This window comes from Balaenoptera ricei, chromosome 6 (assembly GCF_028023285.1).
Source record: "Balaenoptera ricei isolate mBalRic1 chromosome 6, mBalRic1.hap2, whole genome shotgun sequence".
Taxonomy (NCBI): domain Eukaryota; kingdom Metazoa; phylum Chordata; class Mammalia; order Artiodactyla; family Balaenopteridae; genus Balaenoptera; species Balaenoptera ricei.
In genome coordinates, this window is record NC_082644.1 from 22,328,373 (window position 1) to 22,436,992 (window position 108,620).

Below are 108,620 nucleotides of genomic sequence, written 5' to 3' on the forward strand. Positions count from 1 at the left end.
CTATTTAAGTGTTCATGGAACATTCACCATGATGACTATGTCCTAGGTCATATAACAAACCTTAATGAATTTAAAAGAATTGAAATCATAGAGAGTATGTTTTCTGTCCATAACAAAATTAAATCAAGAAGTCAGTAGCTGAACAGGGGAGATCAGCTCAATGCTTTGTGACGACCTAGAGGGGTGGGATAGGGAGGGTGGGAGGGAGGCTCAAGAGGGAGGGGATATGGGGATATATGTATACATATAGCCAATTCACTTTGTTGTACAGCAGAAACTAACACAACACTGTAAAGCAATTATACTCCACTAAAGATATTAAAAAAAAAAAAAAAAGTCAGTAGATGAAGGACAACAGAAAACTTTCCAAATTCTTGCAAATTAAACAATACACTTCTAAATAATCCATGGGTCAAAGAGGAAGTCTCAAAAGAAATTTAAAAATAAAAATAAAAAAATTGCATAAATGAAATAAAAAATACAACATATCAAAGTTGGTGGGATTCATCTAAAGCTGGGCTGAGAGGGGAGATTTATAGCACTAAATCCTTACATTAGAAAAGAGAAAATATATCAGTAGTCTAAATTCCTAACTCAAAAGACTGGAAATAGAAAAGAAAGGAGAAAACAACAACAAAAAGCAAACAGAAGGAACAAAACAAACAGCAACAACAAAAAAGCAGAAGTCAATGAAAATAAAAACAAGAGAGAAAATTAATGAAACCAAAAACTCATTTGTCAAAAAAAAATCAATAAAATCGGCAAACCTCTTGACAAAAAGAGAGATGACACAAATCACCAATGTCACAAAGGATCCTGCAGCCATTAAAATAATAAGAAACAAATACTACAAGAAACTCAATGCTCATAAATTTGATAACGTAGAAGAAATGGACCAATTCCTTAAAAACCACAAACTACCAAAATTCAGCAATATAAAATAGATACATGAATAGTTCTATAATCATTAAAGAAATAGAATTTGTAATAAAAGCTCCTGAAAAAGAAACCCCCAGGTTTCAGATGTTTTCAAATAGGCAATTTCTCCAAACATTTAAAGAATTAATACCAATTTTTACAAATTGCTCCTCTTCCAGTAAAGAGAAGAGGAGAGAACACTTCCCAACTTATTTTATGGTTAATTACAAGATAAACGTGCCCACTACCACTGCCACCATTTAATCTTGTTCTGGAGATCGTGGACAATGCTACAACGAAAGAAAAAGAAATAAGAGGTATAATGAACATCTAACTAGAAAAAAACAAAAGAATCAGCAAATGATTCAGTAAGTTTTCAAAATCAACTTATAAAAATCAGTGCTGGAGTCATGCTGGTCATCGTGTGGTTCAGAGTGTGCTTGGAACTTTGAATTATAATGCCAAGACAGTTTCTGAATATGTTTCTGCTCTCAACTGCTCATAACTTCTTAATTATCTACTGAACGCATAAAAGAATAAGCCAGAGATAAATTAAAGGGAAGCCCAGAGCCTCAAGCTTCTCCAACATCCATCAAGGAAGCTCAAGAATGTCAACTGAATACAAAATTTCATCTTTCTTCCCTTCAAATGTCCAGCTGCAGTCTTAACCAGTGGTGTCTAATACAGATATGATGTGTATATCATATATATAATGAATTGTTTTTAGTACCTACAAGAAATGAAAATGGAAAAAAGTGTCCTTTCTAAGGACCCTTTCTGCCTTCCTGAGGAAAAGACAGAGGCAGAAAGGATGATGACTGAGTGTCTGAGAAATTGTTCTTGGGACTCAGTGACCTTCACTGATGTGGCTGTGGACTTCCTAACCCAGGAAGAGTGGACTTTACTGGACTCTTTTCAGAGATGTAATGCTGGAGAACTACAAGAACCTGACCACAGCAGGGTATCAATCATTGAAACCCACTCTGATCTCTTGGTTAGAACAAGAAGAAGATTTGAGGACAGTGGAGAGAAGAGGAGTCCGCCAAGACCCAGCAATTCAGCAGGACAATCCTGGGGGAAAAACATCTGTTGGAATTGAAGCAGTAACATCGAATTGAAAAATGCAGCGAGGAACTTGGAAAGACGAGCTCATCTCTCCCATTGAGACAACAAGCAGACTTGGTTCCTACTTCAAAGAAACTGAAATAAATCCCACAACCTCAGCATTCCTCTCCTGTGAGACAACCAAGTGTATGTGCAGACTTCATGTGGGCCCTCTGTGTCACCCCTGAGAGACTCAGGAACAAAGGGAACCAAGACAAACAGGCTAACTTTCCTTGGAAGAAGGGAATAATCAAGTCACAAGTCCAACAGTTTTGGTGATGGAGACGTGGCTTCCTGGAAGAGGCAGAACTGTAGTGGCCAGTCTGGGTGGAAAGACAGAAAAGCATCTGGAATCCAGTTATGAAAACTCTTCCCCTAGACATCTGCCCGTGTTTGGGGCAAGAAGAGGGAACAAGGATCCCTGCTGTCCTACTTCTTAATGTTGCTCACCAGTAAGTATATCAGTAGTTATATCAGTTTGCTTTTCCTTAATTGCTCAATCTAATACTACCTTACTTTTTTTTTTTTAATTATTAGCACCTTTAATTATTATTTATTTATTTATTTATTTTTGGCTGTGTTGGGTCTTCGTTTCTGTGCGAGGGCTTCCTCCAGCTGCGGCAAGTGGGGGCCACTCCTCATCGCGGTGCGCGGGCCTCTCACCGTCGTGACCTCCCTTACTGCGGAGCACAGGCTCCAGACGCGCAGGCTCAGCAGTTGTGGCTCACGGGCCCAGTTGCCCCGTGGCATGTGGGATTCCCCCAGACCAGGGCTCGAACCCACACCCCCTGCATTAGCAGGCAGATTCTCAACCACTGCGCCACCAGGGAAGCCCTACCTTACTTTTTTAATGTCACTTTACACACAGTGGACATTATGTGGAGTTTTAATATACCTAAGTTTTTGCTATCCAATCTTAAAATTCTTTTCTTTTACTTGGAGCATTTACTCTATAATAAATTACTAATAAATTTGAAAAAAAAGTCAATGCTTTCCTACACCAGCAAAACTGGCCAGTAAATACTATAAAAGTAAAACACAAATTACAATAACTAAAAGTATAAAATATCTAGAAATTATCCAAGAATCCAAAAATCCCTCTATAGGAAAACTTAGCTCTAATAAAGGAGATTGAAGATCTGAATAAATATTTACAAAGATATCCCATTCTCTTAGATTGGACAATTTAATATTACAAGATGTTGATTCTTCCTAAATTAATCTATGAATGAAATGCAATATCAGACAATTCCACTTGGATATTTTTTGAGGAACTCAACTAAATTTATTTTAAAACATATATGAAGGAATAAAAATCTATGAATAGTGAAGTCAATTTTAGAGAAAACAAAGGGTGAGTGTGCCCTGCCAAATATTAAGAAATGTTGAAAGATGATAATTTAATAAAGACAGTGAAATTGGCACGAGAACAGATGAACAGACCAAGGGAACATAATAACTTAAAGACTGATCCTTGTTTGTATGAGACTTAATATAAGATAAACTATAAGAATAAATTAATGGAGAAACAACAGTTTGCTTAGTGAATGATTTGGGAAAACAATCTCACCATGTGAAGAAGAATAAAAATGAAATTTGACCCTTACCTAATCCTGATACAGGGATAGACTTTAGCTGGATTAAAGACCTAAATGTGAAAATAAATATCTGAAATCAGTGGAGAGCTAAGAGTGTTGAAAAGTCCTTAAACTAAACTTCAAAAGCAAAAACTAAGGAAAAAAAGTTGATAGCTTTCGTTACATCAAAATGCACGCTTCTGCTCAATGAGACAGCTAAGATATAGAGGACAGATAGTAATGCAATTGCATGAAACTATAAGGGGTTATTACCTGGCATAAACCAGGAACTCCTAGAAGAATGAACAGATGAAAGGTAGTAATTCAAATAGAGAAATGGGGAAAAGATATGTACAAAATATTTTCGAAATAGGAGATCCTAATTAAGGCTGATAAATGAGGAAATAGAGGCATAACATTATTTAGATAAATGTTTGGTTCTCCAGAAGAACTAAAGAGAAAAAGGTTTAAGTGGTTGCCTCGTGAGAGTGTGGCTGAAGATGGGAACATTTGGGGTAGAAATCCTTCAATATAATTTGATTTTTAAATTTAAAAGAGAAAGAACTAATGTCAAATAGCCTCATCCATATCTTTCAAAAAATTAAAGGAAATATCTCACTTAGAGTCATCTAGTCAGTAGTAATTACACTGAAAATGTTGCATAAGAATAAAAATTTTAAGATATAATTTCAAAAATGACGGCAACATACTATTTACAAAATAGAAGGATTCAAATAGGTACACATAAGTGACAAATAAAAAACAGATCTAATAAATCTTATACAGGAATTAAATATATCATATTTTATAAGACTTTTTAGCAGATTACAAGAACACAAAAATACATTGAACAGAAAAAATTATATTGAAAATGAAATAGATATGAAATACAAATGCGAGAGTACATAAAAATATAAACCAAGAAATCATTTTTTGGTGGGGGGGATAGGTAATAAAACAACAGTAATTTATTCTCTCACAGTTCTGAAGGCCAGAGTCCAAAATCAAGATGTTGGCAGGTCTGCACCCCCTCCAGAGGCTCTGGGGTAAGATGACCAGCTTGTGACGGCTGTTGGTAATCCTTGGCTTTCCTTGGCTTGTAGCTACATCTCTCTGATCTCTACCTCTGTCTTCACGTCTTCTCATCTCCCCTGTGTCTCTCTTCTGAAGATACTTATCATTGGACTTAGGTAACCCCCGCCAATTCTCAATACTCCAGAATGATCTCTTCATTTCAAGAACCTTAAATTAGTTACATCTGCAAAGACCCTTTTTCTAAATAAGGTAGCATTCACAGATTCCTGGAATTAGGATGCAGAAGTCTTTTTTTTTTAACTAATGAATTTTTAAAATTGAAATTTAGTTGATTTACAATACTGTATTTGTTTCAGGTATACAGCACAGTGATTCGTAAACCAAATAAATCTTTTATGTTTAAAGTACGCTATAGTTTCCAAAGCATTTTCATTTTGAATATGAATTAACATTAACATTAGCTGAACATCACTCCAAACACCTTACTTTGGAGGTAAGTATCAATATATACCTCTTAGATGGATATCTAAGATTCTTAGGATCCTCAGATACATGTAACCAACAGAGAGAGAAGGCACATTGAAAATGTGATTTTGCATAAGAAGCAGTGTGATTTGGTGGATGGGCACATAGTCGCTGGAGCCCAACTACCTGGGTTCTATGTAGATTCTACCTCTTATTGGTTGTGTGATGATGGGCAAGTCACTCCACCTCTCTGTGCCTCAATTTCCTCAACCATAAAATGTGGATGTCAGTAATCCCCACCTCACAGGGTTTCCTTGAGGATGAAAAAGTGCTTAGAACACCATCTGGTACATTGTAAGCTTTCCGTTAAGGACCATCATTTCCCTCGGTCTGATTTCCAACAGACAGAAGGCCAAGGAGGAGCAGAGACAGGTAAGGATAAGGAGAGGAGGAGTCATTGCTGGGTCTGGGCTCTGTACACTCTTCTGCAATTCTGTCAGATGTTTGAAGCAGAAGTTCATCCATCATTTTTGGAGGTGTTTTCCTCCCCCAGGTCCCAGGCAGCTCCCTAAGACTTCCAGGGATCCTGAGAACAGGATGTCTTTTGTCTCTTCTAGAGCCTTCTGTGGGTGGTTGGGGGATGGGTAGCAAACAGTCCAAGGAGAACCTTTGCTTTCTTGTCTAGCTTTTACCTGTCTTTCCACCTCATCCCCTTTTCATTTCATTAGACAGGGAGTTTCCCCTTAGCTCATCCTCTTCGTGCTCTGACACCACATGGCACACATTTGGTTCGAGAATCACCGAGAGGTAGGCAGGACTTGTAAGACTGTGACCATATTACTCATGAGAAAGCCAACTGTCATAAAGTAAAGCTATTTGCTCAGGGTTGTACAGGCTGTAAGGAAGAGCCAACGCCGTGAGTCTATAACAAGAGCTCATTGCTCTTGTCCTAGAATCTATTCACTCAATGTTTACCGGGTCAGTGAGGGTCAGGTTGCACTGATGCAGGGGGCAGAGGGGACAAAGATGAATAAATATAGATCTTCTTTTTAAAAAAAATTTTGTTCTTTGGCTGCACTGTGGAGCATGTGGGATCTTAGTTCCCCGACCAGGGACTGAACCTGTGCCCCCTGCATTGGGAGCGTGGAGTCTTAACCACTGGACCGCCAGGGAAGTCCCTCCCTGTGGATCTTCTAGCATGTTCAGAAGAGGTTTCCATCAGCACAGCTGGTTGGAGCATTTGATCTCATCAGGTAGTTTGTGCCTGAGAGAATTAAGGTCTCCATCAACATGTTTGAAGGCTGTATGGTGCAGATACAACCGTGCCGATTTTAAAATATGATAAGTTGATTCTAACATTCTTCCACAAGAGAAAAAGTGTGAGAATGTCAAAGAATATTTCGAACAAGAGAAAGATAGGAGACTTGTCCTACCAGATACAAAAACATATTAGAAATCAACAATAGTTGGAAAGTTCTGACATTAGCCAAGGCAAGACAAACGGCTCACCAAGCGGCTATGGATCCATACGAAGAAGTATTTGAGGGAGAAAGGATGGCCTTTTTATAATTGTGGAGTGGGGACACCTTTTTAGCAAGGCAAAATTTCCAGGCCATAATGGAAGAGACTGGCGGACTTGATAGCATAAAATTTTGAAATAGTTGTAGAGAGAAAGATAACAAAGTCAGGAAAAGAAATAAAAAAAAACTTGTCATATAGATACCTGATAAAACTATTTGTTGGTACCTATCCAAAGAAAGACTTTGCAAACTCTTGGACTCAAGATTCCAATTCTAAAATCCACATCGTAGAAATTCCCACAGAGGCACATATAGTTACATGTTCCAGGATGTTCATTTCAGCATTGTTTGTCGTAGGAAAAAAATAAGAAACTTAAATGTCTACGAAAAGAAAATTAGTCAAATAAATTGTAACCCATCCAAACTACAGAATACTCTTCATAAAGTAAAAGGAATGAAGGCCTGGTATAGAAAAATTCCTAGGTTAAGTCAGAACAAGGAACAAGAACAAGGCTGTTGTTCTGCATTTTAAAAAATCTATTTGAATATAGGTATATATGTAAATAGAAACCGGTCCTGGAGGATCTCCAATGAACTGTGAATAAGAGTTACCCCTGGGAAGGGGAGTGGAATGGGTGGAAATAGGATTTTCAAGTTTTATTCTTCATGCCTCCTTATTGTTCGGATGTTTAATTTGAACAAGTAATCACTGTGTAATTTTAAAAATGTAAACAACGAGGAAGCAAGGCTCCTCATCCCCAGGGACGAAGAATAAGGACTTTGCACATCCATCTAAGCTGGGGAGTCAGACGAGCCGGGAGGCCACCCAGCCACTAAGGGACAGAAAACAGATGTGGAGGAACCGTGGGCCACGTGCACTCACCAATCCCCTGGTGCTCAGCTCCAAGCAGAGACTGTGGGTCGATTGCACAGGGCAAATGAGGGTTTTCTCTTCACTTGAACAAAAGAAATCAAGAATGTGGAAGAGGCAGATGTGACAGCCATAAAATGATGTATCACCCACAGATCTGAAGCCGTGGAAATGGCAACTCAGCCCTGTTCTAACTCAACTCAGCTCAGCAGCAGCAGTGTTAAGATGCGCAGATAGAGAGACATCTCTGCTATCCCGGTAGGGGACTCAGGCCTGCCTGCATGGAGGCAGCCTGTTGGGAGGCCTGGCCTCCAGACCTCTACTAGTTCTGAGCTTGTGAGCTGAGAAAGGGCCAAGCTGCAAATACAAGTCTTTCTTACCTGCAAGGAGCTGGGAAACCCGACAACACACCACACTTTAACTGCCTCTTTCACTTTCACTGGCATCAGAGCCTAAACACACTGGGAATTTGAACAGAGGTCTCTCTCTTCAGCTCCAGCCCCCAGGGTGGGTGGGACACTCTGTTTCTCAGCTATCAGCCCCCGTGTGGGAGATGGAGGGGTGGGCTTGGAATTAACTGCCAGGAGATCTGGATTGTCAACAGAACATGCAGGAAGCTGGTTCTAAGCCGTGCATGTGAATTAAGGGGACAGAAATACTCCTTCAGTCTTCAGTATTTGGGGTGGCTTCCATAAAGCAGTTGCAGGAAAAATCACGGACCTGGATGTCATGTAAGTCCTAAGCCCTCCTGGAGTGATTTCCTACTGGATCATGTAAGAGGTAAGAGATCTGCACTCCTGTATCGAGTTCTTTTTGCCAATTTGTCTCATTCACATTATTATCATTAATAATAATAATAACACATATTTTGTACTTACTACACATCAGGTGCAATTTAAAGTATTTGCATGTATCGTCTCACCTAATTCTCACAACGGCTCTGTGGGCTGGGGCATGATTACTCTCATTTCACAGATGGAGAAACTGAGGCACAGTCAGTTTAAGCCACTCTCCAGGTTCACGCGGATGGCAGGTGGTGATGCTGGTTCTCCTCTAGATGACCTGACTCCAGGGCTTCCTCTGCACTGTGCATGGAACCCTCGGCAGCCTCCTCAGATGTCGCGGGGTCTGTGGACTAAATGAGGGTGAGAGGACAAAGGGGCCCATGGTGACGAGCAGCATGGAGGGTGCCTCCAAGGAAGTTCTTGGAAGCCATTAAGCAGGGGAGGGATGGCGTGGGGCTCAGGGGACAGTCACTCTGAGGGTAAGTACCAACAATCGGGGGAATGGAACCCAAGATTTGAAGTTTTCTGGCTTGTGCATTGTCATCAAAATAGGACATTGGTTGGTGTGAGGCTGAACAAAGGGGCCTCCACATCCCCTGCGGGAAAGGTGTGTATGGGTAGTTCTTTCTCAGTGACAGAGGTCTGTCTGGAGACAAGGAGAATTTTCCAACTTGGCCTGGGAAACACTAAGACAGCAGGAGGATTTAAGATAACTCAAATATAGTCCTTCAGCCCAACTCTCTATTTCACAGAAAGAACTTGTTCAGTGAGGAGTAGGGTCTTGTCCAAGGACTCATGGCTATTGAGTAAATGAGCTACAACCAGACCCTGTTCTGTTTTCGAATTTGCCTTGGGCTGCCTCCTGTTCTGTTCTGGCATACTGTCCTCTGTGCTGACACCTGCCACCCCCTCCAAGTCATAGACTTCCAAATGTTCATCATGGACAACACAGATAAGAAAGTATTTGATGTAATGACTGGAAGAAAGTCAGTTCATTAGTAGTTATGTTCATTATCAGAGATTCGTACTTGATTCAACGGTTTCTAGTATATTCAGAGAGTTGTGCACTCATCACCACAATCCGGTTTTAGAACACCTCCTGGAAAGGTCCCCGGTGCTGACAGTCTTCATCAATCTCATTCTCACCCCCAGCCGCAGGCAACCACTAACTTATCTTCTTTTTAGATTGGCTTTCTCTGGACATTGAATATACATGGAATCACATAATTTCGTGGTTGTTTTCATCTGGTTTCTTCACTTACCAAAATGTGTTTTTTTTTGAGACTTATTTATCCATTTCTTTTTATTGCTGAATTGTATTCCATTGTATGAATATACCACTTTTTGTTTACTCATTCATCAGTTGGCAGACATTTGACTATCATGAATAATCCTGCTATGAATAGGGCTTCCCTGGTTGCACAGTGGTTAAGAATCTGCCTGCCAATGCAGGGGACACGGGTTCGAGCCCTGGTCGGGGAAGATCCCACATGCCGCGGAGCAACTAAGACCATGCGCCACAACTGCTGAACCTGTGCTCTAGAGCCCGCGAGCCACAACTACTGAGCCCACGTGTTACAACTACTGAAGCCCGTGCGCCTAGAGCCCGTGCTCCACAAGAGAAGCCACTGCAATGAGAAGCCTGTGCACTGCAACGAAGAGTAGCCCCCGCTCGCCGCAACTGGAGAAAGCCCGCGCGCAGCAACAAAGACCCAATGCAGCCAAAAATAAATAAATAAAATAAATTTTAAAAAAAATCCTGCTATGAATACTTGTGTACAATTTTTTGCACAAACGTTTGTTATTATTTCTCTTGGAAGTGGATTTGCTGGCCCACATGACAAATTTGTATTAACTTAAGAAACTGCCAAACTTTTCCAAAGTAGTTGTACCATTTTACTTTTCCACCAACAATGTAGTTTCCAATTTTTTCCATATCTTGCCAATATTTGGTGTTATCTTTTTGATTATAGTCATTCTAGTGTGTAATAGTATCTCTTTGTAGTTTTAACTTGCCATTTCTCTGATGACTAATGAGGTCAAATACGTTTTCATGAGTTTAGATATTTGAATGTCTCTCTTGATGCAATGTCAAGTCTTTCACCATTTTAAAATTATGCTTTTGGATTTCTTATTTTGGGGTTGTGTTCTTTATACTTATGGATACACAGCTTTTATTATATATGATTGGCAAATATTTTCTCACAGTCTGTGACTTGTCTTCATTTCTTTCAAGCTGTCTTTTGAAGAACAAATTAAACAATGAGTTAATGAAGCTTAATTTACCAATTTTTCCTTTTATGGCTTACGCTTTTGGTATTGTATCTATGTTTGCCTAACCAAAGATTTAAAATATCTCCTCCTGTGCTTTCTCTTAGAAGTTTTGTAGTTTTAAGCTTTATATTTAGGCCTGTGGTCCACATGTCCTAACCTGACTCAAAGCCCCACTTTTCCTGAGCTAGAGCCTCCTGTGGACAACAGAAAGGGAACCATTGTGGGTGGCTTCTTTCTCCCCTGGGGACAACTGTTGAGTGGAAACCAGCTCAAAAGGTTTCCATGCTGCTCACCCAGCCACTGCCTTTCTAAACAGAGGTCCATTGATAGAGCACTTCAGAACCCTCTCTCTCACACTGTTTCTAAAACAGCAATTTGCAACCTGCTTGAGGTTTGAGATGACTGTTGTTTCTCAACATTTTGCTTGCTTCATACAAATTTACTGCTTCCAGTAGATATTTTCTGTGGTGTATATTACCAGATTGTGGTCACTCTACAGCTTTAATATAAAGACTCTAGTTTTGGTTCGTGTTGATGTGTTTCAAGGATTGAAGTTAAATAATGTGTGAGCATTAAATAATGTTAATAAAGTTAAATAATGTCCACCATCTTTTCCAGGAACGTCCAATCATTTTTTAAACATAGCAATAAACAACTAGATTATTGCAATTTTGACTTATAGAGTATTATAAAAGTAGCTGAAAAGTTACAATCCTAATCTGTTTATAAAAATAATAGGTCTGGTATTTTTGTAGTCATAAGTGGCCAAGGGTTAAATCAGTAGGAACCAAGGAAATTTCAGATACTGTACATTGAAGAAAGGCACTAAGAAATTAAATTAATATTTTCCAAAAACCCCCAAGACACAAACACACACACACACACACACACACACAAACAGAATACTACCCTAGGTCTGCAGAATTTAAAATCAAGAGACTATTCTGTTGAATAGATTACATATGCAAAAGACTGATTATCAGGAATGTAGGTTTATTTCATTAAAAAACAAAACAGATTCATCCCCCAAAGAGTACTGTATCCTTTAAAGCAGCAGCAATCACAAGGCACATATGTACAAAATACCTCAAGCAAAATAGAAACTAAACATTAAAAAAATGTTATTTAAAAAGATGTTGAAGACCATTTGTTAATATGAACATATATTATAAAATGACATTTTTAATATAATTTTATTCCTTTCCCTTTAATAAGAGATGGAGTAATAGTGTAATATTTATGTACTACCTTGTGGCACATATCACAAACATTTATACCACCCAACTTGGTTTGCTAAAGAAAAAACAGATAGCTAAAGCACAGCTTAAAAATTTTAATTTTAGTGCTTTCACATCTTTTTTAGATATTTGGAATTCATAAGCTGAAAAGAAATAAAGGTCTCATTTTCTTTAGCTTAGAAAAAAAGCTTGTAGTTATACGTCCCTATACAAAAAAGAATACATTCTAGATATTCTAAAATATCAAGGACATGATTTCTATTTTGGGATCATCACAATAATCCTCTTCTGAAAAGATTAGAAGTCAACACATAACGAATGTAAAGGTCAATTATACTAAAATAAAATAGTATTTGATTTAAATTATTGCTCACTTAGGAAGTATAGTGACTATTCTCTGGTTAGGGATGCTAAGATTCACTGTTAGAAATGGTGCAACATCAGTATTTAGCGTATATAAAAATTCTAGGATTCAAATATATTATAATGAAAAATTTATAATCATCACACATAAAGTATTCCTCTATATAGTAGCCAATATATACATTGAGCTTCACATGACGAAGACTGAAAAAGATGTGTTTGAATTAGATCTTCAATACATTTTGTATCATATATGCTGAAGTGCCTCTAAGCTTCAATGTTGCAGACAATTTTCTGAGATATTAAGGAGTGCTCACAATCTTTATCATTAGAAGGGAAAGAAGATACACTGAAGCTCCATTTTTAAACAATGACAACAAAAAAAAGAATATAAAATACTAGTATTAATAAAACGTTTAAATAGCACAATTTAAATATCAGTTATATGCTGTCATTAGTTTTTCTCTTAAGAAAATCAGTTCTTGGGCTTTTGGATTTGTTTTCTTTCAAGTACCCAGCATCCTTCTCGTGGTCATACACTGAGTCGATACCCACACCATCTAGTGACGCCCCGTCTGGTACCCGCAGGCCCCCTGTGGCTCACTGTGCAGTGACTCAGGCCTGTCTGCGTGTTGCGTGGTGAGAGGCCACCAGGCCCCAGACTAAAGCAGCACGGTCTGGGCCACCTTGCTGATCGTGGTTGCAGCTTTCTCCAGTTCCTCTTCTGTTTGTTCCACCGTGACCACAACCCTAATGCTGAGAAATAATAAGGGACACAAAAGATAGTCAAATGAGAGTCTATACCAAGGGTCAGCCTGCCACCTGTTTTCGTGAATGAAGCTCTTCTACTGGAACATGGCCTACTGTCCCTAGCCACTTTCTCACTGCCCCGGCAGGGCTGCGTAGTTGTGGCAGGGACCTGTGTCCTGCAAGCTGAAAGCATTTTACTACCTGCTATTGACAGGAGTTTGCCGTTCCCTGCCTGCACTAGTAGCGATCTAGTCCAGGTAACCTTGCAGTAGGGCTCTGCCCAGGCCGGCAGGGAACTCTGTCCTTTAAATCTACCGCTGCAAGCAGTATCAGGCCCAAAGCAGGAAGTCAACGTTTCCCATATTAATGAGCGTGTGGTTGTTCACAAGTGTAATTCAGTAAGTCATACAGAAGTCCTACAATACTTTGATGCGGGGCAGAAATTTTCAAGTTTTCAGGAAACTGAAGACAAGAAATATCAGCCTGACAGGGCACTTCTACCCGGGTCCCTCTCACTCCCCTCTGCAAACATCTGCATTAGCCACAGGACACATACACACTGAGTTGGGCTGGGCCCAGAGTCCTGAGGGCACGAGGGTGGCCCCCGTCCTCATGAAACACAGGATCACAACTTTGGATGGTGTAATTGGAACGGAGAGAGCAGGATCTTTAGGGTGCTTTCGAGCTGCTGCCAGAACAGCCTTCCAGAACCCAGCCCAGGGCTCCACGCCTGCACAGCGCTGACTCTGTGTGCTCTCGTGGATCTCTCCCAGACTCCTCCAGGCTCCCTCTCCATGGTGCCTCTCAATCAAACCCGTGCTCTGGGCTCCCCAGATGCACCTGTAGGTCTCCACACCACTACAGACCCTGCTGGAAGGCCCAATGCCCACCCCAGCTTGTTTGATACGCTTGATTCTGCAGGCTCGGCTTAAGCGTCTCCTGCTCTAGGAAGCCTCAGTCCCTCCCAGGCCAGAACTAACCATGCCCTCCTCCTCTGTGACCTCCCTGACCTGTTTCATGACCCTGAAACCCTCAAGCTCTGGGTGTCTACCTTCTTGGACTACACTGTTTAAGTGCTTAGGGGACAGAATCAGGTGTTGAATGAACGCCAATTTTAAATCATGAGTCGAGGTGCCTTCCCACTGAGGGCCGCTTGAACCTCTGTAGAGGTTTTCCCCACTGTCACTTTGCTTTTCCTTGGGTGTTTAATACGTGTTTGTCAGATGAAGTAACACACAGCACTTGGGCCAGAGGTGGGATGAGCAGCACCCCCCAGACTGTGCCACCCCCCACCCCCCCCGTAAGGACCATCCTGGTGGTGGAAACAGCTGGCCCAGCACATGCTACCGCAGCACAGTGGCAGGTCGTCGCCAATGCGAACCTGGGCTGTCCCAGTTCGTTCTTGGGATCGCAGATGTTTCATTAAGTTAATTACAGAGTCCTGAGGGGATTTTCAATTAATATGGGAAAACATCTAGTTTAAGAACAGAAACAGGTGATGTTCTATCTTTTAACTATACACATTCTTCCTTATCCTGTGACAGTCTTTCAAAAAATTTCAAAACATAATACATTTCATACAAAGTTTAAAGTAGAAAACAATGACTCAGGTCATAATTTTAAGTATACCAACCTCGGAGGAGGGAGATACTTCTCTTCTTTCTCCAGGTAGCGCGCCAAAGTTAACGCGATGCCTCTGTCCATGCACTGTATGAGGAAAAGGAATACATTTGCAGCCTGGACTGCAGACACTGGTCATTAAAACAGGAAGGTGCACTGAAATGCTCCTCTCAAGAGTAGTTTTAATTCACCTTTCCAACTATAACTGCTAGAAGACAAAACAAAACACCACAGAATCATCTTATCATCTTGAGAGCACTGCTCTACAGAACTTCCTGCAATGATGGAGGTGTCCGTCCTGTGCTGTCCATGACGGCAGCCAGGGGCCCACGTGGCTCTCGGGCACTTGGAGATATGGCTAGTGCAACTGTAACACTGAACTTTGAATCTGACTTAATTTAAACAGCCATAGGTAACTAGTGGTTACCACTTTAGGCAAAGCAGAGTTAGGACAAGGGGAAACAGGACCAACAAAGCCCCGGAGGCTAACCAAGAGCTGGACTTAATAACGCCAGCAGAATCATTTCAGAGAGGAATTGCTCACACGTCAAATATCAACAACACCTCTGATTCCCATGTGCTACACTTGGACACAGTGCTACCAAGCACAGAAGAGTCTGGTGTCACATTCTGCACAGCTTTCCAATACATCAGCTACCTGCCAACATTTTTTTAAAAATTAAATAATCACTATCAAAATAAAGCATAAAGTCAGACGAGGGTAATGGTTTATAAGGGTTTCTTCCTTGGGGTGATGAAATGTTTTGAAATCAGATAGTGATGGCTGCACAACCCTGTGAGGATACTAAAAACCACTCAACTGTATACTTTAAAGAGTGAATTTTATGGAACGTGAATCGTATTTTTAAACAAACAAACAAACGAACAACCAGCTAGAGCAAGGGGTGCTGTAAAGGAAAGAACAATCACTGCCAGCGTGTGGCAGTGCAGGTATTTGCCTGAAGAGGGGCCATTCTGTAAGCTGTGAGGCAAGGTTTTCCTCTGCTAGGAAAAGATGGAAAACAACGGCAGGCAATGTCTTTTGCTGATTCTACATTCTGGAAGTGTACTTGGAAAAGTTAACTCCTTCTGCAAACATCTGGACTGGCTCCGTTTCTAGTCCTGTCTAGTTAAGAAACAGTATAAACCATAGCTCAGTTTGTAAAAACTGTTTTATCAAGCAAGTCAACAAAAATTTGGCAGAACTGCTCAGTTCTGCAAAGCTTAAACAAGAACTACGGTGTCATGATCCTTTTTTCTCTTTCAAATATTGAAAAGAAAAAGCAAAGAGGAACAGGACAAAAGACTTATTAAGATGGACGCTGCGACGATGCAAAAAAACTCTAAGAGTTTTCCTCCTCCTTCCTACAAATGCAGTTTCCAGATAGTATTCTGTTCCCTTCCCTAGAGCCTGTTCTCTCCTCATTCAACTCTCAAGGTGATTTCCTGAAGACAGCCAATATCCAGTGGGAGCCCACAGATGTAACTTTGGGATCTGTGAATTGTCCAGACTCACTTTTTCTTTTTGTTATGAGGATAACCTATGTAAGAGAAGTATCGAGTCACTTGATTCACATGCCCTTTCTGAGTCTCCCTCTGGAACAGAGTAGCAGTAAGACCTTAGCTGTTGCTACCCAGTGAGAAAAGAACTGAGGTGGATCTGACTGGAACTGACACCCTGGCACCTAGAGAAGGGCCACGTCCCGTGACACAAAGTGTGTAGAGAAGCACCCTGAGGGGGTTCGAGGGGAGGCTCTGGGATAATAACGGCGTCACCACAGACTCCAACACAGGACATGCAGCTTCACAAGGCTGCTCTGGCGGCGGTCAGCATCAGTCACACCACCCGGCAACTCAGTTAGAAAACAAACTCAGCTGTCACATGCAGGTAATGTCATAATTTGACTCTTACTAGGCTTGTCTGTTCTGCTTATATTTAATTTATAAATTTGTTTTGGTATTACATTTGTACAGGAGCTCTAATTAAAAGGATGCTGTACTTCCTTTTATAGCTTATACATTTAAGTAATATGACAATAAAAACACCGAGGCAGTAAAAAAGGTCTGTGGGGTGCTTTTCCCCTTTAAAGAGTTTTTTTTCAAGTCTGCAGAGCTGCACCTGAGGAGACATCTGTGACATTTCCTCACTCAGCAAGGCGAGAGCCACTCCAGCCTGTTCATTCACAATCTGACACGTTTCCTTAATTAGGAATCTCATATTCTGGGTTTGGTTTTATTTTGTTTTTTTAGGACAACTGATTCTGGAAGGCCACAAGTTGCAAGAAGCTCTCCACGAATCAATGATCCACAAGTTGCAAGAAGCTCTCCACGAATCAATGACTGCAGGTACTGTGGTTCACACATCGTCGGGTACAGGTCAGCTGAAGCCAGCGGTGAAGCCAGAGGCTGGCTTAGCACCACAGTCTCCATACTGAGCAGCCACGTGACTGGCTGCTGTGCCACAGCCGGGCAGGGGCACACGGCAGACTTGACCAGCACCACTACCCTGACGCCTGGCAGCACGGACTCGGGGAAGGAGCCTCTGAAAGGAACCGTCAGGACAAGCAGGACAGGGAAGCAGGGTGAAGCCTGTCTTCATTCTCAAATACGTACGCCATGTATTTCAGATTCAAGTACAAGGCAGCACCACCCTCGGTGCTCAGTGCTGCAGGGCCACTTGACCGTTCTTCAGAAGGAGGAAAGTGAGGAGAGAGGACTTCGGTGAACGCAGCTCTACTGAACAGTAAAGGCCAAGGGATCTTCCCTAGTGATGCGTTTCTTAGTTAATAACTAAGGTACACTTAGTAGTAAGACTTTCAGAAGTCAGACATTTAAATCAAGCTCCCAAGTTAGGCATGGTAAAGAAGTGGCTCGTCTTCCTTCCTTTTTGCTTACAAGATTATTTCGACCTGTTTCTGAGCTATGCTGGGTGTTCAGCCCCAGACAGTCAGCTGTCCGGTGTTGTGCGCCATCACCATACAGAATGCCATCCCCACCTACATGTGCGAAAGCCTGGCTTTGTAAATAGTAAGCAACTGGGTTTTCTGGAAGACTAATTATTCAGAGTGGAAGCAAAGCGTATTTTAATACAATGTGGCAAAGAACACAACTTCAACGTGAGCTGAAAATTGACCCAATGGAATAACCTGTAGCCTGTCAGTAGAGACGTGCTACAGACTCCACTGGGCAGGGACAGACGTCGGGAAGGCTGGGCATCAGAACAATTCCATGTCACCAGAGGGGTAACCACAACTTCTGTTGTACCCAATCTCTTAGGGCAAAGAGAGCATTCTTAAAAATGACCTTAAAAATTGCTTGGGTTCAGGGTAGAAGGGCACGAAGAGATTCAGCCGAATAACTGGATACTCACTTGAGTTACTATTTCCTGAAGTAGTTTAACGTCTCTTTCTCGACACCCAGTGCTCTCTTCCAGCTGGAGGTGAAATGCTGGAGAAATGGACTCACCCACCACTTTTAATCCAGAAATGCTGAGGAAGGGAAACACACACACAAGCATAAATCCTCTTCCGAGCTCAGATTTCTCACATATAAATAATTTTACAAAGTCTGCATTAATGAATGTGACAGAAACTTGGGACTTCCATGGGAAACATCATGTGGTGGGATTCCAGATCTGACAAAGGGAAGTAAAAACGCACGCTCTGGGCAGTGCTTCCTAGTCTAGGACACCCTGCAGCACGGCTGGGAAGAGGATTCCCGGTCCCGCAGGACCCTCCGGCTCACATTTCACAGAGAACACGTGCGTCATCCCCAGCCTCCCACCAGACAGTCTACATGCCTCACCCACCTTGGCTGGGGCCACCCCCTCCTCAAGGGGCCCCTTGCAGGCCCACTCAGCCCTGGGCCTCTGCCCTGTCGCTTCCTCTCCTCACCTGCTCTCTCCTGTTCTTGCACGGCTAGCGCCAGACACGCCCGGTCCCAGGTCCAGGGTCACTCCTCTGAGGGCCTCCCTCATCACCCACTTTAGGGAAGTGTCTGCACCATCATTTTCTATTATTTCTGTTTCCTCCATGGATAACACATTATAATTGATAATGCTGCTTCCTTATTTGCTAAATCTTTAGTTTGTATCTTGTCTTTTATAAACTACAGGGATGATTTCTGACACTAAAATTTTATATTTTGGTCACCAACAATATATTTAGGTTGTAAAGCTGTCTTCTTGTGTACATGTTTAATTTTAAATTTTTCTTGAATTACGATTATTTTCTTCTCTCTTAGGATTAACAGCACAGAAATCTGCTGTTTCTCAGGAAGGAAGAGGGATTTCTTTAGGGGCGAAAGCCTGTATTTTCAAATGATTATTGCAGTGTTATGAGAACTGCAGGCCATATAATTTAGCCAGGTATGGTTTGATTTCTGACCTATCTCCTAGGACAAAAATAGTGATACATGTCTATTTGAAATTGGGCTAAACATTTTAAATGGCTTTCATTTAGTCTGCTTTACCTGGAAAGATCTGCTTTTCCCTTAGAATGAAATGAGCACAAAAAGCACTTGTTAGCATATTCGATTCTTCAAATATGTTTAGGACTCAACAAGCTTTTACTGAATGACTACCTGTGCCGAGTATCACATGAAGTGAGGAAGCTAAGCTCACCTGCCTTTCGAACCACCCTTGAACATCATTAATTTGTGTCTACTTTCTTTAAATGTAATGCATCACACTAGGATCTCTCAATAAATCAGGCTGCAGATTTGAATCATGGAATCTCAGACTCTAGGGCTTCTGGAATATGGGGAAACCTTATAGATCAGTTGTTTTACTACTGTAGAAACTAAGAAATATGCTTTCAAAACCCATTTCCTAGGTGAATTCTGAATGTGTTAAACTTGTACACAAAGAAGTATTAATTGTTTTAGGTCATGTACTCTCAGGGAGAACTTAAAAAATTACTTTTCAAATTGCATTTCATATGAATTAAATGGCCTGGATTTTCCTTGATACAAACAAGGCACCTACAAGCCCAATTGAGCTTATTATTCGATCAAATGGGCTCATCTCACATGTTAGGTGGAGCAAGTTGGTGAGAGAAGGAATGAAACAAAATGCTCTCTTTCTGGCTGCCTGGATGCTGAATGTCGCATTAAAGTTTAACTAAAACCAAACGGACAGAGAATTATAACTTGAGTTCAGAAAGTTAGAAGCTGTGTTTCAGAGCCTGTTATACTTAAAAAAACGTTTCTGGAGAGCACATTATTTACCATATTACTTTACCCATTTTACCAAATGGAAATACTAAACACTGGTCTAGGTCCTAGGGATAGAACAATCAACAATTCAGACGTGGTCTCCATCATGTGCTTAGTGTGGGGAAAGCGCTGGACATGAATAATTATCTGTTAGAATTTAGGGGCTCTTCAAGATTCCAGCAAGGACCCAAAGTAGCATAGGCCGCTGACTTCCTCTCCCAAATGCAACCTCAGAGATGAGAGAAGCAAATCACTGACTAGAGGAGACTAAAAAAAATTACTTAGAACTGAACACTGAAAATACTTACTGCCTTTGAAATGTTTATCTTTAAGCTATTTATTGGAAAATAATAACACCAATAACCTAAATGTAAAAAGCTAAAAAAGAGTAAAAAAACACAATTCAATGAAACAAGAAAGCAGAAAAATAAGGGAAAAAAATCAATCAAAGAAAACAAAATATGAGTAAAAAACAAAATCAAACTTAAAAAAACGTGCTGGGCAAAATCCTGGAAAGATTATCATAAGAATGAAAACGACAGAAACAGAAAATAAAAAGGGGAAATAATACAGACAAAGAGAGAGAATCATAGACTACACCCAGCCCAAAGGCCCCAAGTCTAGAGAGTCTTACAGAGGAGTCCTGCTCAACTTTGAAGAAACAAATAATCAAGCCTGGTCTTATACAGTGGCTCCATAATGCAGGGAAGTGGAAAAACTGCTCAATACTTTATTGAGGCTACCACAACATTGATTCCTAGGTTTTATTAGGTTGTTGTAACAAAAGATTATAGACCCATTTAAATTATAAATATGGATATAAAAATTCAAAATCCTAACTAACAGTGCAGAAAAATATACTGTAATCAAGGAGGGGTTTACTCAGGAATGCAAGGATGTTTTAACATCAGAAAATACAGTCATCCCTCGGTAGTCACAGGAACACTGGGTAAAGTGCAGGAGTAGAGGTGGGTTTCAGTAGTTTCAAGTGTACATGAGAGGTGAGGATGTGGAGAGGGCATAAACAACTCTGGAAAAAGACTGGCTACAAAGAGAAGCAGAGCAATGGGCTAGTTGCTAGAGGGGAGTATGGGGTCACGGGAAAGAAGAATTTAAGACAAGATAGGGCAGAGTGTACTTGAATGCTAATCAAATGACTCAGGAAAGGGGAGAGACTGAAGAGAAAGGAGAGGAGACAACCAAAGGCACTCGGTCCTTAAGAAAGGAGAGCTGTGATGGATGGAGGAACGTTTCTTTGGCTATAACACGAGGGAAGACTGGTTCGGATACCCGCAGGTGTACAGGTTTGTGAGGGAAAATGAGGGAGTTCCCAAGTGACAGCATGAGGCAAGGCTGTCAGCTAAAAGTGGGTGGAGTGAGACAGAGGGTTAGGGATTTTGGAGAGAAGAAAAAGTGTGAGAGACCTGGGAAAAGTAGAGGATTGGACTTAAAAAATAAACACATTAACACTCATAGAATAAAGGGCGTCTGAGGTAGGTGTTCATGAATTGACAGTGACTCCAATGTGCTAGGCTGAGCTGGTTTATTAATATTTCATAAGCCAATGTAACTGGAAACAATAATATCTCTCTACCACAAATCATGCAAGAACTTTTGTTAGGATCATAAGTCAGACCCAGACTTCAATTATTTCTCCCCCTACTTTATCTGGAACATCTGTGACCTGCTTATTTATTAACTGTCCTTGTTAGAAAAGTTTCTAGTTTCCATATCTGGCAATAGGGATAGGACTTCCACGACTGAGAAGGCAGGTTTCAACTTGGAAAGGCAAAAAGAAACCACAGGCAAGGTGAGATCATTTTCTGTAAGATAAGAAATCTGCCTGAAGATGTCACTAGCCTCAATGTTTTTCTCAATTCTAGAGGAATCTTAAAGAACTACTCTTGTGTAGTTAAAACAAAAGTAAACAGAACACTCGTAAGGTTCACTTTGATTTCACTTGTTTTTTTTTCTTGAAGTAACTTAAAAAAATGAGTAATTTTCTAAAAAGCAGCATGGACAGTATGAACCCACTGTCATCTGATTACATCCTTTTACCCGTACAGATGTGTGGGAATTCTCCAGTGTTTATGCTGGTTATTTCTGGTGGCAGCATGTTGTTATTTCTTTTCATCTTTGTTATCTTCTGTACTACTGTAATATTTTACCAATGAGCTTGTATCATTTTTAGAAAAACAAAGTTATGATTTTTTAAAACAATGACAAAATGGATGCTCTGGTTTCACACACAGAGACAAATTTGAATGAACTGTGTTTTTGGTTTCTTAGTTGCAATTTAGACAAACTGACTCAAGCCTATTAAATGCACTGAAAACCAAAGAGGTGACACTCAAAATTTTTCACAAGTTGTTTAAATGTTGTGCAGATAAACTTTTGAGTTGGTTGAAAATATATAAAACTCACCCTTGTAAAGCTTTATGAATTCGTTTGCACTTTTCCTTCAACACTGCAAAAATACCTGAAGGAAACAAATACATTTGATAGTACATTTGGAAGATTGGATATACTAATCTAAAAATGTTTTTCAAGATCCAGTTCATCAATTTAAAATGCAGCAAATCCTTCTGCCCACTAATAACACATAAATAGACAGCCAGTAACTCCTCTGAAGGTCCCCAACTTTCATCTGTGGCATATACTAGCTGGCACCTGCTCACCCAACTTTCAGCAAAATCTGGGATAAAGTTTTCCACAACAAAACAATGGCTCTGTTCTTATTAAGATACTATAAATTATCTGGCCAAGAACAAAAGGGTACAAATATATTAAATATTTCTGGACCCTAAACAATTTGGGAAAAAAATAGACACTGCAGTAATGTTTATGATCTCTTCTTGATATTTTCACTTTCTTTTAAGGAAAATCCACAAACTGAAATATCTGAGGAGACAGGAGTGGCAGGGTATCTGACAAGTATATGAATGTGCACACAGAAACACTCACTTTTACTGATTCTCTGAATTAAAACCAATGCTGAATCTTTAGAAATTTATAAAATTTAAAATTACAAATACCAGGCCTGCTTTTCCATTTTCCTTTTAGTCTTTGGTGAGGAGGCGCTATAACAGCCCAGAACCACATTTTAAATTGAGTCGACTGCCCATTAAGCAAGTTTTAATAGTTGGTAAACCTGTATGGGCCTCAGCACCAACTCATGAATCAAAGGCTGATGGGCAAAACTAGACAACAGTTATAAAATTATAAGTACCAAAAATTAGCATACTTCAGCTAATTTCTCAAAAAACCCCGATAAACTAAATGATGACTGGCCCAGAGCTAGTCCCTCCTTTTTCTGGCATCTCTGCCCACCAAGGGAGCGAGCTTTGCTTTGGCTCTGGCTTCATCTCCAGAAACATGAGAGAAGCTCTAACCCGGAAACCCTGAGGCAGGGACAACTTCTTCACCATCATTTTTCCCATAAATTGCCAGATAATGTAATTCAGAGCCAGAACTTTGTCTGGGAAATCATTTCCTCCAGCTAATTTCTCCAAAAAGGCAAACCAGCAGCATGGCTAACATGACTTGAAATATCTTTGATTTCCTGGGTTTAAAGGTTATACCTGGATTTTCTTCCATGATGTTGAGGGCCTCAATTGCAGCAGCAGCTAAGAGGGGAGGTAATGAAGCTGAAAAGCAGTATCCCTGGCCGGAAAGTCGCTGAGAAGAACCAAACAAGTTATAAAACATAAACACTTTTTTTGTCTCTGTTTTTCTTTCGCTAAAAAATCTAAAGGCACCAAATCTCTGCACTCCCTACCAAATAGCACGTACAAATGGTGAGGTGGTAAGACCCAGGCATGTACAGAAGTTATGTAACAAAACCAAAACTTTTTCAGAAAGGGAGATAATTTCTAAATGTAAATATTTTGAATGATTCTTTAACAAATCTACTTCTAAATAAAAATTGTGTGAAAAACTAAGTTAGAATGAAATTTTGTAATAGCGGTTACATTTTTAGTTGACCAGTGGAGCAACGGGTTTCAGTTTTTGCTTTTGTTTTTAAAAAGAACCCACCTGATGGTCAATTACGAAAGACCTGCCACAGCAGAAACCCCCAATAGAAGCAAGTGAATTCTCCATGTTGGCACTGATAAGATCAATATCATCAATCTGTCAGAAAAGAGGGACAGTGGGAGTTATTTCTCAATTTAAAGAAAAGGAGGGGGGAAAAAAAAAAGGCCAATGTCAATCCTAGAGACAAAATTTCAGCACTAATGTCAACATCTGGATTCAAACTACCTCCTTGAAAATAAAGGGTAAGTCATACAAAATCAATTGTTAAAAGGACGGATGTTTCATAGCCCACCTCTGAAGATGTCTCACTTTATACGTTTTTGCCATTCCATCATTCATCGACAATTTATTCACAGTGGAAGAGCTAGATAAAAGATGAAATCTAAAGTTGTTTGATACTAAACATATTCAGAGGTACAAGATAAGATCATTTCCTTGCTAAAACAGTGGTCTCAGCTGTCCTTCTCCATAGAAGGTACTTGAGATAAATAAAAAGAAATCTATCAGGGTTTTGAGCACTTTGGAACAAGTACTACATTCCATTTACCTTTTCCACCTTTTCAAAAATGAAATCAATTTATCCAAACATGATGGCAATGGGCCATCATGGGCTCTGACCAAAGTGGACCAACTGGGCAGTGGATGAACCTAATGTGCCCACTGGGCTCCTGAGTACCCACGACCTTCTCAACGGCTCAGCACTCCTTTGGTCCTCACCGTCTGCTCCAGCCCCCAGCACCAAGTTCCATCCTGCATACAGTAGCCATTCTGTAATTACTCAATGATGGCCATAATAATGACTGGTCAGATCACATCTGGTGTTTTTCCAAGTGTTCCACAGATCCAACAAGGAAACCTGCGCACTCTTCTTCTTTTTTTCTAACCTTTCATTATGAAAAATTTCAAACATATACAAAAGTATAAAGAATCCCCATCACCAGATTCAATAATTATCAACTTACGGACAATCCTGTTCCATGTATAAGCCCCCTACTGCCCTCTTCATTTCTTTGGAGCAAATCTCAGACTTTACATGTTTTCATCTATAAATATTTCGTGTGCATTTCTAAAAGATATGCCCTCTTTCAAAAACATTACCACACTTAAAAAATGAAAAATTTCTTAATATCAAATACTGAGTGTTCAAGTATCTGTGTCTCACAAAGCTTGTTTTTCACAGTATTTGTTTGAATTAGGGTCCAAATAAGGTCCATACATTCTGCACTCTTACTCAAGCCATTATAAATACTACCTCTGAGACAACTGCTGGAAGCAGTGAGAAAACTAGAACAGTGAAATTAGATAGTGCTTTTTCCTTCTTTAAAATTTTCATGCCTTAAAAATTGCTCTGGTGTAAATTTTACTTGAATTAATTTCCATTTATCTTAAATTCTTCAGTGCATTTCATTGCCAAATGTCAGTTTGTCTTTGAAGAGTATGCTTCAGTCAACTTGGTGTGATAGTCATTCTGCTCTACATTTTTCTCTAGGTCTGTATGGGTAGAGGGATGCAAATAATCTAAGGCGAGTTTATGTTTTATAGTTCAACATTTTAACACAAGCTGCAAAACTTTTATGCACAAGATTTGGAGAAAAGCTTCCTTCACATCAACCACACAGCGGTGGGTAAGGGCAGGTTACACAGTGGTCGGTGAGGACAGGTTCTGCAGATTGGCCCACACTGTTCCTCTCCGAGGCTCTAGGAGCAAAACCCACTAAGAGTAGGGCTAGTTGAGGCTCATTTCCTTTCAGCAAGAGAAAACATAAAAAACTCACTCCAGTTGTCTGGGACCTTGAGCGGCTTTGTGAATCCATGCTGGTGGTATTTCTAATATATATATATAAATCACCCCCATACACACAAATAACAATACAGAATTTTAAATATTAGAAAGAACATCTTTTCACTGCTATGATACTTTCTAAAGGACAACTTAGAGAATTCTTACTGATTTTAAAGAAAAAATGGAAGGCAAATTTAACTGTTTCTAGAGAAGAAACACTGAAAGCTGGGATCAAATGTTACCGTGTAAACAGAACACAAATTCTATGATTAGCCACTGAGTTCCAAGGGAAGATGGGGACCCTGGTCTGGCTGACCCAATCCTCTGTGGGCTCAGTGAAGTGACAGACACCAAAGCTGCATCCTGCACATCGATGAGGAACACTGTCTTGTGCCCATGAAACCTGCCCAGCAGGATGGAACTGCATGGTTACTATATGAAGGAATGTTCCAAAAAAGCAGAGCTTACATCGATTCCAAAATGTTCAGTGACTCCTCGGCCATGCTCCCCCAGGACTCCAAACGAAAGGCTTTCCTCCAGAAAGATCCTTGCTTTATATCTGTATTTTAACTTAACCTAAGTGGTAAATAAACACAACTTTAAAATACTGAAAATTCATAAAATTCATATTTGTGAATCTGCCTACTTGCTAAAATTTATTTGTAACCTCCAAATCAATACTTAGGGCATATTTGCAGGGTGGTGAAAAACTTTGAATCACCTGAAATGCACCTTCCCAGCTGAGTTAACAGGCTACTGCTTCAGTTTATACTGCAAACAAGTGTCCTTTTCACATTCTGTTTACTGCCACATTTTTCCCATTTTGTGCTTTTCGTTGTGATTTTGTTGTTTAAAATGGCCCCCAAGCACAGTGCTGAAGTTCGGCCTAGAGTGCCTAAGTGCAAGAAGGCTGTGATGTGCCTTATGGAAAAAATGTGTGTGTTACATAAACTTCATTCAGGCCTGAGTTATAGTACTGTTGGCTGTGAGTTCAATATGGATAAATCAACGATATATATTAAATAAGGTGTCTTTAAACAGAAACACATATAAAACAAAGTTATGTATTGAGTAACTGATGAAAATGTTGTGACTAGAGGGTTGCAGAAAACTAACTCTGTATTTGCCCTAGGAGCAAAAGTTCAGTATTTGGTAATTCAGTATTTGCAGCAGGTTTATAGAACATAAATATATATATATATACACACACATACACACACACACACACACATACACACACACATATACACACACACTTTATAGAACATAACTACCATGAATAATGAAAATTAACTGTACTTTAGATGCTCTAAAATGATTCAGTTTAACTCAGTAATATAGACAGCACAATGCCAATTTTTAAAGAAGGAACTGTTAAGACACTATGAGTATAGACATGTAATCTATCTGTTAAATACTGGTCTGATTATAGATAAAAACTTCTAGGGAAATGTTGTAAATATTCTTCCCTCAGAGGCACTATTCCAATTTAGATTCATTTTTTTAATCCAGAAAAAGTTTTCATTAATATGTTTTTTAATCTTTTTTTTCCCCTTTGTTTTCTGGCTTATAAGAAAGTTCTTTCCCATCTAAGGTTTAGATGCATATTTATCTATATGTTCTTCTAATTATTTCATAAATTTTTTGGTTTATACATTGGGAGGCTGAACATATGTACAGATTTTTCCCCCTAGTGTTTAATTGATTTACCCCTTTATGATATGTATGTGATAAGTTTCACAGTTGAATTAAAATACAGTGATTATCAACCACTAAATTTTTATATATATAACATGAGAAGTTGGGCTCTTAAATCTTTCCATGACTCATGTAATCTTCTCTTGTGCCAGAATCATAATTTTTTTTTAAAGTTTAATTAATTAATTAATTTATTTATTTATAGCTGTGTTGGGTCTTCGTTTCTGTGCGAGGGCTTTCTCTAGTTGTGGCAAGTGGGGGCCACTCTTCATCGCGGCGCGTGGGCCTCTCATTATTGCGGCCTCTCTTGTTGCGGAGCACAGGCTCCAGACGCGCAGGCTCAGTAGTTGTGGCTCACGGGCCTAATTGCTCCGCGGCATGTGGGATCCTCCCAGACCAGGGCTCGAACCCGTGTCCCCTGCATTGGCAGGCAGATTCCCAACCACTGCGCCACCAGGGAAGCCCCAGAATCATAATTTTAATTATTAAATGTTTAATTACTATGATTTTTTCCACTGAAACTATAGAAATAATGCACAGAAATATATAAGATGGGTTGATGTCTCATATCATGCGTCTGATAATTTATTTTTTAACCATCAAGATTTTACAGGCTAGGGCTTCCCTGGTGGCGCAGTGGTTGAGAATCTGCCTGCCAATGCAGGGGACACGGGTTCGAGCCCTGGTTTGGGAAGATCCCAAATGCCGTGGAGCAACTGGGCCCGTGAGCCACAACTACTGAGCCTGCGCGTCTGGAGCCTGTGCTCCGCAGCAAGAGAGGCCTCAACAGTGAGAGGCCCGCGCACCGTGATGAAGAGTGGTCCCCGCTCGCCGCAACTAGAGAAAGCCCTCGCACAGAAATGAAGACCCAACACAGCCAAAAATAAATAAATAAATAAATAAATAAAGAAGCTTTCATTAAAAAAAAAAAAAAAAGATTTTACAGGCTAATCTTGTGAATCAACATCAAATTGGGAGAGGGGTCCTCACTGGGCTTTTACCTGAATTTTCATTAACAATGAACAAACTAATTTGGGGAGAATTACATCTTTTTAATACTAATTCTTTCCCATCCATTAATAAGAGGTATTATATGAATGAGATAGTTTCTAAAAACCATGTTTTAGAAAATATTTAATAATATTATCACAGTACTGGAACACAAACAGACAAGTAAAACAAAACAGGAATCCTTTTGTCAAACCCTAATGTGTATACTGTAATTTTACATACTCAGTACTTTAGGTACTTGATCTGTTCCTACACTTTACATTTTGTTTCACTGGCTGTATATTTGCCCATCAGTACTGATTTATTATTGTACCCCTGTAACATACAGTTCTAACATCTTGTGGCCGACTATCTCTCCTACATTATTCTATCAGTCTTTGACACTCACAAAAGGAAGGAGAGGAAAACAAATCTCTTTTATTGACATTTAGGATGTATCTAGATTTCCTCAAGAAATAGTGAAAAACTTAAAAAATAAGATATGAAACCTTTATTTTGAATCCCTATTCAATTGATGGACTCATAGATTCAGATTTTAATGGTCAAATGCAATGGTGGTTTATTACAGGAAAATCAGTGTAATACACCATACTAATAGAATGAAGGATAACCACATGATTAACTCAACTGATGCAGAAAAAGCATCTGACAAACCCCAAACCTCTCATGAGAGAAGCATTCAACAAATAAGAAATAGGAGGGAACTTCCTCAACTTGATAAAGGGCATTTACGGAAAACCCACAGCTAAAATTACACTCAATGGTGATGGCCTGAAAGCTTTCCCTTTAAAGAGCAGGAAGGACACTCACTCTTGTCACTTCTAGTCAACACTGTACTGGAAGTTCTAGCCAGAGCAATCAGGCAAGAAAAAAAAAGAAAAGCATCCATCCTTGGAAAGGAAGAAGCAAAACTAGCTCTATTCACAGATGACATGATCTTATATACAGAATAAGATCCACAAAAATACTGTTTCAGCTAATAAGCAAGTTCAGCAAAAGTTGAATGATGCAAGATCAATACACAAAAGTCATCTGTATTTCTATAATTAGTAGTGAACAATCCAAAAAGGAAATTAAGAAAACAATTCCATCTATAATAGCATCAAAAAGAATAAAATACTTAGGAATAAATTTAACCAAAGAGGTACCAGACTTTACAGTAAAAGCCACAAACAATACTGAAAGAAATTGAAGAAAACTGAAATAAATGGAAATACATGCCATGTTCATCAATGAGAAGACTCGGTATCATTAAGATGGCAATACTTCCCAGAGCAATCTAAATATTCACTACAATCCCCATGAAAAATCTCAATGCCATTTTTTACAGAAATGGAAAAGCTGATCCTAACATTCAAATGGAATTTCAAGGGACGCCAAATAACCAAAACAATCTTGAAAAAGAACAAAAATGGAGAACTCACGTCTTGATTTCAAAGTTTACCACAAAGCTACATGAATTAAGTAATTAAGCATGGTACTGGCATAAGGCTAGACATATAGACAAATGGAATAGAACTGAGAGTCCAGAAATAAACCCATATACCTACAGTCAATTGATTTCAACAAGGGTGCCAAGACCATTCAATGGGAAAACAATAGTTTCTTCAACAAATGGTACAGGGACAAATGGATAACCACATGCAAAAGAATGAAGTTGAATCCCTCTCTCACAGAATATACAAAAATTAAGTCAAAATGGATCAAGGACCTAAAATAAGAGCTAAAACTATAAAAATCTCAGAAGAAAACATAGGGGTGTATCTTCATACCCTGGATTTGGCAATGTATTTCTTAGATATGACACTAAAAGCACAAGCAACAACAAAAAACTAGATAAATTGGACTTTGCCAAAATTAAAACCTTTTGTGCATCAAAGGACACTATCAAAGAAATGAAAAGACAACCTATAGAATGAGAGAAAATATTTGCAAATCACATACCTGATAAGGGTCTAGTACTCAGAATACATAAAGAACTTTACAAAAAGACAACCCAGTTTAAAAATGGGCAAAGGACTTTTAGAGGCATTTCTCCAAAGATATACAAATGGCCAACACAAGAAAAGTGGCTCAACATCATTAGTCATTCAATAAATGCAAATCAGAAATGTAAATATACTTCACACCTACTAGAATGGCAAAAATTAAAAAAAATATATATATATACATTGGTAAGGATGTGGAGAAACTGAAACCCTCCTCCATTGCTGGTGGGAATGTAAAATGGTACAAGCCACTGTGGAAAACAGTATGGCAGTTCCTCAATAAGTTAAAAATAGAATTACCACATGATCCAGCAATTACATTGCTAGGCACATACATGAAAGAGTTGAAAACAGGGATTCAAACAAATACTTGTACATGAATGTTCATAGCAGCACTATTCACAAATGCCAAAAGGTGAAGCAATCCAAATATCTGTTAACAAAAAAACCAAAATGTGATACACCCACACAATGGAATATTACTTAGCTTTAAAAAGGAATGAAGCGAAGAGTAGCCCCTGCTTGCCAAAACTAGAGAAAGCCCGCGCACAGCAACGAAGACCCAACGCAGCCAAAAATAAATAAATTTAAAAAAAAAGAAGAAAAAAGGAATGAAGTACTGATAAATGATGCCACAAATTGGATAAACAATGAAAACATTATAAGTGAGTGAAGCCACAGTCATATATTATATGATTCCATTTATCAGAAATATCCAGAATAGGTAAATCCATATAGACAGAAAGCAGACTGGTGGGGGCTAGGGGCAAGGAAAAATGCGGAGTGATTGCTTAATGGGTACTGGGTCTTCTTTGGGAGTGACAAAAAGGTTTTACAACTAGCTAGTTGATGAGTGCACAACACTGTGCACGTACTAAATGCCACTGAACTCTACACTCTAAAATGGCTAGTTTTATGTTATGTGAATTTCACCTAAAAAAAAAAAAATCTCAATAGTCATGGTTTCTAAAGACAGTGTATTGTATCCCCTTTTAAAAAGCTGAGTTTTACAAAATACATATTGTATGATTTCATTTATATGAAATTCTACAAAAAGCAAAACTACAGGAACAGAAAGCAGATCAACGGTGGCTTGTGGCCAGGAATGGGGTACTGATTACAAAGGGGCATGAGGGACTTCTGGAGTGACAGAAATGTTCTATATCTTGACTGTGGTGATGGTGATAGGGGAGTATACATCTGTCAAAACTTATCAAACTGTACTCTTAAAGTGAGTATATTTTATTATGTGTCAATTATACCTCAATAAAGTTGGTTTTATAAAACTCAGTCTTGATTACTCTTTAAAGGTCAGGGTTGGCATTTAATGTTAATCTACTTCCCTAGTATGATCAGAATGTGCTTATGATACATATTAAGCAAAGCAATGCAGACATTATACATTAAAAATGGTCATAAACAAAAGGCCTAACTAACAAATAGTCTGAATACTAAAATAATAAATAAACATGGTTGCTCACCAATTCTGGAAGAGGGCAAATAGTTCCAGTATTCATATATAACCCCTCGACTACAATGAAACGTCGAGTTACACGAGCCTTGCGAGGATTCTTTAAAAGAAAAAAAAAATAGATGTTTTAAATGTCAGTAACTCCAAATACAAAATCTGTTATGTGCTCTCTAGAACTTTCACCCTACAAGATTTATTCACCAAGATAAATCAACAAATAGATAGACTAAATTAATTTCAAGCTCAAGGTTTGAGATCCTGTTATTTTGAGATGAAAAACAGTGCTTTCTTCTCTCAGACATGTTTTCAGGTCACACAGTCAACTAGGAGGCCTCACACACAAACACAAACTGTTTATAGACACTGAGAATACTAAAACACAAACAAAACCCTCCAAGCCCAGAATGACTGGGAAGGGACCCAAGGGAACTTTCTGGGGGAGATGGGGACGTTTTATGTCATGATGGGGGCCATGATACCTGGGCTACACGGGTATAACCACTGGTCAAAACTGTATAACTAGGACTAATGTATTTCAATGTAAATTTTACCTAAAATAAAAAGAACTCTAATGATGATGATGATAATCATCATCATCACAGAGACTGAGTGGGGAGTTAGGTGAAGGTTCAGATGATACAAGAGTGGCAGAATATTGAAAACAAAGCCGGGAGAAGGGTACAGGGGGCTTCACTATACTACTGTTTCCTTTGAATGTGCCAGAAGTTTTCCTAATAAAAAGTTAAAAAACAGACAAACCCTGACCTCCCTTACTTACCAAAAAACAGATGAAACCCTTCTCCTTCCTTCCTCCTCACTACTGGTTCAAGTAAAACTGGACTATGACCTCACCCAGTCATGTTTGGAGGTGGTGCAGTGGAGGGACTCTTTCAAGTAACACACACCTTCCCACACCCCACTGACGTCAAATCACTAATAAACCACTCCCACTGCTGAATTTGTAGATGTTTCAGGTATGCTGCACTGAAAAAATTCCAGAGTTTGCCGCCACCTTTCTACTCAAAGGTTTCTTGCCTCTAAGCTTCTAATGAACAACTAGAAACTCAAATATCAGAGCTATTCTTTAAGGGGTATTTTAGAACCCACAGCTGTATGTAATACTCAAAAAAGTGTCGGCTGAAGCATGCAAAAGTTTACATCATTCTTGGTCATCTTCACTCTGTCACTAACTCAAACCTGAAGGCTGTGGGTCTGCTGGGAGGTCACAGCTGAGGACATGGGGGCATCCCGCCTCTCCCTGCCTTTAAAAAACAAAGTATCTTTCTTATGATCTTAAAATACTCAATGAAGGAATATTTTATTTTTGGAATATTCTTGGGAAATGGAAAAGTACAAAAAAGAATTTAACAAATGAGCTCGTTACACCACACACTGGTAACTTTTTCTTGTAAATACATATCTTTGTAAATTACCTTGTTCAAATCAGGATTTTACTGCAATCGTTCTAGGACCTGAGTTTTTAAAATATTATGTTGTGAACATTCTCACATTATTTAATATTATTTAAACCATGATTTTAATGGAGATTTAATATTCCACCTTGTAGATATACCGTAAATTATTTAACTATTCCCACAGTGCTGGATTTAGGTTGTTTCCCTCATTTTGTTTTTTTACATCACGTGAATACCCTTCCATCTCTGACACCATTTCTGATTCTCTTCTAAAGATAGCACTCCAGAGGGTATGGATATTTAAGAATCCCAGAATATACCTGCCCATTTACCCTCTAGAAAGGCTGTGCCAACTGAAGCTCTCCTCAGAGTTTCTGGAAGGCCCTTTGTACATCAATGTGGCACTGATTATTACCATAAAAAGTTTTCCCTAATTGGACAGGCAAAAACTCTTACCCTAATTTCTGTAACTGTTAGTGAGGTCAGACTATTTTCTATTTGCTCAGTTATCTGCATTTCTTCTACGAACTGCTGTTTTTATCTATTATCTTTTTTTTTTAAGAAGGATTAATATGGGATAAGAGAACTCTATAAGAAAAGGAATGAAAAAACATATGAACCCCATTAGTTGGGAAACTGACAAAAAGAGTTTGATCCAAACTCAGATTATTTAACTTACTTTCAAAGGAAATATAAGCATCTAAGTACAAAATATTTAAAAATTTAACATTTTATTATTTTTGTGAAAACAAAATTAAAAAAGAATTATTTCCAAAAACCAAAATGTAAAGTAATTTAGAAAGCCTACTCTTGGCAGGAATATGTGGTATAAATTAATTAGTAAAAAGGTAAAAACTATAAAATGGAAATAAATTTTAAGATAACTTTATTTCTTGTTATTCATTAAAAAAAATGTTCCACAGATTATAAATCTTATACAACACACACACAGAACTTGAATATGTTGTCTTCCAAATTTGTACAATGCTAACTTGGCGAAATAACTCTACAGCAGACAGGTTCATTGGTCACACTTTCTAAGGCAGTGTTTTTCAATACGGTAGCATTCTATTACTGAATAAGAAAAGGGACATCTTTTTACAATCTGTAGAAAGAATTCATTGGTGGAACGGTCTCAATTTTAAGATTTTCCCTATAGATTCTTCTAAATTGTATACTTATAAAACACTGTCTGTAGCACACCTAGCATAAAATAGCAGAAGTCTATGCGTATTCATCACAAGAATGTGTATAATCATGAAGTGCTGCTCTTAGGCTATCACCTAAAGAAAGATGACAGAATCCAAAAGGAATAATTCAAATATCTGGAAAAATGGAAATTAACACAAAATTAAGGATGTGATGAGCATTTTTATCGGTTACTCTAGTAACGGACGAGTTACACTGGGAAAGTCCACTTGAAAGTGGTGTTTGAGACAAAGGATGTGGTGACCAGGTTCCCAGTACAATTCACACACAGTGGTTCCTGCTGCAGAACCACAGACCACAGAACTACCTTCTCTGTTCATGTTGTCAGGGGCAAATAAATGCTAATTCTAACAGTGATGCTTTGAACACGCTTCCTCTGTTCCACTCTCTATCAGAACAACAAGGAGCAAGTTCCACCTGCCTAATTCCCTCCCTGTCCCAAGGGACTACACAGGTGCTTGAGAAGAAGTGTAAATAGGTTGCAACGTAGAAGGAAACCATGCTTGAGGCAGCTGCTTCCCACAGGGAGCAGCTGCTCAGAGATCTGGGATGAGGTTGGGGTAGGGAGAAAGAGTCTTCACTTTGTTCATAAATTCATTAATTAAGATCTGCCGCCATGGTTTCTTCTGGTGAATTGATACATGATTTATCTTGATATGAATAAGCCTATTTTGAATTCACTAGATACATCTTGTCAATGCCCTAATGAGTTCTGTTGTTACTTCTGTAGAGTTGAGTGTACATCCCTCCACCCCCAAAATACATGCTGTTTTTCTTTCTCTCTTTTAGAAAGCTGCCTAGATAACCTTCCCCCAAATTTGCCATATATAATTATGGCAATGATGAGGTAATTACTATCAGGCTTGACTCTCTAATCTGAGGTACATTTAATAAGCAGAAACACCCTTATTTAATGTCCACATGTGATCCACAGGCAAGTTTTCATGACAAATTACCATTTCATTTATAATTTAGCTGGTTAGAAAGTACAAAAGAACTGTGTAATTTTCTTCAAAAGAATCATACCTTTTGATCTTCAATCTCTTGTTCTTTCAATAGTCGCTGCAGGTCATCCATATCATTATGGTTAAATAGCTTAATGTCACTACGTGATGCCTGTAATCCCTTCTGAATAGCAAAGCAGGCAGCTTTATCTCTGCAAGGAAGAAAGACCCACCAAATTGGGGTTTAAAGGGTCTTGTCAACATTCTCAGAAAAGGAATGCTTGCTTTTGTAAGTTGACCAACATCCACTTGTTAAACTGAACATGGCAAATAAATAAAACATGTTTGAACATTAATATATTATTGTTTGCACTTCACTCTGCAAACCTTTCCACATAACTACCATACTGATTCTGTTCCAGGAAGCAAACTCTTGCCATATTTTGACCTCTGAGAAATCAGCATGCATCTTACTATACGGATGGCATATTAGTTTATTCAAAGTACTTTTCTCTTTCTAAAAAATAAATGAAATATTGGTGCATCTCACCATCAGTGGCATCTCTGATTTGACTGGCCACCACTCTGCCATTACTTTGCCATCAAAAGGAACACTGGGTTACTGACTCTACATAACCCAGGGGAGAACTCTGAGTCATGCAGATTAATCTTCAGTAAGATCTCCTAAATTGAGTTAATGGGGGGCAGGATATATTTCTTAAATTAAGTGTATTATTTAAAAGTACATGCAACACTTCTACTTCTGAGAAAATAGACATATTTTCCCTATTTTTCTCACTGGGTACAACCAAAAATCCTGGACATCATGTATAAGACAAGCATAAGATGATGCTGAAAAATGGAGAGAAAAGGCAGACCAGCGAGGGATCTGAGAAATGACATGAAACAAGTTCCTGGATTTTCCTAACTTGGAACTGATGCAGCTGGCAAACTGGAAATGCCAACAGGCGAGACAGAAAAGCTCTGACAAAAGTCTGCTCTCTGTAGCCAAAGGGACAGGAAAGGGGGCAGCCCAGCAAAGGTCTCTACTGTAGCCAAACCACAGAAAAACCTGGGCCTGTCCCCTCCACACTAGCAAAGGCTGAGAGGGGGACCCAGACTCTAGCCTTCACGAGGCCATAACAAGGCTCCCCAATACCCCTGTGGGAGCTGTCAGAGAAGGGAGCCAGAACTTGTATCTCCGTTGGGTAGTAACAAGTGGCTCCCACTGTGGTGTTAGTGAAGACCATGTGGAGAGACCTAACTTCCAATCTCCTTCAGGGAGAGACACTCTCCCCTGCCTATGCTTAGGCTGTGTTAGGGGAGGCTCAGACAAGAGTAGGACTCTCACCAACAACCAGAAGAAATGAAAATAACCCCACCTCAGTGTCAGTGGAGGCCCCGTGGGGACCCTGGACTTGTACTTCCACCTGACAGTAATGAGGCAGCAGTGCCCTTGTTGGAAGACTGTCAGAGAAAGCCAATTGAAACAGAAAGTTTAAATAAAGCATAAACTATAACAGCATAATATGAAACTGTTCATGTTTCACTTGTCATACCAATAACCAGAAAATATCAAACAATGAAAAAAAAAAGAAAAAAAACAATCAACAAATGCCAGTACTAAGATGACAGAGCTGTCAGGATGATCTGATAATGACTTTAAAACAGTCATGATAAAAATGTTTCATGAGTAATTATGAACATGCTTGAAACAAATGAAAAAACAGGAAGTTGCAGCAGAGAAAAGGAAAATACAAAGAAGAATCCTGTGGGGATATTAGAACTAAAAAGCAAAATAGTCAAAAGAAAAAGCATAGTGGATGAATTCAGCAGCGGAATGGAGAGAGGAAAGAATCAGTGAGCTGAAAGATGTAACAGTAGAAATCAAGTCAATGTAAATCGCAGAGAGAAAGTAGACTAGAAAGAAAAGAACAGTCTCAGGGACCTGTGAGACTACAATAAAATATGCAACATTCAAGTCTGTAGAGTTCTAAAGAACAGAATGAGGGTGGGACTAAAAAGGTACTTGGGCTTCCCTGGTGGCGCAGTGGTTGAGAGTCTGCCTGCCAATGCAGGGGACGTGGGTTCGAGCCCTGGTCTGGGAAGATCCTGCATGTCGCGGAGCGGCTGGGCCCGTGAGCCACAGTTGCTGAGCCTGTGCGTCTGGAGCCTGTGCTCCGCAGCAGGAGAGGCCGCGATGGTGAGAGGCCCGTGCACCGCGATGAAGAATGGCCCCCGTTTGCCGCAACTAGAGGAAGCCCTCACACAGAAACGAAGACCCAACACAGCCAATAAATAAATAAATAATTAAAAAAAAAAAAAGGTACTTAAAGAAATAATGGCTGAAAACCTATAGATTAAAGAAGAGGCTTAAAACTATATATTAAAGAAGCTGAGCAAAATTCTGGCAGGTAAACCCAAACAAATAAATGCCAATACAATTATAGTCAAACTTCTGAAAACTAACGACAAAGAAAAAAATCTTGAAATCAGCACAAGAAAAATGACACCTTACATGTAAGAGAAAAGCAATTTGAGTGACAGTAGATTTCTCATCAGAAACCATGAACACCAGAAAAAAGTGTCCCAATGTATTTCAAATGCTGAAAAAAAAAGACCTGGCAACCAAGAATCCAAAACTAGCAAAAATATCCTTTAGGAATGAGGGGGAGAAGACATTCTCAGTTGAAAAAAAACTAAGAGACTCTGTCCCAAGCTGACTTCCCCTAAAGGAATGGCTAGAGAAAGCTCTCCACATAGAAAAAATAAATAAATAAAAGAATCTTAGATTATCAGGAAGGAAGAAAGAACACTGTAAAAAGTATGAACAAACACACTAGGCTTTTCTTCCCCTCTTGAGTTTTCTAAGTCATTGTGGATGGTTAAAGTAAAAATTATAACACTATCTGATGTGGTTCTCAAAGTGTTTACAGGAAATACTTAAAACAACTGTATTATAAATAAGGAGAGTAAGGGGATGTAAAGGAAGATAAAGGATTCTATAACTGAACTGGTAAAATAACACCAGTAGAATGTGATAACTTATGCGTACATATAACATCATACTTACAGCAATGACTAAAAAACTATACAAAGGGAAACACTCGAAAACAAATAAATAAAATAAATAAGATAAATAAAAATGGAACTCCAAAACTCATTCAATTAACCCTGAGAAAGGCAGGAAAAAGAAAAAAGGAAACAAAAAACAGAGAGAACAAATAAGAAACAAAAAATAAAAATTGGGAGATTAAGATCCCATATATCAATAATTACATTAAATGTAAATGGCTAAAATATACAATTTAAAGACAGAGTGGCAGAGTGGATTAAACATGCTGCCTATAAGAAATTCACTTCAAATGTAATGAGATGGGTAGTAAGGGAATGTGTGTGTGTGTGTATACATGTAGTTATATATATATATATAGTTATATGCTATATATATGTATGTATGTTATATACAATAATATAGGTAGTAAGGGTATACATATATATTACATACAATAAACACATGCAAACATTCAAAAGGGAAAGCAGAGTGCCTATGTTAATATCTGATAAAGTAGACTTTGGAACAAAGAAAATTACCAGAGACAGAGAAGGATGTTATATAATGATAAAAAGACTCAATTAACCAGGAAAACTTATCCTAAATATGCACCAAATAACAGAGCTACAAAAGATAAGACACAAAAACTGATAAAAGTGAAAGAAGAAATTGATGAATTACAACAACTGACAGACCTACCAAACAGAAAATCAGCAAGGATATAGAAGAACTGAATAACACCATCAACTAGGAAGATCTAATTGTCATTTATAGAACACTCCATTCAGCAGAATATTTTTTTTTCTATTTAATGATAATGACAAAAAAAAAATTTCTCTCAAAAGGTAAATAAAGTTTCATATGTAAATTGCTTTTTGTCTCACTAAAACTTTTATATAAGTATACCTTAGGAAGTTGACATGCAAAACTAGCGCTCTCTCTTACTGGATTAAAGGATAGAAGTGGCAAATGAACATTTTGTATGTTTTTTCTGGTTTTTAATTTGCGTATCAGTGACTTTTAAAAAATAATGATCAGTGTAACATTTGATCATTGAATATTATTATATGAAAAACAGAAATGTATAAATAAGGAAATTAATCACATGTGTCCTATCATGGAGTGATACCTTCTCACTGGTGTCCTCACGTGGTCTTTTCTCTGTATTTGCCAGAATATTCTTTTTTAAATGACTATGGAACATATTCCAAGATAGACCACATCATGAGCCATAAAACAAACTGTAACAAATTAAAATTTTCCAAACGCTTGGAAACTAAACAACACACTTCTACATAACTCATGGGTCAAAGAGAAAGTCTAAAGAGAAATAAAACACAAAAATGAACTAAACGAAAATGAAAATAAATGCATCAAAATTTGTGGAACACAACTATAGCAGTGATGACAGGGAAATTCATAGCACTAATACATTAGAAATGAGGAAAAGTCTCAAATCAGTAATTGAAGTTCTCACCTCAAGAACCTAGAAAGAGCAAACTAAACTGCAAATGAGCAGAAGGCAGGAAATAATACCAGAAATCAGTAGAAATGAAAACAAAAATACAACGTAGAAAAATCTATGAAACAAGGAGCTGATTCTTTGAAAAGATCAATAAAATTGACAAATCTCTAGCAAAAATGACAAAAAAGAGAGTAGACAGAAATTACCAGTTAGGAAGGAAACAGGGATCTGCAGACATTAGAAGGATAGTAAGGGAATATCACAAACAATGCTACACACACAAATTTGACGATTTAGAAGAAATGGACCAACTCCTTGAAAAACACAAACTACTTCAACTCACTCAATATTTGAATAGTCTTACAAGTACTAAGGAAATTAAATTCATAGTAAAAATACTTCCAAAAAAAAAAAAATCTCGAGGTCCAGCTGTTTTTACTGGAGAACTCTACCAAACATTTAAAGAATTAACAACAGTTTTATTCAGTTTCTCCACAAAATAAAAGAGGGAACACTTTCAAATTGACTTTATGAAGTATTACCCTGATGCCAAGACCAAAGCCTAAAAACAGTAAGTATGGTAGCATCAGGGAAATATAGACTAAAACTACAATGAGATATCTGTACACACCTATGAGAATGGCTAAAAAAAAAAACAAAAAGCGACAACACCAAATGCTCCTGAGGATGTTGGAGAAACTAGATCACTTATACACTGTTCATGGAAATGTAAAATAATACAGCCACTCTGGGAAAGTTTGGCAATTTCTTAAAAAACTTAACGCACAATACTTTATGACCAGCAACTGCATTCCTTGGCATATACCTCAAAGAAATGAAATCTTATGTTCACAGAAAAAGCTATACATGAATATTTACAGCACCTTTATTTGTAACAGCCCCAAACTAGAAACAACTCTGATATCCTTAATAGGTGAATGGTTCAACAAACTGTGGTGTAACCATACCATGGAATATGACTCAGCAATCAAAAGGCACAAACTCTTGATTCACATAACAACCCTGGAGAATCTCCAAATAATTAATGCTGAATGAGAAAAGCCAATCCTCAAATGTTTTACCTACTGTATGACTACATTTGTACAACAATCTTTCTTTTTTTTTTTTAATTTATTTATTTATTTTTGGCTGTGTTGGGTCTTTGTTGCTGCACGCGGGCTTTCTCTAGTTGCGGCGAGCGGGGGCTACTCTTTGTTGTGGTGCGCGGGCTTCTCATTGCGGTGGCTTCTCTTGTTGCAGAGCACGGGCTCTAGGCATGCGGGCTTCAGTAGCTGTGGCTCGCGGGCTCAGTAGTTGTAGCTCGCGGGCTCTAGAGCGCAGGCTCAGTAGTTGTGGCACACGGGCTTAGTTGCTCCGTGGCATGTGGGATCTTCCGGGACCAGGGCTCAAACCCGTGTCCCCTGCATTGGCAGGCGGATTCATAACCACTGTGCCAACAGGGAAGTCCCTGTACAACAATCTTGAAATCATGAGATTATAGAAATGGAGAACAGATTAGTGGTTGCCAGGGGCTAAAGAGTGGGTAGGGTAGAAGGGATATGGGTGTGGCAACAAGAGGGATTATCTTGACTCTATCAATGTCAACATCCCGCTTTTCAAACTGTATTACAGTTTTGCAAGAGGTGACCATTGGGGAAGACTGGGTAAAGGGCACATAAAATCTCTGTATTATTTCTTACAAGTGTATGTGAATCCACAATTATCTCAATATAAAACATTTCATTAGAAAAGGGTACACAAAGTAATATAAAGACAGAGTGACAAAGAAAGACTTACGTATATAAACAACCATTGTTCTGAGACCTACTGGCAAAGCATTATCACTGTTTACTACAAAAGAAAGAAAATAAAACATCGAACATATTGTCTATGCCTAATGAAATTATCAAAAACAATTTATCAAATAATTTACTAAACACCATTTTTACCTCTAGTGTTCCTACTTTCAAATGAATTTCAGGTGGAATATTTAAAATTATGTATAAGGGAATAATTAAGTTGTCTAGTGACTCATTAGAAACTGAAGTTCTAAGACACCAGGCATAAGATTTGAAAGTGAGTTTAGACTAGGTTTCCTAGCAGTGAAAACCAAAAGGACAATATAGTATTTATTATCTGACAAAGGAAGCATACAAGTTCAACTGTAACTGTAAACTTCTTCTGGACTTTAAACTCAAAAAGGAATTTATGGTGGGGGCTTGTATAAAGCGATACTGGCTGACACTGTATTGTAGTTGTCTGCAACTATGCTTTATTAAAAACCTAGAATCACTGTTTAAATCACTGGCTCTCAAATTTGTGATGAGTCTTTATTATTATTGATTTTTTAAACTATGTGCAAGAAATTAATAGAAACATTCATTTTCATGGTCACATTGGGAAACAATTCTACTCAGGCCCAGGCCATGTGCTGGAGTGCTCCCAGGTAACTGTCACAGGGCTGTGGGGAAGAATGGGACACAAGCGCGCTGAAAACCCCCAGGAAGAGCCAGCCCTGCAGCGTGTGCTTGAGCTTATTGCACTACAGGTGCTCCGACAGTGAGTGAGAAGCAGCAGGATGGTACAGGGACTGAGGTGAGCCGGGCTCTGAAGTCCAGTCACTTGGACCCCTCTTTTGAGCTCCAGCCTCCATTCATTCTCTTACTGAAGGTATATTGAGCACCACTAAATGGCACATGCTATCCTAGGCAACGGGCTGGTATGAACTGTTGAAAGTGGTATAAAAGAGTACAGTGAGTGTGAGGCAAGCTGAGCCAAGAGCAGACGGTGTGGGCGCACATGAGCACACACGCACACACCTGCATATGTAAGTTAAGGGAGGCTTGAGAAACAGTGATTTTGACAGGCACGTAAATGACCGCATGGTCATGGATTCACAAGGATACCAAACTCCTCTGGCTGTAAAATTTTCTCCACATGCAGCAAGGGGTCTTGAGCTGGTCTGAGAGCTTGGGGAAGGCTTTCCTGCAGAGGTGGTATGTGTGCAGGATGAGCAGGAATTAAGTAGGAGATGAGAGGAGGAACAGTGTTCTAGGTGTAGGGACTTAGGGTCTTAGCACGTGCAAAGGCCTTGAGGGGAAACTAGCATATAAGGCTGGTAAGGCTACACAGCATGACCACCTAAGGGGAAATGGTAGAAAATGGGCCTAAAACAGTAGTCTAGAATGTACAAGATCGTAATAAGAACTTGGATATTTATTTTAGGAAAAATGGAAGCTCTTAAATGGAGTGTCTGGCTATGGTGTCAAAAAGGAAAAGAGGAAACAAAAGTCACTCTGAGACCTAAATTAAGAGAGTCATTTAATAGTCCACTCAAAAGATAACAGAGGCTCGGGCTAGTGGCAGGTGCTCCTGACGGGTATAACCAGCTGCCTGGGCTATGCCAGCCCTCACTCTACTCCTCTCTGCTCTTCCCCTCCACAGTAAAAAGCAACACCATACATCTAGTGCACATGTATGCAAGTGTGTAATTTGTTCCTGGGAAGTTAAGGAAGTCTGCAACTCATGACTTCTATATTCTTAACAAGCCATGAAGCAAGATCAGCAGAGACCAAGAGTTGCAGCGAGGGTGCTGAGAAGTGGAGTGACTTTATCAGGTAGTATGAGTGGCTATGTGGGCTACGACCATGGACTCACAAGGACACCACACTGTCACAGAGCTGCACAGGGAAAACAGAGGGCTGGTCCCCTCCTACATAAGTTTGGCCTTCTCAACATCAATCAATAAAATCATAATGGCAGATAACAAAGTACCGACACCTTAAGGCATCCTTCCAGTGGAGGTCTCACTAATTCTGCAGAACTACTTGGCTGGGTGACTATATATTTCTTTAAAAATGAAAAAAAAAAAAAAATCAATATTATTTTAGGCAGATGACATCTAACAAAGGAATTCTCTAGGAGGGCCAATATTATTTCTAAAGGAATTCTGATAAGAAATGTCAGTAAAGATTACTTACACAAACACAATGTCCCCTCTCTTAGAGTAAGCAGGAATAGCACTGGCTATGGTGGCAAATCCATATGAGTATATAATGGCTTCTTCTGTCTTCATAAATTTTGCCAGGCGGTCTTCCAAATCCAAGTGCACATCTAGTTCAAGAGTAAAAAGTTAAATGGTTAAACTGTCTCATAATTCTTTTTCTTTGACTAAAGAATAAATAAAATAACATAAGCAGTTTAGTTATTAATACTGTCACCTTGTGGTCAAAATGTAATTGTTCTTAAGTTACAAGTCATACAATATCTACTAAGATAATTCTGGGCCCAAACTGTTTCTATACTCTGTGAGCTGAATCAGCTACTCATTTGTGTATAAATATGTGACTGGGACAGCTCTGACTCTAGGTTTTGCTTTTATATCACTCTAGCAATAAGAATTCAAGGTCCAGTGACCTTGCCTGCTTTAACTTCCCTCAACCAACAATGCCAAGACTTTACCAATGTACGACATTAACTTATTAACGCCGTTTTGCATTTTAGTAGAAGTGACCAAACCAGGCATTAAGACAACTGTCAACCAGCTTTTAAAAGGAAAAGAAAGAAAAAAGAAAAGTAGTTAAGTTAAAAAGAACCCCACATACTCTGCATCAAGAGACAGGAACTTTTTCAGTTGTGGTGGTCACTCCTCTAACAGTTTGTGTCAGCACTTAGTTGTGGCACCTGCCATCACTCTGCAGTACTGAGTTTCTCTCTAAATTTCTTTTTAAGTGTACTGGTGAATTCAAACGTATAGTACAAAGAGAAATATGGTCCTTTTATGGAAGCAGCTTAAGAAGAATGTTGATGTAATTATAGGGATAAACTGTAATTATTAAACTGGTATTTTTTTTTCTCTCTTACATCATCGTTCCATATAGCCTTTCACCTTCCCAGGCTAAGCCATGAGGCTTCACACCCTGGGATGGAGGGACCAGCGATGTCTAAAATAAATAGTGTACCAGCTGGCTGTGAACTGGAAAACTTCCAAGTGTCTTAAAATGAGGCAGAGAAAAATTTTTTAAACATTCTTTAGCTCTTTTAACTACAGCAGGACCCAAGTCTGGAGAACAAGATCAGAGTTTTACCACATGCTCTGCGCAAAGAGAACTCAGAAGTTGATACAGGAAGGATGCAGCCAGGCCCCTCCAGCCTTGGAGCTTCATGGGAGAAACGAGGAACTCTGAGGAGTAAAGGCAGACTTTCAGAGCCACGGCATGTCCACTGAGGGGAACTCAGAAGTGTAGGCAGTGGCAGGGGGACCCAGACGTTCCCCAGTGAGGGGCGGTGGAGAGGGCTGATGGCCCGGCAGAGCCCTCCGGCTCAGATGTCGAGGACCTGTGGCTGGGAGCCTCGCTCCAGGAGACCCCTTCAGCATCAGCCTTCCCTCCAAGTATGCCCCTCCCTACCAGAGACATTCCTGGTGAGAAGGGGGAGAGGGAAAAGACCTGCAGGACTGACATATACAAAAGAAACAACTTAACCCAGCTGGATACAAGGCTGGACACTGAGTGGACTAAATATTTCCAACAGAGACCTGGTTAGCTGTTAAGTGTGAGATTTCCACCAACTTCCCGGGAGGAACAAGTGAGTAAGGTCAGCTCAGCAACAGGAATAAACAACTTTTTAGAACATTTGAATAAAGTGTCTAAAATCTGTAAACCCACTCACTGATTTATCAGAGGCAAGTTAATCTTACTGTGATGCTTTTTAACTAGTAAAAGACAAAATTAAGAATTATAAAAGATACAACTTCACAAAGGACTAAATTTTAATAAGTAGTTAAATGAGGGCTGTCCAACAATCTCATTCAATTGTTAATCAAACATTTAGTAAGTATCACATAAAAATACTCTGATAAGCACTGGATCAAAGAGAAATATAGGGTTTCTGCCACTTGACAAAGTGAGACAGCTAAGAGAAGCATCTGGCAGCTGTCAATGGAGAACTCGGAGCCCAGAGGGCAGATACAAGGCTAAGCTGTGCCTTCACTCCCCTGGTCTGAAGCACTTGGGTCCCTTCTACACTCAGAACTACAACACATTCACAGTGACTTCTGACTAAAGGCACAGAGGTCCCTCGATTGTGAACCAAAGGCTGCTGGGGTGGGCGCCAGCTATTGAGTGAGAGATGAGAAGACACAGAGGGTCCGAACTAAATCTCAATTTGATGGCAAGAGAGGTATAGTGAGGAATTAGAAAATTTAGCAGCAATATCCAAATAATAAAATAAATTGAAGACCACTTCATTTGTAGACTTCTTAAAGGATGATATAGAATTGTGAAAATGAACTATTTATCCCATTCCAATTTATCCCATCAAGTAATGATAAACAACTAGGCATGCTTCTTCCCATTTATAAGTTAAAATGTATACCAACATAGCTTATTACATAAAAAACACATGAAATACCATTTGATTTCCATTACCAATCAGGTAGTCATTTTTATAGAAGTGACACTTTCATTAGAGCAACACTAAATAAATATGAGATTTCACAGTAACGTGTAGAAGAATGCATCCCGGTTGATCAAAATGGCACCAAAAGAGTGCTTAGCTCTTCAAGCATCAAATCTGTGACATCAACACCACCAAGTCTGAAGACTTGATCCTGCTCCTGACCGCCCGCCCTTCCACGAGATATGCTGCCAGGGAAGTGTTGCAGGCAAAGTCTGGCAAGAACGAGGAAAGCAGCAAAGCACCAGAGAACCAGCTACGTCCATGCAGCCGAGCACGGGTGTGTCTCAGGCATGTCTTCCTTTCCTCTTTGTTAGTGCTCTCTGAGCACCCTGCCCACAGATAGGTCCCCACCACTCTGCTGCCTCTCACTTCTGATGAGACAGGAGGGCAGGTCCCCCATAGGAGGCCTCCTTCAAATTACAATGCTGCCTCTGAACTGGGAATTATCTATCCCAAATCTCAACAATTTAGCTAGCAGATGGACAACCCAAGCCACAGTGAATTGCTCTCATTCACTATCTCCATTTTAAAAAGAAAAAACATGCTATGGATACAGACAAACTGTTTTTGCCAACTACAAAAAAGGATTTTAAATCATTCTGTAGCTCTAAATGACTCTCTTCATTGATTAGCAATAAAACAGTAAAACAATCTTGGCTTTGTTTTAGGGCTTTAGAGTTAGCTACCCAGTTGATAAAAATTATGTTAGTATTCTCATTATACATACTCATAGCCATTTTTATGTCATTGCCATAAAGTGGTAAGAAGAATCCCTCTACAATAAATCAATGACTTACTGGTTCTTGCCTAGTCCCAAAAGTTTAAAAAAGATGGGCCTTTCCTCCTCCTATCTAAAGACACTGGGTTTTAGCTGATGTCAGCCTTGCAAAGCAGGTTTTGTGACAGGTAAACACGGACAGTTGCATAACTTCTTTTGATGTCTGATAGCTACTCTGCAAGGAAGAAACTCTTAACCCAAGGGTGGGGGAGGCAGCAAACAGAAAAACTACCAGGGCATGTTCTTTAACTTTGGATGCCTATCTTCTGTGTGTATGATCCATTTCAACAATTAGTGCCACAGATTTGCATGCGTCATTCTCTCACTCACTGTTAGGAACCAATATGGTAGGCAAGAGGCCACGGAGGAAGGTGACCAGAAAGCCTCTGTGTCTTCTCAGCACTTGCTGCCCTTTCTGGCACCTGCTCCCTCACCAGAACATAACAGATGGGAGGCAAGGCCAGGGCAGGATGCCCCACACCAAACACAAGGCCTGGCCATGGCAGTCATCACAGGGGGTTCAGATCTGGGCTCCCTCATTGCCAGGTGTGAACCATGGACAGGCCCAAAACTGCTCTGTGCCTCTCAGGTCCTTCCCCTGTCAAATGGTTAACAGTTCTACCTGCCTCAAAGGATTGTTAGGAGAACCGCAAGAGAATGCTTATAAAACACTCAGAACAATGTCTGGCATCGAAAAAGCAACATGCTGGTGTTTGTTCAATTAACTCAATATTTGTAGAATAAAAAAAAGTAATCTTTTAGAAGGAAAGAAGGTACGCTATCTGCTAATTAAGTTATCCAAATCCTGGATATTTAAGGACTATCTTATATTAAAGCCACTTGTTCAAGTTCCTATTTATCAGAATAAAAGGAGGTATTATGGCCTTCTTGATTGTTTTTCAGAGGAAAGACTATGAAATACCCAACTTTAGAACAGTTTAAAAACAACCAACTATATTTTCTCTTAAAATCTCCATATTTTTGTGTTACATACTTTTTTTAAATCCCTTGAGACTTGGACAATTTTCTTAAAAGTACAAATATCACCTATGTACTCATTAGAACATTAAAAACAGTGCTGAATGTTTTCCAGAATGTTTTCACATACGGTATCTTATGTGATTCTTACCAAAATGTTCTAAGTTGTGCAACTAAGATCATTCCCTGCCTACACTGCAAAAACTACAATTCCATGACTGGTAGGAAGAAACGGCAGATCTAGGAATTTTATGACCAAATGCCCTTCCTACTAAAACATGCAGTCATGGTCCTACAACAGAGAGAAAATATTTTTTAAAATAAACAAATGAACAATTGTTTACTATTGGCTCTAGAACACAATTACATGCCACTATCTCTCACCATGAAACTCTGCCACTAACTGTCTTTTGATTTAGTTTAAGACCAAAGAGTCAAGTAGGCATCATGTATGCAAAGCAGACCCCAGGCACAGGGATAAACCACATGTAAATGAGATCTGAATGCATTACAAACAAAACAATCAGAGAGGTTCAACAAGAGAAACTATCAAAGTACATAGGGGCCCCATTAGCCTTAGAGGAAAGGAAAGCCCACAACCTGATAAAATCACTTGACTGATTCTAAACTACACATTAAAACAATAAGATGAGAAGGTGGAAAACTTCAGATCCACACAGTCCTCACAAGACTATTTTAAGAACCTGCTGGGCCTTCAGGAGGCAGGAGAACATTTAGCCTAAGAAACTAGAAGAATTTTAATTCAACTGTCAATTTTCTTTTTCTGTGTTAATCATCTAGTATCATCTAATATGTTACTATGAAATAATAAACAGAAAATGTTTTAATAAGGAAATTTACATTTCCAATAAGTGATTTTCATTCACTATCTGAAAAGTTGAGAAAAGAGCTAAAAGAGGGAGCATTTTCATCACTGAAAACAGATGCCTGAGTGATATTAGTACTTCCAGGAAAAGAAAAAGCCAAAATCAAAAGCAACCTTTTGGTGGGCCTGGGAAAGAGACCCTAGCCTCACATGTAAGCTACTAAAATGAGAGGAAAGGGAAGTTCACTTCTGCTTTAATGCTCAGTACAAAGGGCAAATGTACCCTAAATATTCTGAATAATTTAATTATAGAGGGTATTTTATTTTTTTTATTTTTAAAATAAATTTATTTATTTATTTTTGGCTGCATTGGGTCTTCGTTGCTGTGCGCAGGCTTTCTCTAGTTGTGGCGAGTGGGGGCTACTCTTTGTTGCAGAGCACAGGCTCTAGGCATGCGGGCTTCAGTAGTTGTGGTGCACGGGCTTCAGCAGTCATGGCACACAGGCTTAGTTGCTCCGTGGCATGTGGGATCTTCCTGGACCAGGGCTCGAACCTGTGTTCCCTGCATTGGCAGGCGGATTCTTAACCACTGCGCCACCAGGGAAGTCCCAAGGGTATTTTAGAGATTTAAAATATAGCCTTAGCTGACCTCAAGTAGCTTCTTGAACTTATCTAACACTGAAATTTCAAGGTAATTTAACACAACTACAGTAATTTAAGTGATTAGTTCCAGAATAAGGAAAAACACAGAAAATACCCTGTTGGAAAACCAAGTAAAAATACATACGATATACACATAAAGAAAGGAAAAAAGATGATAAGCAAGCATGGGCAACTGCTGAAAAGGAACAAAACAAGTTTACAGGAAGGACAATGTACTCAAAAAACAATACACATTACTCCAAGCTGTAGGTTTGGTGTCTTATTACAAAACCATCACACTGCCAATTAACCTTCAGCCTTTGTCCAGATACCACAGTCTGTTTGAACTTCAACTACATTAGGATAAGGATGACACAGTGACCAATAATGTAGTTCAGAGTAGCTAATACACAATTACGTGTTCATTATATTGACTCTGGTGGCCCATTCAGACACTTGAAAGATGAAATCCAATTTAAATTTAAAACGCACTTGAACAGCACACCACATGTATGTGGTATGCTACCATTTTTGTAAAACGGGGGGGAAAATGTATGGAAGTGGTTTGCACACACTGAAAAAAGCCTGGAAGAATGAACAAGAAACTACTGATAGCAGCTGGCTTTTTTGGGGGCAGAATGGCATTGGGGAGAAGACTTCACTATCTCTTTAAATCTTTGAGGTTTATATCATGGATTGAATTATTCCATCAAGAAAATTAATTTAGGATGGATCAAGAGGGTTTTATGAAAAGTGAAATAAGTTGGACAGAGAAAGACAAATAGCATATGATCTCACTAATATGTGGAATCTAAAAAACAAAACAAACAAAATAAAACAAAATGAAAACAGACTCATAGATACACAGAACAAAGGGGTGGTTGCCAGAGGGAAAGGGGATCAGGGGTGGGGAAAATTAGGTGTAGGGGATTAAGAGGTACAAAGCTCCAGTTATAAAATAAATAAGCAATGGTGATGTAGCATACAGCATAAGGAATATGGCCAAAAATATTGTAATAACTTTGGGGACAGACAGTTACTAGACTTACCATGGTGATCATTTCATAATGTATGCATGTCAAATCACTATATAGTATACCTGAAACTAACATAATATTGTATGTCAACTATATTTAAATTAAAAAATTTTTGAATCATTAATTTAACGACCCCCCCCAAGTTTAGAGGCACACAGCATCCTATTACACATATTTCAGGTGATCCAAATGAAAAATTGACTGGGCAATTAAAACAACATATTTCCATAGCTCTGGGAAAACTGGTCTTGAAGATTTGAAACTTTTTTTCCACTAAATTCAGCAATAAATCTCTTATCGGTCTTCTCAGATTTAACTCCCGAGCAAGAGCCAAGGCCACACATGCAAATAAAATCTACTAGAAAGAGAGGCTTTTAAGAAAAAATTTCTTTACCCCGCAAGCAGATCATGGAAAGAAAGCCTTGTTGATCAGATTACAACAAACAACCCTGTAAAAAAAAAATGCCTTTTCTAGTTTTCTAATTCTTATGAAGGAAATAATACCCTACCAATAAAAAGCAGGCAAACAAATCATGTTTGCACTAGGCTAGAGGAAAGAGGGAGCCTCTGATCTGAGCTCTTTTAAGTCTTTGATCTTGCCATTAATATTGCAAATCAGAATACTTATTTTCTAGTTTTAGGGCTGAAATTAATTAGCTATGTGACCATGAGGAAGTCACTTAACCTCTCTGAGCTTTCTATTCTTCTGAATAGCTGGGATGCTGGAATACAAGATTTTAAAGATCCTTTCCAGCTGTAGGATTCTTGGACACCAACTCCCATCATCTGTTTCCAATAAAAATAATTTAACCACTAAATTAGCTAAGGGATAAAGAAAGGTGCTCCCTTAAATAAAAACATCTTAACTGTTAAAGTGAAAAAAACAAAGACCCAGAAATGAAAATGAGTAGAGAAGACAAAAGAGACTTCCCTGGCCCCATTGTCCCTACCCTCTGACATTTTGTAAACCAGAATGTTATTTCCAGTAATACACTCATTTGGAAAATTATTTAACAACATTTTTGAAATTTTCAGAAGCAAAGAACAATATACATTTAATAAAAAACCACCATAAAATTCCAGGGTCTTCTTTGATGACTCTGATTTAGGGAGTTCATAGTGTTTGAAATCACACTCTCATGCTAATATGTAGTTAGCCCATCTCCAGGTCATTCACACACAAGGAAATCAATGATCCTTTGTCCTCATTCCAGAAAGAAAAGGGCTACACAGTGTATGACCTGCCCCATCCCCCAAATCCGTTCTCACTTTCCTCCCGGCACGTGGCGGCCGCCCAGCTAGAGCAACTTTCCAGTCCCTCTGCTGGGAGACGTGACCTGGGTTATGTTCTCACCAACAGAATGTGGGCAGAATGATGAGCAACCCCACCCGCCCACCTGAACAGGTACCCATGCCCTGCACGCCTGCTCCCCCATACTCATCACCTGGCTTCGGCCACACAGACAAAGATGGTGCCCTCAGGCCTAGAGCAACGAGACAGGGAAAATCTGGGTTCCTGAACGACTACCAAGAGCAGAGCCACTCACAGCCAGACGCCTCCCCTTACAACTGTCATGCCCGGCAGAAACAGTTTCCTCACACCACTGTCTCCTGGGGCAAATGCAACAAGAGCTCGGGCTTCGCCCTACTGAGACAGTGTGCCTTAGGTACCTATGGCTCTTCTCCACAGGGACAGTCAGCCCCAGACCAGTGCATCTCCTACCAATGATCTCAAACACAAAATCTAGAAAGTTCGCCAGCTTATTACCACAACTCATTAAGGATACCTTTTCCAAGGAGTTCTGAAATCAAACTGAATCTTAATTCTTGAAAGCAGTAGTCTGAAAAATATGACAGAAAACATACCAAATGTGCCATAAAATCCTCTAGGTCCACAAGTTCCCACACCATACTTCTTTAGAGATGCCAAAGCTGCAGCCTTTGTGAAAGTAAAAAAAAAAAAAAAAAAAAAAAAAAAATTAGACTGTAATAATATATCTTTAACAGTTTAAAAATGACATTTCCTATTCTTTAACCCACATAGCTCCCCAGTACCCTGGCTTTTCCTTTCTTAGTACTAAGACAATTCTAACAGGATATAAAGAAAAGAGGGATGGGAAGACTTAGGTATACGACTTAAAACATGGAAAAGTTATATTAGCTTGATCATTAAAACCTGGTTAACTCAATGCATTCGCACTTTCTGGCATTTGTGGGCATAGGTCTTTCCTCAAAAAATGTTTACTGGCCCACAAGCCCAACAGGAGATGAAGCAATTTCCTAGATACATCTCCAACTATTACCTGGGTCTGGTTCGTATAGTTCTCTGGTTGTCACCCAACACTAAGCCACATTAGGACACCCTTGCCTCCCTTTGTTGAAAACTAGGTTACAGCTCTGTCACTAAAGAGTAAAGAGTAAGTACTTACACAGCCCTTTCTGATATTCTGCATTTGTCTCTTATTTTATGTCCAGATGCTTATGTCAGTCATGTTATCTGTCCACTTCAGCATATGTGCTACTTACCTTGAGCCTAGGGTTATCCAACAATCCAAGAAAATTGAATGAGGCAAAGTTTATACATTCTTTTCCATTCACCACAATGTTATGGCTTGGAGGGCTGGGGAAAGAGACAAGAGTGGTATACTTCAGCAGTCATTCTTGTTACAGGACACACATTATCAGCTGTCCAGAAGAGGGAAGGCGACAGGACACACAAGTGTTGCCATTCTACTCTATTTGCATTCTAGCCTCCTATCTCTCTTTTTATTCTTAAAAAGTAAAATTAGACAATAGTATATTAAAAATCAGATACTCGGTCATTAATTCTACTCTTAATAGGTCACCCTGTACTACTTAAATAAAAAAAAGTGAGCTAGAATTCTAAGATGAATAGATTAATAATGGCACACCGTTGCTTTAGTTTTAAAACTCACTTAAGAAAGAAGTTGCTAAATAAAATACCTGGAATGAGACAAACAGGGAGGAAATATAAAAAGATCAAGATCAAAGGTATGAAGAGGCAGAGCAAGTAACAATCTTACAGTTAAGTGGTTTAAAAATACATGTTACTAGGACTTCCCTGGTGGTCCAGTGGGTAAGACTCTGCGTTCGCGATGCAGGGGGCCTGGGTTTGATCCCTGGTGGGGAACTAGATCACGCATGCACGCTGCAACTAAGAAGTCTGCATGCAGCAACTAAGAAGTCCGCATGCAGCAACTAAGACCCGGCATAGCCAAAATAAATAAATAAATAAAAATAAATAAATATTAAAAAAAAAATTACATGTTACCTACAGGAAGCCACCAAAAGAATAAGTAAGCGCTGTTCCCAATTTCTAAAGTTAATGCTGGAATACCATTTAAAAGGAATCCCCCTCATCCAAAAAGGGGGGAAAATAGAGTGGCCAGTTGCATAGGAGAAGCATGGATTGAGTTCAGCTGAGACAAGAGATGGGCTCTTGAGGAGACAACCTATTATGTCCTCTGCTGACAAATACTCTAGCTTTAAGTCATGCTTCAAAAACACTGGCCAAACTATGGGACATGAGCTATTAAAGGGTTGTGAGATCAATTTACTTAGTCACAGCCAGCCTATTTCACCTAAAGTAAACCATAAGAATAGGACGGAATGGAAATGCACCAACAGGGCCAGGGAAAGGACGGTGGCACGGAACTGTTCTACACATGCATTGCTCTGTGCACTGGGCTGCTCTGTAAAATGCACTTTGGTCAGAAAAGACGGGGGAACACCACTCTCACTGGTATGTTTTAACAGAACTGGTTTTCTATGAGAGAAATAACGAAAGATGCTGGGAAACCAGGGAAGGAAAAGAATGACTACTTGAAGTAAATTCACAAAAGCAGATGAACTCACACAAGACTCGGTGAAAAGAACATGGTTGTGGAGTCAGGTAGATCCCGTCAGTATTATGGCTACTGACCACTTCAGAAACTCAGGGATGTTACCTGGCCTGCATAAGCCTCAATTTCTTCATCTCTCAACTTGTCATTATAAGAGGTGTTCATTACATATTTTCTTCTTTTTTCCTATTGCTTCAAGAGCTTCTTCTCTTTCAAATAATCCACCGTTATTTAGTTTCCCACTTCCCAGGACTTCTTTAGTTTCATAAGTCCTCCCTGATGTGGAGGTGTTGGCACCCACAAAAAGATGAAAAAACAAAATATCCACATAGACAAGTCTGTACTAACAGTTGCTGCTGTGAAAGTTGAAGCCATTCTACAAAAATTGTGACACACAGAGAAATCAAACTATCAGGAATAAGTACACCCAAAGCCCCTGACCAGAGTCGATAAGCTGCCAGCATGACGTAGGGATGTAGACATCTTGTTTCTGCCTAGCATATGGGGCAGGAAAGGAAAACAGTTTCCATGAGAAGTGGAAGGCTAACACCTGTGCCCCATGCAGGCTTGCAGCAGTAAGCCAGACAGGGCACTTAACACAGGAATACTGGAGCTGAAGACACTTCAAAGTTCCTCACAGAAGCAAATAAAACCGATACAGAAGACATCTCCACAACAAGGCTTCAGAAGAGTCAAAGGAGGGAAAATAAAACCCTTCCCAGCCAAAACCCACAACCACACTATTAGTGAGAGTCAGTAATTACATAAGTGAACTTAGAAATAGGACAATGGTGCTTTACCAGAAAGAAACAAATACTACAGACCCCCATTAACAACAGGTTTGGTACTTGAGGGAGAACAGACAACTGGACGAATGAAAGAATCCAGAACTCAAGAAAACTGTGTATACAGGAACACCTCAGAGATACTGCGGGGTCGGTTCCAGACCACTGCAATGAAGCAAGTATAGCAATCAAGAGAACCACATGAATATTTTGGTTTCCCAGTGCATGTAAAAGTTATGTTTACTCCATACTGTAGTCTATTAAGTGTACAGCAGCATTATGTCTAAAAAACAATGTACACACCTTAATTAAAAAATAATTTATTGGGACTTCCCTGGTGGTGTAGTGGTTAAGAATGCACCTGCCAATGCAGAGGACACAGGTTTGATCCCTGGTCGGGGAAGATCCCACATGCCACAGAACAACTAAGCCCGTGCTCCACAACTACTGAGCCTGCGCTCTAGAGCCTTCGAGCCACAACTACTGAGCCCATGCACCGCAACTACTGAAGCTGCATGCTCTAGGGCCCGTGTGCTGCAACTACTGAGCCCACATGCTGCAACTACTGAAGCCTGTGCGCCTAGAGCCCTCAACAAGAGAAGCCACCACAGCAAGAAGCTTGTGCACCACAACGAAGAGTAGTCCCTGCTTGCCACAACTAGAGAAAGCCCGCGTGCACCAACGAAGGCCCAACGCAGCCAAAAATAAATAAATAAATAATAATTTATTGCATTGGGAGTGGCCAAGATGGCAGACTAGGAAGACCCTGAGCTCACCTCCTCCCATGGGCACACCAAAATTACAACTATTTACAGAGCAGCTATCAATGAGAATGACCTGAAGACTAGCAGACAAGATCTTCCACAACTAAAGATATAAAGAAGGAATCACAATGAGATGGGTAGGCGAGGTGCAGACATGGTATAGTCAAGACCGATACCCGCAGGTAGGTGATCCACAAATGGGAGAATAATTACAATTGCAGAAGCCCTTCCCAAGGAGTGAGGGGTCTGAGCCCGACAAGAGGTTCCCCAGCCTGGATGTCCTGCACCAGGAAGATGAACCCCCAGAACATTTGTGTTTTTTAAAAAAATTTATTATTTATTTACTTATTTTATTTATTTTTTGGCTGCACCGGGTCTTAGTTGAGGCATGCGGGATCTTCATTGAGGCATGCGGGATTTTTCGTTGTGGCACGTGGGCTTCTCTCTAGTTGTGGTGTGCAGGTTTTCTCTTCTCTAGTTGTGGCGCACAGGCTCTGGGGTGTGTGGGCTCTGTAGTTGTGGCGCAGGGGTTCCAGAGCGCATGGGCTCTGTAGTTGGCAGCACGTGGGCTCTCTAGTTGAGGCACGTGGGCTCGGTGTAGTTGTGGTGCGTGGGCTTAGTTGCAACACTGCATGTGGGATCTTAGTTCCCTGACCAGAGATTGAACCCGGGTCCCCTGCACTGTAAGGTGGATTCGTACTGGACCACCAGGGAAGTCCCAAACATTTGGTTTTGAAGGTCAGTGGAGCTTCCTCTAGGGAGAGCCAGAGTGCTGTGGGAAACAGAGACTGTACACAAAATCCCAAACACTCCAGGACCCAGGGCAGAAGAAGTAATATGAAAGGAGCTACTATGAACTACTTCATGAACTACTTCTATGAACTACTTCATGCCAATGCATTTGAAAACAAAAGAAGAAATGAACAATTACTAAATGGCAGTAACCAAAACTTACTCAAAAAGGAAATATGAACAGCTTTAAAAACTCACTGAAGACATTAAATTCATGATTAAAAATCTATGCTCAACAGAACAAACACAAATAGTGTTGCCAGGAAAACTGTAAGACTAATATACGTCTGATACCAAAGCTGGGCCAGCACAGTAAGGGAAAAGAAAAAGACTAAACTCATTTTTCAATACTGATGCTAAAAATACCAAATATTAGCAAAAAAAAAAAAAAAAAAAAAATCCAACAATTAATAAAAATTAACCAAATAGTCATGCTTAAATAGGGTTTATCACTGAGTTGTAAGAGTTCTTTTTATATATTTAATATTTTGGATACTAGCCCCTTAACAAATATATGACTTGAAAATATTTTCTTCCATTTTGTGGGGTTTTGTATCATTTCTCTAGTAGTGGACTTTGAAGCACAAATGTTTTTAATTTTAATGAAGTCCAGTTTGTCTATTTTTTCTTTTGCTGCTTGTGCTTCTGTGTGGTATCTAAAAATCTCTGGCCAATCCAAGATTATGAAGATTTACTCTTTTGTTTTCTTTCTTCTAAACTAAGAACTTATAGTTTTTGCTCTTAAATTTAAGCCCATGATTAATTTTGAGCTAATTTTTACACATGGTGTGAGGTCAGGGTCCATCATCATTCTTTTACATGTGTATATCCCGTTGTCCCATCACAATCTGTTAAAAAGAGTATTCTTTCCCTACTGAATTGTCTCAGCATTCTGTTGAAAATCAATGGACCATAATTTAAGGTTGTCCACACATTTTTAAGAATAAGACACTGAAATGCTAATTGCAAGCACTGTGTAAATGGGCTTGGCTTCTTTGTAAATGGTGGGCTTCACTCTATGATAATGAGACACACACTTGTTTATTCATCTGTGGAGACCCCAAACTCAAAATTTTCTGTTTTTATTCTCTTGACTTTGAGTTTCACCAGAGAGGAATCCTCCAGTGAGGTGTATATGAGGATATAAATCTGGTTTCCAACTTTCTGAAAGCTGAGTTGGAGGAAACGGGATTAGCATCCCATTATTCATTATATACTTGCTTTCTGTTTTTAGAATGGCACCCGCCTCCTCACACATTCTTAGGACTTTCAATTTATATTTAGCCTTTCCGGAGAGTAAATCTCCCATCTTTCTGCAAGTCTACAGAGCTGAAATCTGGGGTGAGGATGAGTGGCATGGTTGCTTGCAATTTTTCTCATAAAAATTTATGTATATGCTTAATTAATGTAAAAAAATCGATCAGTACAATTTAATATAGCAATGGATTAGAGGAGAAAAGTCACAACCATCTCAATAGATAAAAAAAAAATTTAATAAAATTTAACACTGACTTTAAAACTAACAAAAAGTTCCCTTAGCAAACTAGGAAGAGAAAGGAAGGCCTATAACACCATACAGGTTATCCCTTAAAAGCCATCCGGAACAGGATACAGAGGCCCTTGTTACCACTTCTATTCAACACTGCATGGTCGGTATCCTAGCCAATGCAATAACACAGAAACAAGAAGAAAATGATGCCTCATGACAGAAGTGAAAACTCTCTGGAACCCAGAGACGAAGCTATTAAAAGATATGCAACGTTAATTTCCTGGTTGTGATACTGTACTATAGTTAACCAAGATGTTACCATTGGGGGAAACTGATGAAGGGTATATGAAATCTCTCTGTATTATTTCTTACAACTGCATGTGAATCTACTATTATTTCCAAATAAAAAGTAGGAAAAAAAAAGTTAAGCAAAATCTTTATGAAGAACGTTATGTAACTTCTCTCAGAGACATAAAAGACCTAAGTATACAAGTGACACACAAGGTACGTGGTGAAGAGATTCAGTATTAGCAATATACCAATTCTCTCCAAATTAATCCATAAATTCAATGCATTACTAGTCACAAACCCAAACCCACTTTCTGGTCAAATCTGAGCAGCTAAACCTAAACTCATAGTGAAGAGTCAAGGATAGCCTAGACAATTGTGAAGAACAAGGAGGTGAAGGACTCACTCTAGTCAAGGCCTATTATTAAGCTGTGGTATAAGCGAGGTTCTGGCACAGGGAGAGATAAATATACCAAAAGAATAGAAATAAAGCCAGAAACAGATCCTTTATAAGGGAACTTGACATATGAAAGAAGGGAAATTTCCAATCAGTAGGTAAAAAATGGACTATTCAACTAATAATGTTGGGACAACTAACTGTCATATGGAAAACAGGCAAATTAGACCTTTGTGGTAGGAAGGATTTTATAACCATAACATTAATGATTGGTAAGTCTGATTTCAGGACAAGTAAAACTTTCATGAGACCAAAGAAATTCACGAAAGTGAAGAATACAAGCCTCTCTCAGATCAGACCAGAAGTAGAAGGACATACTCAGGAGAATATCCTACATCATATTTTTAAATAGAACACTAAACACTTTCATGGCAACAGGCATGCTGTGGCAAAAGTATAAATATAAGCAAAGGAAAAACATCTACCAACTTCAAGATGGCGGTTATCTTGCCTGGGAGGCAAGAGTAAGTGATAGATGGGAAGGGATTTCTTTAGTGATACACTTGACCCCTGAACAACATGGGTTTGAACTGTGCAGGTCCACTTATACACAGATTTTTTTCAACAGTAGATACTACTGTACCACATGATCCACAGTTGGTTGAATCCATGGATGTAGAACCACATATCTGGAGGAACTGGGTATCTGGAGGGCTGACTCTAATTTATATGCAGGTTTTTGACTGCCCAGAGGGTCAGGGCCCCTAACCCCCATACTGTTCAAGGGTCAACTGCATTTCTAATGTTTTATTTCTTTTAAAAAATAGATTTAAAGTAAAGAGAGCAAAATGTTAATACCTATTACTTCTGGGTGGCAGATACATATGTGCCTGATATTTTCTGTATACTTAAATTTAAGAAATAAAAATAAAAATAAATAAAACATTGGAAGCCAGGAGGTAGGTAGCATAAGTGAGCTGAAGTTTCATAATTCATATTGTGAAAGTCAACAGGCACTGCCTATCATTAATCAATCAAGAAACAGTAGTGTAAGCATACTGCTAATATCTAGTTATGAAGGTAACCTTCAACAGATCTAAAATCAGAAACAATCCAGGTGGGAAAAAGTAGGAATGCTGTTTTTCATTTTAACTGTCTTCCCATTTGAAACATTACATGTGTGTATTACTTTAAAATATATATATATATATTTTTTTTTTTAAAAAGGGACAAACTCAGAAACCCAAATTGGAGACTATTAAAAAGCAGTTTCTGATCTCCAGAAATTTCTAAAAATCTTATTTCAGTTAAAAAAGGAATACTATATAAACCACTGTATACTTTGTTGAGTTTACCTACAGGAAACCAAATATAAGCCCTTGACTAGCAAAAACAATTTACCCTGAAACGATGTTGTAGTTGAGAGCAGGATGGTCTTTTGAGACAGGAGGAACAAGAGGTTCTGGTTGCCACTCTTCAATCAATTCTTCCTTTTCCTACAGGAGAAAAGCAGTTAAAATACAGTGCAGTGCTAATTACTGGACAGCAACTCTAGCGGTATCTAAGCTGTTTGTTGTAATGGAACCATCATAATGAACACACTGCTAGACACAGACGTCCAGCTGCTGCGCCTGGAAATGACACAGAATCACTATTGAGTTTTGTGCACTTAACCCCTCACCTCTTTCCTTATCTCAGGCTAAAGGCTCTTTTTCCATGAAGCTTTGTGGCTGACTGGAAATTTCTTAAAAACTGTATTTCTATGTTCAGGATTTTTCACTGTGGGAAGTAGGAAGTATAACTGCTACTGATGATAAAACAAAAAGTCTATAACACAAAGTTGAGAGGCATGACTGCAGGTAAGGGAGCTCAGCCTCTACTGCAAGATATGACAGACAGCCATGCCTTAAGTTCTTACAGGCATGACTGTCACAGGAAGGGATCAACTAGACTACACAGCACTGTTTCTACAAGCCATTGGCAAGGATTCAGAAGTAACTGAAATATACCAAAAGACTCTTTTATAATAATTATTGTAATAGGATTTAGCTGTTTGGAAATTTCTCATAAAAAACCACTTTATTCCTTTCACCTGTTGTTTCATGCATTCCAAGTATTTTGACTATTTTGAGTTTCTTATCCTTTCTTGAACTAGAAAACAATGTAATTTTGAAAATGTAGTCTGGATGTACAGGATGAAATGAGGCACCTGATGAACATGACAGCCACAGCAATTCTTGCCTTACATAGGCCCACTCTCAATACTTCTATTTTCACACTCCTGTTCAATGCTTCTGTGCACTTTTCTCCTAATAGGCAATTCTAGGGCATGGCTAGGAGCATATTCACCTGATGCTCAGGCACTCAAAAATGCTGGCTGAGTAAATCAGCCAATAAATTCCTCATCTATTTCTGCCAATGACTGCACAGAACAGCAGCCTGAACAAGCCTGAAGTATGTATCATGCACACTGTCCACTTGCTACCACAGAGACAGATTTGAGAATCAACTCAAGATTGCCTGGTATTCAAGAGTCTCTGCAGGGGACTTCCTTGGTGGTGCAGTGGTTAAGAATCCGCTTGCCAATGCAGGGGATATGGGTTCAAGCCCTGGTCCGGGAAGATTCCACATGCTGCAGAGCAACTAAGCCCGTGCACCACAACTACTGAGGCTGTACCCTATAGCGCGCGAGCCACAGCTACTGAGCCTGCCTGCCACAACTACTGAAGCCCGCACACCTAGAGCCCATGCTCCGCAACAACGGAAGCCACCATAATGAGAAGCCTGCGCACCTCAACGAAGAGTAGCCCCCGCTCGCTGCAACTAGAGCAAGCCCACGCGCAGCAACGAAGACCCAATGCAGCCAAAAATAAAATAAATAAATTAATTAATAATAAAAAAAGAGACTCTACAGACCTATAAAACTGAGAAGGGCATTTCTTCTTTGCTGCCATAAGTTAAGCTTTAGAAACACTCATATAGTTTTTTTTCCTTCCACAGCTTTTAGGGTAAGATGTCAGTGATTACTGAATCTTGCTCTAGGTAAGTTCTGCTTTTAGAGGGTTATCCTAAAATTATGTTTCAGTATCCTTCTTTTAAAATGCATATTTGTGTGGATTGACTTGGTTAAACTTAAACTAAGAATATTAGGAATGATCAACCCCTTAAAAAGTTGGGCTAGAAATCTATTCCATGGCCTCATAATCATTCACATGGAGTTCCTAAATACCAAGGGAAAAAAGTAGAGACAGGATTTCTGGCCCAGATAGCCCAATCTTACTGCAATACTATCAAAAGTGTGTTCTATGGCACACTAACCTCACAAGGTATTCATTAAAAAAAAGGCGGGGGTGGGGATCTATGGTCAAGTTTAGGGCAGTTCTCCTAACAGCAGTTCAAATATCCACTGTCATATTAAAGGTTACAAGAAATCATGCAATGAGACACCTCTTTAGTCTTCTTTATCCAGGTTTCCAAAACTTATTTGCCCTAAGAACCATTTGCTGCATATCCCTTATCCCCTAGGGGGGATACTGCCTGACCATCTCATGACAAATATGAATGATCAGGACAGCAGGGGCAGCCAGTGAAACCAAGGAAACAATTGCCACATTGCTGTTAATTCCATTCCACTTGCACTTCCTTCTGTGAATGCTCCAGAGAAGAGCAGTGCTCCATCACTGTGCCGCACTCAATGCTGCCTTGTGAACCAAAGTTTCAGGCGTTTTTGTGGGAAAACATCTCTCACCGTCTCTGTATCCCTAAGTAGTATTCTGGCACATTGCTACAGAGGCTGGATAAGGAAACAATCCAAGCTACAGAAACCACACTGCAGTCAAAACTGCTCTTCCTCTCACACCTGGGGCACAGTTACTAAGCGTTCCTACCTGCGTGAGAAGGTAGGGGATTCCACAAACCCCTTGGTCCCTCATACTAACAGACTCGAAGTGGGCAGGACTGCAAGTCCTCTCGACACTTCTGCTTCCTAAGGTTTGCCTAGCTTGGGCTGGAGCTGGGTCCCTTACCATACAGAACACATCAAAATTTGATTTGGGGTGGGAAGGTGGAGAGCAGTGGGATGGGGAGGATTCTTTCTAACTCTGAATTTCCTTTATAAAGACCACAGGGAAAACTTTCATTCAGGCTTCAGGAATAGTGGTGCTTTTCCCGAGCAACTCATGTAATCTTTCTTGTATACGGACATTTGAAATGCAGCACGCATCCATGCTTCCCGTCCAGCATCTAGTACGTTCCCAGGCTGCTGTTTACTCCTAGCAAAGTATAAAGGCCTGTAACATGGTACTCCTTTGTGTATTCACTTTATCCCTGTCTTCCCCGTATTTTGCTTACCCTGATTTCCTTACATTCCAGAAAATATTTTAACATTTACAGTTGAGCCACCACAAGTCCTTTTTCGAAAGATGTAGCAACTATAATCATACACCAAATAATAAAATAGAGATTTAACTTCTTACCTTGACTGTAAGATCAGATCGTTCTTGTAACTTGTAAGTTTTAGAGAAAAGAAGTCTGATTATCCAGAGTATTAAAATTCCTTCCAAAATAAGATGATAAGCAGGAGCCTAGGAGTCAGTCAAAAACAGAAGCAAAACAAGAAGTGAAATAAACATTTCCAAAACCTGCACATAAAATTTAATTCACTTGCATATACTGCTCCCGTGACCTTTAACCTATTTATTACTTCTTAAAATTTACTTTCAAAGCGCACTTCATTTCTACTCATTCCTTTTCCCACTTCTAACAGAAGGCAATTTCTCCTACATGAAAAATCTCTAAAACTGCAGCGTTAGGAATAAAAACATCTTTAGGAATAAAATTAATTTTTAAAATTAAATCTGACACAGAATTCCAATAGTCAAACAATATCAACTATCAGATCCTTCAGGTAATTTATATTTTTACTGGTGGGAAATGACTGTAACAAACATTTCACAGCTTCACAAGCCTTCTACAACCCCCACATACCATGGATAAATTGAGAATTATTTGGACACCAGTTTCCATAATTCTCAAAGACTTTTGCAAAACTTACTATATTTCCTGTATCCCCAATAGGCCTCTTTAAATTCTCCTTGGAACGTGGCAGAGAAAAAAAGACTTTATAAGTGCTTAAAGAAATAGCAGGTCTCTTTTCTACCACAGTTCCCCAAAAGTATGTAGTGTGTTCCATGTCAACATCCACAAAGGTACCTTAATGAAATTATCCACATCAGGTCTTCTTTTCAACTGAGCATTTCCAGGATAAAAGCCAGGCTGACTTTTATGTCTTACACAACTAGATACAGTAAGTGCATATAAAAGATTCCAGGTATCAACTAAACCTCCATAAGTCAGTTATCGGGTGCTACATTCCAATAGGTTGTCATTGAAAAGTCATTTAAAAGAGGTATTTATGCAAGAGGGAAGAGATATGGGGATATATGTACATGTACAGCTGATTCACTTTGTTATAAAGCAGAAACTAACACACCATTGTAAAGCAATTATACTCCAATAAAGATGTTAAAAAAAAAGAGGTATTTAGAAACGTAAATACAAATTATTTGCAAACATTAGACAAAAAAAAAGCAATGATGATTCACAATAGTTAAAAAAGTTCAGAAGCGGGGACCAGGGAAACTGCTGACTATTTCATAAATAAACTTTCAGGTCATTGGACAAATAACTTTAAAACTACATACATGTTACATATGTATGGGTACACAGCAAGACTCCTCAAATTCTGCATACACTGTGCACAGAAATTAGAAGCAAAACCAGAAATCTAAGACTATTTTTAAAATTTGCTGATCCCTCCTGACTATAATTCATTTAAGAATGAGGACTCGACTAAAAAAATCCTTTTGGTTTTATCAATAATTGGATTATAGTTGACAAACATAAGTCCAAGTCACTAAACATTCCACTCCACAAAGAAATCCTAAGAAAAGTTGAAATGTCTACTGAATTAATAAAAATCACAAATGTGGCTTCTTTTCTTCCCTAGGAAATGTTACATCAAGGAGACCTTCTCTCAAGTCTCACTCATGGTCAATACCAGGGTATGAGAAGTTACATAGTCAAAGGGCAGTCTTCAAGAAGGCAGCAACAACATATAGTAGAAATTATTCATTTCTAAAAAAGAAATCTTAGATTTTAGTGGTTCTTCTTAGTCACTATAATCTACCTAAGGTTGGACATCACCTAAGCTCTATTTGCTCTCTTAACTGTTTTTTTTTCAAAAAGTCCTGATGGGTTTTGCAATAATACATCTTGCATCATCACCCTTACCAGTAAACGCTATATTAAGTTTTAAGAAAATTATCAAAAGAAAACAGATTCACTTTAAGTGAATGTAAGCTCTGTAAGCACAGGGACTTCTACCTGTTCCCTCATTGCACTATTCCTAGCATCTAGATCTCGGCTGTCCAATATTGTAGTCACTAGCATCATTCAACTATTTAAATACACATCTAAATTAAATGAAAAATTCAGCCCCTCAGTTGCACTAGCCACGTTTCAAGTGCTTAACAGCCACATGTGGTTAGTGGGCTACTGTACTGAACAGCTCAGAGAACACGCAGAAAGTTCCATTGCACAGTGCATGGAAACTCACTGAATGTCAAATGAATGAACATTCTCCAAGACTGACATTTAAATTTCATATTATTTTACCTACTTGAAACAGCTGGCCTTTCAAAAAAGCTCCTAACTGGTCTTTCTTTAAATTTTTACTAAAATAATTTTATCTTTACAAGACAGAAGATGGGACGTAGGCGGGAAGAATGACAAACTATTTCACATACCTAAATCATTCGGCTTCCTTTCTAACCCCACGTCCCAACAAAAACAAAGTCCAACTTATTACAATTCTTTCCCCTATTCCCTGCTCCACAGTTCCGAGAACCTGTCTTCCCTGGGATCTCTCCAGACTGAGATTTTCCACTCTACTTTCATCACTCCGTTTTACCATCAGTCCCAACTCTTGTTTTTGACTAGCCTCTCTCCTGTATTCGGGCAGGACCTGGAGAGGGCTCCGCGCTCGCAGCAGCGCAATACGAGACCCCCGGCTCCGGCTCCCGCCCGTGCCTCCCTACATTCCGCCACTGGGAAATGTGTGCGCCTATGAGCCTTTCCAGCGAGGGACGCCGGGGGTCCGGGCGTAACCGGGCCAGGCCTGCCCAGGCCTCAGACCAAAAATCCACACAAAACTTCCCACCTCCCCAGGGCTGGGTGTGGTCGTGGACCCCTGGGGCCGCCAAGCTCACCTCGTAGAGAGCCTGTACCATCTCCACCAGCACCCACTGCTCCGCCACCGTCGCCATAGTTAGCCGCCAGGGTTTCCTTCCGGAAGGCGGGCCGCAGGCACGTCAGATATTGCGCGGCGCGGTCCAGTGACGTCTACACACCCGGAAGGCGGGGCTGCCGTGAGTTGGGCCCCGCCTTCTCGCGCCTGCGTACTGGGCGGCCGGTGGCTGCGCTGGCTGAGGAAGGTTTCGGGGTGGAAGGTCAACTTGAGGTCTCGCTTGGGTGCGGGGAGGGGTGGGAAGCGGCAGGCTGGTCCCCGCAACAGGTATTCACAACGTGGCCATTATGTGCCAGACCCTGTGCTAGGCTCTCAGGATGGAGAGATTTTAATAAATGGCCCTCGCGCTTGTTAGGCAGTTGGGTGCAGGGAGTTATTAATGCAATCGCAAACATATTCTTTACTTTTAAATTACATAAGTAATGCAGGAATGCATTATCGTAAAAAAAAATAGACAACTCTTATATAGCACTTACTGTGTATAAAGCCTAGCCTAAGGATTTGCAGGTATTAAGCCATATAGGAGTTTGGTGTGGAACCTTCAAGAGCCTCTGTATCCCAAAGTGGTGTGCACACACACTTCGGTTGGATTTCTTAAATATAACCGGGAGCATAGGGACAATATTGTTCTACAATTGCTTTTCTTCCATTCTTTTTTTGGCTATAAATCTTGTGTTTTTAATCAACGAAGAAGCCTATTTATTGGAATAATTTGTTATGTGTATTTCTCTTTCCATTTTATTTAAACATTTTCCTATTGGTGAACACTTAGGTTTTTTCTACTTTTTCACCTATTACAAACAATGCTACAGTAAACATTGATGTGCCCTATTGTCTTTCTGTGCGTGTTGGGGTATATCTGACAAGTTTCCTCAAAGTCGAATTTTACTCAATTTGCATGCTAATGTCGATAAATACTGCCATACTGCTCTCCAGAATGGCTCAACCAATTTTAAATGTTTGAAAGTGTATTCACACTCTATCTCATGATGGATATTATCAATCTTTTAAAATTTTTGGCCAATTTAATTTAATGGGGATAAAATGTCTCCACTGAATTTTACTTCCCATGCTGCTGGTTATTTATGGTTATTCTTATATGTTTATTGGCATTTGTAGTCCGTTTGTGAATCATCAATTCATATTCTTTGCCCAGTTTTCTATTAGTTATTTTTCACTTTCTAATGGATGTATGGAAGTTTTTTATGCATTCTGAATATGTTATATTTTCCTATTTCATATGTGACAATTATTTTTGCCCAATTTCTGTCTAGTTGTTTACATTGTCTTTTGTCATACCTATATTTTAATTTTTATGTAATGTGTCAGTCTGTTCCTTTATTGCCTGTGGGTTTGTATCTTGCTTAGAAAGATCATCTTCACCACACTTAGGTTTTCCTCCCATGCTTCAGTTTGTTGTTTATAGTTAGCTCTTTAATTATTCTGGAAATTATATTTTTGTATGATGAGAGGTATGGGCCTTTATTTTTTCCTAAAGGAATAACAATTTTTCTCAGTGCCATTTATTTGAGTAATCCTGATTTTCCCAAATTCTGTGAAATGGCACCAGCACTATGCACTGCACATGAAGTTACCACTATGTACCCGATGATGTTGGTGCCCTGGGATCCAGTACCATGCTTGCGCACGCTGCCTCGCCCAGGTGCATTCACTCCCAACAGCCAGCTCCTGCAATTTTCAGAGGCCTACCTTCAGGCTGCCAGAACCCATGTTTCCTACTCTCATGGAGAACTGGAAGGATCTGAGAACATGTTTTCTCAGGCAGCCCTTTACTGGGTGGGTGACTGATGGTTGCTGGGGTGTAAAATATTGGAGCTTCCTGGCCGCACAGAGCAAGACGATTCGAAGGGGTGAACCTCACCCTCTCCTCTAGATTGAGTCAAGGGTACTGTGTGCAAATTCTTTGACACACCCATCAAGAGGTAGAGTCTATGTTCTCTTTGCTTGAATCTGGGTGTACCTTGTGACAACTTCTACAGTAGATTGCTGCTGCCATGTGGAGAGATCATGTGGGTACCTCATACACAGGAGAAGAGATAGCGAAGTGACCCCACCTGCTCCAGCCCCCTGCTGTTTGAGTCTTACCAGTCCAGGTGCCAGACATGTAAGGGAAGTTGCCTTCAAGATGACCCTGGCTCTAATCACCCTCTGGTTCAACCACCTGAGAGACTTTGAGTGAAAAATGTCTAGCTAAGCTCAGACAACCCCAAAATTTGTGAGCAAAACAAATGATTGTTATTGTCCTAAGGCACTGCTTTGGGATTGGTTGCTATGTAGAAGTTATCTGCTACAATAGATCACTGGAATGGGTACCCTGTGGAACCTTGAAGGCTTTTGCACTCTTGCATGGTCCCTGTATTATTTTCCTAAGGTTGCCATAACAAATTATCAGAAACTGGGTGGCTTGAAACAACAAAAATTTATTCTCTCACAGTTCTGGAGGCCAGAAGTCCAAAATCAAGTTGTCGACAGGGCTGCACTCCCTCCAAAGACTCTGGGGAATAATCCTTCCTTGTCTCTTCCAGCTTCTGGTGGCTCCTGGCATTCTTTAGCTTGTGACTGCACAACTACAATCTCTGCCTCTGTATTCACATGATCTTCTCTGTCCTATATGTGTCTCTTTACACACACTTGTCATTGGATTTAGGACCCATCCTGATAATCCAGGCTGTCATCTCAAGAGCCTTAATTTAATTACATCTGCAAAGAAACTTTTTCCAAATAAGACCATATTCACAGGTTCCAGAGATTATGACATGGACATGTACTTTGGGGGCCCACCATTCAACTCAGCTACAGTCCAATCTCTGGCCCACAATTCACATCTGTCCCACATGCAAACTACATTTGCTCCGTTCCAACATTTCCAAAAGTTTCAACCCTCATCTAAATCAGTTCAAAAAGTCCAAAATCTCATCATCTAAGTCATCTAAATCAGATATGAATGAATCTCTAGGTATAACCCATCCAATGGCAAAATTCTCCATCTATTGACCTGTAAAGCCAGAAGATCACATACAAAATACAAGGGTGGGACAGGAATAGGATAGACATTTCCATTCCAAAAGGGAGAAAATGCAAGGAATAAAGGAGTCATCAGTCCCAAAAAAGTTAGCAATCCAGCAGGGCCAGTTTCATTTTGTTTCAAGACCTGAGAATAATTCTCTGTGTTATGAAGCTACATCATCTGGGCACACAGCTCCATAGGCCTCTGCACCTATGGTAGATTGGTAGGTCTCTGCTCCTACACCTCCAGCTTCTACCTCTTGAGTCCATGGCTCTGCCCTTATAGTCATTCTTCATTTTTCTTGAAGGGGAGCATATGCTTATAGCTAAGAAGCTTTAACAGCCCTGTAGAGTTCTGGAAATTCAACAGAATTCTGGAAATTCAACAGCACTCTTTCACTTTGTCCTGTCTCTGTCCCTTCAGGCCAAGCTGACCGTGTTTCTGCTGATACAACATTCTCAGAAACCTTGTGGGTCTCCCATGTATGTCATGAGACTGTGCCATAAACAGAGAGTCCTCCAGAGATCTTTTCTGAATAACCCCGTCTCTACTTCTGGCTCTGCTGAGATGATTGAGTGGATCCATGAGTCACATATTTAATCTCTTTACAAAAAGTTTGTCCAGCTGCATCCTTGGCCCTCTCTCCAGAGCAGACTTTCCCAACAGTGACTCTACTAATTTTTTCATCCTTTGCAATATGGATAACCCAAGAACCTCCCAAGTCATCAAGTGCTGTGTTCTTTTTTGCCTGACAGTTCCTTCCTCAATTTACGTCTTTCCTCTCATATTTTTGAAGAAACAGCATGAAGGAACCAGACCACACTTTCAACACTTTGCTTAGAAATTTCCTCAGCTAATTATCCAAGTTCATTACTTAAAAGTTCTGCTTTCCACCGTAGCTACAGGACACAATTCAGTTAGGTTCTTTGCCACTGTATCACCACGATTGCCTTTCCTCTAGTTTCTAATAACATGTTCCACGTTTCCTTCTGAGCCCTCAACAGAAAGGACTTTAACATCCATATTTACTAACATTCTGGTCATGATGGGATCCCCATTCTCTAAGATGACAGACATTTTCTCTACCATGCTCTTCACTTTCTTCTGAGATCTCACCAGGATTATCCTTAAAGCCCATATTTCTACTTGCAGACTCTTCAAATCTTTTTCTCTCATGCACCTCAAAATTCTTCCAACCTCTATCCATTACCTAATTCCAAAGCCACTTCCATAGTTTTAGGTATTTGTTACAGCAGCACTTCACTTCCTAGTACCAAAATCTGTATTAGTTTCCTAGGGCTGTCATAACAAATTACCACGAATGGGGTGGGAGAAAAAAAAAGAGAAATTTATTTTCTTATATTCTGAGAGGTCAAAAATCCAAAATCAAGCTGTTTGCAGGGCTGTACTCACTTTGAAGGCTTTAGGGGAGAATGTGTCCTTTCTTCTTCCAGGTTCTGGTGGCTCCATTCATTCCCTGGCTTGTGGCTGCATCACTCTAATTTCTATCTCCATCTTCACATGGTCTTCTCCTCTTTCTCTGTGTATGTCTCCTCTGTGTTTCTTATAAAGATACTGTCACTGGATTTAGGACCCATCTGGATAATCTAGGATGATCTCATCTTAGAATCCTTAATTACAACTGTTACAGCCCTTTTTCCAAATAAGGTGACATTTACAATGTAGGATTAGGATTGGGATAAGACCATGTCTTTGGGGGCCACTATTCAACTTACTACAGCCTCCTTTCTTTTCTGATCCTACCACCAATCTCTCCCACCAGTTTTTCCCGAGAATGCTTCTTAACAAATCATTTTCACACATATCCTTGTCTCGCAGTCTGCTTCTGGAAAACCAAACTTGATAGAGTTTGTATCTGGAGCATCTATTTGATTCCATTAATCTATTTTATTTGTGCCCATTCTGATACAATATTACTTAAAAAAAATAAATTACTTATTTTGAAATATTTTCAGGTCCATATGGCATTGTAAGAAATAAATCAGAGAGATCTCATGTCCCCTTTACCCAGTTTTCTTCAATCATAACATCTTGCAAAACTATGGTACAATACTAAAACCAGAATACTGACATTGATACAGTCAGGATACAGAAGCATTCCCTTGCCACAAGGATCCCTCATTTTGCCTTTTTATGGCTACACCCACTTCCCCTTCTCCCTCCTCAGTCTCTGTCCCATGACACCCCCTAATCTGTTCTCCATTTCTATAATTTTGCATTTTTAGAATTTTATATAAATGGAATCATTATCATAGGGGAAATTTTAAGATTGGCATTTAAATTTCAGCGTAATTCCCTAAGATTCATCCAGGAAGTTGCATGTATCAATAGTGTTTCCCTTTTCATTGCTGAGTGGTATTCTGTGATATGGATGTTAGGTCATTGTTAGGCCATTGTTAGCTCTGCTCATTGTTAGGCCATTCACATGTTGAAGGGCACTTGAGTAGTTTCCAGTTTTAGAGCTCCTCTTAAGATTTGTGTACAGATTTTTGTGTGGACATCAACTTTCATTTCTCTGGGATTCATACCCAGGAGTGAAATTGGTGGGTCATATGGTAATTTTATGTTTAGTTTTACAAAACCTGACAAACTATTTTGCAGAGTGCCTGTACCATTTTGCTTTCCCATCAGCAACGTATCAGTGGTCTAGTTTCTCTACATCCTCACCAGGTGTTGTCACAATTTTTTACTTTGGCCATTCTGATAGGTATGTAATTATATCTCACTGTAGTTTTAATTTGCATTTTCCAATTTTCATATGTTTATTTGTTATTAAATAAGGATGAGAGAGGTCTGTATATCAACCTTGGTAAAATGTCTATTTATGTCTTTTGCCCATTTTCCAACTGGATTTTATGTTAACTGTTCAGTTTTAAGAGTTCTTTGTGTAATCTAGATACTATTCCTTTGCCATTAAGTGGTTTGCACCATGATTTTTTTAATTCACTGTAGTTTTGTGGTATTTTGTTCTGGTGAATGTAGCAATTCAGTTGGCTCATTATTTCTTATTCATAACAGTCAGTTCTTCTTTCATGAGGTTACATTTTCTTTTCATTTACTCTTTCAACTGATATTTAACCAGTACCCACTATAAGCCTAAGGAGATAGGGACAAAGAAGTGAACAAAATCTTCAAAGATCTTTTTCTTCCTGGAGCTTATATCCTACTAAGGGAACCAGAAAGAAACAAGACAGACAAGGAAAATATATAGTGTCTTAGATAGTGATAAGTGCTAGAGAGAAAGTAATAAAGCAGGGAAGGGGGTTATAAATTGTTTGCGAGGTTGATATTTTAGATCGGATGACCAGGGAAGGCTTACTGAGAAGTTAACTTTTGACTTAAATACTAGTTGCAAATGAAAGAGCTAGCCATGCAGATACCTAGTCAATACTATTGTCTTTTGTGCTACACACTACAAAAATTTCTCAGTTCCTATGAACTTTGCAGGTAGAGAGACTAACAGGTGCAAGGCCCTAAGGTTGGAGCATTCTCAGAATGCTCAAGGCAGAATGAGGGGCCAATCTGGCTGGATTGGATTGAGCCAGAGGACAGAAGAGTAGGAGGTGAGGTTAGGAGTGAGGAAGAAGCCTGGTCTTATGGGGATTGTAGGTCGCTCTCAGGACTCTGCCATTTCCCAGATGACATGGGGGCTGTTGGAGGGTTCTGAACAGAAGAGAGACATGCTCTGGCTTGCATTTGCCAGGATTTCTCTGCCAGCTCTTTGAAAATTGATTGATGGGATCATTTTAGAAGCAATGTATCAGCTAGGGTCTAACAAGGAAAAATAAACCACTTGAGTGGTGAGAAAGCAAACCTGACACTTTGCTCTGAGTCAAGTTTGCCCTGCCTGAAGTTCTTTAGCACTTTTAATGGCAGCTGCCACCTAAGTAAATAGCTCTGCTCAGGGGCAACCTCACAACAACTTATGTCTAACAAATATTGCTAGAGGCAGAATAAAGAGGAATCAAAAAAGGAAGAATCATGGGATTCATCACAGAGGAATGAAAATCTTTTGATAATTATTAAGAAGTGTGATATATAAAACAAACACTGATGTGGTTACTTACTCCCCTACTCATCCCCCCAACATTAAAGGGCCCCAAACAAGTCTTCTCTATTTACCTCAGTTTGGAGAAAATGGGAATATTTGAATGGGCTTTATGTAAAATGGTTGTGTCTCTTTTGCCTGATTGTTTTGTGGGAGTGAACTTTGTGTCTCACTGTGGAATGCTTCCCCTGCCTGGTATTGTAAGACAGGCCATATAAATCCACCTTTTGGGCAAAGTCGTACGTGAATTGAACATATAAAAGAAGTCAATAGGGTTGCCTGATCCCATGTAGTGTAAGGTGGAAACTGGGGGTTGACAGGAGTAGTAGTGGAGGATTTTTATCCCTAGGGTGAACTGGTTTAGGGTTGACTTATGCACTCATATAGAGGGCCTTTGTTGAATGCCTTGTGCAGATTTTTTAAAGATGTGGTACATAAACCCTGAAATTCTAGAACATAGAAATATTTTGATTTCCATTTTAGTTGTTGGAAATCTCCTTGATATAAAGAAGCAAGTGAAAGAAAATGTAATTGGACCAGCAAGTCAGCCTTTTCATATCATTTAGGCAGCAACCCAGTTCTTTGGGGAAATTGAAAACATTGTCTTGTAATCTCTACCTAATCAGAAATGTAAACACAGCTCGTTATTGCCTAAGACTGGGCCCTGTGACCTCAGTCAGGTAGTACCTGAAACCAAAGGGCGAAAAAAGAAGGAAAGAGAGCTTTAAAAAAGTACAACCTGTTGGAAAGACTTCCTTGCCCCAAAATCTAATTCATACTCTCTGTAAAGATTTTTCAAGGACAAATGCAAATCTTAAAAGTCTCTTCCACAAATAGTAAAAAACCTTAGTCTTCTGAGCAGATAAACAACTTATTCCAACTGTTATTTATAAACTAGTGAGTTTTATATTGTAATACCTGATTCATGACTAAAGTTTTAAAATGAAGCTATGAGATCACTGGTTGTGTCTGTATGTCTGTGGTGTATGTTGGAGATACGGTATTTTTTCTACCTCTGATGGTATTATTGAAATTAATTTGTAAAAGATTCATGACTAAAGTTTTAAAATGAAGCTATGAGATCACTGGTTGTGTCTGTATGTCTGTGGTGTATGTTGGAGATACGGTATTTTTTTCTACCTCTGATAGTATTATTGAAATTAATTTGTAAAAGAGCTCTGTTTACTTTGCTTAAAAGTGCTTACAAATTAAATATTTTTAAATGTAATAGAAACAAACCCAAATATTTTTCAAGTTCATGTGATCCAGGATTAATCTTTAACAAATAAAAGTAAATTTAAGGTTATCAGTTCAATTAAAATAGGTATGTGTTTAGAGTTGTCAGCATTAAATGTAAAACTTTTATTAAACCTAGGTTTATTAAAAGTCACGGGGGCTTCCCTGGTGGCGCAGTGGTTGAGAGTCTGCCTGCCAATGCAGGGGACACGGTTCGAGCCCTGGTCTGGGAAGATCCCACATGCCGCGGAGCAGCTGGGCCCGTGAGCCACAACTACTGAGCCTGCGTGTCTGGAGCCTGTGCTCCGCAACAAGAGAGGCCGCGATAGTGAGAGGCCCGCGCACCGCGATGAAGAGTGGCCCACACTTGCCGCAACTAGAGAAAGCCCTCGCACAGAAACGAAGACCCAACACAGCCATAAATAAATAAATAAATAATTCCCCCAAAAAATGTATTAAAAGTCAAATAAGTTTATGTTATCTCTGATACAAAATTTGCCAGCAAGAAAAATAGCCTGGGATGTTGATCGACTTTGTCTAATGTCTCCTGAAGTTTTCAAGGGTGATCTAAACATAATTTTTGGGAACAAGTGATGTAGATAAATGTAAGTAAGCTAAATCTTAAAAACAGCTTCCAAAATAATTTGGTAACAAAACTGTACAGTTTTGCTAAGTTAAATTAAGTGATGAAAATTCATTGAATGTCTAGATCATTTCCAAATATGATAAATTGCTGAAATATTAATTGCTAAACAAGTATAAATATACCTACTTTTTGTCTTCTTATTACAGAAAAACTAAATATGTTTAGATTTATTAGAAACATGTCATGTACCACATTGAAAAAAAATTATTATGTTATGAGGAAATGTATGTTTCTAGAAATTATGAAATGTATTCACATGTTTGCCAACCAAAAAATACTGGTATAACAAACAGGTCACAATTGCTTACTCCTTAGTTTTCACTAGAAATTAAGGTTTCTAAGGGTTAAGAACTCTAATTAATATAAATAATTAAAATTAATAAGGAAAACATCTTTATATGTAAGGGGAAAAAAGTATAAGGAATGGAAATGCATTTTGTTAAGGGGAAAACAAGTAATTTTTTCCTAAAAAGAAGTTAAAAAAAAAAAGGAGAGAGAGAGAGAAAGGGAAAGCATAGGACAAAATTTGAATATACAAAAGAAAGGTGTTATAGAGGTTTATGGAAAAGAAACCCTGAGAAAAATTTTTGTGTGTGGTTAGGACTGGCTAAGAATAAAATAGAATAAATTTAGAATAAATATAATAAATTTAATTGAGTGAATGAATTTTAATATTAAAACTAAGCTGTTGCAAAACTAGAATTTGAATTTTTCTCTCTGTTAAGTGGGCAAAGTTATCTTGCAATATTGATCTGTTTTTGATAGCAGATTGTAAAATTTCTTTACCTTTTAAATAATCTGTTGTAAGTTTCTGTATTTGCCTTTGAAATATCTTATTGTCACTTTGGTTAAGTGAATAAGTATTCTTTCACAGTGACCTATGATCCTATTTGACCAAGTATTTTAAACCTTTTGATATCTTTGACAAATTTCCCCAAATCAAATTCTAGATGAAGTCTTTTTGACCTCTAGCTAACTTTGAGGTTTTCAGAGGGCCCCTGAAAAATCTCAAAGAGAGATATTAAACTTATTAGGCTTATTTGGTATGTTAAATTACATGGAAAGCATTGTCAAATGAGTGATAATTTGAGATAAACCTTAGGTTATATTGTATGAATGAATGTTACTAATATAAATGTTATAGAAATTACATAAAATTCTTAAAACTCAGATATGTCCTGGTATAATATCAATCACAATTCTAGTTATTATTTTATAATGTTGTATGTCACAGAAATAACCAAATTTCCTTGTCAATTGCATTATAATAAGATCTTTAACCATACCATTTAAAGTATTTTGTCATTTATAGACAGTTACTGTTTTACTCTGATGCTTTTACAAAAATGCTTCATGTTCAAGAAGATTTATAGAAAGAAATTTTTGACATACATACCTTTCTGATAACTTTCAAATCATATACTTAACTGAGTAAGAAATTACAGAACTCTAATGAAAACCCTGGTGGCTTCATAAAACTGCTAACAAAGATCAAGATCAGTAAGAATTAATTATACCAAACTGAATGAACTGATGAACATGATCATAAGTTTTATGATTTTTCATCTGAACTATTACAGGCTTTTTAATATTTGCTTTCCAGATATAAGGAAATCTTTCCTCTTAAGCTGACAATATTATAGCTACTTGGTAAATTATACATTTGTAAGTAGAATTGAAACATTTATCTTTTTTTCCTCCCTACCTGATTGCTCCAGAATTTGGAGACTCTTAGTGAGTATTCTTATTTTCATGGCAATATAGTTATTTGTATAAGTTCACTAAGAATATGTTCCCCTTATAACAGGACCCAATTGGAAACTTTGGCTATGGTTTTGGCTGGAAAGTCATATTTGAGAATGTGCATAGAATCAGATACAACCAGACAGCCTTAAGGAACTGAGGCTGACTTTAGGGAGCCATAAAATCCCTTGGAAAGTTAGCCTGGTACCCTGCTAACAGGTTCTCAGTGGCCTTACCAGGTGAGTAAGGAAGGTCACTTCCTGGCAGGCACAAGAATCTCAGAATATTTTGGGGACCTCAAGAAGAGAGGAATTCACCCAAATATATAGGTATTACAGGCAAGTCAGATGGCAAGTCCTTGGTGTGGCTTCATGGCTTCCTGGCCTCCATAGGCTAATAAAAATTTAATCTGGGATTCCTTGTGAAAAGTTCCAGCGAAGCAAATTTAAAATAGTCTTTATGGTCAATCACTATTCTTTCTGGATTTAAGTAATCAGGCTAGGTTTAATGAAACTAAATTTATTTGGCAAACAAATTAAATGTTAATTCAGCTATCTTTGTTAGAAATGAGGATGACTTTAGAGAAAAAAGTTGTTTTTCAGTAGAACTTTAATACACAGTCATGGGTATTAGATTCTAGTTCTGTTAATTGTCTTCAAGGTTTTGCTTTTCCACTCGTTAGCTGGTCTGGATCCTGAATTCTTCTAGTTTACTCAAATCTTTTACTACAACTTTTCAAACTAATGTTTCCAATTTTTCTCCCACTTTGGACTCGGAATCGTTGAGAACTAAAACTGCCCTTTTCCTGAAGCCCTGTGAACTGAAACTGAACAACTTGATATAAACTTAAGAGAGGTTACCTCAATAGCCCATGTTTAGACCATCTCTGTGCTTATTGCTGTGTAAGGCACTCAGAAAGTTTACCTGAACACCTGATGACATCCTCAGAGACATTTCAAACTGCAAAAGATGGTTCAATCCTGACATCGAGAAATCCTCTGCACTGGCAGCAATCAGAACTCACTCAGACCGTGAGTTTATAACTTGCTCCAATCATTAACCATTGTTTTTCTTTTGTCTCCGTAGAAATGCCTCTTATTAAATACCCAACTTCTCACACCCTATAGGCCTAGCTTTGGGAGCCCACCTGCATCTCTGCTTCCTGAAATGAGTAACTGAACTGACCTATTATCAGGACTAAGATACTGGTTCAGTGAGATATAAAGCAATCTATCAACTTAACTTCTGGACTGTGAAACTTAAGTTTCAAAAGTGGGACTACAGAGGAGCAAAATTTCTCACCCCAAAATGTTTCTTTGGCATGCAGATTATTTTGAGCTGAAAAAAATCAAAGCCCAAAAGACTCAGGAAGAACCTTTGACCTTCCTCCTAACTGCCTAAAGAATGTAGATAGAGGACCTGTTTCAGGAAGGGAGCTATCACCATAGATAACTATGGTATGAACTGGGTGTGTACACAGGGAGGAACCTAGCAGTGTGTTTTTTTAAAATTCCTCTCTGTCTCACTGTCTCTGCATGGCCAGCAAACATTTGTTTACCAAACAGTTGCTTTTCCATCTCCATGTAAATTGCCTTCCCCCTCTTTGAAGTCCCATACTGCTATCCCCAACATCCTATTTTGTCTTTAGCTGAAGATGATATGTAAGGTGAGGTTTCCTGCCATTTTGTTGAGTTATCCGGTTTTCCTGGGTCTCTCCAATGTACACATGTTATTAAAATTTTGTGTGATTTTCTCCTGTTAATCTGTTTCATGTCAATTTAATTCTTAGACCAGCCAGAAGAACCTAGAAGGGTAGAGAATAATTTCTTCCTCCTGACAGAGTGAACCTGCAAAACCCTACACACCCCAACCTTGGACCCTAACAAAGGCAGAGCCCCTGATTCTTGCTAGGTTCTCTCTCTCTCTCTCTCTCTCTCTCTCTCTCCTCCCTCCCTCCCTCTCCATGACCTCACAGTGTGGCCCTGGAGCTTGCCGTGTACCCTCCAAGACCTGTGAGTAATAAACCTTGTTCCTTAAAGTTCCCTGATGGTTTTTGCTGAAGTGCATCCTGCAATCATAATAAGTACTGTAAGGACCAGACCAGCCACAACATTGGCTCAGATCAGGGAAATGTCTGTGGGGACTGGCTGCTTGTAATATAGGCCCTGGGCAAGTGTCTCAGGCATTCCTAACCATAAGCATCACTATCAAGAGTCTGAGACTAACACAACACACACACACACAAGTGTTATATGTAGTAATGTTAAACATTTTTCATTTATTTTACTGGGTACTAGGTGGTTTCTTTCAAGCTGTAGCATTATGTCTTTCTTCAGTTCTAGAACAATTTTTTTGACTATATCTACCTTATTATTTATGTTACCTTTAAAACAGTTTTTTATTTATGGGAGAAGATATTTGCAAACTACATAAGTGATAAGAGATTAATATCCAGAATGTATAAAGAACTCCTGCAACTGAACAAAAACAACAAAACAAACAAACAAGTTAAAAAATGGGCAAAGGATTTGAACAGATATTTCACCAAAGAAGGTATACAAATAGTCACTAAGCACATAAAAGGATGCTTAATGGTGCTGAATTATACACTTAAAAGTGGTTAAAATGGTAAATTTTGTTATGTATGTATGTTTTACCACAATAAAGAACTCCTTTTTCTTTATATGTATGTATTTAAATTTTATATAGATTAACTTTTTTTCCAAAATTTCCAATTTTTGTCCTATTAAGCTTCATTTTGGTAAAATTCCTGGTGTCAATATTCTAGTCCACCATTTTGTCTTTAGTTGTGCCTATTCAGCCCATCAGGTCATTGATTTAAAATCTAATTTCAGTGATCATTTTTAATTTCTAGAGAAGTAAATTATTTAAAATTCTAGATGTGGAATTCATCAACATTTATTTATTGAGCACTTACTTCTTAAGGCACTGGAGCATAGAAATGCACAAAAAATGTCACATCCCTGCCCTCCTGGTGCTTACGCTCTAGTGGGTAGACAGGTAATAAACAGATAAACAACAAAATATACGGCTTAATGTCATGAAATGCTATGAAGAAAGGGAAAGTATGTATAGAGATAAAGAATTACAGAAAGTGGACAGAGAAGGCTCTCTAAAGAGTTGTTGTTTGGGCAGAACTTTTAATAAAGGAATGAAATTTATGAATGTTTGGTGAAAGAGTGTTATAGGTAGGGGAAAGACCAAGCGATGAGAAAATATTTTGGGAGTTCAAGAAATACCAAAGACGAGAGTGTGGCTGGTGTAGGGTGAGGGGAGCTACTGCAAAGGTCCTGACTTAGTTAGACGCTGGTGGTAGAGTTGGATGAGGTGAGAAGTCATCATACCAGAGACAGTTTCAAGATAGAACTGATAAGATTTGCCACTGTGGGATGGGAGAGAAAGGTAGATCAAGGATTCTCCAAGGTCTTTAGCCTGAATCACTGAGTGAATGGCATTACCATTTTCTGAGATAGGGAAGACTGAAGGTAAGCAAGTTTGAAAGCAGATGTTAGACATCTACATGGAGATGTCCCATAGGCAGGTGGATGTTTGGATCTGAAGTTCAGAAGAGAGGTAAGGAATAGAAATGGAAATGAGTGTAGATACAGGAGAAAAGAGGTATAAAGGCTCTGCCTTAAAGCACCACTTTCTGGGTATATTAACTACATTTACTTTAAGACGGCCTCCTGTTTTCCCTATTAACCATATTTCCTCAGATATTACTTCTATTTGGTCATATTAGGTATTAGTTTCCAGTACATTTGAAAAATTTTCTAAAATTTAAAAAAATTTTCTAAAATTTTAATTTTTTCCTACCTTGGACTGCTGCCCACTCAGACACTGAATAAAGTGAATGTTAATATAGTGACAGACTTTACCATAGTCACTGAAAAGACTTTTTTATTAAAGCCCAGTAAAATCCCATTTACTTTATATATCAGGATTTTCCTAACTCTTAAATATTAATGGTCATCCAAGAGTCACCGCAGAGTTGAAAAAATAATTTAACATGAAAGAAAAACACCAAAACAAAGAATAAAAAGAGCTTGGCACAACTGGCTTTGCAGTTGTGACAAATGCACCATACTAGTATAAGCTGTTTAATTATAGGGGAACTAGTTGTGAGTTATATAGGAACTCTACTATCGTCACAATTTTTTCTGTAAATCTAAAACTATTGTAAGATAAAAAGCTTATTTTACAAAAAAGGAACTTGGGGAAACAGGGTTAATGTGAAATGAAGAAGGAAAAAATATAGTTTCATGGAAAGAAGAAGAATATAATGCAACCATGAGGCAAGAGCCATATGTCATAAAAAGGAACATGTAGGTAATAAAGAAGAGCTCTTGGGAATTAAAAACATGGAAGCAGAAATGAAAGAATGTGTTAAAAGTATTGAAAGATAAAGTTAAAGAAATGTCCCAGAAAATATAACAAAAAAACAAAGAGATAGAAATTAGGGACAAAAGACACACAGATGAGAGAAGCAGTTTAGGAATTGCAAGATTCATATACTTGAGTTCCAGAAAGACAGCACATAGGAAAAGATGGAGAGGAAACAATCTAAGACATAATAGAAGAAAATTCCCCAAAGGACATGAGTTTCCAGATTGAAAGGCTCCCTCAAGTGCCCAACATACTGATTATAAGAAGTCCCACAACTACTTATACCATTGTAAAGTTAAAGAAAAATGAAAATAAAGAAAGCTCCTAAATCTTCTAAAAGGGGGGATAGGAGGACAGGTCATATAAAAAGGATGAAGTGTAAATATAGGGTCAGACTTCTCATTAGCAATATTAGAAGCCAGACAGCATAGACCAATGTCTTCAAACTTTTTTTTTTAATTAATTAATTTTATTTATTTTTGGCTGTGTTGGGTCTTCACTGCTGCGAGCAGAGGCTACTCTTCCTTGCGGTGCGCAGGCTTCTTATTTCAGTGGCTTCCCTTGTTGCAGAGCACCAGCTCCAGGCATGCAGGCTTCAGTAGTGGTGGCACGCGGTCTCAGTAGCTGTGGCTCGTGGGCTCTAGAGTGCAGGCTCAATAGTTGGGCACATGCGCTTAGTTGCTCCACAGCATGTGGGATCCTCCCGGACCAGGGATTGGACCCCTGTCCCCTGCATTGGCAGGAGGATTCTTAACCACTGCGCCACCAGGGAAGTCCTCAATGCCTTCAAACTTCTGAAGGAAATGATTTCCAACAAAGGAGTCTATCATTAACTATTACTCAATAATAAAAGTAGAATGAAGACATACAGTGTATATCAATTAGGATCAGTTAGGTGATGCTACAGTAACAACCATCCCCCAAATCTTTGTGGCTTATTATAACAAGTTTATTTCTTGCTTATGCTACACCCCTTTGTAAATCTGAGAGTAGGGGAGATTCTGCAACACTGCCCTTTTTCATGATCCAGGCCAACACAACAGCCACCATCCTGGACATCACCTATCATTGTGTTACTGCCAGTTTCACACTAGCAATTAGTGCTGTGGCATGAAGGTGACATGCCACTTCTACTCATGTGGCGAGGAGGTGTGATGTTACTCCATGTCTGGAAAACAGAACAACACTGATGCCTGCACACAAGTTCTTAATAACCGATTCACCTTGGTACTCTTTCTCAAGAAACTCCTGGGTGATGTGCCACTCCCAAATGAGTAGCAAAACAAGAAAGAAGATGGCATGGGACACCTCACACAGAAAAGAAGGGAAGGAGATTCCAGGATGACAGCTGTGGGCAGGCCTAAGTGTGACTAGGCCAAATTGGATTAACGGGATGGAGGACAGAAGGAATGGATCTAAGTGGGTCCAACATCAAGAAAATTAACAAAAAGAGGCAATTAAACCCAGAAGAAAAATGTTACAGAGAGGAATCACTATTTGGCTTGACAGTGAACAACGTTTAAAGTCATTTAATAATAGAAACACTGTGAATGAACTTAACTGAAAAATGGGTTCAACTATATTGAGAAGATGGGAGTTGGTGAAATGTTGAAATGTGTGTGAGGGATAATGTTAAGACACCTGAATCTTCATCTTCTATAACATGTTGTTAATGAATAACAGCAAAATGAAAATATCATAAATACAAGAAGAGCAAGCTGCTTAAAAATATAAAGAAATTTTTAGAAGTAACTAAAAGAAGTAGTTGCCTTTTGGAAATGGGAATCTGGGGTGGGGAAGGGTGGGCCAGGACAGATTTTTATTTTTATAAACCTCGTGCTTTTATCTGAATTCTTAAGCTATAATATACGTAAGTATATATGTATATGTGTATATAGTATATGTGCTAAATGGGAAAAAAATCAAAATTAAGAAAGTTGTATCTTTAATTGTTCTTTATAATATTTTACCTAACGTATTTAGCATTATGTGTCAGTCACTGTTATCAGTGATTTATGTGTATTGAACAGTGGAAAAATATCTTATTGTGGGATGTAGAAAAATTTCTGTTTGGATCTAAAATCAAATAGATTTGTTGGCATAATATTAAAATTAACTGAAAATCCCTTAAATCTCCCATTACCCTGCAGTATATCAAACAGGTAGTTTTGTATACACACCCTTGAATCCATTCCTGCAACCCTTTCTTAGATAATATTTCTTAAGGGCTCTCAATTCATTATTATTATTTTTATTATTGTAGGGGTATAAAGTTGAGTTATTCAGACTGCTAAGTTTATAAATCACTTGTAGTCTCTTTATTCATCCATCCATTCGTTTCCCCCCACTTTGTCTCCAGTCCCCACTCCCATTCTCATCCCTTGTCCTTCTGGACACCTGCTCTAATGTCTTTAATTATACCTGTAGCCTTGCAAAATATGCAGTGATAATCAATCAATCAAATAATTTGTGAAAAATTTAAAAAGTGAGGTTCAGGTCATCCCTGGATAACTCCAGTCCTGTGGCTCAACAAAGCTATTGAAGCCTCTGGTTCTTCTGAGATCTTTGTTCCACTACCCACAGTATCAACTTCTTTGTAAGACCAATATCAAGATAATTTTAAGACCAGTACTCCTCACTGGCTATAAGACAGCAGCTGATGGTAATCAGTTCTGCATGATTCCATGTTCACGTCCAGGCAAAGAGAGAGACTGGTTTCAAGAGGTTTTTTCTTAAGAGCAAGGAACGAATTTTCTAAGAGACCCTGAGAGTTCTGCTCAAGTCTCCTTGGTCTACATGACTTGGATCTGTCCACACCTGAATCAGTCAGTGTAAAGGAGAGAAGGGATGATTTGCTGATACACAATGGGAGGAACAGAATGGATATTGGAGTCAATCACAATCCTCGAAAGCCACTTCACTGGTCTTCCTATTTTATCTTCCTTTCCACTGATCCATTCGATACAGCAACCATCTGACTACATCACTCATCACTTAAAATCCTTCAACAGTATGGCACCTAGTCTTCAAAGATGACCCTCCCACTGAATTACACCTCCTGGTATTCACATCTTGAATCTGGGTTGGCTCTGCAATTTGCTTTTGACCAGTGATGCCATGTGGCTTCTGAAAGTGGGTCATAAAAAATTTTACTCTTTCTGCTAGAACAATGTTTTTTAGAATACTCCCTCTAGGAAACCAGCCACCATGAGCTGCTAAAGCTGCGTGAAAAAGCCATGAATAGGCACAATGGTTGACAGCCCCAGCTGAGCACCCAGCCAACAGCCACGTCAGTGAGCCACCTTGGGCATCCAACCTGGTTGAGTTTTCACGTGACTGCAGCTTTTGTATGACGGCAACCACCTGTAAGACTTCAAGTGAGAACTGCCCAGCTGGGCACAGTCAACCTACAGAACTGTGAGAGATAATAATAAATGGGTGCTTTATGCCATCAAGTTCTGAGATGGTTCATGACTTAACAATAGACCACTGAAACAAATGTCTTCCCCCACATATCAGTTTTGGTTGCATCTGGCTGTGAATAAGAGGACCTGAGCAATAATGACTTAAACAAAGGCCTTCCATGATCCTACATATCAAGGAGCCTGGGGGAGGCAGTTCCAGGGTTTGCTCAGAGGCTTGGAAATGTCAAGGACCTAGATGCTACTTTTCCACTCTGCCATCCTCCACCCGGTGGCTTTGTGTTGTTAAGATTGTCATGCATTCCAGATGACCACAGTGCCGCACTGTCACATACAGTCAGGACAAGAGGGGCAAGGCAAAAAGGATGTCTTCTCTTGATCTCTGAGGTTTTATTTGGAAATCTAATTTTTCCCAAGAACCCTCCAGCATTCTTGCATTTTTCCTTTATTGGTCAGAACTGGCCACTTGCCAACCCCTCTCCGGTCACTGGGAAAGGAGGCAAAAAATTAGCCAACCGGTTATGACTTATCTTTTGAGTCTGGGGACTGGGCCTGCCTTCACTGAGATCAAGGGGTCTCTGCCCACTGCCTCAATAAAGTGGGGTTCTGTTTTCGGGAAAGAGGGAGGAATTGGATGTGCCATTGTGCCAGCCACACCATTACCTAAAGCCCCATCCTTAACCATCCTTCCTTCTGTGTCCCATCACCACTAGCCCTTTCCTTTTCTGTGCATCTTGGCACATGTACCTGGAATGCACACTCTGTACCTAGAATGCTCTCATCTCTCAACCAAGATCTGAGATATATATCCTTCAGATCTCAGCTCAAACATTACTTTCTCAGGGAGCTCTCCCCTCCCTGAGTTATAAGCTCTCTTAGGACTCTGCACTTCTTTTTTTTTCAGGACTCTGCACTTCTCGGTTTCACGTAATAAAACCTAAGTATGTAGTTGTGTATGTATGAATTAATGTCTGCCTTCTCCATTGACCAAAGATAGGAGCTGTGACAATATTTTCATCACTGTATTCACAAGTATCTCGTGCATACTCAATAAATAATTATAAAATATATGAGCACTGTGTTTTGCTCTCTCACCTTCACCCACATCTCCCTGTGCTGGTGTTGTATAAACACTGAGTCATTTAAAAATGTTATTTTGAATCCTAAATCCTGAAAAACTTCAAAAGGGTGATCTTAGATTGTCCAAGCAATGATTGTCCAGCATTTTACTTAAACAAGAGCTTATTTTATGCTTGGTGAAATTATTAAGTTTCAGTTCAGGATACTACAAATAAACAATTTATAATGTTATAGAATCCTATTCATCTTTCAAGTTTTGGATAACTAGGTTACACATTTTTTTTAAAAGTGCAGATTAACATAATTAGGAGAGCCCTCTTAAAGAAGGATAAATTAATTGTTCTAGAAACGAATGTATTTTATAGTATACCCAACCTGAGGGTCCTGGGGTGACGCTGTGACTAGGTTTCTTGGGGAACAGAATCTTAGTATTGGAGGAAGTTTTGAAAGGTAGATGATTTGGTATTGGAAAAATTTCTGTGCCAATATTCTACAGATAGATGTAAAAAAATAGTATTTCCATACTTTATTTTAAAGGAGAAACCCAGTTAAAGTTATCGTTTGTGCTTATGAATATCCCTCCTATACATACCAGCTCTGTGACCTCTGACCTTGGGCAAGTTGTTTAATCTCTCTGTGCCCCAGTTTCCTCAATTGTGAAATGGCATGAGACCGTTGTGAGGATTAGGCGAATTAGTATATGCAAAGTGCTTAGAACTGTGTCTGGCTCCTGGTAAGTGCTGTGTACCTGGGGTTGTTACTCCAATGTCTAGCATAGTGGCAGGATCTCAACGCAGAGCCGCCAAAAGCATGGGTTTTCAAGGTTTGAATTCAGGCTCTACCACTTAACCAGCTCTAGGAACCTTGGTAAATCATTTATTCTCTCTAAACCTCTGTATTCCCATCTGTAATGGGGATATTACTATCTACCTCATGAAATACAGTTTAAATTAAATCAAGCTGTGGCTGCAAGTACCTGGTACACCATGCTGCTCTCACTTGATGCCTCAGCTGCCAAGAAGCCATCATCCCCGCATGGCAGCCCAGAGTGCCCGGGACTACGGGGCATGAAGGGCATGCAGGAGCCATCAAGTTCAAATTCAGTCATTTTTCAGAGGGAACAACTCAGGGGCGGAAGGACAGGGGATAAAGTGACTTGTTCAAAGTCACCTAGCTAGTTAGAGACAGAGACACGTTGTAAAAGAAAAACAGTTGTGCACCTCTCTGTTTTAGGATAACATTTTACTTTATTATATTTACATTGTGTTAATTTGTAATCCCCTTCTTTTCTAGGAGTTGCAAATACTTCCTGTGGTCCGGCCATTACCCATCAAGGTACAGAGAGGCAGGAATAAGTTAGTTGCATGAGCTGGGACCCCTTAACCCCTCACTGTCTTTTAGGAGACCTGTTATAGACAGGTTTTCTCCGCTTCTCTGAATAGGAGGAGTCGATGGATGGGAGCAGCTCTGGGAAACACTGTGGCAGAGGCCATCCTGGTTCTGAAGCCACTGAGAGGACCCAGGGCCAGGAGTCCTTGGTCCTTAGCAAACTCTATCTCTGTTCCCTATAATGAGCAAAATATAAACATTCTTTCCAATGACTATATTAGTTTTTAATTAAAATGTCTTCTCTTAATTGGTGATCTTTAATACTACTACTATGCACCTGTAGAGAATATCTTTATAAAGGGCTCAAAGGTCATATCAGATAAATATCTGGAATGTAGAAAATGATTCTAGTGGCCTACCTTCTCTTGAAGGTTCATCGAGCCAAATGGGGGAGCCCTGAAGGGCCCCTGCGTGATCCCTGAGTGAGCTGGCCGTGTCTGAACTGGAGGCAGCTCCAGGGCCCACTGCAGGGCAGTGCTTCTGCCAGGAGTGAGCGCTGGGCCCTGAAATGCATCTGGGCCACCAAGGAGACTCACCCCAGCAGCAGTTGAGGGATTTTCATCTCTCAGATGGACGGTTGCCCAGTGCGGTTGCCCCTGTATCAGGCACTGCAGCTAACCCAACGCCAGCCTGGAATCAGCCCAGATCTTCCCTGGGTTCTGCCGGTGAACTTTTCTCCACTTCCTGAGGAGAATAGAATTTTACCTGCTTAAAAGTGTTTTATTCTTTTCACTGCTTTATTCTTTCAAAGGAAACAAAATTTAATCAAAATCCTGTTTCCAAAACAAAACAAAACAAATCTAATTTACTAGGGAAGGAGAAAAGAGTGAAGAGTTCACGTGAGTTCTGAGGAGTCCAATTTAATAGAGAAACTGCTTATAGGAAGCTTGAAAAATGAATTTGAACTGCTAAAATGAATACACTCAAGAGAAAAAATGCTGTTGATAATGTTTGTTGTTCTCCTGTGTTGTGCTTTTGTACTAGGCAGTGGGAAGCATGCTGTTTAAAGGGAAGTCCCAGGCACACTGCAATTCTCAACTCTGCTGGTCATACAAACAGAACCGTGAACTTAAAGTCACCAGGGGCTTTGGGCTTTGGGCTTTGGGCTTGGACAAAAGGAAATGCTATTTTAGATGCAAACTATTATATATAGGATAAGCAATAAGGTCCTACTGTATAGCACAGGGAACTATATTTAATATCCTGTGATAAACCATAATGGAAAAGAATATGAAAAAGGATATATATATATATAACTGAGTCACTTTTCTGTGCAGCAGAAACTAACACAACATTGTAAATCAACTATACTTCAATAAAATTAAAAAAAAATTTTTAAAAAGGAAATGCTATTTTGAAGGTGAACCTTCTGACCTTACAAGATCTGTGCTTAGTGTTGGGGAGAGCAAGGGGGTGCAGAGTGGTCTGGAGGATGGGTTAAGCCCCATACACCCTCTTCCTAGTTGTGTGCCTCGTTCCCTCATCTGTCAAGCAAGGATGATGGTGGAACTCATTTCCAAGGATGACCGTGGGGGAATAAACAAGACAGAACAAGACAGCACATGCTAAGTGCTCAGAACTGTGTCTAGCATGTAACCTACATTCACCTAGACCCTCACTACTATTGTGTGGGAAAAAAAATCCAGATGTTTTAAAATGAAACATTTCTACGAGAAACTTACATTTTTGTTTTTATTTTGCTTCCTGTTCTATGTTATTTCCAGCATAGTCATAGCAGTCTTCACTGTTGAGTACCTATCATGTTTTAGACTTAGTGCTGGGAGCTTTTATGTCACTTATCTCCCTAACTCCTCATGACAATCTCAACAATAAATAACAGTAAAGAAGAACTCATTGTATAGGGTTTCAGACAAGAAAAGAGTTGTGAGCTTGTGTTGATCAGGAAAAAATTTCCTGGAATAGGAAGACTTAAGTTGGGCCGTTTAAGGAGGAGGAGAATGAACTGAGGGGTTGAGTAGGGAGTTGGGAATGAGGTTTTCAGGAGACAGGAACAGCATGGGCAAAGGCACAGAGGCAGGGGCGGGGCACTTTCCACCCAGCACAGTTAACGACCTTCCCCAGTGACAGGGAAAAAGAGAAGTCGGAGCTATTCAGATCCCACCAGGTGATCGTGGGATGCCCAAGTGTCCCCTCTTCCTGTTCCACTGGTTGAGATGGATGACTTGCATTTGTCATTCAGGAAGCATCTTTTCACATGCATTTAGCATTTCCATTTCAATGACTCACAATCATGTACAACCAATCCTTACTAGTTTTATACATTAGAGTCAAATATATACATTCCATATATATTCATGTCTACACACTCCTGCATATATACATGCATTCATGTGTTTGTATGTGCATGCATGTGTGTATGTATATGTATGCATGTATGTATTGATGCACTGCTTTGCACTACTATGAATACCCCCAGGGTAGTGAGATAAGCCAGTATAGGGAGGTTTGCTTTAGTATCTTTCTCTCTCCCTTCCTCACTTCTCCTTTCTTCTCTCTATTTTTCCATCTATTACATTTCTTTATTAGATGAAGACCCTGAAACAAAGTAATCATATCAATCTTCTTTATTAGATAGTCAAGGAGCCCCAGGCTCTGGGTCTAGCTTGGGTTCCAGGTGTGATGTGTTCATGGAATAAAAAAAAGATTTAAGTTTGATTCTTTTGGGAAGGCTGCAGGCCCATGTCTGGGAGCTGGAGTGGGGACAGAAGGCCACAGTCCCCAGAGTGGGGGAATGAGTGTAGTCCAGGCCCAGGTGAATGGGTCTAGTCTCCTGTCCTAGCTTTAACCTTCTCAGCACATTTAAAAGAATCCCTCTGCTTTCTTAGTTTTCTCATCTGTACCATGGAAATGGTAATTCCCTCTTGCATTATCATGAAGATAAAATGGTTTAATAAATATGAAGCACCTAGCACAGTAATAGAGAGTAATAACTGGCAGTTATTGTAATCATTGGAGAAGTTCCAGTTTCAGTGGTGACAGAAGGGCAGGGACCTATTACCTGGAAGTTGGAGGATGTGTTCAGAGCCAATTTAGGGAGTTACTAGGTGACTTGCCACGATCCCCAGCAGAGGTGGACCAGACATGCACACCTGTGGCTTCATCTGGGTCATCTAGGTTGAAGAAAGCATTCATATGTACCCTGAACAAAAATATGATCAGAGAATAAGGCAAAAGGACTCTCTGTGTCATGTTTATATTTCACGCCCTTTCTTCCTCCCACCTCAATCAGCAAGGTTTAAAGGAAGGAGTCAGACAGTTGGCACAATTCATCTTGGCACAGTGAACAAGGGTAACCTATTGGTGACTGACCTCCCTTCTGTGCTTGCTGCTTATTTTCTTGGTGTCCTCAGGTGAGTCATTCCACCTTTCTTAACCTCAGTTTCCTGATCTGTAGATGAAGGGGTTTGACAAGGTGCTCGCTAAGATTGCTGATGTCACTGGAAACACTGAATAAACCAATCTATAGTAAGAATAGAGGAGAGTTTTATTCAAGCCAAACTGGGGACTATAGCCCAGAAGACAGCTTCTCAGATAGCTCTGAGGAAATGCTCCAGAGAAGCATGGTTTTCAGGACAGTTTTATATTTTGTCGGAACAAAACATCAAACCTGATGGGGGTACATTTCTTCAAGGTTTCAAAAAAGACAGATTGGCACATCCACAGCGAGTCAGTATGGCCTTAGCTCGTAGGAAGGAAGCCTTACCATCAAAGGAGTCCCAGGAAGGGAGGCATTTATCTCTGTCTTCCAGATGGACACTCTTTACCCCTGGACAATGCACCCTTTTCTTTAATGGTTAAAGCAGATGTACAATGTATGTTTCATAGACCACAAGACGGGTTGTTCTAGTTAGCATAAAGTTCAAGCCAAATTATGTATAGGGCAACATAAAAGCCCATCATGAGCTGCCATGTTGGTCCAAGTGGTAGGGACTCAGAGAGGCGCTCAAAAAGGAGGTGGTGGAATCAGGGCAGCGCCAAGCAGAGGCCAAGGGGGGCTCTAAACTCCTTATAGTCCCTATTCTCCTCGTTTCTCATAATTACTTGATTTGAAAGTCAGCTTGTTCTCCATGCTGAGCAAAGTGCCCTCCAAATGCAGGGTCCAGATCCTCCTAGGTGGAGCCCCGAATTCTTTCCTTCTCCCAAATTCTGGACCGAGTTGTGTTCAATCAGATTTTAAAAATGAAATCCTATTGTGCTTTTTGTCTGCAACCTTGAGCTCTCAAACTGAGTTTGTTTGTTTGTTTGTTTGTTTTTTATGTCACAGACTGGAGGAAATTAATAACCACTCCTTCTTCATTCCAAACATATGAGTGTTCGGGTGTGTGGCAATGTTAGTCCTGAGCCCAGAGCACATCTTATTTGTGTTGGAAATGGGGAAGGAGCCAAGGAAAGTAGGAATGTCCTGTGTCTTCTTGAAAATCTTGATTAAAATTAAGTGCCAGGTTTCTGGAGTCAAACATTCAGGATCCACAGGGAGTAGGACGAGTTTGACAACATGCCAATCCCCTTTGCTGGATTTCTTTGAGCTGGATTTCTCAATGGCAGGTTTGCACAATAGTGTTTAAGACGTTTGCAAGGCTACCCACTTAACACTGTGTTCCTTTTTATTTCCGTGATTAAATGTGGATTTAAATCCTAAAGCTGCATTTCTATGGAGAGTAAGTGGTTTTCCCAATGAGTTCTAAAACCTCTTAGAATTCCCAAGGGAATGAGCAGGTGGTTAGAAATTTACTAATATATCTAAAACACTTCCTCACTTCCTGTAAGGAAAATTAGCAATGTAATCACCATAAAAATAACAACAGAACAATATTGTTCATGTCTTTGCTACCTGTGGTTATGTTTTCTTTTTAATGAATAAGTTCTTTTTTAGAGCAGTTTTAGGTTCACAGCAAAACTGAGCAGAAAGGATGTCTTGGTTGCTTCCAAGTTTTGGTAATTATGAATGAATAAAGCTGCTCTACACATTTATGTGCAGATTTCTGCATAGTCATACATTTTCAGTTCATTTGAGTAAATACCAAAAAGTGCTATTGTTGGATTTTTTGGTAAGAGTATGTTTACTATATACACACACATACACACATAAGCATACATAACTGAATACCTTGCTGCTAATATTATTTTGAACAAAAGAATAAGAAAAATATGTTTTTATTTCACCTTCAACTTATTCATTCTCTGATACTCTTTATTATGTAGATTTGAGTTTCTGACCTGTATTATTTTTCTTCTCCCTGAAGAACTTCTTTTTAAAAAATTTTTTTTTTAATATCTTTATTGGAGTATAATTGCTTTACAATAGTGTGTTAGTTTCTGCTTTATAACAAAGTGAATCAGTTATACATATACATATGTTCCCATATTTCTTCCCTCTTGCATCTCCCTCCCTCCCACCCTCCCTATCCCACCCCTCTAGATGGTCACAAAGCACCAAGCTGATCTCCCTGTGCTATGCGGCTGCTTCCCACTAGCTATCTATTTTACGTTTGGTAGTGTATATATGTCCATGTCACTCTCTCACTTTGTCCCAGCTTACCCTTCCCCCTCCCCATATCCTCAAGTCCATTCTCTAGTAGGTCTGTGTCTTTATTCCCGTCTTGCCCCTAGGTTCTTCATGACCTTTTTTTTTTTCTTCTTAGATTCCATATATATGTGTTAGCATACGGTATTTCTTTTTCTCTTTCTGACTTACTTCACTCTGTATGACAGACTCTAGGTCCATCCACCTCACTACAAATAACTCAATTTCGTTTCTTTTTATGGCTGAGTAATATTCCACTGTATATATGTGCCACATCTTCTTTATCCATTCATCTGTTGATGGACACTTAGGTTGCTTCCATGTCCTGGCTATTGTAAATAGAGCTGCAATGAACATTTTGGTACATGACTCTTTTGGAATTCTGGTTTTCTCAGGGTATATGCCCAGTAGTGGGATTGCTGGATCGTATGGTAGTTCTATTTTTAGTTTTTGAAGGAACCTCCATACTGTTCTCCTTAGTGGCTGTATCAATTTACATTTCCACCAACAGTGCAAGAGTTTTCCCTTTCTCCACAGCCTCTCCAGCATTTATTGTTTCTAGTCTGATCTTTAAAATGAGGAAGTAAGGGTCTGCCTTCTGCACAGATGACTGTGAGGTCCAAGCAAAATCATCAACATGAAAGCACAGGGAAGACTACACTCCAGAGCTCATAGTTCCAAGCTCTGAAGGCTTGAGCAGTCCCCTCACCCACACACCTGTTTTCAGGAACGCAGCCACTCCCTTGCTCTTTTTTATTATGGTGAAATACATGTAACATAGTTTTTGCCATCTTAACCATTTTCAAGTGTACTGTTCAGTGACATTAAATAGATTCATATTGTTGTGCAACCATTCCCACCATCCATCTCCAGAATTCTTTTCATCTTGCAAAACTGAAAGTCTCTACCCATTAAACAATAACTCCTCATTCCTCCTTTCCCCCAGGCCCCCAGCATTCTACTGTCTGTTTCTATGAATTTGACTACCCCAGGCACTTCATATGAGTGGAGTCACACAGAATTTGTCTTTTTGTGACTGGCTTATTTCACTTAGCATAATGTCCTCAGTGTTCATCTATGTTGTAGCCTGTGTCAGCATTTCCTTCCTTTTTAAGGCTGAAAGATGTTCCATTGTATTCATGCACCATATTTTGTTTATCCATTCATCTATCGATGGACACTTGGGTTGCTTTCATGTTTTAACTATTTTATTTGTGGTTACCTTGGGGATTACATTTAACATCCTCATGTTAAATCATTCTAATTTGAATTTATAACAGCTTAAATTCAATAACATAAAGCAACTCTGCTCCTTTTCAGCTCTGTCCCCACTCCTTTCAGTTACTGATGTCATGAAATTACATCTATACATTGTGTGTCCAAAAACATGAACTAATAATTTTTTAAAATGCATTTATCTCTTAAATTATGTAGAAAACAAAATGTGGAGTTACAAACCAAAGTTAGAATAATATTAGCATTTAGACTAATAATTTTTTATGTATTAGTTTCTTAAATCATGGAGGAAACAGAAAGTGGAGTTACAAACTGTTGTTAGAATAATACTAGCTTTTATAATTGCCCATATATTTACATTTCTTGAGGATTATATCTTCATTCAGCTTTAAACTACTGTCTTGTGTCCTTCCATTTCAACCTGTAGGACTCCCTTTAGAATTTCTTGCAAGGCAGGTCTAGTGTCACAAACTACATTATTTTTTGTTTACCTGAAATGTCTTAATTACTTTCTCACTTTTGAAAGACAGTTTTGTTGGTTATAGGATTGTTAGCTGTTAATTTTTTTTTCTTTTAGTACTTAGGAATGTATCAGCCCACTGTTTCTGGCCTCCAAAGTTTCTGATGAAAAAAATCTACTGATAATCTTAGATAGGATCCTTTGTATGTGACAAGTTGCTTCATTCTTGCTGCTTTCAAGATTCTCTCTTTGTCTTTGTCTTTTGAAAGTTTAATTATAACGTGTCTTGGTGTGGGTTTCTTTGAGCTCATCCTAGTTTGAGTTTGTTGAGCTTTTGGGATGTTTGTATTCATATCTTTCATCAAACTTGGTAAGTTTTCAGCCATTATTTCTTAAGATAATTTCTCTGTCTCTTTATTTTCCTCCTAGGACTCCCAACTATGGGTATGTTGATCTGTTTGATAGTACCCCATAAGTCCCATAGGCATTTTTCACTTTTCTTTAGTCTTTTTCTGTTCATCAGCTTCAATAATTTATTTTCTTCAAGTTCACAAATTCCTTATTCTGCCTGCTTAAATCTGCCTTTGAATTGCTTTAGTGATTTTTTTTTTTGCCAGTTGTTGTAATTTTCAGCTCTATGATTTCTTTTTGATTTTTTTTATGTTTTCTATCTCTTTATTGACATTTTCCATTTTGTTTGTACATTGTTTTCTTGACTTTAGCCACATCTTCCTTAAGTTCTTTGAACATCCTTAAGACAGTTATTTCAAAGACAGTTGTCTTTGTCTAGTAGATCCACCATCTGGTGGATCATATGGTATTTCTAAGTTTAACCTTTTGAGGAACTGCCAGACTTTTTCCTCCTTCTTAAAAATTGTGTTAAAATACACATAATGTAAAATTTACCTTCTTAACTACGTTTAAGTGTAATGGTATTAAATACTTTCACATTGCTATATAACCATCACCATCATCCCCTCCAACAAATCTTGCAAATCTGAAACTCTATTACCTATTAAATAATAACTCCCCTTTCTCCCTTCCCTCTAGCCCCTGGCAACCACTATCCTACTTTCTCTCTTTATGATTTTGACTACTCTAAGTACCTCATATAGGTGGAATCATATAATATTTGTTTTTCTGTGACTGGCTTATTTCACTTAGTATAATGTCTTTAGGGCTCATCCATGTTGTAGGATATTGCAGAATTTCCTTCCTTTTTAAGGCTGAAAAATCTTCCACTGTATGTATGTACCACATTTTGCTTACCTATTCATTGGTGATGGACATTTGGGTTGCTTCCATATTTTAGCTGTAGTGAATAATGCTTCTATGTACATGGGTGTGAAGATATTCCTTGAGACCCTGCTTTCATTTCATTTGGATATATACCCAAACATGGAATTGCTGGATCATATGCTAATTCTATTTTTAATTTTTCAAGGAACCTCATGGTGTTTTCCACAGTGACTATACCGTATTGCATTCCCACCAACACTGCACTGGGTTCCAATCTCTCCACTTCACCACCAACATATTGTTTTGTTGTTGTTGTTTTAGATTGTAGCCATCTAAATGGGTGTAGGGTCGTATCTCATTGCAGTTTTCATTTGCGTTTCCTGAAGGATTAGTGAAGTTGATCATCTTTTCATGTGCTTATTGGCCTTTTGTATAGCTTCTTTAGAGAAATATCTATTAAAGTCCTTTACCCATTTTTGAATCAGGTTGTTTGTTTTTGTTGTTGAGTTTGAGGAGTTCTCTGTGTATTCTGGATAATTATCCCTTATCAGACATATGATTTGCAAATATTTTATTTCAATCTGTGGGTTGCCTTCTTACTCTGTGAATAATGTCTTGACAAAAAATTTAAAATTTTCAGGAAGTTCAATTTGTCTACTTTTACTTTTGTTGCCTGTGCCTTTGGTGTCATATCCAAGAAATCACTGGCAAATCTAAAGTTGTGAAGCTTTTGTTCCATGTTTTGTTTTTGTTTTTCTCAGAGTTTTACTGTTTTAGGTCTTACATTAAATCTTTGATTGATTTGGAGCTCATTTTTATATACGGTGTTAAGTAAGGGTCCAACTTTCCAACTTTATTCTTTTGCATGTGGATATCCAGTTTTCCCAGTACCTTTTGTTGAAAAGACTGTCCTTTATTGAATGGTCTTGGCACCTTGTCAAAAATCATTTCACCATATAATAAAGAGCTTATTTCTGGCTCGTTATCCTATTCCTTTGATCTATATGTCTGTCTTCATGCCAATGTTGCACTTGTTGCACTGTTTTGATTATGATAGCTTTGTAGTAGGTTTTGAAATTAGGAAGTGTGAGTCCTCCAGTTTTGTTCTTTTTTTTTCAATATTGTTTCAGTTATTTGGGGTCCCTTGGAATTCTATATGAATTTTAGGATGGATTTTTCTATTTCTGCAAAAAATATCTTTGGAATTTTAATAAGGATTGCATTGAATCTGTAGATCGCTTTGCATAATACTGACATTTTAACAATATTAACTCTTCGAAAGTCCTTGAATGTGGAATGTGTTTCCACTTATTTTGTCATCTTTCATTTTTATCACCAATATTTTGTCATTTTCATTGTATAAGTCTTCCATTTCCTTGGTTAAGGTTAAGATAATTCCTAAGTATCAATATTTAATTCTTTTTGATGTTACTGTAAATTGAATTGTCTTTGTAATTTCCTTTTCAGGTTGTTCATTTTTTGTGTACTGAAATGCAAGTAATTTTGTGTGTTGATTTTGTATCACTTGGTTGAATTCATTTATTAGTTCTAACAGCTTTTTTTGGAGTCGTCAGGATTTTCTACATGTAAGATTGTATCATCTACAAACAGATAATTTTACTTTTTCCCTTCCAATTTGGATGTCTTTTTTTTCTTTTTCTTGCCTAATTGTTCTGGCTAGAACTTCCAGTACTATGTTGAATAGAAGTAGTGAAAGTGGGCATCCTTGTCTTGTTTCTGATCTTAGAGAAAAAGCTTTCCATCTTTCATCACATGTTTACTATGGGTTTTTCATATATGGCTTTTATTATGTGGAAGTAGTTTCCTTCTATTCTTATTTTGTTGATGGTTTTTATCGTAAAAAGATGTTCAATTTTTTTCAAATAATTTTTCTGCATCAATTTAGATGATCATGTGGTTTTTTTCCTTCATTTTCTTGATGTGGCATATTACATTGATTGATTTTCATATTTTGAACCGTCCTTGCATTCCGGGAATAAATCTTGCTCGGTCAAGGTGCATAATCCTTTTAACATGCTGCTGAATTTTGTTTGGTAGTATTTTGTTGAGGATTTTTGCATCAAGGTTCATAAGAGATATTGGTCTGTAGTTTTCTTGTAGTATCTTTGTCTGGCTTTGGTGTCAGGGTTATGCTGGCTTCATAGAATGAGTTAGGAACTGTTCCTTCCTCTTTAATATTTTGAAAAATTTGAGAAGGATTGGTATTAGTGCATTTTAAAATGTTTGGTAGAATTCACAGTGAAGCCAACAGATCCAGGGTTTTTATTTTTTGGGAGATTTTTGATTACTGATTCAATTTCCTTACCAGTTACAGGTCTATTCTCTTTCTATTTCTTTGTGATTTAGTCTTGGTGGGTTTTGTGTTTCTAGGAATTTGTCCACTTAATTTAAGTTATTCAATTTTTTTGAGTACAAAGTACTTCCCTTTTTATTTCTGTGGAATTGATAGTAATGCCCCCACTTTCACTTCTGGTGTTAGTAATTTGAGTTTTCTCTCTTTTTTTTCCTTGATCCATCTAGCTAAAGTATTGCCAATTTTGTTCCTCTTTTGAAAGAAACACTTTTTGGTTTTATTGATTTTCTTTATTGTTTATGTATACTGTATTTCATTTATCTCTGGCTTAATCTTTATTTCCTTCCTTCTGCTAGATTGGTTTCAGTTTGTTCTTCTTTTTAAGTTCCTAAAGTTGTAAAGTTAGGTTGTTGATATGAGATCTTTCTTGTTTTTTAAACGTAAGCTGTTATAGCTATAAATTTCCTCCTTAACACCACTTTCATTGAGAGCCATAAGTTTTGGTATGTTTTTGTTTTCATTCATCTCTATTTTTGAATTTCCCTAGTGATTTCTTCTTTTACCCATTTGTTGTTTAAAAGTGTGTTGTTTAATTTCCACCGTTTTGTGAATTTTTCAGTTTTCTTTATGTTATTGATTTCTAAATCTATCCCACTGTATTTGTCTCTTAAAATATACAGAAAACAAAAAGTATATTTACAAACCATTGTCACAGTAATACAAGCTTTTATATTTGTCCATGTATCTATCTTTATTAAGATCTTTATTTCTCCACACACCTTTGAGTTACCATCTTTGTCCTTTCATTTCACTTCATAGGACTTTAATGATCATTTCTTGCAGGGAAGGTCTGGTGGTCAGAAACTCCCTTAACATTTGTTTCTCTGGGAATGTCTTGATTTTCCTCTCACTTATGAATAACAGTTTGCCAGATATCGTATTCTTGCTTGAGAGTTTTTTTTCCTTTTAGCACTTTGAATAAATCAGCTCACTGTCTCCTGGCCTCCAAAGTTTCTGATGAGAAATCTGCTTATAATCTTAGTGAGGATCACTTGTAAGTGATGATTAATTTCTCTTTTGCTGCTTCCAAGATTGCTCTTTATCTTTAACTCTCGAAAGTTTGATTCTAATGTGTCTTGGTGTGGGTTTTTTGTGATCATCTCAGTTGGAGTTTATCGAGTTTCTTGTATGTTTATTTTCATGTCTTTCTTCAAATTTGAGAAGATTCCAGTCATCATTTCTTCGAGTATCCTCTCTGCCCATTTATCTTTCTTCTACTTCTTCTAGGACTCCCATGATGCATATGTTAGTTCTTTTGCTGGTGTCCCTATTTCTCTTAGGCTATGTTCATTTTTCTTCATTTTTTTTTTCCTCAACCTTGATAATTTCCATTGTCCTGTATTTAAGTTTACGGATTCTTTCTTCTGCCTGCTCAAAACTGTCTTTGAATCCTTCTAGTAAATTTTTAAATTTCAGTTTTTGTAATTTTCAGCTCCAGAATTTCATTTTGATTTCTTTTAAGGTTTTCTATCTCTTTATCGATATTTCCATTTTGTTCATACATTGTTTTCTTGATTTTTTTCCACATCTTCCTTTAATTCTTCAAGCATCTTTAAGACTGTTATTCTGAGGACTTTGTCTAATGTGTCTTATGTTAAGTCTTTTTCAGGGACAAATTTTGTTGAATTATTATTTTCTTTTGGATGAGGCATACTTTCTTTATTGTGTGTAATATTTTATTTATTTATTTTTATTTATTTATTTCGGCTGTGCTGGGTCTTAGCTGTGGCATGTGGGATCTTTAGTTGTGGCATGCGGGATCTTTTTTTTTTAATATCCATTTATTTTTTTAAATTAATTAACTAATTAATTTATTTTTGGTTGCATTGGGTCTTCATTGCTGTGCGCGGGCTTTCTCTAGGTGCGGCGAGCGGGGGCTACTCTTTGTTGCGGTGCATGGGATTCTCACTGTGGTGACTTCTCTTGTTGCGGAGCACGGGCTCTAGGCACGCAGTCTTCAGTAGTTGTGGGACACGGGCTTAGTTGCTCTGCGGCATGTGGGATCTTACCAGACCAGGGCTCGAACCCGTGTGCCCTGCATTGTCAGGTGGATTCTTAACCACTGTGCCACCAGGGAAGTGCGGCATGCACGATCTTCTGGTTGCATCACGCGGACTTCCTAGTTGCGGCATGCGGACTTCTCTTACTTGTGGCATGCATGTGGGATCTAGTCCCCTGACCAGGGGTTGAACCCAGGCCCTTTGCATTGGGAGCATGGAATCTTACCCAATGGACCACCAGGGAAGTCCCTGGGCCATAGTTTCTTGTTTCTTTGTATGCCTTGTGGTTTTTTTGAACACTGGACACTTGAATTTAATAATTCAGTAACTCTGGAAATCAGGGTTTCTAGCCTTCCCCAGGGCTTGTTATTTTTTGTCATTGTTTTTGTCTATTGGTTTTGTTTTTGTTGACTATTGCAGCCTCTCTGTGCTGAGCATCAGCCTGTGATATAAACTTAATGTCTTCTTCTGTCTTTTCTGATACTTTAGGCATGCACAGCAACTTTCTAAATTTTTCCTGTATGTGCGCTTGTTTTTGGATGTCCTAGTCTTTAATGTCTGGCTTCTGAATGAGGAAAAGCAAAACATGTAGTGGGATAAAATGGCACCAGCCCTTGAAATTTCCTGGAAATCACATTAGCCAAAATAGGAGGGGCTTGCAACAGTGGGCAAAGGTGCAGCAACAATGATTGCACACGTCTTCATCTGTGCCTCTGTCACCAGAAGCAGCAATCAACAATTAGAGCACACTAATTACAATAGCCAGGACATGGAAGCAGCCTAAGTGTCCATCAACGGATGAGTGGATAAAGAAGATGTGGCACATATATACAGTGGAATATTACTCAGCCATAAAAAGAAATGAAATTGAGTTATTTGTAGTGAGGTGGATGGACCTAGAGACTGTCATACAGAGTGAAGTAAGTCAGAAAGAGAAATACAAATACCATATGCTAACACATATATATGGAATCTAAAAAAAAAATGGTTCTGAAGAAACTAGGAGTAGGACAGGAATAAAGACACAGACATAGAGAATGGACCTGAGGACACGGGGAGGGGGAAGGGTAAGCTGGGACAAAGTGAGAGAGTGACATGGACATATATACACTACCAACCGTAAAATAGATAGCTAGTGGGAAACAGCTTCATAGAACAGGGAGATCAGCTCGGTGTTTTGTGTCCACCTAGAGGGGTGGGATAGGGAGGGTGGGAGGGAGATGCAAGAGGGAGGAGATATGGGGATATATGTATATGTATGGCTGATTCACTTTGTTATACAGCAGAAGCTAACACACCATTGTAAAGCAATTATACTTCAATAAAGATGTTAAAAAAAATACATTACAAAAAAACCCCAAAAACAATTAGAGCACAGATCCCCCCATATTTGGAGGATAGACTCCTTTTTACTCATCCCATCTCCTACAAGCTCTGTTCAAGTTGCTCATAGAACACGTGCACAGCTGCCTGCCACATGGCTGTAGTTGGGGGATGGGTAGCTGCTACTGTGGTAAGAGCTGAAATTGCCCCAGATTGACTGCAATTTACCATCCAAGACTTCCCTGGAAGTTGCAAGCCTTCAATAGGCTCCAGATTTCCAATATAGTTACATCAGACAGATTCTGTCAGTGCAATTTTTGTCTAGATGGAGAGACAGATTCCTGGCACATCCTACTTCACATGTTCTGTGAATTCCCTCCTGACAGACTTTATTCTCTAACAATTGCACCATTGCATATTCCCACCAGCATTGTATGAGGGTTCCAATTTCTTCACATCCTTGCCAAAACTTTTTATTATCGCTCTCAAAAAATGTCTTTTGATCAATGACCAAGTGACCGGGAGGGACTAGAAAAACAGAAAAGAACTGTAGAGAAGAAAAGGGATTGAGTGAAAATCCTGAAATAAGTGAGCAGGGGGGATGGGGAGAAGTGGTGGGGACTGGGTAGGAAAAGGCTGGAGGAAACAAGGGTATGAACAGGGGCAAATATGAAGTCAGGGGAAAGACAGAAGCAAATGTGTGGGCTGGGAAAAGGCCACAAAAGGGGTAACAATTAGACAGATGTGAGTGTCTGGGGTACCTGCTGGATGTTGGGGGACTATGACAGAGGCCAAGGCTGTAGCTGAGTTTGGCTGTAGCTGCACTGACAATGGTTTGGGACTTTATTAAGGAAACTCAAGCCTGCCTGGTGTTCAGCGGCCCCTTGGAAAATACCACTTTGCAGGACAAGATTTTTGGCCATTTGTGCTGTAACAATTCTTTATCATTTCAGAAAAGATAGATATGCCAAGTTGTCACTTGAGAATACCATGAGGCGGGACCATTGTCTTCCCAAAAGGCCATTTACCTAAGTTACAAGAGAGGGAATAAAAGCATGAGAAACCTGGTGAAGTCTGTGTGTCTGTTCTTTGCCAAGGGAACTTTTATATGCTTCCTACTTGGTGATATTTCTCTTAAAGGTGGCCCACTTCCCTGAGTCCCAAATGAGAAAGAATGAGTTAGAATCAGATAGCATTACTGTCAGTCATCTCAGACATGAGTGAGTGAGGCAGGGGTCTGACCTCCATGTCATGTTTATGGAGTTGTGTGTACACAAGTCTGTCTCTTTTTCTGCCTGTCTCAGGAAGGGTAGGTGATGGCTTTTTCCATAAACCATTCAAGGAAGGAAATATCACCCACAGAATATCTGATTATTACTAATGTTGAGTAGAAAATTAAAGAAAGTTTGCTGAAAAATTCTTCTGGCCGTACCTGTCCCTTGCTGTACTTCATCTTTCACTTGCTATCTTACCACGAGAATTAAACCTCTATTACATATAGTCAGTTCACCTCAAACCTTCTGGTGCAGCTGGGCCATAGCAGAAGGCTCTGGGAGACCTTAGCACCTTAGCTGTGGAACTGGCCCTCCTGTAGATTGATGATAGTTGTATAAAATATGGTAAGTGCACAGGTTAATATGTTTCTACTTTCTCCTTTTCCTTTCTTGTATTTAGTAATCTTTTAGTGCAGTCAAAATGTAGGATACTTGGACAAGGCTAAAGGGAAAGCCCAAATGAGAATTTTCCATTCTCAAGTGGCCAATTATGAGATTGGTTCATTGAACCACAAACGAGCCAAATGGGGAATGATTCCTAGGTCACCCACAACTGTAGGGAAATTTTTTTTTTTAATTTAATTTTATTTTTTATACAGCAGCTTCTTATTAGTTATCTATTTTATACATATTAGTGTATAAATGTCAATCCCAATCTCCCAATTCATCCCACCACCACCACCACCCCTTCCCTGCTTTCCCACCTTGGTGTCCATACGTTTGTTCTCTACATCTGTGTCTCTATTTCTGCCTTGCAAACTGGTTAATCTGTAGCATTTTTCTAGATTCCACATATATGTGTTAATATACAATATTTGTTTTTCTCTTTCTGACTTACTTCACTCTGTATGACAGACTCTAGGTGCATCCACCTCTCTACAAATGACCCAATTTCTTTCCTTTTTATGGCTGAGTAATATTCCATTGTATATATGTACCACATCTTCTTTATCCATTCGTCTGTCGATGGGCATTTAGGTTGCTTCCATGTCCTGGCTATTGTAAATAGTGCTGCAGTGAACATTGGAGTACATGACTCTTTTTGAATTATGGTTTTCTCAGGGTATATGCCCAGTAGTGGGATTGCTGGATCGTATGGTAGTTCTATTTTTAGTTTTTTAAGGAACCTCCATACTGTTCTCCATAGTGGCTGTATCAATTTACATTCCCACCAGCAGTGCAAGAGGGTTCCCTTTTCTCCACACCCTCTCCAGCATTTGCTGTTTGCAGATAGGAAAATTTTTTTTTAAAGAATTTAGAGAAGCACCAGGACAAAACACACACTATCAACTAAAAAGTCTTTGAGGAATCCTGTGTTTCTTGCCTACAGCTTCATTTGCATTGTTTATTTTAATTTATATTATTTAAAAATTTTACATATAGTAAGTCGGCTTTCATTTGTGTACACTTGTATATGAGTTTGAACACGTGTATAGAGTACTGTATAAATGGAATCATAGAGTATATAATTTTTTGAGGTTGGATTTTTGCACTCAGTGTAAAGTCCTTAAGTTTTATCAAAGTTGTGTATTGTAATAGTTTAGGTTTTTTTTTATTGTTCAGTAATATTCCATCGTATGGATGTATCAGAATTTACTGAATAACCTATTAAAAGACATTTCTCTAGTTGGCAGCTTATGATGATTTATAAAGAGTGCTGTTATAGACATTTGTGTATAGATTTTCTGTCAACATGTTTTTATTTATCAAGAGTGAATACATAGGATTAGGATTTTTGGGTCATATAGTGTTTATATATTTAACTTCTTGAACTTACCAAGCTCTTTTCCACAGTGGTTGTATCATTTTGCATTCTTACTAACAATGTATGAGAATTCAAGTTACCCTGTGTTCTTGCCAGACATGGCATTGACATTTTAAAAAATTTAAGCTATTCTAATAGGTGTGAAACTATAACTCATTATGATTTTAATTTGCATTTCCCAAATAGATAATGGCTAATTATACTGAGCATCTTCTGATGAGCCAACAATACATCTTCTTTGGTGAAATGTCTGTTCAAATGTTTTGCCATTTTTAAAAAGTTGGTTTGTTTTATTACTGTTGAGATTTGGGAATTTTAAAATATATATATATATTCTGGATATAAGTTCTTTGTCAGATAAGTGTTTTGTAAATGTTTTCTCCCAGTCTATACCTTGTTTCTTCATTCTCTTAATAATATATTTTACAGAGCAAGAGTTTTTAATTTTGATGAAGTCCAATTTATTATTTTTTTTCTTTTAAAACATGCCAAGAACACTTTGCCCAACCAAGGTAATTAAGATTGTCTCCTATGTTTTCTTCTAAAAGTTTTATAGTTTTACATTTTACACTTAGGTTTGTGGTACACTTTTGAGTTACTATTTGTATGAGGTGTGAAGTTTAGTTTGAGGGTTTTTTTCTTTTGCATACAAGTAACTAATTGTTCTGGCACCATTTATTTATGAAGATTTATTTCTTCATTAAAGATTTGGTAATATTTTCCAGTGAAACTATTGGGGCCTATAGTCTTTTGTGAAGGGGTATTTTTAAATTATGAGTTTAATTTCCTTGTTAGATATAGTACTCTTTGGCTTGTCTAGTCTTTCTTGGGTGAGCTTTAGTATAGTTTATGGATTTCAAGGAACTTGTCTATTTTATCTAAGTCTAATTTATGTGCCTAGAATTGTTATATTGCTCTCTTATTATCCTTTTAATATCTGTGAGGTCTGGGGTGATATCTTTTTTTTTTCACTCCTGTTATTGATAATTTGTGTCTTCTCTTTCTTTTTCGTTGTTATTCTGGATAGAGGTTTATCAAAGTTATTAATTTTTTAAAAAGAATCAGTTTTGGGTTTTATTCATTTTCATTACTGTTTTTCTGTCTTCAGTTTCACTGACCTTTGTTCTTATCTGTACTAATTCTTTTTTTTCCACTAGTTTTGCATTTTTTCCTTCTTCTTTTTCTAGTTTTTAAGTTGGAAATTTAAGATTACTGAGTTGAATTTTTTCTTCTTTTCTAAATAAACAGTTAAATCTATAAATTTCTCTCTAGTGCTTTAGCTACATTCCACAAATTTTGATGAGCTATATTTTCATTTTCATTCAGTTCAAAATATTTTCTAATTTCCCTTGAAACTTCCTCTTTGCACATAGATTATTTAAAAGTGTGTTTTTTGTTTCTAAATATTTGGAGAATTTTCAGTTATCTTTTTATAATTGATTTCTAGATAGTTTAATTATGGTCAGAGAACATTCTGTCTGATTGTTGAGGTTTGTTTTATGACCTAGGATATGATCTCTCTTGATGAAAATTCTGCTCCTGTTGGATGAAGTGTTCTTTAAATATTAGATCAAGTTGTTAGATGATGTTGTTCAGTTCTTCTATATTCATGCTGATTTACTCTCTGATTGTTGTATAGATTACTGAGAACGGAATACTGAAGTCTTCAACGATAACTGTAGATCTGCCCATTCTTTCAGTTTTTGCTTCATGCGGTTTGAATCTCTGTTGTTTGATGCATACACATTAGGACTGTTATGTATTCTTTGTTATTTGACACTTTTGTCATTATTTAATGTTCTTCTTTATTCATGCTGTTTTTCCTTGCTCAGAAATCTACTTTGTCTGATATTAGTGTAACCACTCCTGCTTTCACCAGTGTTTGCATGGTTTATCCTTTTTTCAACCTTTCCCATTTAACCTGTGTGTATCATTTATTTAAACTGCATTTCTTCCAAGCAGCATACAGTCAGTTCTAAATCCATTCCAACAATCTCTGTCTTTTAATTTGTGTGTTTATACCATTAACATATAACATAATATTGATATGTGTGCATTTAGGTCTACTCTCCTATTACTTGTTTTCTGTTTATTCCCTCTGTTTTCTGTTCCTGGTTATTCTTTCTTGACTTCTTTTGAAGTATTTGAATTGTTTTTAGGTTTCCATTTAAAATTATCTATTGAATTTTAAAAATAATATTTCTGTAATTTTCTATTGATTGCTCTAGGTATTAAAATATACATATTTAACATTTCTTATTATACTAAGAATTTTACATTTTACCACTTCAAGTTGAATATAGAAACTTTACCACAACAAAAGTCCATTAACTTTCCCCCATTTATGTTGTAGACATATATTCAAAATCCTATAAGACAATGTTATAATTTCTGATTTTAGTTGTCACACATATTTAAAAGAACTTAAGCAGAGAAAATTTTAAAATATTTAAATAGATACTATTTCTTTTTCTCTTTTCTTATTCCTGAAATTCTATATTTTTTTTGGGTGTTATTTCACAAGAACTTCTTTCAGCATTTCTTTTACAGTGGGTTTGCTGGTGACGAATTCTCTTAATTTTCCTTCATCTGAGAATATCTTTTTATTGCCTTCATTCCTGAATAATATTTTACATGCACATGGATTTTTTTCTCCTAGCATAACATGTGTTCCACTGTCTTCTGACCATTATGTTTTTTTTTTGTTTTTTTAACATCTTTATTGGAATATAATTCCTTTACAATGGTGTGTTAGTTTCTGCTTTATAACAAAGTGAATCAGCTATACATATACATATATCTTCATATCTCCTCCCACCTGCGTCTACCTCCCACCCTCCCTATCCTACTCCTCTAGGTGGTCACAAAGCACTGAGCTGATCTCCCTGTGCTATGCGGCTGCTTCCCACTAGCTATGTATTTTACATTTGGTAGTATTTATAAGTCCATGCCACTCTCTCACTTCATCCTAGCTTACCCTTCCCCCTCCCTGTGTCCTCAAGTCCATTCTCTACATCTGCGTCTTTACTCCTGTCCTGCCCCTAGGTTCCTCAGAACCTTTTTTTTTTTTTTTTTTTAGATTCCATATATATGTGTTAGCATATGGTATTTGTTTTTCTCTTTCTGACTTACTTCACTCTGTATGACAGACTCTAGGTCCGTCCACCTCACTACAAATAACTCAATTTCATTTCTTTTTATGGCTGAGTAATATTCCATTGTATATATGTGCCACATCTTCTTTATCTATTCATCTGTTGATGGACACTTAGGTTGCTTCCATGTCCTGGCTATTGTAAAGAGCTGCAATGAACATTGTGGTACATAACTCTTTTTGAATTATGCCACTATGGTTTTTGATGAGAAACATGTCATCATTCAAATCACTGTTTCTCTCTGTGTTATGCATTATTTTTCTCTGGTTTTTTTTTTTTTTAGCAGTTTGCTCATGATGTATCTGAGTAAGGATTTATTTGGATTCACTGAGTTTCTTCAATGTGGAAGTTTATGTCTTTTGCCAATGTTGGGAAGTTTTTAGTCATGATTTCTTAAAATATTTTTTCTGCACACATTCTCTTCTCTTCTAAGACTGCAGTGACACAAATATTAAACCCTTTGATGTTGTCTAATAAGTCTGAGGCTCTGTTCCTTTTTTGTTTTCCAACCTATTTTTCTCTCTGTGGTTCAGTGCATTTCATTCCACTATATTCAGTTTTCTATTGCTGCATAACAAATGGCCTTAAACTTAGTGGCTAAAATAGCACATACATTTATTATCTCAGAGGTTATGTGGGTCAGGAGAGTCCAGATAAAATTTAGATGAGTCTTCTGCTTAGTGTCTCATATGGCTGCAATCAAAGTGTTGGTCAGGCTGTATTCTCATCTGGAGGCTTAATGGGAGAAGCATTTACTTCTGGTTCATTCATGTTGTTGGCAGAATGTATTTTCTTGCAGCTATATGACTTTTGCTGGCTATCAGCTGGAGGCTCTCTCAGACCTTATAGGCCATCTGCTTTTGTCATGTGAGCTTCTCCAGCATGGAAACTTACTTCATCATGCTCTGAAGGAGAATCTATGCTAGCAAGATAGAATTTTATATAAGGCAATATAGTCACAGGTGTAACATGCTATCACTTTTGACATATTCTATAGGCTACAAGCAGGTCACGTGG

At 38.6% G+C, this 108,620-nt stretch overlaps 1 protein-coding gene across 2 annotated transcripts; it reads right to left on the minus strand.

Moving 5' to 3' along the window:
* Positions 1-11,525: 11,525 nt before the first annotated feature.
* On the minus strand, positions 11,526-66,260 carry SPTLC1 (serine palmitoyltransferase long chain base subunit 1). Of its 2 annotated transcripts, none has more exons than XM_059927009.1 (15): positions 66,175-66,260; positions 63,382-63,489; positions 60,308-60,402; positions 53,055-53,148; positions 52,395-52,467; positions 43,789-43,921; positions 35,371-35,500; positions 31,731-31,820; positions 26,021-26,128; positions 23,770-23,865; positions 23,316-23,412; positions 22,159-22,213; positions 17,891-18,008; positions 14,534-14,607; positions 11,526-12,906 (listed from the first exon to the last, which is right to left on the minus strand). In XM_059927009.1, the coding sequence occupies exons 1-15, from the start codon at positions 66,229-66,231 to the stop codon at positions 12,813-12,815; spliced, it is 1,422 nt and encodes a 473-aa protein (XP_059782992.1). In that variant the 5' UTR covers positions 66,232-66,260; the 3' UTR covers positions 11,526-12,812. The 2 variants fall into 2 exon arrangements, with proteins under 2 accessions (XP_059782992.1, XP_059782993.1); XM_059927010.1 differs by having other exon boundaries at positions 12,818-12,906; positions 14,534-14,642.
* Positions 66,261-108,620: the final 42,360 nt, after the last annotated feature.

What these genes read in the sequence shown, in the direction of transcription:
- SPTLC1 (XM_059927009.1), bottom strand. Translation starts at nt 66,231, where the DNA reads ATGGCGACGGTGGCGGAGCAGTGGGTGCTGGTGGAGATGGTACAGGCT. An exon ending in AACTACAACATCGTTTCAGG is followed by an intron (nt 53,149 to 60,307) that starts GTAAATTGTTTT and finishes CTCTTTCCCCAG; the next exon opens with CCCTCCAAGCCATAACATTG. An exon ending in CATCATGGAAGAAAATCCAG is followed by an intron (nt 22,214 to 23,315) that starts GTATAACCTTTA and finishes TGTTTCCTTCAG; the next exon opens with GTATTTTTGCAGTGTTGAAG.